At 37.8% G+C, this 121,896-nt stretch overlaps 1 protein-coding gene, 1 long non-coding RNA gene and 1 other non-coding gene across 5 annotated transcripts in view; 1 reads left to right on the top strand and 2 right to left on the bottom strand.

Moving 5' to 3' along the window:
- Positions 1 to 6,961: 6,961 nt before the first annotated feature.
- LOC101731124 lies at positions 6,962 to 69,903 on the bottom strand. 3 transcript variants are annotated; one of them, XR_208222.4, is made up of 4 exons: positions 67,859 to 69,903; positions 30,801 to 30,927; positions 22,652 to 23,072; positions 6,962 to 9,890 (listed from the first exon to the last, which is right to left on the bottom strand). It is a non-coding gene; the product is annotated as an uncharacterized LOC101731124 (long non-coding RNA). The 3 variants fall into 3 exon arrangements; XR_001169375.3 differs by lacking the exon at positions 67,859 to 69,903 and adding an exon at positions 65,965 to 66,175; XR_001169374.3 differs by lacking the exon at positions 67,859 to 69,903 and adding an exon at positions 50,178 to 50,294.
- mir9b (microRNA mir-9b) lies at positions 44,983 to 45,056 on the bottom strand. Its single transcript, NR_049539.1, has one exon. It is a non-coding gene; the product is annotated as a microRNA mir-9b (primary transcript).
- A 41,877-nt stretch (positions 69,904 to 111,780) lies between the features above and the next one.
- tmem221 (transmembrane protein 221) overlaps positions 111,781 to 121,896 on the top strand; it is an 11,533-nt gene continuing 1,417 nt past the window's right edge. The window contains exons 1-3 of the mRNA XM_004911025.4: positions 111,781 to 112,837; positions 114,913 to 114,998; positions 121,446 to 121,896. The exon at positions 121,446 to 121,896 is cut by the window's right edge and continues 1,417 nt beyond it. Coding sequence (XP_004911082.1) covers positions 112,551 to 112,837; positions 114,913 to 114,998; positions 121,446 to 121,896 — 824 coding nt within the window. The 5' untranslated portion in view covers positions 111,781 to 112,550. The remainder of the gene's footprint in view (positions 112,838 to 114,912; positions 114,999 to 121,445) is intronic.

Here is a 121,896-nt window from a genome sequence, read left to right as displayed (position 1 = left end):
GTGGCATGCCGCCCAGCCACAATGTGATTTTGCTCATATGGAGCAATGGGGACCGGACGTGCAGGACGTGCTCCGTATAACTTAAGTGGCACGCATGCGCGAACGGGAGGGGGGGGGTTGGTTGCGCTAAAGTTGTGGGTGCGCGCATGCGCTATTGAAGTAGGCGGGCGGCAGAACGGGGGCGGCTCACATCAAAGATTGTGTAACAATTAGAAACTGGAGTAGGCTACCACAAAGGTTCCCCTTATTCATAAAAAGAACTACAATTTAACCACACCACTCTGTACTGGAGAGATATCAGTTGCTCAGTCACTTCAGGTTTATTTAACAATGGAATTCAAACAAACAGTTTTGGAGGGCACACCACAATTGCTAGAGCAAAAATAGCTCTTTACCAAAAGTAAACCAAAACATAACATTTTACATTATAGAAGCGCACTTAATTCTAAACAAGTTCACAATATGAATTGCAAATGTTTTTTTAACTTTATTTTTTACCATAATTGATACTGTTTATCCATTACTATCTCTGCACTGCTGGTTCTGACTACATACACCAGTACAACAATGCTACAGTAGTGAGCTCTCCTCCAGGCAAGACACAATTCCCACAGTGCCTTGTAGTTCTACAATTAACAGATGTAAGGATGCAGGAGAATAAGATATTTAGAATTTTGAGAGAATCTGACTAAAACCCTGAAACAGGGCTCATAAGGAAAATAAAGTCTTTACTACTCTCAACTTGTACAACATTTTCATGATTGCTATAAGCTGTTGTGATGGAAATGAATAAACTAAAATGTATATACTGTTCTATAACAGCCCTTATTCTGCACATTGGATCTTGCTATACTTATTCATCAGAATAAGTGCTAAATGAAATGTCTCTGCTGGTAGCAAACATGGTGATCAGACATAGGCCACAGTAGCCATTTGAGAGATATTACTGGTATTGGTTCTGTGCCCACTCTTTTTTAATAAATGGGCAGTATACACCCCTTGTTTAACATGAGTGCAATGAAAAGGGTTTGTGCTAAACATACATTTTGCCTATTGTCCTAGGCCTTAACATCACTGCCTTGACTCCCGTAACCTCTCCCTTATTGTATAGTTTATAAGTTTAACAACTGTCCCTATCGCTAACCCCTAGCTAAAACAGCAGAGTAGAGCAGCTGTGTACCTGGCCAACATCTTCTTACCAACTGAAGACACTTCGGGTCTCTCCGCCGATATGAACCTGCTTGCGCATGTGCTGTTGGAGGTAGTAGGAAATCCACTTAAACTGCACATGCGCAAGCAGTGTCTGTGTTGGCGGTGAGTGTCTTCAGTTGCAAATATGTTGGTCAGGTCCTTCTGAGGTAGATAATTAGATTCCCAGTGCGCCCTCCTATATGCGCACTTGTAATCCAATTATTTACCTTACAACAACCCCTCTGTGTCATACTTTGTCTTCTTGCAGCTTGCTGACCTCTTACATTGGGATGGGGGGGGGTGGTTGGCTCACAGGCATATTTGCACATGGCCAGGAACAAATTGGGGGTAGGGTTGCCACCTTTTCTAGAGACAAATACCAGCCTTCCTATAATTTTGTCTTTTTTCTCTATTACATTGGCACCAAACATCATTTTTACCAGCCAGGTGGCAACCCTAATTGGGTTCAGTTATGAGCCTGCAAGAAGTGAAGCTGTGGTCCCATATGGAGGACCCACCTAGAGGGTCACTACTGGACTGGGGAGACTGAAGGTCCTGCAAGAACCATTATCTGAGAGAACCTTCCCAGTGCCCACTGACACAAAAGATTGAGAGAAGCTTTCACTATGGCTTGCATTTTCTCATGTAGTGTGAATATGGCTTATCCACTGCCATGAAAGTTAGCCCCTATCAGTTCAGTAAGCTCAGACTGTTCCGTTATAGCTCCCCTTATAAAATGTATTATCTCAAATCTCAACCCTGGATCCACTGGTACCTTAAAGCAGCCCTGCCTTAGAAAAATTGATACCCGGCAGCAAATTGATACTTGGTAGTGAAATAAAAGCCTTAACTTACAAGTAAATAAAGGAGAAATTATAAACTGTGCAATGTGCTAAAAAGACATGAGTAGCTGTGCACAGTGCTGCCAGGCCAGAAAAATAGATCTTGTGCAAGTAAATGATGAAATATTGTTGGTAGGGCTATACAGTTTACTTGGGGGCACTTGGGTCTATGCAATGTACTACAATGATTCTTAGAGGCTGAGTATCTTTAAGACTATCTACAGTAAGGGTTGTAAATTTCTGCATTGCGGTCTTTTCATGATCTAAAATCAACATGCACAAAATTGAACTGGTTATCTTCCTACCATCCACTTCTGTTCCAATGCCTGACATTAATATCAGTGTATCAAACAACCATATAACCCCAGTTCCCTAACTCTGTTTCTTAGGAGTCACTTTTGATTCTACCCTCTCATCATTCCCAACTTCAAATAAAATGCCACGTCTACTTTGGGAACACTTGCTATTTTTGACCCTTTGACCATAAGAGAAGGTCAAAATTTTAATCCATGCTCTCACCATTTCTCATATAGACCATTGTAACACACTTGGTTACAGATTGAGATTCACCCTGATCTGATGGGAAAACCAAACCTGCCTGATCGAGATCTTGCAAATTTTATGGCAGATGTCAGTTGGGTAGGCCCGTTGGGGGTGCCCATACATGGGCAGATAAGCTGCTGAATTGGTTTGAAGGACCCAAATTGGCAGCTGAAATCTGCCCATCTTACCTATCATACAAAGAATTCACTTCAAGATTTTTGTACTCACCTAAAAGCACTCAACAATGTCACACCACCATATAACACCTCTCTAATTCACAAATACACTCTCAGACCTAACCTTCAGTCTGCACACAACCTCTTTCTGTCCTTTTCACGCATGACTCCCATATCACAGAACTTTTCACATCCTGCATCTGTCCTCTGGGACTCACTTCACTGTCCCACTGGCACATCCAGAACTTCCAGGCTTTCAAACAATCACTTAAAACCCGCCTTTTCATTTAAACCTATAACCTAAGGCCTCAGCAACGTGATCACCTTCATAATCACCTTACTCTATGCTCACATGCATACTAACTACTGGTCTTGCATTTTCACTGTGCATTTACCAATACTATCCTTATGAACAGAACATCCACTGGTTACCCTCACTGTATGTGTCACTTCCTCTCACTCGCAGATTCTTAGCTGTAATGATCAGGGCCTTCACCCTATAACATAACCTCCCAACATTTCATTAAGAGAAAGAGGGACAAAAATATGTGACGCGGGTAGTGCGCCAAAAATGTTTTGGCCACGCCTGCTTTGTGACCATGCCCCACATGCCACACCCACTTTACATGCCCCAGATGTGCCAGTATAATCACTAAATAAAAAGAATAAAGGACATATTAACTTCAAACATGCCAGTATGAATACATTAAATTGATAAAGGGCATATTAACCCCAGACATGCCAGTAAAATTACCAATCAACTTCAGACATGCCAAAAGTTCTGTCCATTTTCCAAAGTTATAAACAGGGCCAATTCCAGTGGTACATAAATCTATGTTATTTCCTTTCATTCTTAATCAGTTGAAAGAAAAACAATATTAATGTACCATTAGAGTTTCTAGCCATATTAAAAAGGCCAGCCTAAGGTTCCCAAACTTATAAGGGCCCCTTTTAAATGTCAGAGATTCCCAGAAGTGAGAGATATATGTTAGGGGTGGAAAGGTGAAACTGCCCTGCACACAAATAAAGGAAGCAGCCTCTTCTGCCTGATAAAAGACAGAGCGTACACCCTCAGTCCGTGACCCGGTGAGCAGGAGCAAGGAGAGGAATGCACGCCAATGCCGATAGTTGACCCTTGCCTGTCACAAATGCTCCTCCCAGGACAATTAAACATCAAGGTAAACCTGTGAGCTTGAGGTAGCAGGAGATTCAAGAGTTAAGGGGGCCTGCTTTTTTCCCCAGAGTAGAGCAGGCACAGCAACCAATTAAATGGCAATGCTGAGAAGCGGGACATCTAACAATGAATCCGGGACAGCGGGCAGTGCTATAAATATCGGGACTGTCCCGCTGAAAGTGGTTGGGAGGTATGCTGTAGTTCCTAACAATATTTAATTGTAACTGTGCATCTATTGATCGTGAAATGCTTGTCTGTATATATAAACTGTTGTCTTGTGCTTCTGTCATCTTATGCTGTGGTAGACTATGAAGCTATATAAATAATAATAATATATCACTTCAGTGGCATTAGTCCAATATATTTTATATTTACGTTTATTTTTTAATACTGGTTATATTTACCTGTAATATAGTGGCTTCATAAAACTACTTATGGCTTCTGCCATACATTTATATCACCATCATCTCCCTTTTCTGCATTTTCCTCCCTTTTCTGCATTATGTTTTGGCACATTAAAAATGGAACAAGGAGAAAAGACAAGTCCTCTAAATATAGTAGGAATGACTGTAGGATAGAAACCAATCAGCAACTAGATGGACCTGACAGGGAACTGCAGCCTATATTTGCCTGAGTGAATGCAGAGTTGTGATTAAGGGGGAGTTTGAGTAATGCTATATGTCTCCTTCAAACCAAATAAAGAAAGTAGGCATAATAAAAGGAAGAGTGGATGGAAGGAAAGACTGGAGAAGTGGTGTGCAAAAGGGGAAGGGAAGTGGGAGCACAGACATGGAATGAGGAAAGTGGAGTGCATATTGGGAAGGAAGAGGGTGTAACTGAGGGTCGGGAAAAGGAGTTTAGAAAAAAATAAAGTTAACAAATGGAAAAGATAGTTGAAACAGAAAAAATATTGGAAGAAGGAGGTAAGACATGGAAGAAATAGGAGGAAGGAAATGGTAAAGGAAGGAGAAAAAATGATATGGCCGTGCTGAAGATAAAGTGGAAATGAATGGGGTAGTCAAGAAAATCGGGGAGAGAGGATGAAGTAAGTAAAATGAGAAAAGCAAGAAAATAAAGGAAAGAAATAAGGGGAAAGAAATGTTTCCAAGCGGAACAAGAGATAGAAAGCCAAGATTCAGCCTAAGACTGAAAATATGGTTAGCCAATCTGTCCTTTGGCACATATGAGGGGGTCATCCTACATACCATGGGACATGATTGGCTAACCATATTTTCAATTATAGCTTAATGCCACTCAATACACATGGATTATCTTTCTGATGTGCCTGCACCCAGACCCTCCGCTCCATGTACCTGTATGCAGTGGCTCTGGATGCAGGCACATCAGAAAGCTGATCCAAGCGTAGGGGCTAATTCTCAGCCTGCAGATAAACACATGGGAATCTGCCCCCCTGTGTGGCTGTACCCTTATATACCAAATGTGCTCAACTATTTTGCTTTGTGCTTTTGTGATTTTCAGTGCTGACACTGATTAACAATACGAAGTTAAAATATTTGCTTCCCTGTAGAGATAAGATAGCAAATGTATTGATACTGTATGTCAGCACGTATGTCTCATTCAGCTGGTTTTGTGTAAATCATAATGTGGTAGTTACATTTAGTACCACTAGGCGTCAGTCAAACACCTCTTTGCAGAGCTGCATACCCTGTGAAAAGTGATTTTTTTCTGTGCTACTACTTTATAGGTGCAAAAGTCATTAATAGATTTTACTACTACCCCCTCCCCTCTCTCTCTCTGTCTCTCTCTCTCTCTCTCTATATATATATATATATTAATATATATAGTAAATGAGACATACTCCAATGACTTTTATTACAACAATGACTCCAATGACTTTTATTACATTTTTTTTTTTTTTTTAAAACAATGAAAAATGATGTGTATATATATATATATATATATATATATATATATATATCCAAAAAAGACCAGCAACACCGAGTTATATTCCAAAAACAATCAATTGTGTATTAAAAATGCATGAACAGCCAACGTTACGTTTCGGTCCCCATCGGGACTAGAACATCCACTTTTATTACAACAAATTTTTTATTTACTTAAAAGACGTCAGAATATCTTTCTTTGTGTTTTACTTTCTATTACACTACACCAGTAGTGTAGTGTAATAGAAAGTAAGCCAATAATCATTTTTAAATAGGGAAAGTTGTGAAATGAGCTTTATGGGCAAAATGCTGCAGGGATTTCAGCTTAAATCTGCTCCGCCTACTTTTCATATGTCTCCCTTTTTAAAGAAAATTGTTGGCATGTATGAAATGGAGGGGATGACAAACAAAAAGATCCTTGAAAGATCAGTTTCCTATACAACTATCATTTGTAAAGTGTCCCATGTGATAATAAATGTGCTAATAAATATTCGTACTCTCATTTGCTGGGCTCCCTCCATGGTGTTTGGGTACATGAATATGATGTCCCAGGCAATGGCAGGCTGCAGACCTCACTCCTTAGGGACAGTCCCTTTCTCTAGTGAATCTGAAAGGTGCTGGGAGCCGAATGCCCTGCCTGTTCTCAGGCTCCTGAAGGAGTGGGGGGGGAGAGTGGAATTGAGGGAGGGCAGGTGCACAGCAAGAGGCGCCTGCAAATGAGGGAGGCGGGGGAGAGATTAGAGTAGAGAATGGGGAATGACAGAGGGTATGGAATAAATGCATAGATGAGTGTGAAAGACACAGGGGGGAGAGAGAAAAAGATTGACTAGAAGACAGGCTGAGACAGAGAGTACATAGAAGAGACAGGGTGAGATGTAGGAGACAACCTGAGACAGGCTGGAAATGACAAATATAGAGCAGTGAGATGAAGCACAAAGAGACAGCTGCAACGAAGGAGAGCCTGAGATCCTGGGGGATAGAGAAGTAAGAAAATACACACAGGCCTTAGGAAAAATATGAGCCCGTTTAGACCATGTAACAATTATTCCATAAGGAAGGGCTTGCAAGGGTCTTTTTCCTCTGTCTGTGAGGGGCACAGAGACAGACAAATCATATAAAGACAGCCGACAATAGCAGGTTTAAAATGCTTTTATTAAATAAAAAAATTATAACCATACATGAGCCATAATGTTTCAAGCTATTCATAAAAAAAAGATTCCATACTTGCCAGAACAATTTCCATCGCCGCCCCAATATTTTCCCAGATCCTTAAATACGCACATTGCCCCCTCCACATTCCCTCAGTGCTGCATAGAGCAGGAGGGGGACTGGTGGCCGCTCTCACATTTTGATGAATACTAATCAGTTCCAATGAGACCCTCAGCATCTGTTTATACTCCCATTTGGATTCCAGTCTGATCCAGTGTGTTTAACACTTGGGGTCACAAAAGATAAGTGACTAAAGAGGGGTCTAATTAGGCTACAGTGCTTAGCATGACAAAGTGACCCAGACAGTGACAGTCTTGTGTCACTAGGCCTTTGTGTTGGCATGAGCCAACAAACTTACTTCCTGGGGAAACATGTCTATAGCTCATTGTGCCTTTTATTTACATTAAAATAACTGTAACAAAAACAAATATGTAGGTTTTGCGTGTCTTTTATTTGACGAAAAAGATGTAGATTCACTTTACCAAATTCCTATCTTTTGTACTACTACAAAGCACTAATGTAAGGCACCAAGGCAGTCCTTTATGGGGTCAAGGCATATTGTATGGGCAATTCTAGCCTGAGCTGTGCTGTTCCTAAACCCGTATATGAATAGATACAGGAAATCCATATTATTTTTGTGCCATCCAAATGTAACTTGGAGGTGTTATTTTGTCTGCAGGTGTGTTAGGGTGCAAAAATGCCTGTGTCCTCTTGTACCTTGTCAAGTGGCATTTTATGCTGTGACTGACTACACTGTACCCTTATGAAGCCACAGTAGAGGGTACACACAGCAGGAGGTACAAGCTCACTGGCAATGATGGAATCGATTCTCAACCACTCTTAAGCAATAGCTCTCATTTATGAAAATGCATAAAAAAGTAACTTTTGTCTCCCACTCTATTTACAAACCTATAATAATTGGAATATAACCCACATTTACCCTTTATAGGACCACTATAGCTTCATTTTGTTTTCTATAAAGACTGATAGCTGCAAGGCCCATATTATGATTCACGGGGCATTTCACAATGGTTATAAAAATAACTTCCTCATTTGTTAAAAAACACGTGTGTAAGATGATCTTCCTTCCCACTTGCCTTTGCTCCCTCTATCCCAAGGAGCTGATTTCTTTGGTTACCTATTGTAAGAAAACAAAAGCTCAAGATGTTAGTTACTTGGTTTGGATTATTTCAATTTAGCCTGTTATTTTAGGAAGTTAATCAGAACTGGGGCATGTCTGTAAAACAATGACAATTAGTTTCATGAATACACTATACAGCTCTACCCCTGTCATTAGAGCAGATGCTTCCCTGCTGATGTTTAGCTTGTGTTTACACACATTCCTACTGGGTTTATGGCTCTTCCTACAGATTTATGGGGGTTCAAAAGCCTTTAGCTACTTCACAGCTTGTACACCATATTGTACATTCACTTGCTTTAGTGTTTCAATTCCCGTGTTTTGAAAACAAATACTAGCACCTGTAGGAACTAGTATCTGAATAACAGTAGTAGATTAATGCTACAACCTAGACTACAATAAACTGTAATTTTTAAAATTAATGGCTCGGGCCAAGAAGAGTAAATAACAGATTAGAACCATTAACCTTTGTTTCAGACCCCTTAAAATCCTGAAATCACTTGTAAGCTGTGGTTCTTTTCAGAAGAACTGGATATGGATGAATGAGTATTTAGTAGGAGGTCCGTGATCGATAACAATGACATAGAAAAGTCAGTTATTCCATGAGGGGGCTGCATACTCAATACACTGACTGCCATATGTCTTTAGGGAACAATTCTTATACAACTGTTTCTGCAACTTTTATAATGCTTAAAAAATTGTAATCCTAGAACTTCCTGCTCTAATGAAATAATTTCCCTTGGTTTAATAAAACCAGACATATACGTCAGACATAATTATAAATACATATCATCCCATTAATATCTCTGATTGCTATATATCTCTATATATCTCTCTCTATATATAACTTCTATTGTACAATATCACTGCTCTCTGTACTCTGTTTCCTGTTGCCCACATAACCTCACTATCTTCTTGCTACTATAGCTCAATATAACCTTATTTTGCATAACTTTTCTTATTGCTCCACATAACCCAAGTATTTTTTGGTCAGGACACAAAAATGGGCCTGCTTTTCCATTATTATTTTAAATACAGTAAAAGCTACCTTAAAAGCTAAGGTAAAAAATGGATTCTTAAGGCAATGTTAAATGGAGAATTTTGTGGTCCCTGCCCTGGGAAAATATCCAAAATTACAAAATGCAACATATATAAAACTTTCCTATAACTTAATTGTGGAAAAAAGCATAATGGGGCATTTTCGAGCACCTATTTACAATGGGTGAGAAAACATCCCATGTGCATTGCCCTTGACCAATATGTGGGTCGCCAGACAGATTCCCAAAAATATTAAGGGTGCCAGGAAATAAAAAGGTTAAGAAACACTGACATAACCTCACTGTATAACTCCTATTTCACTGTAACATATATTCTCTGTCTCTATAATTGCCCCAATTGCTCCATTTAATCATATGTCTCTATGGTCTTCTTTCTACATACTTCCAAATACTATAACTTTACTAACCCCTTATTTTAATAATATAATATTATGTTGTTCTATGTAACCATTTTAAAGCCCCTAATAAATGGCCCTCAGTCTCAGAAACCCCTCCAGTTAATGCTCTCTATACTTTAGCTGCCACTTAAAGAAATCCTGTCATAGCTTTATATATTTTATTCTCTACAACTCCCAATACCATGTTGCTTGCTTTCCTGATCCAGTAGCGAGGTTACTGCTTTATATGAAATCCAGGTCCCACGTAGTTGTTCACTCTGTGGGGGACACAAAACATTAGTGAGATAGTAAGATTTCTGCAGTATTCACAATCCCCATACAATAATATAAGAGGTAAAAGTATAAACACAATATCAGTCGGCATATATTTATACTGAAGATACATGATGGATCCTGATGTGAAGTAAATGTAGCTAAAAAAATAAGTAAAAAAAAAATTATAAAATAAGTAGCCACTAAGAGCATGATTAAGTCACAGAGCTGAAATGATAGTGGAGCGACCAGAGCATTAGTACCTTAACAATTCTAATGTCAGTGATGCCAGAAGCTCAATGGTATAGCAACCTGAATAAGAATATGTAAAAAAAAACACTGCTATGTAATAGAGTTCATACATTCTACACCCACATCCTTTACTTGACATACCCACAACCTACTGTACCATTTTGTGTCCAACTCTCTTAGGCTTAAGGTGGCCATACATGGGCTGATTGTAGCTGCCAATATTATCCCTTAGACTAATTCGGCAGCTTAACGGCCCATGTAGGGGCACAAATGACTGGCCTGCCGACTGACATCTAACCTGAAATCGGGCAGATATCGATCGGACAGGTTAAAAAATTTTGTCGGATCGGGGACCGCACTGGCTCGTTGATGCAGTTCCCAAACCGATTGCGCCTATTACCGGCATTCTAATTTGATCTTTTGTCCCCAGGGCCCAACGAGCGAATTAGCCTGAATTCACCCGATATATATAGGGAGAAGATCCGCTCGCTTCGCGACCTCACCAGGCAACCTCGCCAGGCAAGCAGATCTTTACGTGTATGGCCACCTTAAGTCTTCTTCTCATGTGAGGGGACCTCCAACTGTTTTGTTATTGTTGAAAGGATCATCACTTTCTCCTACCTTTTAAAGTTGTCCTACCTTAATGCCCCCACTATTGCAGGAGTAGCCTTGTGTAAACTGTCCTTTATTCACAGGGCCAAGTTCTCTAGAACTTCAAGTGATTTGGATACTCCATCCCTACTGAGGGCTCCTGGCAGATGCTACTGGAACCACTCCTCCCCTCCAGTGAGAGGGTGCTAATAGAAAAAATAAGGTTTTCCCTTTCTCCTTATACAGTATACACAGTAGGTGAGTAGGGTAAGCTCCACCTCCACTTAAGCAAGGCCTACAGGACCACCTATTTCTAGAACTTTCCTACCCATCCTGGTCCTACCTGGAAACTATCCCCATCTCTCTAAAAGGGAACATAGCTCTACCCACTTAGAATGGATTGCACTTAAACATTACATATTTTCTTGCTGGACTGCCACCAGAGATACAACAGGATGCTTTTTTCTTCCAGAAAAGAATTACCTATTTTTTAATATTATGTCATCCTTAAATCTACTTTTATATGAAAAGGGAATGCCAAAGTAAAAAAGGTCAGTTATAGATATGTAATAATTGTCTTTTAATTAATAATTGTCTTTACATTTTGTTTGCAATATCCTGCCTAATACTATGACCACCCTGCTAAAACAAATAAACGACCCCTAAACATAATGTTCCAAATTGAACAAACTTAAATATTAACTCAAAATTGCATTCTACTTGAACCGTCCACTTGAACTTCCATCTGAATGCTATGCTGCCAGTATCCCTGTACCACTATCATTTTTCCTTGTCATGTTTTGTTCATTTAACCCCTTCTCTAGAAGCTATAAAATTAGAGGATTGCTTGTGAACAAAAGCAAGCCAAGTTAATGCACATACTTATTAGATTTAACTGTTGTTTTTATTCCAGTCACTAGGCAAGGCCAGCATCAGTTTGCTAACAGGCCTTTGTATTAATGTTATACATGCAGTAGGACAGAGTTAGATAAATGACAAACAGAGCATGTATTTTTGGAGTAGTATCAATTTCAATTCAATTCAAATTTTATTTGTCACATACACAGTCATACAATTATGATATGCAGTGAAATGCTTAGACGACTACTATTTATGACCTCAAATTAGAATAATATAGAATATAAGAAGTTAAGAATAAAAAGATAAAAATAAATGAACACAATAATGCAATAATTGATATGTATGTAGTGCAATGTAGAACCATGGCCAAATAGTTGGCATGATAATGTGCAAGAGTTACAGTTCAACTTCGCAGTGAGCGAAAAGTGCAATGTGCAATTGTCCCACGTGTGCAAAATAAAAAGTAGTAGGACCATCCAGGTCTGGAATAGGACTGGCTTTTTCTTTTGTGTTGTTAGCAGCATAATTAAAACCTCCACTAAAATACTTGGAGCATGGGTGGCATGGTTGTACAGTGCCTCGGTTCATTTTTAATCAGGGTACTTGGAGTTTCTATTTTTTCTTTGTTTCTGTTTTTCTCCAAGTACTCGCATATGTTAATTGGCTTCTGAGGGAAATTTGACCGTAAACTCTACCAGGGCAGGGGTTGTTTTCGATAATCTCAGCAATTTACTTTGTAATAAATTGCTCCTCTAGAAATAATGAATAACTATAAATAAAAGTTAGACTACCAGATATCTTTATTTTGTATTTTGCTTGGTCACTTGTGGTCTGATTGACCCCTTTTCTAGCAGTTGTAAAATTAGACAACTGATCACACGCAAGAAAAATCCAAACAAGCCACAACATAGACTAAGCATTTCTTTCTAAAACATTCCCAGCTTTCAATGTGCCCCCTATGGCTAAGCAATAATGGACTGAAGCTGGAGAATCATGGTACAAAGGATGAAAGATGCACACAGTTCATTCTTTTCCTCATGACCCTATACTCCATCTATATTCCCATCCCTAATATGTCTGTAGATATTGACACAGCTGGCAAGTGCTCAATGTGGGGACAAGGAATCCTGAAAATATAACACTACATAATCCTGTTTGTTTTGTATGGAGGAAAGAGATCTCAAATGAAAAAAAAAAATCCTTAAAACCATTCATACAAACTAAACTTGTCTTTCCTATCTGGCTAGCACTGTGTACCTGGTGCATTAGCACCACTGCAGGATTAGGTACAATTTCTCCTTATTATTCCACCTACTCACTAATGCAATTGCCTTGGTGCAACTATATCCCTTATACCCTACATGTGAGATTGTGAATTGGCCACTTTATGTCTCCTTAGGTCCAAGGACCTGGCTAGGGCCACAACCCCAGCACCATTGCAGCTCCACCCATAAACCTTTTATATCCTGTAAATGTAAGCATTTTTGCCTTTAGTTTCAATTAATGTAACTGCATCTCCCTTAAAACTGGGAGCCCTCATCTTGCTGTTTTGCCAGGGTTCACCACTTCTTTAATCCTGCTTTCTTTTTATTGGGTTATAACCATATACAAATGTGTAATTATTATGTGTTCGCTATGTGTAGGATTGTCAGCCCACAAAAATATCTATAAATGAATATTACTTTGTCTGCAGAATTATCATAGGATTATGAGTATAATCATACTCCTAAAGATTAAGAACAAATTTCTTATTAAATACATGGTAGCGCTGGTTTATATATATAACTAAAATTTTTAGTACCTGTAATAGAGATATCATGTAAATTATAAGCCAATAAGCAGATAAAAAATACAAAGATATTAGATGATTTCTGTTATGGAATTCAAACACTTTGATTATTACTTGCCATTTTCCTAGGCTGCTGCAGGAAATACATTATTGCAGGTTATTTCAACTGTGTGCAATGTACTCCTTTCTTACTGGCAATAGCAGCTTATTAGTTATTCCCAACATCAAAGTAATTGTGACCTCTAACCCCATTGGCCACCCCTAGGGTGTCCTTCACTTCCTTACAGCGCAGATGGATGTCTGGCTAGATACCGACAACCACATTCACTCACATCCGTCACTCACATCTGTGCCTGCAAAACTCTTTCTATGAATATTATTTATGGGCCTGGGAATGGCAGATATAAAATTACAGTACTGGAGTTATTTTATCTGAATAAATCCAATATTTAACTGCCCGTGGAAAACTGACACTATCTCTTCATACTGCCATTTTAAATGACTGCTTATTTAGTTTAAATATAAATGCAAGGTTTGCAGAACAGCTATCTATAATGCTGTTATATAATATATATGTATTTATACTTTATAACACCACCTTGTTGCTACTTATAGTCTGTACTTTTGCATCTGCAATTCTTCCATATAACACATTTTTTTCTTTCTTAGTTTCCTGGCCATACAAATAGCAATAAAATGGTCTAAAATTATTGTTGGTGACTGTATGATGGAACCCCAAATGATAATCATGTAAGATGGGTATTGGTTAGTTTGGGGTATGTTTAAAAATCTAATCTGCAGATACACCATATCTATCAATGCATGGTGCATTAACAGAAGGGCACAATGGAAAGGGGGCCATATAATGTGTACCACCTCATACAATATAAATCCATTTGGGCTAAAGATCAATTAGTCTGATACTGGAGAAAGTTGGGCTGTGTATTACTATTTCTAACATGGCGACTTTGGGTGATTTTGAAAAAACGAAGAGTGTATATGTTTTCCCACCGGTGATTTGCACTATTGCCAGTGGGAGAACATTTCTGGGAAATTAGTCACCCACGATGGGGAAGATTTATCGGGAGCGACTAATCTCCTATGTGCCAGTACCCTCAAGGGTGTGATCGACTGATCATGTCAATGTAGGAGCAGCTCATCAGAACCAGCAACACCCCCAAGGCACATGCAGTCTTTTGGCCTTCTATTTCTGTACTATGATGGAATGGTAATATAAAATAAAAAGAGCGACACAGCCTCAAGTCTACAGAGCTAGATCTATATTGATAGTATGATATTTTGTTTTTAATTATTTCAGTATGTTGGTTTATGTGTCTTTATTGGTGCTGCTCTGCAAGGTGTGGATATAAATGGTTCCACATGCAGAAAAAGTCTGGGAGCCACTGTGTAAGCCAAGATACCACAATAATCGATTCACCTTTTTATCATAGAGTTGGCACTAACACTTCATCTTCCATAACTTCCCTGTAAGTCTCCTACTCATATATTCACCCTTTTTTAAAATATGTTTACTCCTTTTGGCCCCATCAATCTCCACTGTTGCTGTACAATAACATTTTCCTATGACTATACAAGTTATATTGGTTTCTGCTGCAGAGTAAAATATGTACACTCTTGTGCCTTAAAAGGCATTTATTCAAAATCATCTCTTGTTTAAGCTAAACTAACTTTCTGCCATTGCTTTGCCACTGGGGGCACAAAATCATTGAATATATCCTTTTATCAAATCTAAGTAAAGGATATAGAATTACCCCTTACATCTGAATATGCAGATAATTATGCTATACACTGTATGTGCAGAATAAATGGTTTTACATCAATTTTACTGAATGTGTACAGAAGTGTAGCAAAAGTTACCCCCACTTATGAATGTGGTATATTATTACTTGAAACTACATAATTTGATCAGTCATCTAACCATTTCAAACCCAGTATAATAATGATCTAGTTTTCCCTCATTTTCTAGTCAGATAATTGTAGTCTCTTTATTCAGTATTGTTCACCACTATATAATCACAATATAGCTATTACACTATTACACTATGACTGCTGACATTAAAAAAAACTTCTGAAATTTTAATTAGGCTGTGCAGGGAATTTAAGAACCAGGGGAGATTTGTTGCATGGATTTATGTATTTAACATGACAGTTATAAAGTGTATAATTTAGATAACATTGCAACATTGTCAACTGACTAAAGTAATGTGTCATTTGTGATTATATTTTAAAAATCAGTCATGTTAATTGACATAATATATGTTTAAGAATGTGTCTAGGTGTGACACATTCTTAAACAGTGACATCAGGGGTTGGTTCAGTGATGTCAGGGGAGGAGGCTATGATGTTGTGATTAGTGATAGCGTGTCAGTCTAATAGAGTCCTTTTTTCTGGTTTTCCCAATATGAAAAAAAGGACAGGCAGTTTTGACCTGGGTTAAAACTGGGTAAGCGGCATTCCTATGCCCGAAGCACATTCATTTGGTACATTTTTATTGATATGTGCATAGCCAGCATTACAGCAGAGCCCACAGCAGTGTTTAGCTGAAGCTACTGGTTGTGTGAAGAGCAGCTGACCCCATTCCTTGAGTGATTTTTGTGGAGTGGGGGTTGCCAAAAGCCAGTCAAAGAAGACATTGTGCCACTGTGCTACAGAAAGAGCCACAAAAATTATCTGTGTTGTGTGCTTCCCACATAGACTTCAAAGTAAAATAGTATCTGACACTCTCGCTTTGTTTAGCCAGCAATTGATTCTCAAAAGAGACTGATGTATTGCTCAGCTGAGATAACTGCTCTGTGATCATTGCTCCCACTGGGCATTTTAAACATCCAAATAGTTGTCTAGTGAAAAGAACTTAACCAATATAATGCTCAATTTTGCTTTCTGCAGAACAAATGATAACATCAAACGAAACATTAATTATGCTTATGTTTTTCCTTTTATTGTAGACTTCTTGGCAGATGAGAAAATTAAAAGGCCAGAAACATGGCATTGCATTCAGAACATAAACGTGCAAATACCAATAACTGGTTATTGGTAACTGGAAATGTTTTCTTACTATACACTGGATCATACCCAATACTGATATATATTTTATGTATTTACTGTGAGCAATGGTTTGCCATCTGGTAGTGTTTCTCTACAGTGACTGTGTATAGATATTGTGGCTATGATTTACTATTAATTACAATTTATATTTACTAACATAGGTGCTAAATTGAGCTACTGAATGTGCCCAGAGCAACTAATTAGCAATTAGTTTTAATTAGTCTACTACATCTTAGAAAATTATATTAAAAATCTGATTGGTTGCTATGGCTTACTGCACTCCACCATAAATTCAATCATTTTTTTTCCTGTGCTGTTGCACCTTTAGGACAATATCCACCTATTAAAAAAGGAATGCCATGCCACTATTATACTTATCTTTCTCAGGTGCCCCTAGCAAAGACTTACTCTAATACACATGTGCAAGTCTAAATTTGGCAAATTTAACGTTATTAAAGTCACTGTAGTGTTCCTAGCATTTTGGCTCACCCCCTTTGTTAGTAAATCAGCCCATTGTCAAGTGCACTTAACAGGCCTCTGTAGACTAAAACAGTTTGTATATTTTGCTTTATTCTACATAATGATATAATAGCACCCTAGTATTAGTGTAGGAGCATACTAAAGGTTAATAAGGCTCTCAAGCTTCACATGAGCTATGTAATCCTTGCATCAGTTTGTTGCATTGATACCTTCTTCTGAACTCTGATCAAGTAAGTCAAAAGCCAAAGCGAAAGAGCTGCTTGGTGCATAGCTATAGGGTGTGTGCTGCACCCATCTTGACTCAAAAAGCCTATAAGATTGTGATGTGCACACTCTGAGTTTAGGAATATATCAAAGGTTCTGTTCCTTTCAGCAGACAAACTAGTCAGTGGAGAATACTGCTGCAAAAGTATTCCTCCTTCAAATTCCCTTTCATTAGCAGAATCATATCGCATTCAGCAACATCATACCATTTACTCCCTTACATCATTAGATCGCAACTTGGCTCAGTCAAACTCACCTTAGTATCTTTATATCCCCGAAGGACCTTCAGACTCCTCTGAATTATTAGCACCACCATTCATCAGCCATCAAAATACTGCTAAGAACTTTTGACTCCCATAACCATCTTTAGTTTCCCACAGAAGAGTTAAATTCCTTTATGTGCACAAAACTTTCCACCACCCCACCAGCAGAATCCTGATCATGAAACTGGTATGTCAGGAGCCAATACTGGGTTCAGTCATTTTGTAAATAACAGCTCAAGTTATAGGGGAACTAATATAAGCAAATTCAATTCTAAACAAGTTTCTAATATACATATATTTTATTTTATTAATTTTAAAGCTGTAAAAGCTGAAAGCAGTATACAGTATGTCTGCCCTTTATATCATACTAGCTCAGCCAGTAGAAATGATAGTCAAGGTTACTTACAAGATTTTTATATAATTATTTTCTATAGACTTCTATATGACATTATCATTTTTATATAATATGGCTTTTAAACATGCTATATGAGAATTAATTGGACCTATATATAACAAGTTTGACATCATTGTGTTATAAGATCCCAGGCCCCTATATACGTGTGTTTGTATACAAAGGTCCCCTAAATATTAAGAAAAATAAACACTGCAGGTGCTTACAGGAGGAAACTGAAATAACTTTATCCTACAGGCTTTAATAGTTGTCTGATACCTTGTTATTCCTAGATTTTTTAGTGTAAAATACTCAGTGGGTTTTCTGAGATTCATGCACATTTGGTGTAAGCTATTCACGTGGTTTATTTTTTTTTCTAAAAGTAAGTAATTATGTAGCTTAGGCAACAGACCTTATATGGACCATTTGCTAACAAAAACTGTGTTAATACTGGTTACTGCTTGTGTGTCAGTTAATTAAATAAATCAGCAAACAGTTATTGTCCTACTGGCAAGTTGTCATTTTTCTATAATTATTATTGTTTTGTTTGCTCATCTAAATTTATTGTCTTTAAAGGAGAAAGAAAGCCAAGTAAACATATATAACTGAACAGCCCCCCCCACAAACCTCACACCCCCTTTCCCTATAATACAACCCCATTATCCCTTTCTGTTCCAAAGATGCACAGCAAGGTTGGTTGTTGCCATCTGGCTTGATTTCATTTTTTATGCTCCGACACTGAGCATGATCCAGGCTTGAGGGGACAAGGAAGGCTAATACAGGTTATACTCGGCTTTCGTTCTCCCTAAAGTTCTTATAACATTTGTTTTGACCATATTGCTGTAAAAGATGAGGCACTTTTTAGGTAATCATCTGCAATACCCTACTCTACACTCTACTTCCTATCTTTCAAAACATTGTGCCTTCAAGTTGAACTGTGGACTGTGAGAAACCCCAACAAACTATAGTCCCCTGTAGAAAAGGAAGAGTCTGCAATTAGAGAGGGACATCATGTTCTTCTATCTATTCAATTAAACACTATAATGCAGCTAGAAAAATCAGTAATACTATTATGTATTAAAGTTGTATAGTGGATAATACTGGAAGCAAATAGTTTAATAAAGGACTTAAAAAGTACCCAAAAATACAAACAGAGGGAGAATTAAATAATTAAAGGGCCTTTTGAGATAACTGAAAATTTTTATTGGACTGAATACCAAAATGTTTCAAAACCAAAAGATAATTCTTGAATTCAGTCTATGAATTCTGTTCTATAATTTTTAGAGTTTAGATTCTGCTAGAAGACCACCCTACGGGTATTTTTGAATTAAAGGCTTCTGTAGTACCCTAATACAATGCAGAACATTATGAAAGAGGTAATGCAATTGTATTATTATCTGTATGTATCATGTTTGTGCTGCTCACAAATTGCTTCTATGTTCCATAGGGCATATTCAGGGCAATTCATATTCACATGGGTGATTTTGTCAGTGAAAATGAAAGGAAATGCAGCATCATTTTTTTCCCCAATTCCATTCAATGTTTGTTTTCCACAGGGAATTGTTAAAAGCTGCTTACAAGAAAAACTGCATGCTGCTTTAAAAGGTGGGTGCAGAAAGCAACATAGTAATCCCACAGTATAAACACCCTTGTAAATAAAAATGGAACACTCCCTTGGATTGCTATGCTATTATTTTCATTCGGGTTGCAAGGTAAGAATGAGATCTGATTGAATGAAATGCTCAAGCGAATAAACTATGTATACCTGCCTCTTTCCTCTAAACACCACAGACATACACAGTTACACAGAAGCACATAAGATCACTTATGATTATTTTTGTGTTACAAAAAGCTTTTAGATAATCAAACTATCCTACTAATTTCAAGATTATCACAACTATGGCTTGACTTCACCAAAATACAGACCCTATTTTAAAAATCCTCATCTATGTGAGTCCCGGAATAATATTCTATTGTTTATTCAATAACCCATAATACATTGTTAAATACCTTGGCCCAATATGTTTTTGCAGCAGCGATATATCTTTTTTGTATTCTCATAATCTTCAAAAAATTGTGCACAGAGTCCCCAGTATCTGCGGAATTCATACTGTGCTAAACAGGATCCAGTAGTTTTCTAGGTCAGGCTGTGAGCTATCAGGCTGTGGGCATAGAGGGGGCTTTTGGGCTTGCAGAGAAAAATCTCCAGCTGTCCCCTTGAGGGGGCAATTTTGAGCATAGTGGAAGTTTACTGGGGTGTTATTTGAAGAGGGGTAATCTTTGAGAAAGCTCTCTACAGGGAACACAGGAGGGGGGAAATCCGTGGACCAGGAAAACATCATAGTGTCCAAAAGCAGTCCTCTGCAAATCAGGAGAGAATGGATACACTGACAAAGTCAACTTTTCTGCTATATTTAGTCTGATGGAAAATACAGCATATCGCATTCAAATTTCATGGAGAAATGTGAATGTGACCACAACATTTATATTGGGATATGCAGAATCCAGGATTTTGTTTTTGCAAGATTTAGAACCAAATACAAGACATCTGGACAACTGAAATTAACATTTTTTTTTCTTTTTAATAGATTATGCATTTTTTTTATTTTTCTCAACTCTCACTATGAAAGGTTTTTAGTTAAAGGATTCCATGCCTGCACTAAAGAGAACCTTTCCTGGTTCTGTGCTGCATAAGGGGAATCATTATGACATGACGCCTGCTGCACAACAAAAATTGGGGAAGGACATGCTAATTATCATATTCAAATCTAATTAGCCCGATTTGAATAAATAACACGAAGGCAGCATGGGATGAAGAGAAAGTCTCTGTTCTGACACTGCCTCCATTTTGTAGATCGGCCATTTTATTAGCTCAATCTCTGATATCAGAAAACAAATCCTCAATATTTTGTATTGTTCCATTCTCTGTAAACCCTATTACCTTCTTCTTGTGGCCTACTCATTTTTTCACCTTATGCCAACAGACTATGACAAGAAAAAAATCATTAGATTTGTTCTAAGTTTCATATAGTAAAATCCAAGACAAAACAGAATAAAATGGAATCTCCTTAATCAAGTTACGCTATAATCATCCTGGTCAAGCCTTATTTAATAATTATGCATTTACCCCCCATATGTAATAAAAGGCACTAACCCCCTTATGTAATAAAATGTACTAAGTTTACCCATTAGTAGAAGGTAACAGCAACCTGTAAAATCTTTGCTTTTAAACAGGTCACCAGTAAATTCTACTTGCTTATTGGTTGCTTTGGGTTACTACTCCTGGGCAAACTTAGTGCTTTTTATTACATAACCCCATAAGTTTGACCAGGTGCAGTAACTCATAGCAACAAATAAAGTGTTTGCTTCTAAACAGGTGACCAGTAAATGCTACCTTCTGATTGGTTGCTATGGGTTGCTGCTCTTGGGCTATTACATAACCCCCAAATCCCTTAAATCAGTATGCTTAGGTCTTTGTTCAAAAGATAGTGTCTATATAGTGCACTGTTTGCAAATGATGTATTTTATTTGCTATTTTCCTGTGCAACTAAATGATCAAATTCTGTGTTATTTTTTGGATATTATTGGTAATTACAGTCTTTCATTCTTCTGGGGGCTGGGTCTTTTTTTAAAGTATACAGTTGTCTTTTTGTTTCCCTCTGGTTTTCCCTGTATACACAGAAATAAAAATGTAAAATAAAATGTAACTAACACTAATCAAAAATCAAATTAATTATACAAGGGAATAGGACTGCATGCAAAAGTTTTTAATTTGCAGTTAGGGGAGACAATATACAGAGGGGAACAAGCAGGTCCAGACTGGCAATTTGTGAATTCTGGCAAATGCCAAAGGGGCTGCTGCAAGATGCCACAGACAGTCACTATTTATTGGGCTGTTGGGGGCTGTTTGGGCCTCTGTGTACCTGAAATGCCAGGGCCTATATTGAATCCTAGTTCGAACCTGGGGACAAGGCACTTGTACCCCCCTCACGTTACCCTTGTGTGAGATCACTGTGCAGGTTGCAGGTGTTGTGTAAATGTGGCCTTGCTTCTAGAAGCAGCTAGATATAAAAGGCAATTTGTCCATTATTATGGATAGCTTAAAGTGCAATATAGATGTATAGTGGAATTTTATAAATCAAACAGATACTGTTTTCCAAAGAAAAAAAAAATCTTCAGTTTGAAGCAGGCACAGTAAATAGCTTGGGGCTATGTTAGCAGTTCTTTCTGTGGCACCAAATATCTGCTGTGGATGAGCTAGGGGCAGCAGAATCCAGAGTATTACAGGCTGTATGATAGCACAGTGCTCCTTCCTGCCTTTCTGAGTTTGTCAGTTTAGCTTCTGGAAGGCCTGACACAATCCATTCACTGGCTCAGACAAGTTCTATGGATGGAGCAGAGTGAACACGGTTAATTTTATTCTAGTCTGCTGCCTAGCTAACACAATTTATAGCAGAGCTGTCCAACACAATGGACCAGTTATCTGTACACTCCCAGTTAATCCCCTAGCAGTGTCCTGCCAAAATGATACACAAAAATGTACACACCTGTAAAGTAAGAATGTATTATTATTCATAAAGAAAAATGTTTCTTAAATAATACTATTAACTTTACCAACACAAGCCCCAATCGGCTAATTTCTGCATCCCCTGACCCCTTCAAAGGCAGTATGACCAGATGCGATAATAAGAGTATGAATATGGTGGCACAAGCTGAGATGACTGTATAAATAGTGACTGGCCACTTTCAGTTATGTTTAGCTTGAATCTGCTTATTAAAAACAAAAATCAAATAAAACAATTTCCCTACCTTTTTGGTGGCTTAACAAAAGGGCCATCAATGTGAAAAAAGTTCAGCTCCCTTGGCCTGTGTTCATATATGTCAGGTCCAGTCTGCTTGCCTATGAAGTCCAAAGTGATCACCCATAATACCTAAGTGGTCATAATAACCCTTTGGCCAGTGCCCAGGCAGGCAGCAATTTTCAGCTATATTATCTAAATTTGGCATAATTCTATCAAAAGATTCTCTTTGGCCTCTTCTTATTTTCTTTTTGTTAATGACACTCTTTGGCCTCTTCTTAATGTCATTTTTGTTAATCCTTGCTTACTGTTTCTTGGCAGGCATTTATGGGATTCTTGTGATGGCAGCAGATTTTTCTGTAATGTTCTTCTCTTTGTCATTGAATTTAAAATGTTTTCCGATTATTATTCTGTCTTAAATTCTTTTCCACCTAAAATTAAAAAAAAAATAAAAAAATCTATGACACCATCCATGCTTATCCAAAGGCAGAGTGACTGATGCTTTCTGAGGAGAAGCTGCTCATAATAGGTGGCACTACATGTAAAATGTTAATTCAAAGGTGAATTCAATATGCACAATAAATATATATGACTAAATAATAAATCATCCTCACATTTAAATTAACGCAAGCAATTATTTAGGGGAGTATGTGCTCACATTTCAGCCCCCCCTGTGAGAGTTTTTCTAAACCTTTGCTTAAGCAACCATGGATTTATGATACAGAAATGGGATCCCTTTTCTGGAAACCCATTATCCAGAAACCTTTGAGTTGCAGGAAGGCGCTCTCCTATAGAGTTCATTTTAAGCAGATAATTCTAATTTTGGTTATAATAAATGCTTTTCTTTATCCCTTGAATAATAAAACAGTACTTGATATACTTGATGGTAACTAAGTTACATGGATCCATATTGGAGGCAAAATAACTTATTGGGTTTATTTAATATTTAAATAATGGCCCACAGGCCCAAGAATTCTGGATAATAGATCCTAAACCAGCATTACATTCTCTATTCCTTATTTCCTAAGGATAAGGAGGATTTTCAGTAGTAGAATGTGTTTAGATGGAGATGAAAACAAGTGCAGCAGCATATGCTCTTCAGCACCCTGGACAGCAGATATTGCAGTAGGGCATGATGTTGCATACACTTTCATGTCTTTAATATTGTTAGTAGTAGTATTATTGGTATGCTTTATTTAATAAAGCACCAACATATTCTGCAGTTCTTTATAGAGAGTATATATCATTGGAATCAGTCTCTGCCCTAAGTTTGATTTAAATATTGCACAATATTGTTAAAGAGGAACTTGCAGTCATTTTTGATGATACTTTGCATGTTATGGCAGATTTGTTTTCTGAAGTCCATATAAACCTGTCTAGTGAATTGCCCATTTTAACAATTTACTGCAAGATGCCAGAATTGGTAAACAGCCAACAGTAGGGTTTATACGACTGAGCCAAGCAACTGTGTGACACATGTTCTGCAGTACTTGGTTTATTGGCTGTAACTGCAGTGTGATGTTTATGATAAGGCAAAAATGGCACATGGATGCAATTCAACATCGGGAAACCTCTGGAAATGCTGTGTATTCTGTTTGACACAATAAACTACAGTGGTTTCCCTGTGATGAAATGCATCTATGTATCATGCATGTCTTATCTTGTTTTTTACATACGAAAGAGGTCCGTCCGTCTCTATGTCCGTCTCAACACCAGATTAGGAACAAGAGGCTTTTAAGGTAAAAAGAGCCCTCTACTTAAAGTGCTACAAAGCAACCACTGAGGGATTTGAATACAGCAGGTCATACTGGCATTGGCAACTGGTTGAATTTTGTGCAGACAGACATATAGGCTCTGGGGCAATAAACATGAGACCTAGGTCATGGTCCCTGTCAGGCATGTTTTTATCAAATCCTGTGTTTGCAGCCTCTTGTTTTTTTCATATATAGTCTTCTCTATAGCTGCCACTGTAGTTTCATATAGTCATATTTAAAACCTACTAGTTCATGTAACCACTCTATAACTCCTGTTATTGATATCTTTTCTTCCATATAAACTGTTCTTCTATTATTCCTCACATTCCCATGAAACCTCTCTATAATTATTACCTCACACTTTAACTCCTTGTGCATCTGTTTATCCTCTTACTGCTCCATAAAACCAATTTTAATAACTGCTCCTACTGTTCCACATAACTTGTCTTTATAATTTCTATCACCCAATATAAACTAGTCCTGAAATTCCTCTGACTTCTTAATATATCTGTTCTAGTAATACATTTAACCTTTCTCTATAAATGTATATAGGATTTTACAGTTTCAAACTTTTTAACAAAATTATTTACCTTTTGTGTCTAATTACATTAAAGGCATGGTTATTTCTATGTTACGCTCGAGATGCTATAGCTGATAAGAGATATTCTTATTCCCACAGCATCAGCAGATGACTTATGATCCTGTGATCCTAGTTATGCCCCAGCCCCCACAAAGCCTTGCTTCGCATAACTGATAAATTTGTCTTGCCAACAGTATAACAATGTTACCATCAGCATGTTGTGTTTTTGTAGGGCCTCAGATACCAGCTGGACCAATTCTCTTATGATAATATGTATACCAAACCAGGCCTGAAAACATTTCATCTGCAACAGACGTTGTTAGAACGCTTAGTCCCCACCTCTTCTCCACCAATACATTCTGCCCCCCCCCGACAACCCTTATCGTGAGAAAGTGAGGAGGACATGTCACTAGAAAACAAGTCCCTTTTCAAATTCATATTAATTTATCCATGCAGTCCGGCTGAGCCACAAGGAGCCTAGTGAGGGGGGCTAGGAGAGGCAGCAGAGGGAGGAGTGGGGGGATGGGGGTTTGTGGGGAGAAGTATGAATAGAATCTCAGACACAATAATACCATTCATAGTTGGATTGAGCAGACACAATGAGAGAGTGCTGTATGTGTTGGGTGAACAAAATGGCTCCGTCCCAATCTTTTTCTCTCCCTCATTATATAATAGACATGTATTGTGTTCCATCTTCTCTAAACAGAGAATGAGACTCATGTTTGTATAACAAATCAGAACAGGAGGTGGGAAAACAGAACCTCTTATTATTCTATACCACTGGACTTTCAAAATATAGATTGCAATTTCTTTCTATTGCTGCCCACACAGTTTATATGAAATGGGGGAGAAAAGGAACACTTTCATATTCATATGTAAGTCCCTAGAATCTGGTGAAGATTCTGTATAGAAATGGGAATGAGATGAACCTCACCGTTTAAGTTTACCTTAGTATAAGCTGCTGACGCATGGTTTTGTGAATACTTTTTAATGTGTTTTATTGATTGGCTTGTTCTGCAAGGCTGTATATACTGTATGTGTCGGTCACAAATGACCTGCAATAAAGAGGATGCCTATCCACTGCAACATAAAAACTGCACTGCATGCACAGGTTATCTTTTCTCTGCATATCTGCATGTAAATGGGTGTTCCCATATTTTTCAACTACATCAAGGTATTCTCCAAAAGACCAAAGGTGATAATGGTCCCTCATAATGGCTGGTTATGTTCAGTTCCATCACTCAGGTGCAAATAAAATGGACATAATGTATTATCGAGGGCCAGGTTACCACCTATATCAGTAAATGGATCTCTACATAGTAATCAATAAGATTTAAATATCCTAAAATAAATATAGTAAAACCCTTCTTCAAACAGTCCCTCTATCTATAACCAAAAACTGAGAGACTGCATACATAAGTAACAAAAAAGTTCAGTAGAAGTAAAGTTTCTTGGGCTCAGACTCAGATGTCATGATGTTAGTGTGATATTACTGGAAAGAGGGTTAACACCTGAAACATGTTGTGATATATTTGGCCATTAAAGGGTAAAAATGCATTTTTTCCAGTTCTGATTTATTTCTTTATTTCAGTTGAAACTTTGAATGCAAATATGAATTGGTCACTTTACAATTAGCAATAACTATAGCATAAAACATTTATATAAGCTATATTACCCAACTGGCAGTTTTTATTATTATTATTATTATTATTATTATTCTTAACTAATAAAATCCTGATACCTTACAGAGTAGGTCCTGCAAGAGCTGGGTCAATAATTGCTGAATTTCAGGACTTGGAGAGTAACCAAGGGATAACAGAAAAATGTGAAATGTGGAAATTTCATTAGCAACTGGCTGGTTCTTTTGTACATACTAAACACATCTGTAATGTGACTACAATAATTACATCATAATTAGATTATAAAAAATGGTGATAGCTCCTCATAAATTCAAATATTGAGGCTTTCTCTACATCCTTTCAACTGTGTTCAGAGTTACAAAGTTACAGATGATTTTGCTCTTTATATTTCATTCCATTGCTATCTAAAATCATTAAGAGTTTTAACATAACCCCTGGCTTGCAATGACTGGAAATTATATACTGCACAAGACAAAGGAAAGATGCAGACCTGACTGACAGACTTACTTAAAGAATCGAATACAGAGAACTGTGGCACAGTAATCGACATACACTGTGACAAAAATGTATATTCTATGAACTCTGAAAAATTTAGATTGATGCCCTGTTGGGAAAAAAAGCTACACCAGGAAAAAATATTTTGCCCCAGGCTTTATTTATTTTAACTACAGAGATTATCTATCTGTATGACTGTGCAGGCTGAAAAACGGCATGCCGGCCTTTTGGGCTTTTGTTTATATTTCACAGTTGTCAAGACCTGAAATTTCTTTTGTTGCCAGGCAGAGAACTGACTGATTTCTGTGAACACACAGACATACGATAACAACCATTGTTGTTAACGTATTCGAACATTAGGACTTCTGCTACAGAAAAGTAATTTTGTGAAATAATATATGACAGAAAATGAAGTCTCATTGTATATAATGTTTTCACTTTAACATTACTTTCAGAGTGGGGCATATTATAAGGGATCACTATGGGGTATATATCTATTTGATATAACTGCTATCTTGACAGGTCTGGAAGGCAAGGAATTTCATTTACTAATGGGTAACCTAGAAGTTACCCAACAAGAAATAATTTGCTATATATATATTCTAAACTGATATACACCACAAAATAAATACAAAACCGTACAACAGTGAATTGCTGCTGTTCAGGCTAGCAGATCACCCCTGTAAACAAGGACATATAGGAATTCCTAATCCAGGATTGCTTTCAGCACAAGATTTGAATGTGTATTTTAACAATTGTTCCTATTTATATGGGGCAAATTGGTTATTTGCGTGTAAAATCTTATCAGAAAATAATGAAATAAATTAAAAGGGCCACCAGACCCCATTTTTCGATTCCCTTTGTCATTTTTAATGAAAATGATTCAGTGAATCGGCTACACTGAAAAAGCAAAACTGATGAGAAAAAGCAACTGTGGCCTAGATTCAATAAATGTTGATATTTTCTCATTTTTAAAGGGTCATTTAAATGTTTCTTAAAAATGTTGGACTATCAACCAATTTTTAAGAAAAATGACTTTTTATTGGCTCATATTTCCAATGCTAATAACATATTATAAGAATTATTAGCACTGGAATTTAAAATGACAAGTACCAATAGATGGTAATATGTGGTGTATAAAAACAATGCTTTGTTGGGATTGAAAGATAAAATCTAAAAATATATTTAATTTAGATTAGTCTACTAGTCACCACCATAATTTTTAGTGATTTATTAGTCATCCAAGTAAGCACATGCAGCCATATATAGTGTGTGCAGTGATAGCTTGTTTCCTTTTATATAAAATAATTTCTATACCGTTTCTGCTGTTTTTGTGATGTTAATATCATTGAAAATCTATTTTAGGCTGATGCCACACTGAGCGTATGGCGTATATTTTCAGCAAGCCGAAAATCGCTTGCCGAAAATACCCCATACGCTCCTACCTGTGCCTGCACCCGAATGAATGGAATACGCTCGAGTGCAGGCACATGTAGCCGATATCCGCCTCAGATACAGTCTCATGTTTTTTGGCGGATATCGGCTACATGTGCTTGCACCCGAGCGTATTTCATTCATTCGGGTGCAGGCACAAGGTAGGGAAAATCTAGCGTAGAGGGGTGTATTCTCTGCAAACGTTTTTCGGCTTGCCAAGAATACACCCATGTGGCGTCAGCCATAAGTGTATTGAGTGTTGCCACTTTTGGATATATTTTCCTCCCCATGTGAAAGTAAGTAACACTAAAAAATTAGCCCATAGATAATAACCAATATCTGTGGCTAGCAATACGTACTGCATTGGTCCCTGCATGATCCAGTCATTGTTTATAACAGCTTAATTTGACAGTAAGCCAAAGGAGCAGATATTGGCCAATTTTGCCAGCTTTCTGGTTGCCCAAACTGTACTTATCTATAAGCATTACTCTGGCCAGCAGATGGATCATGGAAGTGGCCTATGCAGTGCACTGTATGAGCAGGCACAGCTTTATTCCACTGATTAGCAAACTAAACACCACATAATTCCTGTAGTTCCAGTGTAGCAATAGGTACACTTACAACAAATAGTATTAGTATAATAAGCTTTAAAATGCCTTCAGCTCTGAAATCTAATGGTTGAAACTACTACTATGGGATATTTAGGTTATATAACACAATCTTTCTGTCCTCCTCATGGGCCTTAATCATATTCTCCCGTATGTAATTCTGCAACAGTACATGAATGTAAGTCCTGTGGGAAGGCAACACCTTTCCTTGTAGCAGTTTTATGATTTATAACTTTCAGAAGGTACTGTAATGGTAGCCCCTGCTTCCATTACTTTTTCCCCTGATGTATTTGTGTTGCCTGCAAAGTTCTTTTTCTTATACATACACAAGTACATAAAAAAGTGTAATGTATAATAATAATGTCCTCGCAAATATTTTAGTTCAGCAGGGTTAATTGGGGATGTAACATTACTTCTAATTCAAAGCAGGCAGGCCTTTTTTCCTGCTAAGTCAATGCTGACATGTACAGTGTGTGTATTTGTATAATTATATGCTTGCATGTAACTTGCAAGAATACATACAAGAAATTTAATTGGCTTATATAAAAGCACTATATAACATGTCAGTGCTATATACCTAAATAATAATAATGATATTCTATATTCTGTCTTTATAAATGTATTTGTATCAACTCCATTGTGCTGGTGTAAGGAAACCAAACTGTCATTCATAGACGTGAGTCACCCATGCTGTCAGAAACTGAACTCATCTGTGCTCTACAGCATGATATTCTCAGGAGCTACACCTCTCAATAGCTCTGTAACTATATGAGCAATGGAAAATTACTGTTTTCAGATAAACTACAAGCAAGATTTATTATTTCTTTGTTGTGTTTTGCATAATTATTTGACTATTTTATATATATATATCTCATTTCTAATATCTCATTTCTAATATTTACATTTTCTACAGGAAATATTCCATTATTTTTTTTTTTGCACTAAAATAAAAATTGGTTTTATGCAAAAAGAGCATAAATCAAAATTTGGTACTTTTACTGTAGGAAAACTCTCAAACTTTTACTTCCCTATCCCTTGCTAACATGGGTATTTAATACCTATTAGGGTTTAAAGATTTTAAATGATCTGAATAAGTACTTGCTTGTGAATGCTGACTATGTATTTCACTGGGAACACACTCCGGCCACTGAGCAAACACTGGTCTTCCACTATCTACTTCTACATTGCCTTCCATTGAAGGCAACTCAGACATCATGCCTACTTCTTTTATGTCTGAATATTGTCAAGTGCTGCAATGTAGTTTCCTTCTTCTTTGTGCTAGGTACATTGGATTAGAAAATATGCCTTATTTACTTAACCATTATGGCCTGGGTGCATTATAATAGTTTGTGTTTCATTCATTACTATTAATACCTTATACTGAAATTAATAAGAAAAAAAAAAGACTAAAAAAAAATAAGACTGTTATGTAACTTTCCAATTTTTATCCAGCCCAGCAAATTGGAAAGGCTTTTACATGCAATGAGCAAAATATGACTTGAATGAATTCAAAACTATGGGAGTGGGGCTGGGATAAAGTGTCTCAATCTACAATGTACACCAATGGTGTGAAGCTAAGAACTGCTATCTTTGCAGATAAAAACAAATCCTAAAATAGCATTACAATTTTGATTCAATAAGCACTCACATAGATCAGGTGCAGAATGAAAACCGAAGCAGTTTTTTTTCAGCCGAGTAGATTTTGACCTCATCAACACTCAGACTGGCCACAGGTCACGCCTTTCATATGGTAATTAAGTTCCTGCACTGTTTTCCTAAAGAGAGGGAAAAAACAAAAGCGCCGGAATGTTACAAGCAGGGTGGAAAGGAGGGGGCAATCATTGCTGAAAAGGAACAAAATGTTACAGTACATATAGGCCATCATCATAATTAGTGAGAATAATTAGAAGGGTACAATAAAGGAAATCTGCTGGCAGTATACATGGATGTTGTCTGGAGTTAATTAACAAAGTCCTCCTGCTAAATTTAAAAACAATGTTGGTTAGTTTATTACCCCCTCATTAGTAGGTCATCTGATCTTCATACATGAACTGTTTTAAAGGGGCCAAACTAAAGGAAGCATATGTAGCCGAATGGCAGAACCAGTAGTATTACCAAATAGTAAAGCACAATAACATAATATTTTGAAATACTTATGAATACAATGCAAATTCATAATAATTTGAAACCCCTTTTTGAAAACATATTTCAGGACAAAGGGTAAAATCCATTCAATATAAAAGGCAAAAACCAATGCCGATGGTACAAGCCACTTGCCATAAAAGGATTCCAGTTGAGCAGAAATTAGTGTCACTCATCTTTAAACATATATGCATAAAATGAATCTGTGGCCTGGCGCTGATATGGGACACAGGCTGTGTATATATTAGTGATGTGAGCCAGGCTGACCTCAGCGGGGTGAGATGTCTTTTGGGCGTGAGAAAAACTCTGAGACCCTTTTCACAGCTGTTCAGGGCGTCCCATTGAAAACGACAAGAGCAAAGTTAACCGTCTCCCCCCTCCCTACCTCTTCCCATTCATTCTGCTAACCCTCTTTGAGAGATCCTTAAAAATACACCTCATTACTCAGGGCTGGTTGTATTCAAGGTCCTGCAGTGCTCCTGTTATCTTAGTGAATCCCTGCAGTTTCCTTGCTACTTTTTTTTATTCTATTTTTTCCCTTAGGAGAAACACATGTATCTTGTTGTATAAAAAAGAGCTGTCCAAATAAAATCTAAAATTAATTTTAATTTAGTATGTCTCTTTTTTTTACATGGAAAATATTGAATGATTGTTGCATGTGATCTACTGGCAATTAATTCTAAATTTCTTTTTATTATATATAGTGACAGTTCTAAATCTATTTTAGGATGTTTTCAAATGCAATTATGAGATAAAGGAAACACAAAATTGACTTTTTTTCTGGCTTATTTTTTTTTTTTTTGCTGGCTATAATTTGATGTTTAATAAATGCTTGTGTGTGTTTTGAAAGCTGCCACTGTTTAATAAGTGTTTCGCTATGCGATGATGGTATAAAAACTACAGCGACCAGTTAAGTGTAAACGCAATTGATAATACACATTTCACACTGTGCCATTATTGTGCCAGCAAGGTGGAAAACCATTTTTAAAGATTATATATTTATTGTTTTGTAATTCAAGTGCAGATGCAGGAACACAAAGGCAATACATAGCAGATTGTATCCTGGAGCATGCTAGTGAAAAATGTATTTTCGAATAAATATTTCTACTAAATCTATTATATATTTGCACACACATTTCTTGACATGCAATTGCAATTGTACGTGTGTATTTACTTAAAATAAAATCTTATCTTAACTGAAAACCTTATCATAACTGATTTGCTTTTTAGATGCATATGGCAATCAGAGCAGTTGATGCAACTGATGCGCTACTACATACGCACATTAGACAGGGCATGGCTCTGTTGCTAGTAAAAAATAAAGCTGTTTAGTAAAATTATGGGGCTTTTCCCTGAATGACTTTAATTGCTGTTAAAAGCTGCAGTTGCTCATCCTTTAGAGCTTGCCTTTACCTACACACTGGCTGATTTTTATTTGGCAATAAACCACAAAGTAAAGTAAAAAAATATGCTGCAAAAGACACATTTTTTATTGAAGTTGTAGCCGATTATCAGTTATACAAAACTAGTTGAATATTGTGAATGTCTGTGCTTGGCCATACATTTTAACGCCGCCTTTGACTAAAATGTTGCCTGAATCCACTTCCCATCTTTATATAAAATCACTGCAATGCAATTGCTTCTCCTTGGGATCATAGGGGAGTGAAGTTATCTACTTTAAGGTTCCAGTGGGGTCTGTTTTTCTGAAAACAGCATCTGAGTTAATGTTACAAATGTTTCTCCTGTCTGAACCTACAATAATATATGCAGGCAGCTAGTGCTTATTGTGTGGCTTGTACTCTGTGACCTGATGTGCCATGAAAGCTTACGGTAGGTAATGGGAAGTCACTGCATCTTTAATTTAATAGAGGAACTATAAGAACAAATTATTTGGCCCTGTGTATATAGGACCAAATGCATTCTCACCATGCATTTTTTATAAGCAGCCATCCTCCATTAAGGACACATTAATAAAACGCTATATAGAAACAATGAGGGTCCGGTATGACAAGTACAGAAGTAACATTCTTCAAAGGGGACCCTTTGTTAGCTAGCTTCATCCCCATGATATCAGTTACAAAGTATGGGCAAGTTTGATATTCAGAGTTTGAAAATAGGTATTCTATAAACAATGGTGAAAACATTGTGCCTAGCTAAAGGGTCATCCTCTATGACAGGGATCCCCAACCTTTGTCACTTGTGAGTCACACTCAGATGTAAACAGTGTTGGTGAGCCACACAAGCATGAAAACAGTTTTTATGGATGTTAAATAAGGACTATAATTGGCTGTTTGGTAGCCCCATGCAGACTGCTAGCCTGCAGGAGGAACAGCTTGGAGTAAAACTGTCTCTGTGCTTCCAAGACTTGCCTCCAAGCCAGAAATTCAAAAATGGACACCTAGGGGCACATTTACTAATTCACGAACGTCCGAAAAGCATCTGAATGCATTTTTTTTCGTAATGATCTGTATTTTGCGACTTTTTAGCGAATTGGCACAAATTTTTCGAGCGCTCACTACGAAAAAGTTGCGACAATTCACGAAAGTCGTAATGGCTATGCAAAAGTCGCGACAATTCAGGAAAGTCATAATGGCTATGCAAAAGTCGCGACAATTCAGGAAAGTCATAATGGCTATGCAAAAGTCGCAACAATTCAGGAAAGTCATAATGGCTATGCAAAAGTCGTGACAATTCATGAAAGTCATAATGGCTATGCAAAAGTCGTGACAATTCATGAAAGTCATAATGGCTATTAAAAAGTTGCGAAAATTCGCGCAAGACGTAATGGCTACGAAAAAGTCACGACGGTGACGAAAAAATCGCAAAAAATACGAAAAAGTCGCAAAATATTAGTTTCCAAACCGATTTTTTCCCTTTCGGGATTCGGATTCGTGGATTAGTAAATCAGCCCCTTAGTTTGAGGCCACTGGGAGCAGTATCAAAGTGGGTGGTGAGCAACATGTTGCTCACAAGCTACTAGTTGGGGATCACTGTTACGATAAACAACTGAAAAAAAAAAATACAAAACGGGGTTTAAAATATTAAAAAGATAAGCTTGTAGTCCAAGCTTCTACAATATAGGTGTCTTGACAAGTGAGACAAAATGTGGAATGTCTGTACAGACTAAGTTCAACTGCAAATGTAAGAGGCTATATGATTACTGTATTGCTAGAGAAGAAATTATGGCTTAAATTTGATAATGCAAACTTAATTTAGAGTTTAGCTGCATTAGCACTGCTGTGGCACTAGAGTCTGCCAGAGTAGTAATGAGGCAATTGGTTGCTTTGCAGTTAGTACTTATATGGTTGATGCTCAACCCTGGCTATTAAGGTAGAAACATGGGGAGTCATCATTTCTCTAGCGAGAAGCAAGTATTTGTGGGAAGCTCTGTGTTGTGTGTCCCCCGTGAATCCATATGGCTTTGACCATGGGGAAAACTGCTGGGCCCTCACTAAGCTTTATATTGCTGTGGTAATATCCCAGGAGATACTGCCACAACCTTATATTTAGAGTTCCCTAAAATATTTATATAGAAATGGCACACACATGGCTGGAGTGTTACAGCCAACAAAGCTATTAGTGTAACAGCCCCATAACATAACAGTAATTATTTAAGAGTGCCCCATATTGCAAACTGGAATGTCCTACAGATATGAAATGGCTTTTTATGTTATATGCTAGACCATCTGCAACAGTTCCACAATGTCATACTGAAAGGGGCACTGTGAAGCTGCAATTCTGATTTAGGTATACAAAACCTGATTTAGGTATAAATTAACAAATGCCAGTGTACTGTATAGAGAAAAGAATGTTTCAACAATAGTGTGTTACAAAAAGTGGCGTTTTAGATTTTGGTTTACCATACTATAATTTTTTTTAATCTGAAGCATTTTTAACAACTATTCTCCTACAACCCTTGCTCCAAATTCCTTCTGTCATATGAGTAGCTAGCCAAGAGGAAAGTATACAAAGGAAAGGATCTAGAATAGAGTTGCTCCCCACCTAAGATTTAAGGATTGACTTTCTTTTAATGGTAACACCAAAAAATTAAAGTGTATAAATGTAACTAAAATATAATGTGCTGCTGCCCTGCACTGGTAAAAGTTGTGTGTTTACTTCAGAAAGTCTACTATAATTTATATAAATAAGCTGCTATGTAGCCATGGAGGCAGCCATTCAAAGGAGAAAAGGCACAGGCACATAGCAGATAACAGATAAAACACTATTGTATTCTACAGAACTTATCTGTTATCTGCTATGTAACCTGTGCCTTTTTTCCTTTTTTCCAGCTTGAATGGCTGCCCCCGTGGCTACACAGCAGCTTATTATATAAATTATAGTAGTGTTACTGTAGCAAGCACACCAGTTTTACCAGTGCAGGGCAACAGTGCATTATATTTTTATAACTTTAAAGCTCTTTAATGTTTTGGTGTTACTGTTCCTTTAACATGGATTTCCCTTATGGGATCCTGACTTCTTTTGGTTCAGTCCAAGGCTGGAGGTAGGAAACCCCCAGGAATGCTCATATGTGGGGTGTAATAAGTGGCAAAATAAGGATGCCCTGGCTTTTGGTCACCAGCTTTTGATATCAGCTCCCAGCACAAATAACAAGCCAGTTATAGCCCAACAACAGCAGGACATCTCAAATGCATTTACTGAAAATATTTTAAAAGTGTAACACAATTTGTTTAACTTACAAAGCACCCACCACCACATTTTGATAATGCATTGCAAGCAAAACAACAAAAAACCCCCTTCATTTCCCATCCTCCAATACCAAATTCATTTTTTATCCATACACTATTATTTCTAGCAATGCTAGATCCTAATAACAGCTTTATATTTATACCGAACCACTGATTTTAAGCAGTGTTTTAGGTACTAATAACTAGTAACCAAAGTATGCATTTGTCCTGTAGAACATCCAGCCTGAGGCACAGGGAGATTAAGGCAGTGACTAAAGTAAACACATTTGCTGTAGTTTCTTATTTTTTTACTCCATACATTGAAAAAAATGAATAGAACAAGCCACCTAAACATATCCAATATAATTAGAATTTACAGTACAATAACCCACTATTCAAATTGTAAACTATTGTACTGTTTTACTTTTATAGAATATTAGGTGGTACCAAAGTGTATATGGTTGACTAATATTGATATATTTAAAGGAGAAGAGTTTGTTTATGTCTAAACTATAAAAAAAAAAAAACCTGGTTAATTGATGACCACCATGATCTATCAACAGGGCTTTAAAGTCTTTTGTGAGATAAAATTTGTGGCTCTGCTCTTATACGTTAACTCCTGTTTATCAGCACAATTCTAAGAAATCAATATGAGTGTGCAAAAAAAGGCATGCACTGTGAGCAGAAAGAATACACAAAAGCCTTTCTGCTTGAATGTGTAGTCTTGGGAGTCAACATTGGTTACTGCAGAATTCCAGTAGCTGCCAGGGTGCATCACATACAAGGAAAAGTTCCCTAGGTGATGGCACAATATGAGTAGTGAAAATAGATAAAAAAAAACAATAAAGGTCTGGGAGAAGCAGAAAGGGCAGGGAAGTATAAAACAAAGGAGGGGTGGACACAATAAATAAGTGAGCACAGAATAAGGATATATACATAGATATGTCAGTCTGAATTAATTTCCTGCTTTGCAATTCTGATTTTATAATCTATCCATCTATCTCTCTATCTATCAATCTATCATTCATTCATGTCTTTCTGCCTTTCTTTTGAAAATGTTTTTCAAAATTCAAATTTTTAAGTTAATACCAATATATTATTGTCTTAACTGAAACCACTTTTTACGTAATGAACACTTCCTTATGGCTTCAGACACAGACACAACACTGACATATTACATATGTTACCTTACAATTCACATTTACACACTATACACCAGTGATCCCCAACCAGTGGCTCAGGGGCAACATGTTGCTCCCCAACCCCTTGGATGTTGCTCTCAGTGCCCCCAAACCAGGTAGTTATTTTTGAATTCCTGACTTGGGGGCAAGTTTTGGTTGAATAAAAACAGGATTTCCTACCAAATAAAGCCCCCTGTAAGCTGATAGTGTGCATAGAGGCTGCCTAATAGCCAATCACAGCCCTTATTTGGCACCTCCATGAACTTTTATGGTGCTTGTGTTGCTCTCCAAGTCTTCTTAATTTAACTGTGGCTCACGGGTAAGAAAGGTTGGGGACCCCTGCTATACACACTTTTGGATTAACTGAATCAGGAACAATTCTGTATGTTTTTGGAATATGGGGAAAACCTGAGTACCCCAAGGAATCCGACACAGATACAAAGAACAAACTTTTAATTCAGTACACACTGTTGCTACTAACTCTTTTTAGGTGCTCAGCCACAACGATATCCTGATTATCAGCACATTAGAACCCAATTAACAAAACATTGAATTAGACATTTCTTAGTTTTTCAATATCTCCTAATTATAAAACGCATATTTTATATGCGTATATTTCAAAGAAAATGTTAAATTCTCATCAGACTATTACTTAAAATTTCCATTTCAGTATTACCATTCCCCCAACCTTTCCTACAGTATGGTATCACTATAACTACACTTGATGGATGTATTCTATCAATATCCAGTAGAGGTAATGCCTGTTACTGCCAAGTGACCAAACTAAGTTTACATCTTGGTAAATGAACAATTCAGTAAGCTCAACAAGGAATTTCCAAGCCTGGAAAGAGCAATCCCCAAAGAAGAGTTTCTGTATTCAAGGCACAATCTCAATAACATTGCTTGCTGCTCAGAGCAATTTCAGGATCTTATGTGAATTAGTTCATACTGCAGAGAGGAAACAACCCCCTCTTCCCTACTGGCCCTGTGTTGGCCCTTCCTGGTTTGACAATGTTAAAGGGCCAGGCGTGTTCACAAGAGAATCCAACCTCACACATAATATAGGCAACAACCACATATCTGCTTCCCTGCTTTTTTTTTCCTCAGCTCTTGTTCATTCAAACACTTCATCATTTCTCTTCCCCCTCATCTCCCATCTATAGTTGTATATATTAAATATTTATCAAAACACATGTACACACACATACAACATATACTGTGATATCTGAACTGTGAGCTCAGGCGCTGATCCACCAATACCTAGGAGGGTAGTAACGCTCTGCGTAGTTTTTTTTCTCACAGGTGGTAACCTGAACACTTTTGCCATTAAGGTGTTACATGGGGTGGTGATCAAAACAAATGCTACCAGCCACAGACTGCAGGACTTGGGCAAGACACTGTTTTTTTCCTTGATGTCAGTGGGAAGCAGTTAAGAGCCCAGAAACAGGCCTGTGCTTATCTCTTAGCTCTTCCCATTAATGTGAAGAGATCCATGGTGGGTGGTGGTAGTATCACAGCCCTAAGCCTTTTTTTTTTTATTTACAATTGTTAGAATAGTTTATTTATATCTACTCCCCCTGCTTGGAACCACTTATTCCAGTGGGTCACTTATAGGCCTTATTTGCCTTTATAAGTTTTGGCTTTTTGTTCAGCAGCTGCTAGTAAACTGTTTCCTGGCATCCACATAACTATTTAATATGAAACAAGTTTCCGGCTTGGTGTTTAGAACCTTGAATGACATTTGACCCATCTTTAACAAAACCAGAATATTCTAAACAGCTTCTCACGTATCCTATGCATATATGGATCCTTTATATTGATTGCAACTTGAATGGCAACCCCTATGGCTTATAATAGTTTCATGATATAGAGATTCTGAAGCAAACACATATTCATCCCTTTAATTAAAGAGATGTACAGGATTATCTATGTATATGGTGTAATAGCTGCCATCCTGCAATGTACCTGCTAGCCTGCCTGATATGTCCAGTGTTAGCATCAATGAAGAAAGCCTCTGTTGGAGAAAGAACTATTGCTTTGCCTTTTCTACTGAGCTGGATCTTTGGCAGTAATGTAAGCATTTCATAAAATATGCTTATAGCCATATGCCTGGATTTAAGTTCTCATGAATAGACCCCAGCTCTAGAGTTTATTGTCAGCACAGAACAAATCTGGTAAACATATTGGGGATTTAGAAATTATATCATGAATACATATGTAAGATTTATATATTTTATATGCATGTAATACAAAAGTAGACACATAATTTATCTATTTGATTATTTCCCATCCTATTCCTGTTGTTAAAGGATCCGTTTTTTTGCTGTATCTCATTTTCATCTCTCTGCGATTCTCTCTTGTCCTGCCTTTTCTTTTATTCCCAATACAATCCAATCTCTCACATTCTGCTAGTCTCCTGTCTTATCACTTTTATATCAGTGACCTCTCTTATAGCTGTGTTTATAGCAATCATTTCAGAACAGGTCTTTTTTTACCTTGACATACAACTACACCTCTATCTAAAATGATTCTTTTTACTGTGAAAGATTTTGGTTCCATAATGTTACTAAGGTAAAATTCCATGCAACACCAAACTCAAGAGGCGTTAATTTACCAACACAGATACCATATTGCCCAGTGAAATCACCCAACTAGACTGATCAAGACTACTTGCTGATTGTTTGCTATGAATAACCACATTGGTGCATTTGAGGACCTGGGTTAATCTAATCTTCTAGTCTGCTGTACTCTGTGATTAGATGAATGAAGCTGGGACTGGGAGTTATATTTTAGCAGATCACAGCCCTATAGCACACCATTTCTACTAATGGCTTTGAGTCATCCACATATTTATAAACATAGTAATAAAATGTCTTCCTCAGGAACTGGACCTCATTCATTCTACTATTTCTATTAAACAAACATACACAACGTATTTCCAAGTTCCTAAAGGCAAATCTAGGACAGCAACCATTCATTGTAGTTTAGAGGGGTCCTTTTGAAAAGATTTAGCTCTTGGTTTCACAGTTAATCAAAGGTACATCTTATCTTTCCTAAAACAAATTCTGGATTAAATACACATGAAAGGAAGAAAGAATAAACAACAAGCCCTGTAGCTAGGTTTTAATATTTATTTTAAAGAGAAATAAAACATATTTATGCTTCCAAAAAACCTGGAAACCCTTAAAGCCATTGGCCTTTCTAAATAGCAGAGCATACATTTTGTGTAACAGGCACCACAACCATCTCAGAAAAATTAATTTAAAAATACACAAATGTTTGGTTAAGAATACAATTATTCTGCAATACTTCTTCAGCCATATGTAATAAAGTCTGACAACAATGCCAAGCAGTTAAGCAAAAAAATAATCCCAATTAACGGACTTCTATGAATAATAATGGAAAAGGGATAGCAGCTGCTTATAGTACTAAATGCGTCGAATACAAGCCTCATAATAATAATCATCACATAAAATACTAAAAAGTGCTGGAAATATGTGTATGGGCATATATTTGCCAATGTAATAAAGCCTCTTTTTTATATGTTTAAATGTTTCTCAATATATAGTGTCATGACCCAATACCACTTCTTGCGAGTAAATTAGAAATGCACAAATACCTCTTATAGTATAGATAGATGTTAAAGGACCTCTAACATTAAAAAACAAAAGTACTTCACGTGCATTTAAAACTAATAATTATCTTAGGGCCGATTTAACAACATTCAAAAATACTTCTCACACATGAGAACTGTCATGGAACGATTGTCACGTTTTTTTCATTGCTTGGTCATTTATCATTTGTCTCTTGAATTTTCTCAAGCGTGAAATTTTTTCTCCCATTGTTCAGGGTTCCCATACAATTAAATGATAAAGCAAATCCAAAATTATTGAGACTTTTGAGAATTCTCAAACATGTGTAGTTGCAGAAAGGATTCCATTCAAACAAATACTGGCGTGCCCATTGGTTTGAATGGATCTTTGCCGCTTTAAGCTCCTAAATGTATTCAAAAGTGTTTTCTAGTTTTCCTGAATCCTGTTTTATTTCTAGAAAACATTTATAATTTTAAAAATACTTTCTACATTAAAAGTTACTGAACAATGTTCCATTATAAGAGTATATTTAATTATTATTTCCATACCTTTTATTTGTTTCTTTCTCTCCATGGGCAGTAGAGAATTATAGAAGCAAATGGGGTAGAGCTTGCCAGTTACTAGGCATGGTTTGGGATGATAGGATATTCAGGAATGCTGGGAGAGATGAATTTAGTGCACAATATATATAAACATTAAATCATTCACAGTTGAAGTACGGCAAAACAGGTACTAATTAATACCCACAATCTGACACTGAAGACAATATTCTGAAACTCATTTAGGTATTAGGTTAGAGCATAAAGAAGGTTAGTGCTATGTTTTGTATCAAAATAAGCAGTGTAAAATCTCTTTTATCTTTTTCCCTTGAGCAGAATGAACTTGCTGTCTGTGATAGAAGACAATGAAGAACTGCTAACATCCAGTTATGTTGCCACAATACAAAGGAAATAGCTAGCAGCAAATCTAGATCTAAGGCGAATGTCATATTTTCTTTAGATCAAGTCTCTGCATAGACTAGAGCTCAGCTACTTAATATATATACTCATACTCACAGCTAGCACAGTTTTTAAGCAGAACTATGGACCCAGAGCTTCTGGTGTAATACCAAAGATAAAGCTTCAAATTCAGATTCCACATTGTGCTATTAAACTAGTGGCTTTGGATGTATGGTTGGCCATGGAAATTAAAAAAAAAAAAAATCTTTGCATGCCTCGGCCTTTATTTCTTTACATGAGGTATCTACCTTCTTTCTTTGGCTTGACAGCTATACTGTGTGTGACCAGGCCCACACTGGCAATCTGTGGATTTGCTAAATGCCAGTGGCTGCCGTAAGATGCCATGTCACTAGTGGGGGGCTGTTTGGGCTTCTGTGTACTTGAAATACCAGGGTCTATATTGAATATAAATACATCTGTTTTAAGACAATGGTTACAGAAATTAATGTACAATAGAGGAATTTTGGCTTTTTTAGCCCACCACACCCAGACCTTTCTTCCATTAAAGAAAAGAAGGTCACTATATCACATGTATCTCTTGATGAAATTCTAAATTGCACTTGTTGCAGCAAAAGCTACTGCAGTTCCCACTAATATTATTAAAAGCAAATGTTGAGTTATAGAGGGCTCTGTGGAGAATAACTGGAATTCTTCATAATGAAGAGCACGGTGTCAGCTATAACTTCACCATGATGCTGGATATGGTATTTATAAAGACAGTATCACAAGTTTGTGTTGGAATCACAGAATACTAGCAAAACTATTACAATTCCACACGGTTCTATGATCTGTATAGAACACAAACAAGTCTCACTGCCAAGGCTTGCTTATAACCATCAGGCGGTGTTGCTAGGAGACTAAGTTTGCTTATAATGAAGTGGAGAAAATTAATGATACTTGCTCCAGCTGCTATTTTGAGCAAAAAGCGCCTGTAAAATCTAACTGAGAAAGAATGATTCTTAGAAAGAAAGTTTTAACACTTAACTTCCATCCCCTGCCATATTTAGGAATACCCAATGGCACATATTACTACAAAAAGTATATTTGCATGAAAATGGTTTATTTAGATGAGGCAGGGTTTTACGTATGAGCTTGTTTATGCAATATATTTTTATAGAGACCTACATTGTTTGGGGGTATAGTTTTCCTTTAAATGCAAAAATCTTAGTGGTATGTGGTACTGCACTTGGGCAAACTTTAATTTTATTACATAAGGGGGATTAGAGTTTGATCAGATTCTCTTGACCTTATGGCATCATGGTGGCACAGGGTGTATGAATTAGGGTTATTAGAAGTTGTAAGTAGATATTTGCAAACAATGTATTATCCTTGCAAGATGCTCAGCAGTTCATTGTTTTAGAAACCACTGCTTTTCATGTATGTTGTACATATCTCTCTCGCTCTCTCTATATATATATAAATATATATCTTCCACAGCTTGGCAGTAACTATCACTGCAAGCTGAGCTTGCACCTTGGGGACTTGGCAACTTACCAGAGCCTGCTTTACTCAGTCCCCAGGGGGGCTCCAGTAAGCCACTGTGGTTGGCAAAGTGGGATTGTATTTTCAAGGGAGTTCAAAACATGCAGCACAACACAGCCCCTGGCAAACCTCTAATTATTCTTATTTTGAGGATTATGCCCTTCTATTTTTTGTATGAAGCTAAGGGAAATGAATTTCATTAGCACATTTTCTGCCTATACATGCAGCTGTAACACACATCTGAAAGTGAGAAATGTAAAGAAAAAGCTTCCTTTAGGGGATCAGAAGTTATGACATACATACTGGATATATTTTTAAAAATGAATGGGAGTGAAAGGGTTAAAGCGGAGCCTTGTGGCTGTCAGCTTCACTTTTACCGATTGTACAGGGTAAACCCATAAATCATACTGATGTGATCTAAAGTATCAAATTGCTCGGTTTATGAGGTTGAAACAAAAGTGATAATTCTGGTCAGCCCAGTATGGTTACTTAAAGACTACAGGGCCCATGTGTGTGGTCTACATCCACAGTCCAACCTGAGTTTACTATACACTTGCAAGCTTAGAGACCTGTGCAACTTGCCATTCATATCAAGCTAATTTCACCCAGTTCACATATTTGTGCCCTGGTGTAAGTCCTGCTTTACTCCTGTATGAGGAATCCATGTTTTCTTAGCTGCAATTCAGTTTACATAGAGCTCTCCACTAGGGAGGCACAATGGGAATATTTTGCATTCCACCTCCCATAAGTCTTAGCAAGTAAAATACTACTGTCTGAGGTGGTGCAGACATCTACTTATCTCAAAGATATTTTGGTGTATGGATTTTAAATTGGCCACAACATTGTCATCATTTTAGTTGCGCCTTAGTGATTAATGAGGAAAATTCCAACACTTCCAAAGTGTACACATGTAGTAACCTATAGCAACCAACCGGCTATTAACTTTGATCAGTCAAATGCAAGTTAGGCTAATAAAAGCAAATGCCTGAATGGTTGCTATGGCTTCCTGCAATTGGAATTGTTTTCATTAGTGTTAATATTATTATGATATTTTTATATAGCACTAACATGTTAAGCAGTGGTTTACAGAGACATGGTTCCTCCTTGGCCCCTGGCACAGAGGAGCTTACAATATATTTCTCTATAAAAATCCCTATCAAAAACACACATGCCCTAGGTTAGTTTAGTGTGCCTGTTTGTTTCTGCACTGTGCAGAATTATTTATAAAAATGTCTTGGCTGCCTTTAGATAAGTGTTAATGAAAAATTTAAATATCCTCCTGCACCTGGTGGAAATATAATGAAAATCAAGAATGAATTAGGGTATGTACACGTGAGTAGTGATTTGCTATGTGGTGTGGTCCTTTTTACTGTACTGCAATGCATATCTTAAAAGTTCTCATACTTCCTTGCAGGTTTGTACCCACATAGATAGAGAATAATACTGCATACATCTCGGGCCATTTAAGTACAAAATTATACATACTGTATACAAACATATCTGGTTGCTCAAGAGTTGTTTCCTTCAACCCCCGCTACCCTACACCAGAAAAGTACATAATTATGCACGTCAGTGCAAAAAGACATATTTTTCAAAAAATAAAACAAAACTTGGTAACAAACTGCAACCAGTGCAGTTGTATCATATGAGTATATATATGTTTAGCACACTGGAAACCTAGAGATTATTTCTGTGCCACCAAGTCCATGTGGTGTTCATGATGCTGCTCTGCTGTGAAGATGGAGGAACTGGTTTATACGTTCGGTTGTCTAGCTTTATGACATTAGTTATACTCATACAGCTAGGTAACCAAAGACAGAAACCAATTCAAAGCCAGGATACTTCCAGAAATCTTGTGCTACATGCATTAGATACTAAACATTAGGCAATACAAAATGCTCATTCTTATTTATTTATTTTTTTTTACCAAACTTTCTTTGGTAGGCTTGCATTAATATTCAGGATTTCCCAGATGTCTCTTCTTATTCTATTATTGCTTTAGCCTGTGCCAACACTGTTGGGAGGCGATTTGATGAACGTACCATCTTTTTCTATACTTTTTCTTCTCAATTCCCATGACCCTGTCACCCCCCTTCAGCTTTGCACCATGACCTCCTGACATGACCTTTCACAGGTCAAGAGAGGTCTGGGTCACTTCCAGGATTGCAGGCCCTCCCTTTGAGAGCCTTTGCATGTAAAAAGAACTTGAAAACAAAATAAGGTGTGCCTTAACTTTTCCAATTCTTAACATATTGCACCACTTTTAAAACATAACCAGAGGAATACCATAGGGAATACCATATAAGATAAAGGAATGGCCCATCTTCCCTTCCTCAAATATCATGATATTGATATCATGATAACTGTTTTTACATGTACACACAAAGTGCCAAATATCCGCCAGATCCTAGATGGAATAGAAAGAATGCTTTCAATAATGTTAGCATTGCACTGCAAACCTGTAACTGCATAGGGTATGTCCTTTGCCCAGGCAGTTACATCTTTGAGTACTGCCTTATACCCATATAGGTAATGGCAAGCTCTTATAACTTGGATCCTCTTACTATTATTCTTTAAACTTTGTATAGGTTTACATTATCCCCATTACTAATGCACAAGAGAGAATAATTAGGAGTAAATGGGGGTTTCAAATCAAGAAAATAATCTAAAGCTCCTGTAAGCGTACAGTAAAATTTGCTGTGGGTCTTTGGTCTAGTGGGTCTAGTTCAAGCACTAGTTCATGATCTATTAGTGTTCTGTTAGTGATCACTTAACAGACCTGGGGGTCTGGAGTTGTGCATGACACCTGGAGAAGACAGGTAATCAGCAGGCATGCCAGCTAGCCAATTAGATAACTGCATAAAACACACTTCCTTATATAACTCAGTTTATGCACAACTTTGGTCTATTTGGGTCAAGAAAATGTAGTTTTATTTTATATTTTTATTGGTAAACTTATTCAGCATTACTAATTTTACATAAACTGTAGTAGGCCCAGTGACTTCCCAAGGCCATACGAGGTGACACGAAAATTCAAACTCTTTTAATGTAGTGTGCAAGTTAGCTAACATACTATTTATCACTGCAAGTGCAGTGTGCAAAGTGCAATTTTGAAAGCAACTTGTTTTCTGATTCCGAATGCAGCATTTTGAGCAAATGGAGTGGTAAATGTGTAAAAACTTCAATATGACATCTATGTGTTAAAAGTCTAAAGCCAGTGGACTTTTTGAGTAAAAATTGCCATGGTGTTGTTGATCATGACCTGGATGAATGAAAACCTTCATAGATAAGTTTCCCTATAGCTATCCAATGACAGCAAGGATAATTTGGACTTTTTACAAAACATTTGTTCAACAAGTACAACCAGGGTCGGACTGGGGGGTGCAGGCCCTGCAGGTGCCCCCTCCGGCCGCATTTCCCGCAGCCGCTAACCCCCCACAGGGCCCCGCGCTGAGCCTCCCTAACCCCCGCAGTTTAACGCGTCAGGGGAGGGAGTCAGCAGGGGGAGCGCTGGCAAGGGTCGGGTCTCCAGTCCGACCCTGTGTACCCCTGTGGGTTATTAAAAAAACAAACACAAACGATATGTACTGAAACAAGTTCTCAATTGGAGATGTAATGCTTTCTTCTTGAACAGACATTATTCATCTTCTGTTTAACAGTTCCCAAACTGGTCATTGGTCCAGCAGTTACATCACCCTCAAAACCACAAAAAACTCTTTCCCATACCCCCTAACCTAAATCTTGGATACTGTATCAATAATATTGTTCATATCCACTTGAAAAAAGTTTTTGATTATTACTTAATTGTATAATCCCTCAGACCAGTCATTCTTATTCAGCTACAAAACTACATACATACACTGTGCCTTGGTTTCTCTAGAATTCACTACCTTCTCTATAGCCATTAAAGCATTGCTAATGTGTTGTCGCTGGAAATATTTAAAGGCTAATGGGAATCTGTTAGCAAAGTGATTGCTGAAACCGTCACTTGAAAATGAAGGTGCAAGGTGAAAGGTCTGACTGTTATGATTTATATGTTATGCATTACTGCTGTAAAAGGCACAATAACATTTGCGGCAGCCCAAAAGTGGAGCAAATTTCATGATTTATTCCATGACTGAGATTGTTGTTCCAGTGGTAGTAAATCAGCTGCAAGGAATTTAACATGAGGCTTTGGGGAGGGGAGATACATTTTCCGCCCTGTCCTAGGGGTAATGCCGCATCATGGCTTGTTTGGGGTTGCATGGTACCACTTCAGTGGACAGTGCATTCAATTTGAAGAAAGTGCGTGGCTGTAGTAGCCAGGAGACATGAATCAGTTTGGCCCTTCACTTTTCACATAAACATGCCTTCTTTTTAATCTCACTGGCACTTACCAAAAATTTTGTTCAGATTACCCTATGGTTTCTTGTTAAGAAAACCTTGAATGAAAATGCAGAGATTGCTCCTCATATTTATTGTGCATTGGGATGGCATTACAAAGCGCATATTATGGAATAGAAATACTTTACTTTACTTTATAATAAGAGCCATATTATACAGACTAGTAAAAGAAAACAAAGAAATGTTTAGCATGACCTTTCTTGTTGTATAAAAAGTTGCTGCTCAGTAAAACTAAGCAAATGTAGTATTATTTATCAATGTTATCTGTAAAGGGCATTATTTGGCTAAAATCTGTTGATTTCAATCCATTTAAATGATCAGTACAGCAGCTCCCTTATTCTAATGAACAAGTACTTGTAGATACAGTAAATGCAACTTTTTGTGCAGATCACAGTATGAAAAAATGTAAACCCTACTTATAAGTAAAGTATGTTTTGTCTCAAATTGGAAATTTAAAAAGGAGCAACAATAGAAAAAATAGCAGACACTAACGGGGTCATAGCAAAACATGTTTTTGTAACACAGCCTTACATTTGTTCTCTTACCTCAGAATTCAGGATTTTAGAATTCTGCAGATTCCAAATCCACCATAAAATAAGTAAGCATATTACAAAATAACAAGATAGTTAGCAAATATTTAAACACTACTGGAGGCCACTGACTCATGACCATGATGAACAGGTGGCTAGATCCAATACCAGATGAATAAAGCAGCTCAGGAGGTCAGAAGCTTGTGCCACACTCTAGCCTGGGATTGGCCTAACCACTTGATCTTCATGAAGCCCACGTGCAGATCTGTATTTGTACAAACAGACTCGACCTGCCTGAGGCCTCAATAGACCTTGATCCCACTGCCACCCTTCGTTGAGATGATAGAGCTGTCTGCTTGTGCCAATGACATAGCACACATACATTCTAGCTTCACTCTTTCTTTGATAGAGGCAAGGACGTGTGAATTTATTGCATAACCCAACCCCAGCAGCACTTTCCAGGTTAGAAATCCAAAGGCCAGAATTTCTCATGCATTTTAAATGTATATAAAATTATAGATTTGCATTTCCTGTCTATAATCCTGCCTTGATCTTTGTAGTTTTATATCCTTTTTAATTAACACAATACCAAATCTATGAATAATAATATAAAGCCCTGGACAGCAAAAAAGTGTTTTCCACAGATGAGACTTCAGTTCAGTCATTCTTTCTAAAATGTTTATTCACAATCATAGCTCGGGCTGACTTTGGAGTTTTGCAGAGAATCCCAAATCTTAGACTGGAGGCATTTCTAATTTTATTTACTGAAAACACATAAGCAAGGTAAAATAATATATAGTACTGTTATGGGATGTATTACGTGGAATGCTTGGGACCAGGGTAGTTCCGCATAGGAGTTTCACAATACTGTAACCATAATAAAAACATGAAATAAACACAAAGGGATTGTTTTGCCACTGATATGGCCTTATACAGCTTTGTTAACATCAAGCACGGTACAGTTTTTTTTTATTACAAAGAAAAAGGAAATCATTTTAAATGATTTACTCAAAATGAACTGGTGGTGGCCTTCCTTAGGATTGGAATTTTCTAGATGTGGTGTTTCCAGATCACACCTGTACTTAGTTTGTATAATCACACCTGTACTTAGTTTGTATAATACAGAATAGTCAATGTCAGTATTTAATTCTGTGGATTCACCCTGTATAATTGTCTCACAGGTGATAAGATGGGGGTTCCAGGGCAATTCTGACAAAAAATAAATATATCCCTCTTATATGATAAAACTGCTGTAAAACAATATGGCATTTTGGAAGACGCACAGTTTATAATGATCTGTATAAAGGTACTTCAGCCCTGCAGTAAGCAGGCTGGTGGTAAACAGCTCAATCGAGGCAAAAAATAGGGCCCCTCCCAACTACCATGCAATCCCTTTTATAGTGACATTTTTATTACAAACAGAACATTGCAACTGATCCTGCTAATAAAAATATTTGAAAGCTAAAGAGTTACATTAATAAAAGGCATTTTAACTCTGGATTCAACTAACTGTATTGGTCCCTTTTGAAAAAAAACTTTCCCTTGCACTTGTTCAGACTGCCCTTTAGCTAAGCAAAAGTGCACTTTCTGGGGTAAATTTGGCACCCGGCAACCCATAACATTTCCAGCAGCAGAATTCTGTCATTGTTCAATTTAGTATGTACAACTATGTCATTTCACAGTATTTTGCTCACATATTTCACAACATTTCGATATTTGTATAACAAATTTAGAACAAATGTTACATTTCAAAACAAAAACAGAGCAACTGATTTCATTTTCATTAACCTGGTGCCTAATGAGTTATGTTGCCTTGCATTAAAATGAACATAAAGAAAGCTTTTCAGCTAAAATAATATTTGTATTTTTTTTATGCAAAAGGTGGTCAAACAGGAAAGTGAGAAAAGTAAAAATAAAGATAAAAAACACCATGATAAATGTGCAATTCTGCAATAAAGACAGATTTAATCAGGTGGAAACAACAGAGAAATAAGCTAAAAGTGTTAGTAAGTAAAAGCATTTGTTAAGTACCTTGCTGATTAGATGGCAGACATGAAGGCTGAATTCCTAGCTCTTGTAGATGAGAGAGAGGAAGATGCAATCCCATGAATGTGGCTTCATTTGGGAAACCAGAATGACCCTGGGAAACGATAACTCCACCCCCATCCCCCCCACACCCTTTAACACTACCACACATTCCTCCCCTCTTGTTGTGTGTGCATTAGTTCAGGGAAGAGAGAATAGCCAATCTGGGAACATCTCCTTCAAGTTAGTAAGACCTTGGCTTGGAGATCAGGATGGGAATGCCCTTGTCTCTCCCTTTCTTTTTTTTTTTTTTTGGGAGATGGGAAAGTCTTGGATTGAAAAGAGGTTTTGGAAATAATGCAGCGCTGGGGGCAACTTTGATGAATAGGCCCCATTCTGAGCTGGGTAACCTATACACAGACAAGAGGTCATTCCTCCAAAAGAGTATGTTATTAGCACTATTTACATCCCCTTGATGTATGAATGGGAAAATCCATTCCTCCCATGCTCATCTATATGTTTTATTCACAAGCACTATTCCAAGCTGTTATTGTTTTTGAAAATAGATATATGTAATGATTTGTTACAAAAAAAAATAAAAATAAATATATATATATATATATATATATATATATATATATACATACATACATACAAGTAAAGGAGAAATCATTTTTATAAGAAGAAGATACACCTAACCAATGTTTCTCCATACTTTGTAAATGCAAGGGAATGCTATTTAAGAGACACATATATAGGATATTATTGCATAAACATATTGTTGAGTGGAATGTATGTATGATGTTATTACCCGAATAAAGAATTAGTTCTAGTAGGGAGCCATTCTTTATTAGACATATTAAGGACACTCCCATGATTAACTTTTATTAATGCAACATCTTTTCTAATGCACAGATGTCTCCAATCAGTGGGGTTTCTGTATTATGTTATATATCCCCCTCTTTAAAGAAGGGAGGTCTTTGTACCACAGGATTAGACCAAAAGATCTCTTTCTCTCTCTCCTGAGAGCTGTGTGCTGTCCCCACTGACACTCTCCTGAAAGTTGCACCCTGATGGGATGACCTGGAACACAGATTTGCTCAAAAGAAGATTTTGAGACAATTTATTTATGCTCTTTTTCCATTCAGTGTAGTGTAGTGCAATGTAGCTGTCTTTCCTTGTGTTTATAATTAGGATTAAATGTAGCACTGACAGCATAAGGGAATTATACTACCCCAAATTTCAAATACATTATAAATACTTGGGTATGATTCTAAGGAAGCTGGCCCCTGCTACTGGACAGCTTAAAAAATCTGCTTCTTTGCAATTTTGCAATAATTTTGGAAAGTTTATGCTAAAAATTTATTTTTTTGAATGTATTTAAAGCAATTGCACTTGCTTTTCTCTCAGTTTTGCTCAATAAATGCACATCAACATGACTAGTAGCAGATATATTAAAATTAATTTTAAGTCAATGGTATGCTGGCTTTTTTAACTTGTTTTAAACTTTTGTTGCTGGAAAGCTGAAAACACATGGTTAATCCAGGAAATTTTTTAGATTTCAAACTTTTTTAGTATTCAAAATTGATTTGCTCTTTAGAATTGTATTCAGGAGTACTACCAGTGCCACTGCCATGAAAAGCCTATCTCTAGTTTGTTTTTTGCCTTGTAGTGACTCCCTGCAACTTAACTGTAAGGTTCACTAGCCATACTGGACATGTAGTAAAACACAGGCAAATTTAAACTATTTAGATTTTTTTCTAGGGTGAAGAAATGATATACAGGTATGGGATACCTTTTGCAGAAATCCATTATGCAGAAAGCTCTGAATTATGGGAAGATCATCTCCTATAGACTCCATTTTAATCAAACAATTCATAATTTTAAAACATATTTTCTTTTTCTCTGTATTAATAAAACACTATCTTGTACTTGATCCCAAATATAATTAATCCGTGTTGAAGTGAAACAACTACTGGTTTTATTTAATGTTTTAAAGATTTTTGTAGGCTTAAAGTATGGAGATCCAAATTATTGAAACACCCCCTTATCCAGAAACGCCCAGAATAACAGTCCCATACCTTTCCAATGCTTTATAGGCTGTTGCTTTAGCTTCTGCCTATATAATTTGTGACATGACAACCATCCTAGGCTGGCTGGAATTCACCTGCATGTGGTCATACAGATCTGCCTGTACTGCTGACCCCTGTGTTCCATTATTAACCACAGAGCAGCACACAAGACACACAGACTGTCGATATACTACATCTAGCACTAACAATGACTATTAAGGTGACGTCAGTGATTGTCTGGCAAATATAAAAAATGTTTACTATTTAGTAATTGACAAATGTTACTAATATTATTTTATATACATGGTTTCTGTTAGCCCCTACAACCCCACTCAAGGTACAAGTAGTGCACATGGAACACCCATGAGCTTATTTACCAATTTTCGAGTTTGTGAATTCGAAAGTTTTTTTAAATCGAATATACTTGCATTTTAAAAAAACTCAATTGCTTGCTTTTTTATTAATATGGTAAACTCATTTGAATAAAAAAAAACTTGAATACCTCGATTTTTCGAGTTTACAAACTTGAATAAAACTCAAAAAACTTGAATATCTTGAATTAACAAAAAACAATGTGACAACTCTCACTGACTTCTACATTTTTGTGCAATTTTCAAGTTTTTGGGTTTATTGCACCTAATAACAGGCATTCGAGCTTTTGAGGTATAACTTGATTTTTTGTGTAAAAAAACTCAATTATGAAAAAAATTCAAACATTGATAAATCATCCCCCTAGATTATGAATAGCAAACCTGGAGATCTGACAGAAAAGACACTAGAAGCCCTGAGGAAGAATTCTCAGACTCTCACATTATTTAGGATAATTTCTATATAAGGACACCACTATTTGTAGTATGTGCCATCACTACAGAGCATGTTGATGCAAGAGATGTCCCCATGGATACTGATACAAACAGGATTTGGGCCTAATACAATTAACTATTATGTATTATTGCTCCTGTATTATTCTGTAGTACATGAGAAACTGAGCTGGCATTACCGATAGAACTGACTATATAAAAAGCTCTCATCATAAGGGTAATTATTAGTGTTAGAAAATTAAATTAATCAGAAGCAAGTGAGAGCAAAACTACCTATATCTAGTGTACACATGAGATATGGCTTTAAAAATGTGAATTAGCAATTCGAAAAATTTGAGATTATTAATTAATTCACTGTTTATTAGTTGACAGGTTTAGCAACTCTTGGTCTGTCAGACAGCTTTTGTTAAACTACAACTACCAAATGCAGAGAGTTTTTAAAGAGGTTTACCCAAACCATGCACTGAGAAAAGGCACGAGAAAATAACAAAACTGACAACAGTGAACCTACACTCGGAAAAAAATGTCATATCTAATATTTGCAATTGCAAATAGAAGTAATTTTTTATATGTGCTAAAAAAACTCTTGTCAACTATAACACACCTAGGGGGAGATTTATTAACGCATGAACGCTCCGAATGCGTCCGAATGCGCAATCATGTTTTTTGCGTCAATTTCGTACCTATCGCGACTTTTTCGTCGCTTTCACAACTTTTTCGTACTTTGCGACAAAATCGTATTGTCGCACCGAGTACGAAAGTTTTGGATTCCTTAGTCTCTCAACCCACAAAGTTAAGTCTAGTAAACTATATCAACTAATCAGAAGTGTGTTTTTAAACATGTGACCAGTAAATCCTGCCTGCTGGTTGGTTGTTCTAGTTACTAGCTTGTGCAAATTCAGCAATTAGTATTCATTTAACCCTATATTTGTCAACATACCAAAGATTACAGATATTCTCTAAAGGAGTGTTGTATTTGCTGCACTTCTTTCTATTGGGCTACACCAAGAACAAGTATCACTGATAAACAACCATACTTGCTCCTAGATCCTGTTCTTGCTGCTTGCTATTTATACTCAGTCTTCAGCTGCACAGCATCATTTCATATTGGACGAAGGCACATATTCCTGCTCTGTAATTAGGCCAAGTTGTGCTTGGTGTATATACATGGTCTATACATCAATGCTGAGCAAATAGCAAGGCAGAGTTACATAATGGCAATTTTAAATATAATACGGTATAATCTTATCTGCAAATGTATGTTGTTATAAATCTGTATTTATACAGTTTAAACCCTTTGCCTTAAGGTGATACTGACACTAAAAACTTCTCTTAAAAATATTAATGTACATTAAAAGTTAACTATAGATCATTTATAGCAAATTGTTTGCCAGGCATGGATTCACAGCAAATTTCCACATTTCGCCATTGGCGAATCGTTTCACAAAATGCCTGCGACAATCTCACAGCATGATGTCCTGCACCATAGTCTAACATCAGGGGCCAGGAACAGCCTCCTTGTCTGCTGTGAAGGATATAAAGAAAGTTGCTTCTCTGTAAACATTGCTTTTTCTTTAAAACCTTTAAGGGGTTTCAGTATTCAACATAAGACCAATTAGTTTGTGTTGTAATGTATTTTTTGATTCTATCATGCATATTAACAAGACTTGGAACCATTCCCTTTATTTTTTATTGGATCTTACTTTAATATCTGCAACCCTCTCCTTTCACCTCATGAATACAGCACTGCTAAATAGAGACAGCACTGCATTCATGAGGAAAGTATAGGTACTCTACTTGTGCCTGTTGGTGCTACTGGTGGAACAGGGTACAAAGTACAAATAGCATGGCTTCTACCTGTTTTACACACTTTGCGCCCTACTCCACCAATAGCAAATTACCCCTTTAGTCAAATTCTCCTACCTAAGTAGAAAAACATGTAAAATAAACTCACATAAAAAACTATCTTCATTTAATTTACTCAATATAGTTCTCCCCCATTTTATTTGACAAATTATTACAGACAATATGATACTAACAGGAATTTAAACTGGTAGCTTCTGTATTTTGTGAATTCCAGAATCTTCCAGGAATCTCTTTTCTCTATTCATGCAAAAATGACTTGGAAACTGTGGATACTGGCTGGATATTTACAAAAAAAAGAAACAGATAGATCAGGGACTGAAAGGGACTATACAAGAGTGTTTCTATCTGTTATGTAGGTGACAATGAACAAAGAAAAAAGAGGTCTTGTTCTAATTTTTCTGCATTTCATGTTCATGTGCATCACTGCGTATACACAGCGAGAAGGATCAATGATCCATATTTCTAAGGGCTGTTGTCACTTCTGATAGCAGATAAATGCACACAGCATATCAGCTGAACACATTTATTCATGTGTGTACACAAGAAATCAGGGCACTCTGCATTACATGCTCTCTAGGAGCAGATATGATGAGGAATAAGAGAAAGCATTGTGACTATGATTAAGTATAGTATTACCAACTGCATGCATTTTCAACTTACACTGGTTCAGCTGTCTTTGACTGACTGCGTAGACATGTGTGCAAGGGTGAAAGTACAGGTGCATAGATGCAAGTGAGCCCTGGAATTAATACTCGTTTTAAAGCAGTGCTATTTCTAGCATTCTTTGGGGATAGCTTGTTGTAACTTCACATGCAACTGACATGCATGTCATGAATTTCATACTAATGGTGTTTTGAATATTGAACATATCAGTTTGGCACCATTTGCCGACACACTAACGAAGCTGCCACAGCAACTTGTGTGTAATTCACTTAAACAGATGCTATTACACTGGAATGAATTTGGAATCGGGAAATGCTGCATTGTGAGTAAAAAAAAGTGATTTGTGTGCAATTTAAAACCTAGTGAATTTGTAAATGATTAGTAAATGACCCTTCAGGCCATTAGTAAAACATTGTTACATTTCCTGGCATAAATTGTTTAAATTGTTTGCTACAAATCTAAAGACCTTTTGTGCAACTGAAAAATGTATTACATGTAACTGGCTACTGGAACTCAGCAATGACTAGATTAATCAATAGGGGTCTTTTTAAAAAGGATAGGACAGTGTGAAGTGAAAAAATGTGTCCAAACACCATTTTTTTTTCACTTTTGCACCCTACCCCTCACTTTGTTCTAATGGTACAGGTGTTTAGTACAAATATCTGCACTTCCTCCACAAATACAGTGTTGCCTGCATTATGCTTTATTCAGGCTGTACTTTGCAGCTGCACTTATTAAAGATTTTTCGGGGGGTCAGAGTACAAGTATGCCCTAGATTATAGTGGTTACTGAACAAGCACTCATAGGTGCACTTTTGTACCCCTTTGCTTTAGCATTTGCATCCATGGGCAATAGTACATAGGGATCAATGTATCTATTTTATCACTCAAAACATTTTTGCTATGAAACCTGGACTATGGACACATTCATAAAACTGTGCCAGGACTGCTAGCATTAGGGCTAATACCTAAACATTCTCTCCATACTCATTTCACAAAATAATGCTTAAAAGTAAATGGAATAGATATACTTTTGGTTAGAATGATAACATTCTTTTTAAAATGGTACAAGACCATAAGACCATTAATTTGCTGGAGTCACGATATAAAGCTAGTGAAGAACAACAGTGCAGAGAAGCTCAGCACACACTGAGCTTACTATTGCCAATTCTGTCTGGCAGCAGCACAATTTCCACACCCAACCATACTCCCCCTAGTGCCTGAATAATAATATTAAACAAGGAAAGATTCAAGACGCAAACAAGACCTGTCACAATGCAAGAAAAAAAACATTACGTCAAGGGCAGTTGCTTTCTTCATTACCATATAGTTGCTATTTGTGCTGCTTAATCCTTCCTGTCTTGTGTTATGAACTGAGAGCTGCTGCACCTGCTGAGAAATGGGAATCCTGGAGCTACCATCAGTTCCTGACCAGGTAGTAGCTCCAGAGTTCAGTTCATGTCCAGCGCAAATAGGTGCAGCACACTTGCTCCTAAAGAATTGGGCGCAAACGTCACTTTCATGCTGCACACCTAAAATGACGCTGTGCACACTTAAGCACAATTGTGTCTGATTTGTGACAAAATACTCTCACAGTTGTGTAATTTTTGACAAATTGGATGCAGTTTCATCAGGTGATGCTAGAAATTGTGGGAAAAAACATGGCTATTGCACTTGAAATTGCACTTTGATCACTGTGTTTGCTGAAGTAAATAAGCCCTCTAGTCTCTTGTTTCAGTGCTTCATTTTCTACCAAAAAAATAAATTCCAAAAAGTTCAAGGGTTTTTTTTCCTTTAGGGCAATGGCAAACGGGGGTATCTGTCACCCGCAGTTAAGTCTGGGCTACTGCTGGTGACAAAAACTCCTCCAAAATGCTTTCCCACTGGCCATAAGGGAACCTGCGCAGGAATCTTCAGGTGACTTTAGAAATCAGATAGCACAATTGTGGTCTCTTCACTAGTGATAAGGCCCCCTAGACCTGCTCTGGTGTGAAAAATGTAAGTGTGGAGCTGGTAAGGGGGATGGCTTCTGGGCTGCTGTCTCAGGCGCCAGAAGCCCCTGAAACACCCCTGATTAAGTTAAAATCGACTGACTGAAAATCAGTGGAAAAATACAGCCTCCCCAAGCAGCTATCTATTATTCAGCTTTTGTCAAGGTATGTACATGCTGACATGTAAATTTCACAGCATGGTTGATATATTAGGATATAATTGCTTGAAGTCCAATTATTATTTTGTAAAATCCCAGGATTCATGTAGTGGTAGGGCTGCCAGGTTGCTTGTGCCACTGGGTTGCTCTCCATAGTGCTGAAAATGGAAAAACACCAACACCAGCCTGAGACCAGCTACAGAATTATTTTGACATACTGAAACAGCTACCTATATCTACTTACTGTATTTCTACCTGGCAGCGTGATTGTCTGATATTTGTATTTATTGGATTGTTAATGCAGGGGCACTGGGAGCCCTGTTATAATTAAATAGAACCCCGTTTATGAGTATTTATTTCTCTTACAAAGATAGTAGAAGATTGTGTCATATTGTATGAGCACAACTTTCCTATTTAAATAAATTCAAAAATATAAGCAAGGGCGCTGCCTATACTGATTAACAATAGAGACTTAAAAAACAGCTTGTTCCACACATCGAGCTGGTCAAGTAATTTGGTCATGTCCAACAAAAATTCAAAGCCTTTTAAATTATTAGCTATAGGGGTCATTTACAATGTGGGAGGCAGAATAGAAAGTATGCTATGAACCCTGATTTCCACTCTATTTCAATTGCTGCCAGGCAGGCGTTAAGGACAGTGCAGGCCTGTGATCGCCTTTGTACCTCGCATTGGATTTTTTTTATCTAGTGTGAAGTGCAGAGTAAAGCCAGACCCCCGGCAGCAGTGCTCTGCGCATGAGCATTAAGGGAGAATTCTTGGGCCCTATAGGGTAATGTCCAACTGGAAGATTAGTTGCTTTCTGAAGTTGAACAAAGTTTTCTCCTGCAGGCAAATTTGCGTGACTTTGGAAAACAGCAGTAATGCATAGGCCTTTCCACCAACGATTCCCTTTATTGCCAGTGGAAAGGCTTTTTGGGGAAATTAGTCACTCACGGTAGCAGAGATTTATCAAGGGTGCCTAACCTCCCCGTGCTCTTGGACTACTGCCTGGGGTCATAGTAAATTAAACCGTATGGTGCAAATTGATGACCTAAATGGAAACAAGAATATCTGTCACATTATCTCACCTTATCATACCTTAGCTTAGCTGATCCTTCACAAATGGGACAATGTAATTGCCCTTTATATTGAAAACCACCTACTGTAAGACAATAACTTTACCCATCATATGTAGGTGTCGGTGAAAGATAATGAAAGTTTATTTGACACTAGCTGCGTGGGTTCTGAACTTACAATAACATAGAACACTGAACAAAGAAATTACAGTCTTTATAGTCTTTTCATGGTCCCAGCACACAAAAACAAGCTTATAAGAAACTGCTTTCAGGATGTTACATTGTAGCTCAAGGACATGGTTAAACTGACCATGGAAGTCTTGAAACAGCACTAACTACTTAAGGGGGCACTATGACGCAGGTGAGCTTTGCCTATACAGATTTCTCCATTATTATTATTATTAACATTTATTTAGAAAGCGCCAACATATTCCGCAGCGCTGTACAATAATGCCTAATTTCTCAGCAAGTGCAAGCAACACATAAACTCCCTTTATCAATATGGAATTGAATAATAAAAAAATCTTCAACTGAAAAAAATAGAATAGATGATAAAATGATTTCAGTAAATATTATTAATTAAGGTAGACTTACATTGTGTCATACATAATATCAACAGGCTCCTAGTAAAACTGATCATAGTGTATTTGAATGTGATAGGGACTGATATTGTAACTTCCACTGGGGCAGGATATATAATCTCTGCAGATGGCTGTGGAATATGTTGACACTACATAAATAAAGAATAATAATAATATTAGCAGCCTTCCCAATCAAATGACTAACATATAATCTAAGCATATAATCTATCATTCCACTTTGTCATTCCAAATACTTATGTCCAGAATTACCACCTTTTTCTTAATTAAACCCTCTACCCACTATATTATTCAACAAATGTAGCATCCTCTTCATACCACAACATGTTTGCTCTTCTATGATGAAATATCTAACTATGTGTATCTATGTTGCCCCATAGGATCTCCAGTCCAGTAACTGTCACAACCCATTTGCTAAACCTCTAGTTGTCCAACATTTGTTCAGAGTCCCCTTGCCTCATAACTAGGATACCACCAATATAATAAGTATTTCTTCAGTGCCCCACAGTTTGAAACCTCAGTTTTAATGGAATGAAAGTAATGATTAAGTCCTTTTATTCATGAACAGAACCAAACAACGGTACTGCTAAAGTTTTACCACATTTCTTTCACCACAGAAAGTAAAATAATTGCTGTATTATAATAATGCTATTTTACAGCGAAATTAAAGCAGAATTTGGAATGAATGATTTCCAAATTAAAAAGAATGAAATATATTAATTTATATGGGAAAATAATATTTCGTTTTCCAGTTGTCTAGTAGTATTAAGGGTTATTTCACAACTTAAATCACTAAACACCAGCAATGACAGATTATAAGACTGTGCACAATTTTTAAGTACTGTATATACTCGAGTGTAAGCCTAGTTTTTCAGCACCCGAAATGTGCTGAAAAAGTCACCCTCGGCTTATACTCGCGTCGGGTGCCATGGGTCCCTCCAAACTAGCACCCTCTGTCCTTTGAGTGCAAATTAGGCCACCCGCAACAAGACCCTCCAGTACCCTGGCCCGCACCCAAATTCATCTTAATCTACCATCCTCACCTGTCCCATTCTGCACTAGGCGTGGCACTTTATATTCTATATAAAAGATATAAGGGGGTAGTACTCTTAAGGTATCATTGTTGATACCATATTGTTTTTGTTGACCCTCTTCTCCACTTACAGAGCTAACTTACTGTTTTTCTTTGAAATAAATATTTAAAAACATATACCCCACTGATGCCTTAATTAATGTAATTTTATTGGTATTTATTTTGATTATTGAAACTTAGCAGTAGCGGTTGCATTTCCCACCCTAGGCTTATACTCGAGTCAATACGTTTTTCCAGTTTTCTTAGGTAAAATTAGGTACCTCGGCTTATATTCGGATCGGCTTATACTCGAGTATATACGGTATATATTTAAAGGATATTCATGGGTCTTGTTTTTTATATAAAGTATACATACATATACTGTATATTATACAGATTTTTTTTTAATAACTATTCCCTTTTCATTATGATTCATGCAAATTACAGACCAATATACACCCTATGTAATTCCAAACAATAATTCATTCTTAGTAGGCTTCACAACTGAAACACAGGCTTTAGCTTTCATTTGTTATATAGACAGCAAATAATATAGTGAATAGTGTACCCACTTTTGTAAAATATAAGGATATTATAAGTCAAAGAGGGGTTCCATGACCATTTTTAAAAACTGGTCATGGAAAAGGTGACTTTTAAAATTCTCATATTTTACAAGAGGGGTGCATTATTTATTATAGTTTACATGTTTCAGTGTGTCATGTGGTAGAAATGGCATAGCTAAGCCCTGATTATAACTGATGACAACACTAGGCACCATTTCATCATTCCATGGCTCTTGTGTATTATAAAGGGGCATCATACATGAAGACCAAATATTCCTATGTAATTTAATATTATCTATGCACTAACCTTCCAAGAGCTTATTTTAGCAATAGCATCCTCACTGAACATTGCAATAAGGCTGAGGACTCTAGAGGTACAGGCTCAGTTTTTCTCTGTGTGCATTTTCCCCACAGGTGGAGAAAAGCCAATGTGCTCCCATCCGCTCAACTGTTCCTCTGCACTGACAGGCACAGTGTTGGCCTGCATGCACACACAATGAGCGTTCATCAGCACAAAAATACATTGTTTCACATTTCTACTCCAATATCCATTCAGTGTGTCTGCATGCAAGCTAATACTATCTGTGCCTGTCAGTGCAGAGAAACAGCTGAGTATAGAGAGCCTTGGCTTCTCTACCTGTGGGGAAAATGCAGTTGGGCAGAAGCTGAGCCTGCACCTCATGTGCACGCAGCCTAATACTTTTGCTGTGTACACGTAATGTCAGGTATAAATAAATACATGCAATCAAATGCAAATGCAGTTACACAGAGAAGGAAAGAGGTGCGAGTGTAAATGATTCACTCTTAATATACTGTCCATTTAAAGGGGATTAAATGAAAAAAACTCTGCTGATAACACTAATAATGTTTCTTTCTCTCTTTCTTTGTAATTTTGTATTCAGTGTCAGTGACATATTGTTTCTATTCAGAGGCTGTAACATATGAAATAACACAAAAGAATAAGATAAATATTAGTGAAAAGAAGCCAATGCACAACTATGTAGTTTGAAGGTATGTAATTAAGTAATTAGGGATTATGATGTGGTGTTATGGGTGTTTTGCCAGTAGGAGGTGTATAGAGCTATACCGGGGCCCAATAGGCTTTGTGTTGTCTGTCCCTGTCCATTATGTTTTTGGATTTTTAAGATAGTGAGGGATATTACAAAGTACGCAGACTCCTTCTTTTCACATTATCCCATTAAAAACTCATCAGCAGATTAATAATTCTCCAGAAAACTAAAAGGTGACTTTACTAATGCAGTGCAGTGTGCAAACTGCAAGATTGCAGTGTCACTGCATCCACCATCACTTTGCACAATGTGCCCAAACACACTGATACTGCGCATATTTGAGAACCACGAGGCTTGCAGCTAGCATTATCAGAGTAGGGACAGGCCACATCTGGTATGCCAATGCATGAGTCATTAATTACTAGTGTGCATGTTGGTTGCTGCTAATGACACAACCTTCTATAACCTTCTATAACCTTCTATAATTACCTCTTCCAGGGTGGCAGTAATTCCAGGGTTACCTAGAGTTAATATGCGCACTTGCTAACAGTTCCTCAAAGCAGAATGGGTGGGTGAACTGCTGCTCAGAATAACTATACAGAAGTGCAAAGACCATGTTTGGACCCAAGTAACTTTTATGAATGCTGTCAATAAGAACATTTATCATTTATTAAGCAAATAATTACTGCTCCTGCGGTGGTAAATGCATGTAACAGCCTTTAAGTATCCACTAAAATGGCACACATGATGTTGGAACAAAACTATTCAACTCGAGGCCTGTATGCTGGATGTACACCTCAAAGGGATTTTTGCAGCTTTTAGGTGTCCAAAATTATCACCTTCTTCATCTTACATAGAATCTGGGCTCCAGAGGCATAACTAGATGGTACTGGGCACCATAGCAAATTGAATTTTGGGCCCCCAAGATATTGAAAAGTTGGCTTTTTTTACTCTGATATTGAAATGGATAATTAATGTCTTGCTGGACCCTCTACACTTCTGGGGCCTCCTGCAACCCACTTCGTCTGTCATTATGCCCCTTTATTGACTCTTTGAAAAAAGAAACACATTATAGTCAAAACAAGTAAATAAATGATTTTCACTTTATTAAAAGGTTCTTTGTTTTTTTAACAAAGCAATAAATATGCAAAACTCTGCTGAAAATCAGAGCTGGTTTATGACTTTTGACACCCCAGGTGGTACATGTATAGCTTGTCGGTGTCCAGCACCTTCAACTGGCCAACACACCAGACTCATTTCTGCCCAGCAAAATGATGGCAGCACACCACCTCTGGGGGTTTTAATGCTTATAGAAAGACAGTGTGGAAATAGATGGAAATGGATCAATAGGGAAATGTGGGGCACTTACATTGCCCTTTTTACAACTCTGGGCACTGAAATTGTATATAGGTGGCATATAGGTAAGGCACCCAAAGCCATTCTGGGTCCTGGACTTTGCCCTAACTGCTCTCATTATATACTTCCACTGGCTGACAGCTATAATGAAAGAAAATGTGTTTAAGTCCAACCTCTCTGCTGTCAAAAGCATTTAGAGTGCAATATATTTTTTGTAATGATTAAAATTGTGACTGCCTTTGTGATTTGATTTGTTAAAAATGCACCCACCACTGGTCTGTGGAAACATGTTCTTAATAGTTTCAAACTATACATTACAAAGAGACAAATAAAAACCTAAAAGGACGTCAATTCAATCCTTTTTACCTGTTTCACCACATAACAATCCTGGTTCTAGGGGCATACAAAATCTGCCAAATATATAGATTTTTTTAAAAAACAAAAAACCAAGACAATGCCTCTTTTTAATATACATCCCCGAACTGCTATGAGAGGATCTCTGACCTGAAAAAATACAACCCTGTATGCATTTTCATCTGTTTATATATTTTTAACCATGGTGTATTCCTATAAATAAACTCCAAAATTCTTCATGCCGGAGGCACAGAAAAGACTTATCGTTTTTACCAAACTGACTGCTTTTATAATGCACTTGACAACATATGGAGACTTGGAGTGGCATTTTAACCATCAACCGCTATAATGTAGTGTGACGTCTGGGAGGAGGAACAAGCAGCAACAACGTTGTTGCTGCATGTGTCAATTTACCCTCAAAATAAATTTTAAAAATACACTTTGCACTGGACAACAAAGTTACAGTTTAATGGACTCCAAAATGCACCCACCAATTAACTCACAGCTTTTTTGCCCTTCACCTTAGTGAAGTAGATAGATTAGAGTATAGTGTCAGTTGTTAAACAGCTGAGTGCTAACATATACATTAGACTGGCATTACTGAAGAAAATTAATCAGACATCAGAATCCCACCTATCGCTTGTCTGGGCATTTACCTTCCAATAAGGCAATTAGCCTACCTACAATCTCTTTTTGAACCCACCCTTCTAGTGTAGCCTCTGTGCATATTGCTAAAAGAACCACATAGTAGTAATGGCTGAACAATCCGGTAAAATATTAACAAAAGTTACAAAGTATCTACCACTAAATTATGCATTAGTCTAGTGTTTAGCTACTCAGCAATCATGTGTTTTCATACATGTACAAAATACAATGTGTGTTTGTGTGTATGTGCGTGTGTGCATGCATGTGTCCTTTACAAGAGAGAGTTAAAGCAACATTATTTTATGCAACCTAAACTAATTTAATTTATTGTATTTTTTTCTGTAGTTATATGTTTCACCATATATTTAATTTGTTCCTGTACTGGCAGAACAAGTATGGAAATACAACCAATAATGTCTGTTTCTATACAACTTCTATGGAAACAGAATTGTTGTTAAAATAAATGTTTAATCTATTTGCAGTTTATGTCTTTGTGTATGTTATACTCTGTATATATATCTTTTAAGCAAACACACACATATACAAATATATAAAATATATACAATACATGGTAAGTATAGTCAACCATATCAAAATGGTCATTCATTGTTGTTTCTGAAAAATACCAGCAATTGGATTGTGTGTTTTCATTCTGTATGTATTTTTGTAACAATAAAAAAATGTTAATATGTAAAAAACTGACAGTGATATTAAATACAATCTATCACACGCACTGAAATAGCTGGTTTGTGTTGGAGTAGGAAGCCCTAGTACTGACAGGGTTAAATGCGTGTGGCAGGATATAGACCCCATAACAGTCTCACGACACAGTGAAGCAAATCACAGCAGTTTGTCGGCACCGAGTGACGTCATAAAGTGCAAAATGCGCCACATATGAATTACCTCACTAATACAGCGCGCAAGTGTGTGAGAATGGGATACGACATTTTTGCAAAGTTATTTATAAGCAGTGTCTTTTGCGAAAGTCCTACGAAAAGCCTATTTGACAGCCTATTTTACTACTATGTTCTTACTATAATATCGCAGTATATTCCACCTGCTGATGAAGGGGAAGACTGGCCCTGAGTGTTAGGGTGTCCCCATCAGAAAGTATTAATAACAGCCCCTCAGTAAAAGGCTAAAAAATTACCCAAATTACCCAAACAATATTAGAGCCCTGATCTATAGATTCACCCCGGCGCCATTCCTATACTATGTTTGATTTAGCCAGACCCGGGCACTGACTAAATGACACAGGAGCTGAGAGGAGGCAGAGGTAGCAATGCTACTGGAGAAGCAATATACGCTTGCTCGCTCATCCCCAGCACTGCCTGTAGGTACCCCTAACAGCTACTGCAGGCCTGCTAGTATGTGCCTATGTACACACACATATATATGCCACATACACATGCGGTGTGTGCCTTGTTTCTTTGTTTCCTACCTAAGCTAAGAGTGGTGCTGCCGCTGCCCTTGCTTTGATGCCCACACAGAAAACCCCGGTACAAAGGCAGAGCGGGGCATGAGGTACATCGCTCCCCACGGGCTTACCTCGTCCTACTGCTGGCAGCGTCGCTTCTCCTACTCGGCCTGGAAATGAGCCGATTCCATACAGAGGCGCAGAGCCAAGTGTGACTGGCACCCATGTGGGGCTGATCCTGCCTGTGGCCTCAAGCTTGTCACTCACACAAGGATGTATGGATGGGCTGTTGGCGGGGGGTGGCTAGGGATGTAGTAGAATCGTGTCACACCTCCCTTACCAAAGAACTTCTGGGCATATGGCAATGGAATACATTGTAATCAACCTCCGGCGCTTAAAGAGTCAACCAGAGGAAGTGAACAAGAAAGATAGGCAGCTAGAAAGCACATTAAAAGAAGCCATTTGATGTTAATTAGCTTAACTAGAGGTTAATAAGACCATCTGTTTATCTGCTGATCTTACAGTAAACCATTATATAATTAACAGTAACATTAGCCGTAGTTTAGGTTATAAGGGCGCACTAACCTGCATAACGCCTGGCTATACAGAGAACTGGGGGTTATAGCAGAAGGAAGCGCACAGAGCGCAATTGCGCCTGCACCTGAATTTGCGTGCGCCCCGGGCCTGCGAAACTCGCTAGAGAGAGAATTTGAGACGCTTTAGGACTACGGGCGTTCCTCACCTGTTTTATTGTGCATTCATTTTCGAAAGAAGTGCAATATAAGTCATTCTTGGATGGATTAGTACAATTATGCGGCTATTCAAAACGTATGCCATGTGACAAATGGAGACAGCTAAATGCAAAACTCAAAAACGTAACGTCATGGGAAAATAATATAGAAAAAAAAATCATATAAATGAAATGTCTTGCCAGTCATTAACCCCAGTGTACTAAGCAAGATCAGTTATCACTTGTACAATTAGTGTGTGTGTGTGTCTAAGCGAACGCTGGGGCTTACTCAATGCCCTTATTTATATAGGGACGTGCTGCTTCTTACCCTCAAGGGTAACAAATAAGGTTATCCTATAAAAAAGTTAAACCCGATGAGCTGCCCCCATTGTGCTCTTATTTCTATATAAAAAGGGCCCGATTAATTCATTTCGCACTGTAAGCTCACGTCGTTTTTTTCCCACGGAAGAAAACCTCAGCCCAAATAGAATAAGAGGATTCAAAATCAAGTTCAGAGTTGGGGCTATTAGCATGACAATGATGTCTGAGGGGAGAAAGGTCTCTTGAGGCAGAGGGTCCTGCAATGAATAGGGTGGGCTCGGGACTGCAATGAGGGCATTTTCCCAGGCTCCCCAACAATCCAGCAACTGTTTGTCTTGTATGGTAAACGTTTTGTTATGAAGTTTGTCTCCTAATAACAGGAAGAATAGGGGCGAGACTGAATGGGCAGGCAGGAGGTAGGCACACACCCAGCATGCTCTATAGCACTGAACAAATACACGAGTGTGCCTCTGGGAGAGCAGTAACATATGCTTACCCGCACACACAGATAGACAGGTGAGAGGTGATGAATGATGCTAGACAGATAGAGGCAGATAGATATAGATGATAGAGAGAAAGACAAAGAAAGAAAATGACAAATATAAATGTAATATAGTAATTTATAAATGCAACTAATTAGAAGCTAAAATATAAAAAATATTTATTCACAAAATGTTGTGCTTCTGCTAAAATGTATAGAGTAGAGCCGATAAAATACTGATGCATAGATGATAAATACAGTCTGACTGATAGCATCCAACTCGCACGGAAAGAGATAAACACGCAGAGAGGAGCAGACAAACAGACGGACTGATAGGTAATTAGGAAAGATCCATTCCATGCCATCCCATGTTGCTGTAGAATACATCCTGCAGCCACTCACCCTGCCTGTTTATGCCTATAATGTTAAATTACACCCCCTTAGGAACTGTTTCAAATTCAAAAATAACATTTAACAATAAGTGATGACTTACTAGCTGCTGTATAGTTCTCGGACCTTCTGTGACCTGGAAGGTGAAAGAGGATAAAGTTGCTGGGTTATCAAAAGGTATTTGGAAGATTTAGCAGAATCCGAGAGGAGCCAGTCTGTTGGATGGCCTTGAAGCGATCACTCGCAGGACAAAAGGAGGGGTAGCCGAGTTACCAAAAAAAAAGTCTTTTAGATTGGATGGGACGATTAGATTTCTTACACTTATTTACTCATAGCTCCAAAAATAGGTGTATGGGATTCACTTGCGCTCCCCCGATCCTACCAGGCTGGTGCAGACGTGTGCAGCAACCCAAAGAGTGGGCTCCATTCATTATCCACAATGCTTTGATATCTATTGTGCGGGCACTGCAGGATCTGTTTGGCCATTTATTCACGCCTTTTAGTCCCCCCTTCTTAGTGGCACAGGAATAACTTAGGAGATCCCATTTAACTCCAGGAGATTGGAAGAAAGTCACTAGATAGCGAACCGATGCGAACTTCCATCAACCTAAAACTTGACAGCACCGGAGATGCCACTGTAGCCAATAAATGGGCATCTGGCTTCAGGATTCAGATCCCTTTCCTCCTTTCACTGACTTTGTGGCCTGGAGTGAGAGGAAACACCAAGGACATCTGAGCGTTTTCTTTTGTGGTAAATGGAGATGAAGAGGAAACATTCCAGATAAGCAGTTGTAAAAGAATCATAGGAGATGTGACTTGTAATCTCATATCGTGCAATATGGACAGATGTGGATACAAGAGGATAAAGAGCACATGCCAAGTAGGTCTGCAACCTATATGGAAGGAGTAGGGATGCTTACAGGAGGCACCAAGGCAAGATGTGTGCTCCAAATAGCATCAGAAGGAAAAATGCAAGATCTGGACAAGTGGAGGCGTGGGAAATGCTACATGGGAAGCAGGATTATGACATTACTCATATGTTTTAAAAGTGCAGTGATTCAGGGATATGACAAAAGTGCTGTACGAATTTGGGGGAACACAGGTGAAGAGTAGGCCAGTGAGATTGTGCCAGAACAGGAATATACTAAGGATACAGCTAGACTGTGCCAGTGCAGTCAGGTACTGAGAATGCAGTGAGATTGTGCCAGTGTTCTGAGGTGGTGATGATGCAATTAGATTGAACAAGTGTAATGACATATTGAGGTGCAGTAAGATTTTGTGAGTGCAGTGACATAGTGGGGATGCAGGGAGATTGTGCCAGTGCAGTGAGATGGGGGGGAACAGTAATTGTGCCACAACAGCCAGCTTCTGGATTGCAGCAAGGTTTTGCCAGCTCAGTGAAGTGTCCAAGATGCAGTAAGATTGCAGCAGTATAATTAGATATTGCCAGTGCAATGAAATCCAGTGAGGTTGTGACAGTGCAGTTATCTGCTTTATATGCAATTGGATTGTGCAAGTGCATTGACATGCTGGGGATGCAAAGAGATTTGGCAAGTGCAGTGAACTGCTGGAGATGCAGTGATATTGTACCAGTGAAGTGGAGGTACAGTGGAGCTATGTCAGTGCAGTGACCTGCGGGGGGTACTGTGGAATTGTATGTTTGGGATGCAGTGTAATTCTAGTCTGGCAGTGAAGTAATTAAGGAATGAAAAAGATTAGACAAATCCAGTAAAATGCCAGGAATACAGTGAGATACTGGCAGTGCAATAAAAGGCTTAAGGTGTAGATATATATTTTGTTGCAGAGGAGTGCAGGAGGACTTCTTGATACTGGTGGTGTATTGAAATGTTGAAGGTGCTAATGGTGCAGTGATATTGTGTCATTTTAGTGGCAACCTGGGAAAGACAAAAATGTGGGGGGGAGGAGGAAGAGAGGGTGGGATAGAAGTGGCATTCTAGAAGAGCAATATAATGGGGTGATGTAGAGGGATACAGGAAAAGCAGTGAAGTTCTGCTACTGCAGTGATATCCTGGCAACACAGTGGCACCATGGATGGATTAAAATGTTTTGAATGGGGTAGTATCATGGAAAGGTACTAAGGTGTATGGTGGAATAGAAATATGTTGGAGAGGCAAGAATATATGGAAAAAAATACCGGAATGAAGAATAAATATGAATGTATAGAATATGCATGACTGGTGCTGTCAAATGACAGACATACATTTGTGGTCTGTGAGTAGATCACTGACAGTTTGATGAGTGTGATGATGATTTTTTGTATTTGATAAAACATTTTCCTTAAGGATCTTGCAGCTGAGGCTACTGGAAGCTGGAGCAGAGTTCAGTTAAGGCAGTATTAGAATTGTAGCGTAGTGGGTAATGTGAGCTTGAATGTTAGCCTAGTGTGTGTGTTGTTTGTCAGGCAATGTAATACTTTTGCTGTCAGCAGATTACTATTGCTAAGGTGCTAGTAGTCTAGCTTTATATTGCCCATACCATACAGTGTTTTAATTGGATAGTGGGATGCTATGTGGGGTGTCAGAGCAGTGTAAAGTAAATATAATGAGGTGCTGTGATTTAGATGGCAGTGCAGTGAAATGGTCTGAATCAGATGATAGGGCTGTGAGTTAGATAGTAGTGCAGTGTGAGGCTCCAGCTGGCCAGTGAGATGCTGATGTGAGCCATAAAGGAGGTTTAGGTGCTGATCTGTAGGATTAACCCTCTACAGTCATACCCATCGAATCCCTTCGTCCCTGAATGGGTATCGTGGAGGGCCCAGCCTCCCCATCTCCTATGGACCACTGCCTCCTTCCCCACATGCATGGGATGATCAGCACATCCATTTTGGAAACGGAGAAGAACAGAGGGAAAAAAATCCCCCTTTTTTGGTTTCTTCTACTTCCCTACACGCAGTGCTGCGTCCTGACGTCAAACCCCAGGATAGGTCAGCTGGAAGCACATTTTAATGCATTTTACTTCTCCTAGGGAGAAAGGGAGGGGGGAATAATAGCCCCAGCACTAGGCGCATTTAACCTGAAAATGGAAGAGATATATTTATAGGATATCATATATTTATAGCTTATATCTTTTAATAGTCATTCCATTCATACAGATGAGTGCAACTAGAAAACACATCTGTGTATGTGCCTAGGTATTTATTCTAAATGTGATATATTAAAGTTGTGTTTGGTAAATATTGTACATATGCAGGATATCAAAATAATACATATAAAAGTTATATTATAGTTTAGATAAATAAATATAATAGTTAGACATATAACCATAAATGTATATTTGCATAATTTCTATAAATAATATGCAGGGGTAGATTACAGAAACAGGTATATGATATACTACATAGTGTGCAGTGGGGTAAAATAAATAAGGGGTCTGAGAGAAACAAAAAGTGAACCATTGTTTTGCTGCCATAATGAAGTCCTAAATATTACAATGCCACACTACAACCCCCCTAGTTTGTAGCACGATTTTATACATTTCAATATACGTAAAGTGTTGTTCTTTAAAAAGTACCAGCATTTCCCACTTTGCAGTAGATTATAATATTAATTCCAATGAATCAGGAACTGTGTGCGCCACTCCAGTCCCTTGGCACCTATATTAGGCATCTACATTGGCAATGTATGTGATCCTTATACATTACTCCATTTTCATTACAAATAAGATCTGGATTATAACAGCAAATGCATATTAGTAGGCCTAATGTGAATAGACAAGAGGTGCACCTATATACCCTGGCAGATAGATGCACCTTCTGTCTGCTGTAGAGAACTCCTCTACAGTACTTCAGCTGGCATAATATATAGGGAAAAAAAATACCTATCTGAAAATGTGATTCTGATGAAGCTTACTTACCTCTCCTCCTCACTGCCATCCACTGAAGCTTCTCTTTAGCAGAATAGGTGCACCACCCCTCCCCCCTTAACCCAGCTTGCTTTAGCCCTTTCTCTGCCTGCGCTGGGTTAATCAGATGTATAGTGTGTGACAGGGACACTGGGGATCCAAAGGAATCATAGTACTTGCTGAAATTGAAAGCTCACTTAATCAGATCCTTGTGCTTCATTTTTTCACATTTTAATATATATATATATACACACACACACATATATATTTATATATAAACATATATATCTCCCAGGACTGTATCTCATTTGGACGCATACATAGCAAATGTAGAAAACAACAGTGCTAGTATGCTATGTATACGCAGTTTGATAAATAGACTGCACAGTGTGTAACTAGCTAGATGAGGCCTCAAAGTCTCAGATAAAACTGTAGCTGAAAGAAAGATGATAAAAATGGATACAATAATGGGATCTATTATGTGGAATGCTTGGACCTAGTGCTTCCTAGATAAAGGGTCTTTCCATAGTTTGGATCACAATATTTTAAGTGTACTAATGAATACAATGAAACATTAAATAAACCCAATAGGATGGTTTGTCACCAATATGGATTCATGCAGGTTAGTTGGGATCAAGTTCAAGGTACTGTTTATTAATACAGTAAAAAAGAAAATTATTCAAAAACACAGATTTGTAGAAAATGGACTTTATGGGAGATGGCTATTCTGTAATTCTGAACTGTCTGGATATGACGTTTCTGTATAAGAGACCCCATACCTGTACTTTCTCCAGACAAAAGATAACAGTTTTGCTTGGTATAAAAAAAGAATAGAAATGGCACTGGTAAATATAACAGATTTTATTTTTCATTTGAAAAAAATAAGGCTACTTTTCTGATAATTTCCTGGTACACATGGGCCTATCAACTGTTTTCTAGTTTGAATTTCTAGCTCAGGCTTGCTCCCTCAAGGAGTCTGAGTCAGTTTTTTTTACTAAAATATATTTATTTATATAAATACTATATGTTAGAGACCAGGTAAAGAATATTTGATAGCTTGGCAGGTTTAAAGGTATATTGGTTAAGAGATACAGTTAAGTGAAAAGAGTAATAAATGTTGCAAATAGAGTGTGTTTTTCACTCTGTCTAGCAACATATTAGTATTGCAAGACAGACAAAAATATATGTTTGACAGACTGTTATAATTTACGTAACAGACAGGAGAGGACATATAGCCTGTACAGTATGTGTAACTGCACAGGAGCCCTCATCAGCCTATACAATTATTTTGTAATAAAATTTAAACTTTTTTTTAATAAACATAGGTTGTAAAAACACTCTGGATATGTGCAAAAGTTGGATATTTATTCATATATTAAGATACATAATAGATAAAATATCTTATATGTGGCTAGTATAAAAATGTACCATAATATCTGAAATGCTTAAATATGAACCATGTTTGGTTTAATGTATATTGGGAATATGGATTTATATTTTATATCTGTAGGTGCCAGAAACAACTATTTATTTCTGTTTTTATGTGCATGTTTTATGTCTTTCTTTTTTCTTTTTCCAGTTAGGTGCCCATGTGGTTTCATGCAATATTACATATTTACATAAATGATAGTAAAGCAGGGAGTAAAAAAAAGGGAAAATGTTTAACAAATTAAGAGAAAAATTCCTCGGTACAAAGTAAATCCGTGTTGGTGGCAAAACAATCATATTGTTTTCTTTTACATTTTAAAGGTGTTTTAGTAGCCTTAAGAACTGGTGCTCTGAATTTCAGAATTATTCCTTTTCTGGAAAAACCCAGGTCCAAAGCATACCAGAGAACACATCCCATACCTAGATTTTTGATATATTACATGCATCTGTCTTGTTTTATACACACATGTTGGAGCTTCCTTTAAGCTTCCAGGCATGAGATGGAAGAGTTAACTCTGCCAGCTCCAGTATGTAAATGTACCAGGTCTTGCCTGCCTGTGCCACATGACTTTATTAGACTGGGAAGCACTCCTGATTTGCATACATATTCTGTACTGTATCAATTATTCAGTGGGATTCGCTAGATGTTCCTCATTAGAGCCTTTGGAAACTGCTATTGAAATAAGTTAAAGGTGCTGAATAGCAAATTACCACTCAGCTCAAGTTTAAAATACATTGTACAGTAAACAAACATATTTAATCTGAGTATGTAAGAACAACACCACTCCATGTGTTTATATTTTTAAGGAACATGAAACCTCTGATAGTCATATACATTTCACTTGAAATCCATATCTATGCAAGAAAAAGGTAATAAACATAATAACAGTCCACAATTATGTATTTCCACCGCACACAGACAAGCTAAGATAGATGGATTCACATATATAATTATAAAACTAGAACATATATATATAGATGTTTAATGTAACAGTGGAATATAAACTGAATAGTTCTTTTCATTTGAAAATGTGAAATTTGCTTTTTTTAACATGGAGAGCTGGATGTTTTATAATACACATAATAACTGCTCTAAGTTTCATTCAAGCAATTAACATAAAAATGAGTTTAAAAAGAAAAAAAAGCACAATAATATGTAAAAATGTGACTTAATACTGTAGCTTCAATTGAATTTGAAGGATTGTATTGCAGAAATATTTACCATGACAAATCATACAGATAGAATCAAGGGAACATGACAAATCAAGCAGATAGAATCAAGGTCACATATAACATTTGTATATGTTATTCATTGGTACTAGGAATAAAATAAAGAATGTATGCATGCAAAACTAACTATAAATAACTGTATAATTATAGTTTGAATGCGTATTTCAGTTCTGTACTATGTGTAGCTAAATGGCTTGATATCTTATTAAATATCTTGTTTAATTTTCCTCCAAATAAATGTGGATTTTGGCTTGTGGGACAGTGAACCACACACCTTCTCATTTTTAACTATGAATTAGTTTCTTGGTTGTGTTATTATACCAAAGCTTATAACCTGGAGGGTAGTTACCTCAAGTTTTGGATGTGATTATTGAACAGTTACAGTATGTATGTATATGTATATCTTTATTTATAAAGCACTACTTATGTACGCAGCGCTGTACAGTAGAATACATTAATACAAACAGGGTGTTAATAAGATAATAGATAAATACAAAGTATAACAATAAATACAGATAAATACAGCAGCAATAAGTTAAGAGTCGAGGACACAAGAGGAAAGAGGTCCCTGCCCCGTAGAGCTTACAATCTATATGGGAGGGTAACTAACAGACACAAATAGGCAAATATAAGTGCTGTAGGTCACAGTGGGTGACACTACAATATAAGTGCCAGTTCCCAGATTAGGTGCTGGGCGAGTGCTCCAAAAGGTAGTCTTTAGTATCTGGATATTACTCATAGAGGAACTTACCTGTTTATATAGAACAATACCTGTGCATTAGTTGTAGAGGAACCCACCTGTTTATATATAACAGTAAAAGTATTAGTAGGGAACCATTATTAATGTATTATGGTGTAATCTATTCCCTACCTATTCTGTTGGTGTGATGTGATACTATTTGTGACCCCTTGAGCTTTAAACACATTTTATTATATAAAATTAATTTGAATAATTAATCATTCTTAGCAGTGCAGAGTCAGCCCTTGAACCTAGGTCCAGCTTCTGTGGCTACATACAAGTTTATATGTATATTGGGTATTTCAGCTTATAACTTATATTGTAGTTTATTGTACTATATATAAACCCCTTCCGCATTTATATGTTAATAGTTGTTTAAATGAACACAGGATATCTGTTTGCAACATAGTGTCTATCTTTTTCCATGCAGTTCTTGTGTCATTAAGCCTTTTTGTGCAGAAGAAGTGCTATATTAAGTGAAATATGCACCCCTCTCAGTCATTTGTTTTATATTTGGGTTAGGAACCTAGATCCATCATAAAATTGAAAGGGAGCATGGGACTTCATCTGTATATTGTTTTCTTGGTTCTAGTGTTTACCTAGCTGCTAGTCTGTCTGATCTTTCTCTCTCTCTATCTCTCTCTCTCTCTCTCTATCTATCTAGCTTTATTTTCTCTTATTCACTTTGTTTCTTTGTCACTACCTAATAAACAGCTGACCCAGTTCTACAAACAACTTAATTTATACATGTGTAGAGGGCTGGAGAGAATTCCTGTTTAAGGTGTGCACAATATTTTGTATTTAATAGGAGAATAGTCCTATGCATACATTGACAGTGTATGAATAAATTAATGAGCGCATATGTTCTTACCAGGGGGCAATATGTATGTTAATAAAATGCCCAGCAGCATTGGCTGCTGTTAGCCCCAACTCAGATGTTCACATGAACCCCTCGCTGAGTGAGAAACAACCATCAATGATTTTAGCAAGCAGCTTTGTGAAAACAGAGTATATATAAATGTATATATATGCAGCCTATCACACAGACCTACAGAACTGTGCCCTACCTGAACTTGGGTACAAGTACAAGATCATATCAGAATAAATTATTAATAATAATATTGAATGTTAAATGCTAGAATAATTGGTTATTACAAATTAGATATCATTTTCACAATATCTCAGCACTAAATGCACTCCCAGCTTTTTTGCTACAAGCATTTATAGGATGTGCTGTACATTTCTTTCTGTAAATACAATTCACTGACTTGAAGCTGTAGCAGCGCCATCTATCGATGGATCGAATAAAACACGCCGCAATATTGGAGAAGATGCATTTATTTCTATACATGTTATTGTGCCTGCGATTGTATATATTCATCTCTGTTTTAAATCTATAAAAAGCTGTTCTGCTAATACAAAATCAACCCTTTGTACATCAGAGGGGCCTTTTTAAGGACAACCATTTTAGCAATGGCCAACTTCTTTGTTGAATTACTAATTTTGTGTTTTCCAGGCTATAAGTTAATTTTCTCTATTTCCATATGATACCTATTGCTTTCATTGCCAATTATAAATAGAGTATTGCATAGAATAAGTTTGGTAATAGTGTTTTCCCATTCTCTGGGGTATTTTGTTTACTAACAAATTCTAGTTTAAACGCCATTTTAGTATGTTAAATAAAAAATCTTTGAGATGAGTTTAATATATTGCTCTTACTATTCAATTCACACTTGCAATTTTGAGTTTTGCTTGTGCTCATTAATATTAATATAACAGCTTTCATATTTTTCTTTTTCTGGCAGACAAGCATTAATTGGGGTATTGGGTTTTGGATAAATGTGAACAGACATGGTCTGATAATTTTATATAGTATATATATATTCCAAAAAGCTGCAGTATTTGCATGTATATACAGTTAGCATACATGAATTAAATAAACAAAATTACAGGAAAAAAGAATGATTATACATGTACATTACATAAAGAAATGGTATTCCTTGTGGCATATATTATTTCATAAAAAGAGATCATCTGTGTTTTGTTACTTTATCCACTTTCATTTATTTTCTTGCAAAACTTAAATGCTAGTACATAATATTTGGTAGAGTTGGTAACCATTTAAAACTCAAGAGACCCAGCAATGTAGGTAGAATTGTTTGAAAGTAACAAATTTAGTTTCATACATATATGTATATATATATATATATATATATATATATATATTTGTGAGTATGTTATTATCTTGTAAATTATCTTTAGTATATTGCACTATTTTCTTTTTTCATCTTTTTGTAATGTTTTGTACACTCCCAATAAAGTTTTCTTTAATGTCTTCAAAGTTTTATTTATCTGACATTTTTTTTAAATTTTACATTGTGTATAGTTAAATGGATCTTATTCTGTATTCCATAAGAGTGCAGTCTTTGCTTGTACAAAGAAGCAGCTATTAAAAGTAAAATAAATAATGGTAAAAAAGTAGAAAACAACTACGAGCAATGCGTCTGTCATTCACATAGGTATGAGCAGGCTGATAGTGTAACCTTTAGCCATTAATTGAATACACTGTTAAATGTATGTAGTTTATTGGATAACAAATACAGGAATATGGTCCATTATCTGGTAACCCGTTATCCAGAAAGCTCCAAATTACAGAAAGGCAATCTCTTTTTTTTTATTTAAATAATGCAGATTTTTAAAAATAATGTCCTTTCTCTCCGTATTAATAAAACAGTACAATGAACTTGATCCCAGGTAAGAAATAATGAATACTTATTTGAGGCAAAAGAAACATATTGAGTTTAATTCAATGTTTACATTATTTTTTGGTATTTGGTATTTAAGATAATAACAGAAAGATCCCTTATCTGGAAAAATCTGGGTTCCGAACATTCTGGACAACAGATCTTGTACCTGTAATAAGAAGGGTTTATAAAGGTTAATATTTTGGGAAATTAGCTTTGTAGGTTTGAAATTGTTTATACACATTCATGCTTATTTGAAATTTTGTATGTATTTGTTATGTGAATGTATGTATTTTATATATAAATTAGTATGTTTGCGTCAGTGCTGAGATCTGATTGAACTGAAAATAAATCCCAAATATATAATATATTTTTATAGTATTTTGCTATGATGATCTTTCTTACATTTTTACTTACTTTTGTACTAAAATTGTACATATAAATTCTTAGTTTTAATGTACTTTTAACATCTTTGGTACAAAAATATTCATTTTTATACCCAGAAAATTAAGAGAACAAAATTAGTTTAAAACAGATAAATAATATATTCGTTTTGTCTATTTTCCATCTTGTTATTTTTTATACAAATACCAGTTACAATGTTTGATTTAATTGTACTAATATTACTCACTAAGAACATCATGAAAACTGTTGTAAGTTTTTGATTTAATGATTGTAATCAATTTTTTTGCTTCACATGTGGAATATTCTATCTACAACAAAACAGGCTAAACCATTCTTATGTAATACCTTTGTTTCACATTCTTATCTGTGTTTTGAATTCAAAATGTAATAGTGACCACTATTTTATTTTTATCAAAATAAAATATGTACTTGTAGAAAAACTGATAACGTACAAGCAATGGTATCTCAAATAAAAATCAGAGCTTAATATTATATTTGTGCATATTTGTATTATTTGGTGGCAGGTATTATTTATAAGCATGCTTAACTTCCTAGGTAAAAGGAACTGAAGAATAATAGTTCAACAATAAATACATTATGCAGCCTTGGATATTTTTCCCCTATAAATAACAGAGGAGAAGGTTTACCTACAGTTTTGGTTTGTTGTATAGTAATTACTAATTAAAGAAAAAAATGACATACCTTTTTTTTATAAAGAAAATAGTTTACATTATCTATCTATCTATCTATCTATCCACCCCTGTCTGTCTATCTATCATTCATCTATGTATGTATTTATGCATAAATGCATATGTCCATCTATTAAAATATTTTTGTATTTTATGCATTTATGGGTATATTTGTGTACCTGTCTATTCACCTATGTATGTATTTATTGTTCTTCATTTGTATTTGTATTGCATTTTGTTGTCTGCCTGTTTATCCATCAGTCATATACCAATATTTTATTTATACCTGTCAAGAAATATGTCCTTCATCTATTTATATTATTTTTTGTTTTAGAATGTAGATAAAATTGTTTGATTTGTATTATTGTTTGTATTGTTTATCTCTTTCTACCATTATTTTCTGGTAACTGTAATACACAGCTCACCCTTTTATACAACATATGAATGTGGGACAGCATACTGTACTTCTTAGGAGTGTGTTATGTATATAGTAGGAGAAAACCCCTGTACATAGGCAGTGTATGAATACAATATGTTCTTAAGAGGGGGCAATAAGTATGTTATTATAATGCCCATCAGTGATGGCTCATGTTGGTCCCAAATCAGAAGTTCACAGAAACCTTTTACTGTGTGAGAAACAATTAGTCTGAATGGTTTCTGCATTTTTACACCCAGGTTGTGGTTGACAGATTATTTAAAAAAATAAGGGGTACCAGTAATAAAGGCACATTACTGAGCTGCATTTGAAGAGTGCCCAACTTTCTCATGATTGGGTATCTTAAGCCTAGAATGAACACTCCCAGCTTGTGTAAAAGCTATTACGCATATTGGTCTACCTTTTTCTCTGTAAATGTAATTCACTGAACTGCAGTTGTAACAGTGCCATCTATCTGTGGATGGTGTAACTCTCACTATCAACACGGAATTGTATTACTACCTGAAATATTTTTGGATTTTTGTAATTTGATCAGTGCAGAATAACCAGAAGTGTTTAACCTCTGTTACAGAATTATTTATTTAGACCTTTCCAACCTATAGCAAATACCTGTATTATCCAGATCTTCTTGAGACACATTATTCTGGCCGTGTATAAGGGAACTGGTTCAGAAAATAACATCTATACAGAGGGTGGTGTGTACAATTTTGATTGCAGTTAGAAAGGCTGCATACCTATATTATTACTTTGCCTGGCTGAACATAATGCATTATGCATATTACACAGATTTGTTTGCATTAGCTGTCTAGCTACTGAGGATTCAGGGGTTAAGAAGGTGGTCTTACAGGATATGTTTGGAATCCTTGAAACAGGTCACTTCTCCCATGTGTAGATATGCTGATCACACAGCTGACACACTCAGAGGGTGGACTGATCCTCAATATTTTATAATTATGCATACAAACCCTGCCAGATAACACAGTCCTTAGTGGTTTAAACACAATTATGAAAGCGCCTGCTTCCCCCAAGCAGGTGATGTGTTACTGTGCCAGAAAGCAGGATGATATAATTCATTATGGGGCAGGTACCAAGTTCCACACATGCATCTCATGTTGAATACTGTTTCTGTCTGCACTAAGAAAACAATTGAAAACTGCTGCCATCAGTGCAGTTTGAGATAGTTTCTTTCACAAGCAGGTAGCATCCAGCACTCTGTTGTGCTCAGAGAGACCACACTAAACTTCTGATTATTGTTATAGACCTTCCAAAGAATACACTTTCTGTGGATAGTACACTCCAATATGTGAATGGTGAAATGAATTGTCTGACACATATGTGCCTTCTGAAACATTCTAACATTCTGACACAGAGCTTTATGGAGTGTCTGTCCCATCTGTGCTTTCTACAACATTCTAACATTTCAACAACAGAACTCTCTAAACAGATGAAATGCATTCTCCCTGCAAGTTGAATCTGCTGGACAACATACCTCTATTTATATATTACCTTTAATTAACGTTATTGTAATTTTCTCTATGTGCCATCAAAAATTTCTGGAAAAATTCTTATTTATGGCCTGTTTAACCTCCAGCAGAATATAGAGCTATTTAGAGTAAATTGTGTAGCAAATGAATGCTGGAGTTGAAGGGGAATATCTTTATGGAAACAGAAAACAAGCCCAGCCATGTAAACTATGAGCAGTTCTTTCATTTATTTTTATGTATGACGAAAAATAAAAATATGTTGTTCTTTCCTGTAATAATATGTCAAAATATACATGTAAGACAGACCATGAATTTAACAAGAAGGGACTTATAATTAGAGCACTTGCATATAGGATTTTGAATACATCAAAATGTATATATTTTGCTTATGTTCTTACCAAATACCCAGGCTGATGCTCGTGTTAGCAGAAAACTACACCAGCTGGAGTCCATGCAATCGAGGTGTCCAGTAGAGTGAAAAAGCTGACTTTCTTGTTTAAGTTCAGCTCTCTACTCTACTGCATGCACAAGTAGCACGAAGGCGGATGAAGGAAGGGGATCACTTGTTTGCTTGTACACTGGCCCAGTGCAGTTTTCGGCTAACAGGAGCACCAGCCCAGGGTATTAGTTAAGTCAGTGCTGTCCAACTGGCAGCCCGCGGGCCGACCCCCCTCTGTGTGGCCCCCACCTGTATGGCTGCTTTGATGGCTTACCTTTGAGAAAGCTTTAAATGGTATCAGTACTGAGATTAACTGGCCCCCTGCATGGTTCTCACTTCAGATTCAGGCTGTAAACCCCCTGTATTGTTTTAAAATGCAATCCCCTGTGTTGTTCACCCCCTGCATTGTTCACACCTCAGGCTCGGGCTGTAATCACCCCCATTGTTCACATGTTCACACCTCAGACATTGTAGTTACTGCCTGGACTATACTGCCTGTGTGTATGGCACACACAGGGAGCATAGGGTAGGCAGATTATGGCACATAGACAGCATAGGGCAGGGAGGGTATGGCACAAACAGGTAGGACAGGCAGAGTATTGCACACACAGGCAGCATAGGGCAGGGAGGGTATGGCACACACAGGCAGGGTAGGGCAGGCAGAGCATAGCACACACAGGCAGCTAAGGGCAGGCAGAGTATGGCACACACAGGCAGCATAGGGCAGGTAGAGTATGGCACACACAGGCAGCATAGGGCAGGTAGAGTATGGAACATACAGGCAGGGTAGGGCAGGCAGAGTATGGAACACACAGGCAGGGTAGGGCAGGCAGAGTATGACACACACAGGCAGCATAGGACAGGCAGAGTGCTGCCTCTCTGCCTGCCCTATGCTGCCTGTGGGAGTTGAACCTGGCAGGGGTTTGTTAGCAGTTGGAAATAGCCATTAAATGTTCCCTAAGGTGTGTAATTATGTGCTGGGGGTTGCTGTGCTATCCACAGTGGAGGAGGAGGCATATGGATTTAAGGGTATATCTTTATATGACATAATATAATTCTTTCACATATGAATGGCGGTTGATATCCCCGCAGTAAGGACCAAGCATTTGGGTTTTTGCTGGACTACCAACATTGTGATAAAATGGGTGTGGGTTGAAGTGGGTGTGGTTTAAAAAGGGGAGTGGTCAAACTGGCTTTAATTAGCGGCCCTCCACCATGTATGCAAGAGAAATTCCGGCCCTCTGCACTGCAGAAGTTTGACAGTACTGAGTTACGTGATTACAGGTCCACTTTAAAGAAGCTGGTGAGATTCTACAGGAGTCAGTGGTCAATTTCTCTAACAACTTTATTTAATTATTTATTTTGACAGTTTATTAAGATATTCTTAAGAAATTTTATCCTCATTGAAAATGAATGGCATAATATGAGACTTGCTTGTGTGTGAGTTTTTTCTCACCTCCCAGGGTACTACCGCCGAGCATCTTCTTTTACAGCTGTACACAGCAAAATAAATAAATAAACAATCCATATCCATGTCAACCCCAGGCCTAATTTCCTGGAAATTAAATTTCTACATTGAGGGTTTGTTCTGTCTATTCTTGCACACCTGACACACTTAAAAAACACGGCTAAAAGTCGGGTTACTATCTCTGTTCCTATATTGCTGAATATTTGTGCTTACATGTGTACAGAATATGTCTACACATTTTGCCTGGTCAACCTCAGGCAGTAAGTTCAGAACCTTGTAGGTTCTGTGTTCTACTGAACAACTAATATGCATGCAATACGTAAATACATTCCAAACAGACTTGGTATATAGAAGAGTAATTGGAGGTCATTTATCAACACTGGGCAAATGGCATCCAGTATCTGCTGATCCAAGCCACATGCATAAATGTTCGACATACATAAATATTTATCCAGATCATCTAATGCTGCACATATGAGCAATACTGGCAAGTCTGTACTAGGAGTGTAGTGGATACCCAATAGACATCTGGCATAAAAGCTGATCTGAGTGCAGTTCCAGGAGTGTCCTGTGCTGCAGAGACACAGAAAGCTGTGTAATATGGTAGAGAGACTGCTTTATATCCACCTATCATAGGATAAGAATCGTAACTGCTGCACCTTTGGTCTTCATTTTACTGTGTTTACTGTTAAAGTGCGTTTTGTATCTGATGTTTCCTTGGTTTATAGAGTGTTTAGTAAATCAACAGAACGCCGGGGGATCCTACAGTATTTCTGATGTAAGTAGGCTGCATGCATTAAAGTATTAATGCACCCTGCTACTGAGTTTGAGCACACAGGAGGCCCCCGAATAGATATAAATAAGATTTCTGAAAACTGAAAAAATAAAATGAGGCAGGCTGTGGAGAAACTGGTCAGAGAGAGAGGGAGAAATAAAAAGTAGACTAAGACTAAGGAGTGCAAGGTATACAGCATTTTATTAGAGAAGTTCAAGAAAAATCAGCTGATGAGGTTGAGAGGATCATACAGACAGAGTCAAATGGCCAGGTCAGTAACATAAGGGAATGGTTAATAGATTATGAGAAATGATTTCAGCATGTAGTTTCCAGGCTGGAAGGGATGGTTTTAACCTACGTCTTTGATCCATTCCTCTAGCTGCTGTTAGAAATAAACAAGGAAGTGTTATCCAGGAGAATATGTCACACTGTGCAGCTGTGCACTAGAGTTGATCCATTCTCTATGAAACAGAGACAGAATCAGAAAGAGAAAATCAGTGATAATAACAGTAATAACAGTAATAATGCACTGTTAGGACCTATGGACTACAAGCATGTTAGTTGTTTATATAAACACACCTGGAAATGGGGTAACTTTATTAAGGGGAATAAATGCACACTGTTTAGGCCAGCAAACTTCATGACAATGGCAGCGTCAATGTTGTGCCCTCTCTATACCACCCCCCAACCATCCCTCAAATTATATATTCCACACTTTATTGGGTTGAAAAGGGCGCAGCCAGTTTATTAACAAACCATGAAAACCATGACTTCATTCACAATAACATAAATTACCATAACATGTTAACGTCATCAAATAACTTATTAACATAATAACACTAAGCCACTGAAGGCTGCGATTTAGTGGGAGCTATTCCTGCCCCCAGCCACATTCGGGTCCCTGAGGTTAGCCATCCCCTTTAATCTGGCCACCACACCCCCCTGCTGGCCATCAGCCAATGGCCCAAACTCCCCAGCCTCAGGCCTAACCTTCCGCCTCCACCTTAGCTGCGGCTAGCTCTCCTATCAACCTTCCTCAAAAGCAAATTTACCCTGTTCCCTCTATTTTATTTAGGGCGGGAGGGCAGGAGCTTTCAAAATGGTGCCTTCTTTCCTAGACCATCCCCCATTCAAGGATAGCCCCCGCTCCCCTGGCCAATCAGATTGCTCCTGCCTTTTCCCTGCCCTACAACACTAAATCTTTTCCCGGGCTTTTCCTGACCTTATCATGGCCCCCTCCCCTCGACCCGTTCCTTGCTTAGTACTGGGGCCCCTGGAACATTAAAATGGAAACCACTGCTACCACATTCACTAAATTTAAGCAGATGATTAATATATGTTTCACAACTAGTATTTATTATTGTATGATTGTTGAGTTGCCATTTCAGTGAAAACTAGAAAATGAGTAATAGGATAATAACAGAAAAAATGCAGGAACGGTTTTGCTTTAAGCCCCCTCCTGAAACAGAATTGGATACTGTTATTATTGTATACTGCTCAATGTTTAATTATGATACAGTCATAAGCCAAGTTTACAATGGCAGCTAGTATTTAATAATGCCTGTACCTAGGCTGACAACTTCAGGGGTGCAGCCCAAAGGTGCCTGTATTGAAAAATAATCCCATCTTTATTTTTAGCCCCTATCCTACTGCTGAATACCCCTTGCAGAACCTAGCTGCAGTGCCCCTTTCCTACCTGATTAGTGTATGTGCATAGACTATATTTTTCATGCATAAATCTGGTTGGAAACAGGTCAGGTGAGGGTGAAAAATAAATGGTCAAATAGCGTTTGGTAAAATTTTACTTAAAGGAAACCCCTAATAAATTAATTTCCATGAATGGCAGTCATTTATCAAAAGATCCAAATTGAAAAAGGTTGTGGAAAAGTTGCAAAAACAATGACTTTTTCATACTGTCACACACAAGTCAGCGTAAAAAAAAAAACCTAAAAACCACAAAGCAAAAAAAGATCTTCCAACTGTAAAAGGGCCATCTGCCATTGACTTTTATATGATCTTGACCAATTTTATGTGATGTATTTTAGCATTCACAATTCATTTTTTTCAGCAACAAAAATGATTTGCGAGTGCGAATAACCCCAACCTAAAAAAAATGGGGCCTTCATAAAAGCCTCCTTTACTGCCACTTGATAAATCAGCATCTAATAGTAGGTAAGATACCCTGTTTTTTTTTTTCTAAGGCTAATGCCATACAAAGTACTCAGGCTGAGAATTAGCCAATCTATGCAAACAATTTTAACGCTGAAATATGTAGGTATTATTTTCATGCCAAATCTGCTCCATGTGTCTGCACCCAGGCTGGCACAGTGATGAAGAGAGCGGTCAGGATTGGAAACAGCCCTGTGTGGCCATAGTTTAAGAGCATAAGCGGATTTTCAATAAGACCCCCAAACCGGCACCTAAAAAAAAACAAAAAAAAAACTTCACTCCATTTCTGCACTGTCCTGGAAAAAATCTCCTGTTCCTGCAAGATCTGGTTCTGCTGTAATCAGCTGTGCTCTGATTGGATCTTTCTTTTTGTGGATTTTCCAATCAGAGCACAGCTTTCTTGACAGAAAGTAAAATTGACCAATCAAAGCACAGATGCAGACAGGGTTCAAGGAGATATTACAAACTGAAGGAAGTGCAGAAATGAAGACTGAAAAGAAGAATCTGCAGCAGGCTGTAAACTTTATCTAAGAACCTCACCAACTCTTCTGCTGCAGTTTTCATCCCACTCCCACAGGTACTATACAGTTCTAAAGTCTCAGTCGCTGAAATTAAATTGTCTTTTGTCACCTGACATGTATAATATCCCTATCACCTGTCCTAACAGATGGATGGTAAGTTAACACTTTCCCCCTGAAAAAGCTCATTGTGCTTTTATATATTTGTTGTTGTTGTTTTTTGCACTTTTCTTACTTTTGTCATAGTTTTTTTAATTTCTAGTTACAGTGGAGCCAATGCTGTGCATCAGTGCCAGTGTTATAGTGCCAGGGCTGGAATATCTGCCAGCTGTACCCACTGCTTCTCACTGCATATAATGTCCTGGTTTGGTAAATACAGACTGCGTCTCACTGTATATAATGTGCCTGGGGTGTCAGTACCCACTGCTTTTCTCTCTATAAAACTAACTTAAACACATTCAAAAGGATGGTTGACGTTTAAGTTAACTTTTAGTATGTTATAATGGCCTATTCCTAGCAACTTTGAAATTGGTCTTCCTAATTAATTTTTTTGATAGTTCTTGAATAATTTGTCTTTCTCTTCTGCTTCTTTCCAGCTTTCAAAGGGGAGTCACTGACGCCGGCAGCCAAAAGTATTGCTTTTTATTATTGTAATTTTTCATTTGCAATTTGTCATGTTCCCATCTCTTGTTTAAACCACTACCTGGTTGCTAGGGTAAATAAGACCTTAGCAACCAGATAGTTGCTGAAATACTAAATGGAGAACTGCTGAACAAAAAGCTAAATAAGCAAAAAACCATTAAAAATTAAAGGGCCAATTACAGATTGTCTCAGAATATCAATGTCTACATCATATTAAAAGTTAATTTAAAGGTGGACTACCCAGATTAATCATCAAAAACACAAATGTACGGAGAACCCCTCACAGAAGTGCATGTATAAATACTTTTACATCCTTAGCAATTTAGGGTAAAAAAAGCCCTCCCACCCGCACTTTTGCACAGTATCCCTGGGAGTCAGTGGGAACCGCAAGAGGTAGTTGGGAGGTTAATTTTTTACACCAGCAGCAAATCCACTAAGGGGCTGATTTACTAACCCACGAATCCGACCCGAATTGGAAAAGTTCTGACTTGAAAACGAACATTTTGCGACTTTTTCGTATGTTTTGCGATTTTTTCGGATTCTTTACGAATTTTTCGTTACCAATACGATTTTTGCGTAAAAACGCGAGTTTTTCGTATCCATTACGAAAGTTGCGTAAAAAGTTGCGCATTTTTTGTAGCGTTAAAACTTACGCGAAAAGTTGCGCATTTTTCGTAGCGTTAAAACTTAACGCTACGAAAAATGCGCAACTTTTCGCGTAAGTTTTAACGCTACGAAAAATGCGCAACTTTTTACGCAACTTTCGTAATGGATACGAAAACTCGCGTTTTTACGCAAAAATCGTATTGGTAACGAAAAATTCGTAAAGAATCCGAAAAAATCGCAAAACATACGAAAAAATCGCAAAATACCGATCATTACGAAAAAAACGCAATCGGACTCCATTCGACCCGTTCGTGGGTAAGTAAATCAGCCCCTAAGTCTCACATTAGCCCTCCGCCTATGTTTAAGAGTCCAGGGCCAGAACTAGGGGTAGGCAGAAGAGGCCTAGGGCGCAATGGTGTGGGGGGGGGGGTTGGATAGCCAGGCAGGTACCTCTTATTTTACCTACCTCTAGTTCCGTACCCTTTCCCCCCACTCCAGCGGCCCTGGCAACCCCGCCACCCTGTGTGCGCACATTGTGTGGTCGCTGGCACATGCGCACATGCACAAGGGGGGGAGGGGAGGGCTGGGGGGAGGAAAAATATTTATTGACATAAAAAATAATGTAAAAGGTAAAGACTGCTTATTGTTCAATGTCAGTAAATTACTAGAAGAAAAACTTGCCATGCATCTCCTTGGGCTAAAATTTATTTTATTTATTTCCTAATATTTATATAGCAACAACACATTTTACACAGGACATTACATAGATTACTGTATATATTTGTCTCATCAGTCCCTGCCTCACTAGAGCTTACAATCTAAAAACTGGGCTGAAATTAGAGCTAAAGATCTTTTGGCAATGCAGTCTGTGGAAACACTAGTTAATTCAGGAGTCCAGCCTTCCTACTATTGTTGCACTACAACTCCCAGTATCCCCTGTTACCTGTTGTGCTGTAGGGTTGCTGTAGTTCTGCAGCTTAAGGCCAAACGGTTTGAGCTACACATTAAAAATATTGAAATAAATGTTTACTTTTTAACCTGTATGTCCGTTACAATACCCCAAAATCAGGCCTGTAACATTCATAGTTATTAGTTATTAGTTATTAATAGAAAATCTCATCTGTTCATAAAATGTGCATTTGATTACTGATATAAAATTAATAGAAACACATTTTGCTGTCCCACACTCCACTGAGTGAAAGCATTTGGCCCACAAAATCATTCCAAATGACCGAACAAATAAATTCATGTGCATCCCCCTGCTCCCTAATATTTAGTTCTGCATTTCATGGAGAAAATTCTTATTCTGGCTCATGTTTAGGCTTCATTCTTATGGTCAAACAATATCCCTAAATGCTTGTCTGGTTTGTAAATCAACATGAAGGCTAGGCTCTAATTTATTCTACTTCCTGGCCTCTACCTTTTCGTCTGTCAGGCCCTCATGAAAATATTTGCACAGGAATGCACAGGAATTCATGAATATCTGCATTTTCTTTAAAAAGAATATTGAGAATAGGAAGCATTTTGTGAGTGTTTTTTGGCTATATGTGCCACAAACGTCCATACAACATTTTTAGCTGCAAAATGATAGTCTAAGGATATTTTTGCAACTATTTAATGATTGTAGCAAGTTGGTACAACCATTTTGAGCAAGGTTAACACATTTTAATAGGACTAAGATATACAGTACAATTTGCACTCTGAAATGTCTATTAAGCATAAAAAATGCTTGTAGGTTGCCTTTGTAAAGTCAGTGTTAGGTGTGTGAGCAAAGCTCAGGGGCGTAAGTATAAAGGAAGCAAACCCTGAGACTCCAGGGGGCCAGAAAGTATTGGAGACCAGTGGGCCACTAACTGATGTTTATTAAATATATTTTATACTAAAATTTAGGGGACCCTAAAAATTATTTTCCTCTGTGTGCCAGGAACTTTTAGTAACAGTATCAACAGCAATGCCACTTTCCCCCAAAAGATTTCATTTGTGCATCCTTAAGGCATTAGAAGGACACTATATATTTTAGTCCAATGAACACTTTTGCACTTCAAGTTGGACAATTATTATACATTATATTACAGTAGAGGTCACTTACAAAAGCCCAGACGCTCACCCATTAGTCCTCGTTCACCAAACACTTATGACAGAAGGGGTCATTTATTATGAGCCAGTGCAGAAAATGGGAGCATTCTGCATTGGTTTTTGGGCTTTGCACTATGCCTCATTTTTAAAAGAATCGTCTCTGATCTTAACACAGTACATACGTACATAATTTAGTATTAGAGCCTATATCTTTTTCTTGTAAATATGCTATAATATCTTGTAAATATATAATATGCATAATAATGCTTTTTTTTGGAAAAATGTACACAGCTGTGGGCATATCAATGATAAATTCTATATATACCATACTGAGCCAAATATTCTTCTGTATTAATTTTTAATAGCACTAGATTACATTTTCTGCAGAGCTGAATTATATATAGGTAGAAGAACAGCAACATGAAATTGCAATAAAGACACTGGAAAAGAAACAACTTGTCTAAAGCCTTGCTTAGTAGAATTCCTACCTAGTTGAATTAAAGGCCTGGTCCTTTATTTTTATATATAATTTAAGACATAATGTAATATTATATTTTGAGGTGGACATAATAACTTTTTTTTGTATTAGCCAAAATACATAAATTGGCCCAAATAAAGATAATTTCTATAAAAACATTTATTATGGATTGATAGTAAATATCAAACAGTAGCATACAAACAATATACATTAATTGCAAAGTGTTTGAATCAGACTATAGCTAGGTTACAGGAGGCTGCTCTACTTGGTTCTAATTAAAGCCTTGTTACTATGCAGATAAGATTCAGTTTCTACTCTAATCACTGCATATAGAATGAGCATAGACTTCAGGATAAAAGCCAATTCTACGATGATGGGAATACAAGAGATGGAATCCTTTGGAGGTACATTAGAAATTCTATTCAAGACAAATTTATAATATTTTTCTATTTTGGTTTTTGATATGCTGCATTAACTAAAGATGTTGGGTTTATTTTCTCATTAGGACTGCCCATCTGCTCTGGAGATGCATTCAATTCCATGTTTGTCATGATCAGGTAAAGGAATTTACTGTTTCCTCAATATCAGAAAAACAACACACACATACAACATAAAATTAATTACTAATAACAACCAATAATTTTGGTCCAATATTTATTTGTCTTCTACTCACACAAACATGCAAAACATTGTCTGCCAATGCTTTTTTATCTGACAGAAACATAACAGTTCAGAGAAATGCAAAATGTATTCACTCATTACTCTGAAACACTGTTTTCTGTCTATTTCTATTACAGTATATTAGTCAGATAAACAACTGTATAATAAACACCAATTAAATAAAATTGGCAAGTATTAAAAATGCTTTGAATATACTCCTTGTCAGTCTACACCACAATCTAAAATTATTGTTTGCAAATAGGAAATAATTCTATAAGTAAATGATCAAAGAAAAATAATATAAAAAGTTCAGTACTACAGTAATTACTGACAAAAATACTAACTGCATGCCCATTGTCATTAAAGGCTTTGTTCACACTGCAGTCTGGAACTGATCTGAAGTTTACAATAATTATGCCTTTAGTATAAACTTGATCCAACTAGTCACATGGAAATCAGAGAGACATCTGTGTGACTTCATTGAGATGAATGGACTTGTAATTGTCAGTCTGAAACACCATCTCAAACTCACCCAGTCAGATCTGGTCTGCTCCCATAGTATTAGTGCAGACCCATCCAATTCTAATAGGGATGCAAGGGGCAGACTCTCATCCGACTAATCCGACACACTGACTTGTTCCAGCTGAATCATGTCTATGGTATGAATGAGGCCTAAATCAATCTGAATATCATTAACTTTCAGAACAAGGGGGTTCTACAGTGAAATGGGAAACTATTCTCTCTATGCTGGACAAAGGGCTAACCTTGGATTTCCTATAGAGTTAGAAGGGGTGGCTTCAAAATGGACTAATAACACTTCAAAAAACACAACTGAAGTCTTAAAGAGTTTGGGCATGGCTGGCATTAGAGAAGAGGCCTGGCAATGCAGGGATGAGGAGAGAGGGGTTGGTGATTGAAAAAAATTACAGATGTCCAGTCTGTGGCCCCCCTGCTGTACCTGTTATTTGCATCCCACTGATACCCGCATCAAACAACTGTTACCTACTACAATATATACTTTGTACTATTTCATTTGCATTTTTTATGATACTGGGGTACATTCTGCCTTATCCTGAAACCCAGAGGGGGAGATATAAAGTTGAATAATAATAATTAGACATTGTGGAAGCTTACTCTGAAGCCTACAAATGCTATACATTTTTATTATAATATTTCTAATAAGTGTTGTTCTGTTGTCAAGTTTATATAGGGTGATATTTATCAAAGGTTAAATTAGAGCTTATCATCACTGATCACTAAATGTAAATTTTACAGCTCTCTGTTCATTTATAAATGACTTCTTAGGGGGATATTTATCAGGGGTTGAGATGAAATTTCAATGTTTGATAAACCCAACCCCTTAAAATCCTCTTTATGTCAAAAATTAGTTGTCAAATTCCCTTCTAGCAAACTACCGCAAGCTCTTTTTACCCTTTTATAAATGACATCCTTCTGTGCTATACAAACTTCTATTTATTTCATTCCACATTTATGTCTGATCCCTGGTGCAGAACTTAGGAATATGATATAAGGTATACATATTTATTAAATGGCATTTCACATGCTGCATTACCATGGTATGTTCTACCTGCATATTAAAATGGTTTTGCAAATGTCTTATCAAACAACAGTATGTGGCAGATGGGCTTTACAATAGGGAACATATTAATGGTGGCCTGTATTAATAAAATATAATAATGCAAAGGGATAAAAAAGCTGTGGGTGCAAGAATGTGCCTTCTAACAGTGCATTCATTTGTAGATGGGCATACTTGCATTTGAATGAATGCCAGATAACAAATTAGGGTTACCCCTCAGCAGTGTAATAGTTAATAATCATGTTGGAGGAAGGGCAGATGAATCATTTAGTCTCATCAATCAAAAGGAGGGGGCCTTCATCCCCCCTGTAAGAGGCAGACATGAGACAGATGTCCCCTGCTGTCCTGGAGAGTGAGTGACAGTCTAGACCCTATTTGGAATCCCTGTACAAAGGAGATCTTAAGAGTGCGCCTTACCCCAGACAAAGAAAGGGACCTAGGGCAGACTACTGAGTATTCAAGAATATTTTAAAATTGTCATACTGGCAAATCAGGCCAACATCACCACATGAAGTTTTTGCGTGTCCTCTCCACATTGCTCCATGTGTGGGCAAAATATTCTGGTGCGGCTGGGCAGCATGCCACCCCTAAATTTCTGCCGTCCTAGACCCAAGCTTTTGTGGCCTTGCCACAAATCCGGGGCTGTTTACAGGTTTGTGTTGTCCAAAGATTAACCCATAATTAATGATGTAGGTCTCAAAATCACAGACTTTACCCTCTGACACATTATTTGGAATTAATGTAGCTTATTGAATGAACTAGAGGAGGCAAAACATACCCAGATAGGAGGAGCTTTTGGTTCAGTTTACAGAGCTTTCATTTATAATGGTGTCTTTACTCAAACAGTCACCAAAGCATTTTTTATAGTGAGATAGAAAGACATGGAGACAGGCCCAGATTTGAGTACAGGCCATAAAGGCCTGGGCCTAGGGTGGCAAAGATCTGGGGGCGGCATGACATCCACTAGATGCATTTGCACTGGGGACTGAACGGGAGATTTTGACCACTGTTTAAATCTCCCGCCACCCAGTCCTCAGTGCAGCCAATCAGGGAGGTGGTGCGAGCGTGCAGGAGGCAGAGTGTGGGGGGTAATGTTTCCTCAAATTTCTTCTTGGCTGTGTGCACCAAAAATTTCCTTTGTGGACACTTTTTAAAACCTTGTGTGCACTGTAAAAACTTGTGTACACAGTACAAAACTGTGTTTTCACACAAAATTGTTTGCACACAGTTTATTGTGTGCGTTGGTCTCAAAATTTGTGTGCACACACAGCTTAGAAGGGACTTTGGTGGGGGGTAACAAGCAGGGAGGGATGTGACCATCCGGCGGGGGGCACGGGGTTGCAAGCTGCAGAAGGGCTCTTTTAAACCTGAAAGCCCAGCTTGAAGGTTGATTAGGGTGAAAATCTTTGGAAACCAGTGGCGTAACTATAGAGGAAGCAGACCCCACAGGAGAGAGGGGCCCAGACCATGGGTCTGCTTCCTCTACATTTGTAGAAACTATAGTACCTGACTGGTTGCCTGCCCTGTTCACGTACCCTGCTCCCCAGCCGATCTTCTGCCTAAAAGTGAGCAAGCTGGTGGAGAGCTGATTACAGGGAGCGGAGTTGCTGTTGCTAATTGTCAGTAATTAAATGGCAATTAAATGGTTAGGTGCACCGGACAGAGCTGTAAACTTACTACTTGTTGTCATAGGGGGCTGCACTTCCAAAAGTGATGTCACGCGCATGCATAAGTTGTTGTTTCAAAAATTTCTTCCTGCGCATGTGCTATTCGTTGGAATTCACTGCAGGGGATTTGCTAAAAATCAGGAGAGTGCTATTGGGGAACAGGAGACTGGGGGAGACCTACCAAACTCTGGGAACTCCTAATAAAATAGGCGGGGTTAATATCTTTGACAGTAAACCATACTGCATGTTATTTATACTTGCCTGTGTGATATATATTATTATATTATGCTTAATGATTTATTATCCATAGGGTTATACATTTATTTTATAATGTATATCTGTTCTGATCCCCATATATATTTAATATTTTTTTAACTGATATTAAACATGTACTTAACTATTTGGTGTTCCTTTCCTTATTTATGAAGGATTGAATATTGTATTTATGTTTGGCGTATACTCTATATCTCCTACTTCTGGTCAGTAGGTAATCTCTCCAGTGAACAAGCATTAATATCCAAGGCTATTGTGATACTAAAATCTACAGTTAGTATTGATGTTGGTATATATGGTTTATGTATGTGAGTGTAAAGATAGGTCAGTAAAGGTTTGTGTGTGCTGGGTTTCCTTGGAAGAGTTGAACTTGATGTCTTTGAGGTCTTTTTTAAACCCTATGTAACTATAGGGTTGATTCACTAAAGTGCGATAAAACAAGCGCAATTTATAACATGCATCTTAACGCACGATTCACTAAAAGTACATTTGCGTTAATTTAGACGCAATGCTGTTTGCGTTATAGTCGCAAAGACTATTTTTGTGCGATATTTGACACAACGAGCGCTAATTAACACAGCGTGCTACTTGTCGTGTGCCATATTAGCCATACACACCATTACGTTTGTAAAACTACTTTTTTTGAAAATGACCATTTCCCTGCAAACTGGAGGATGCATCACTCTAGGGCCAACACAGACTTGAATAAATCGCACTGCAAAGTCCATATTGTGTTGCCAAAAGCTCATGAACTGTACTTTTCTATAATTACCGCCTGCCCCAAGTAGGTGTTAATTTTCGCATAGACTAATGCGATATTTAGCACATCTAAGTGTTTGTGAATCATGCATTAGTATTATTTCTGCGCAAGAATTAACGCAATGCGGTAAAATTAACGCATTTGGCTGCGCGCTATTTAACGCACGCGATATGTGACTTAACGCATGCGATAATACTTTAGCGAATTGCGCATTTTTTCGCGTCAATTTTAATGCAAAAAAGCATGCGATAACGCTTATCGCACTTTAGTGAATCAACCCTTATGTGTCCTGCAAAGTTATAGATTCTTTGCATCTGATTCTCTGCCAGCTGCTGACATCTAATGGATTTTTTTAGGTACTGCAAGCAGAGATGCTATTTTTATGAGAAATAAAGCATGTTTAGATATTCAAATGCATTATCTGCACTGTCTGGTCACTATTTTAGCATCACATTTTGCCCTGTTTAACATTCATATGCACTAAGCTCCCATGCCACTATGTGTCATGCTGATCAGGAGCTTAGACCTGTAGGAAGTGATGCCTATATGCAATAATTGGCTTTAGCTGCCATTTAAAAGAGTTGGGGGATAGAAGGAATCTCACAGGTTATTGTGCCCTTTCTAAATCAACCTAATCTCATCTTTTAGTGTGTTACTTTTATTAGTTGTCTTTCTATAGAAGCCAGGGCCAGAACATGAGGTAGGCAAGCAAAGCATGTACCTCGGGCTAAGTTGCTGTGGACCCTGGAGAAGGGGGTCTGTGTGACATGAATTGGACCAAAGGAGAATATAAGGACCAGCATCAGCATGGAGAATTTTGGTGTCAGCAATGAGTGGGATAAGCAAGCAGCTGGGGGAAACAGGAATGGTGCTGGCCATGTAGCATTTGCCTTGGGCTCCAGTCAGGTCCTGACTGGCCATCTGTGGATTCTGGCGAATGCTAGAGGGGCTGTTGTAAAATGCCATAGACAGCCACTATTTAGTGGGCTGGTTGGGGACTGTTTGGGCCTCTGACAGAGGCCCACTCCTATTCATCTTGCACTCCCACATATTTGCATAGTTGTTAGGGTAAGTGGAATCTTAGACAACTACATTGTAATTGAATTTCCAGACTAGAAAGGTGCAGTGAAGAACAAAAAGTGACATAATCTGGAGGTGTCATAAAACAGGCCAGTTTAGTGTAGTCTCTACACCCACTGCATAGGTCCTTGGGGTACTGGTACAATTGCACTGTGGGGCACATGGGGAGCAGGAAAAGAGAATGACACACACCTAAACCTACTTACCACCTACACTGCAGCCATCCAGGTAGCAAATTAACCTCTGTAAAGACATGAAATGTTAGCCCTTCATGTACCATATAGATCAATTGCCAGTGCTGTAGATGCAATGTTTCCAGGTTGCAGTATAAACTGAGAAATTAAGATCCAGGACATAAAAAAAATTATGTCAACCATATGCCCTTATCAGTCAGTTGCAGCAATGCTTAGCTAAGCAAACTCTTATTGGTTGCAATGGATTCCTTCTACAAGAAATTTGCTTCAGGCCCTCAAGCACTCTCTTCTTCGGTTCCCTTATTAATGTATCTTTCTCATTCTTCTTTTCAACTTTATATCTATCTGCTTCCTTTTAAACCCCATGCTTTGTCTTTCCCATCCTGTGACATTTTGTCCTCCTTTTCTAAATGTGTTATTCTTTCTTCCTGCCCCCTCACCCCACATACCATTCTGTCCTAACTCCCCCTTCTCCTGTTTTATTTTTATTGAAAGAAAGTTATTACAAAGTTGAGAAAATAAAATGTAAAATTCACAAAGTTCTCTATAAAAATATAACATTTTTATTACATTCGGCTTGACTGTTTGGATCAAACTATCTTCATAGTTTTAATATGTATCAAACCAATAGGTAATGAGGATGGGGATGGGAAAACAAAGAAAGGTTTAGGAAAGGTTGGGGATAACATCATTAAGGATAATAGAGCTCATTTACGTGCACAACTGCAGTTGCAGTTTCCTAGTAGTCAGTGGCGTAATTACTGGGGGCACAGGATGGCTTGCACCCCCTTGGGGCCACTGGAGGCTGCATTGCAATTAATTTTCCTGAAAAAGCCCATCTGGAAGGAAGAGGCAAATGCACGTCGTGCACCTGGGTCCAGGAGGTCCTAGTTACATTACACCCAGCGCTTAGATGTGGGTAAAACCACTTTTAAGGTGGTTGGGTCAAATGCATTCCATGCTCTTCCATATAGTCACGGTCGGCACGGCCCATCCCTTCATGCTTTCTGTTCTAAATTAAGCGATGCTGCGCTTATTGACACAGGGAAATCCTGGAGCTACCACCAGCTACTGAACAGGCGGTAGCGCCAGGGTTCCCTTCGTGTCCAGAGTCAATAGGTGCAGCACACTTGTGCCTAAAGAATCAGACACACACACCACTAGCACTGTACACCAGAAATGACATAAGCTGGATTTCTGCGCAATTGCATCTAATATGCAACAAAATGCACTCACAGTTGTGGTAGTTTTGCCGAATCAGATGCAGTGCCCTTCTAATACAAGTCATGCAAAATCACATGACCTTTTCCACAAGAATGGAAGACAGTCATAATAGCAACACAGACATCCAATTCCTGTGTGATTGTAATGGACCTTTCAGCAAGGAGACAAGTTATAAGCCACCCTTAAAATAAAAAGGCCAAAAAATAGCAGTGCACATTTCTGCTAGATTACATAGGGCCAGCCTGTCCCTGTCCAAGAAAAAGAACTGCCTACAACAGTTTAGCAGCAGAAAATCACCAGCTGGCAGAAAGGCAGCAACTTTTACATGGGCATAGTGGCCAACCTTCCATTGGTGGTAAACCATCACTTTTTGGTAATTTCTTCATGAAACTGCCTGTGATACTGTATATGTCTGCCTACTAGCAACTGTGTTGTATACACAATAGTGATGCCCTTTATTGATGAAGCTGCACTCCATCATTTGTGTTACATCTCAGAGATTTTGTCTACATTTTTTTAAGGGATAATAATGCTTTTAATTTGGTGGATGCAATAATTTATTATACCTATGTAACCCCTATTTGGCTGTAAACCAGGCAAACACCAGCTAGAATGGCTTTAGAACATGTGGTAAATAGGACTCTACACATCAGATGGGCTTTCGTTAAGTGGAAATATCCCGGGGGTGTAGTGCACTTCAACTCACTGATGCTGTGTGCAAAGAAAATTAGAAAATAATGGATGCCAGAAGGTTCTTGCTGATGAAACAAACAGAACTGGGTTTATAAGACAAATAGTGCACAGGGTTAGATCATATACTCACAATGCAGAAATAGCAGTAGCACACTCTGAGGACAACAAGAGAGGATGCCCACCGGTTTATCCCACCTCTTTCGAGTCTGGGCAGGGTAAAGGCACCTGGTCAGCTTGGCACCACTATGGAGGGCAGTCTAGAGATAGATACCTCAGTTCTCAAGATGAATACCTGTATTAGGATCCCAACAGCCGATTATGGATTTAGGGTTAAATACTAGCCTGATTCCTATAATTTAACCATGGCCCAATGGTATTCCGGATAAGGGGTCTTTCTGTAATTTTGATCCATACCTTAAGTCTACTAAAAAATTAATAAAACATGAATTAAACCCTATAGGATTGTTTTGCCTCCAACAAGGATTATTTATATCTTAGTTGGGATCAATTACAAGGTTCTGTTTTATTATTACAGAGAAAATGGAAATCAGTTTAAAAAATTCTGAATTATTTGATTAAAATGGAGTCTATGGGAGACAGGCTTTCTGTAATTGGGAACTTTCTGGATAACGGGTTTCCAGATAAGGGATCCCATACCTGTATTCCTAAGTTGTCTTCACTAAGAGAAAATAAGTCAGAGCTTCCTAAACTGTGATATCAATCAGGCTAAGATTTAGCAGTTATGAATTACATTTTCATATGTCTGTAAATCCTTTATAAGCAGATGCTAAAAGTTTCAGTGTCTTGAACCAAAATAATATATCAAGACCTCTGATCTATGGGTTGCCTCCTCAAACTGATGAATATTGGAAGTGCGTGGAAGAAGTGTAGGATGGAAACACATACACATCTACCTTGATGTAGAAATTATAATGTCAAACTGTTCTATCTTGTCCTAGTAAGAGCTTAATGGTTAAAAAATGTTGAATAATAAAGTACAATTTTCATGAGATGTGCACTGAAGCTTAAATAAAATGGAAGCCTGTCAGGCATAAGGGAAACGCTGAAATTTGCAATTAGCCATCTCAAAGAGATTACCATGATTAGCTCATGTTCCTTACTAATAACCATTTTAAAACTCACATTTGACAAATCTGTAAGTGCCTGACTAATATTTAGTCATGGCAACATTCAATTCAATATCATGACTAATGAACTAGATTAAGGAAATCATAGTCTTTTCTAAAAGCAAGGTTTAGAAAATAAGGTGACAAATAGTCTATTCAAGGTAAAGAATAACTGACCTGTAAAAATGGTCCCTTTCTCCATCAGTATGTTTTAAGGCATTCTTTTTGTTTTCAGTTATAGAATGGGAAGGGTGGGGGGGAGGCTCACAGAGAGAAGTAAGTGAGGAGACAGGATCTCCATTTTATCTCTACACTTAATATGAGGGTAGAGGAGAAAGTGAGTGAAGGAAAGCCAGTAGGGTACCACTACCCATAACTGCTAGGTAAAAGTAAAGACTTTTCAAGATTTTGTGTGGTGCATGTGAAATCAGAATGTGAGAATGTGGGGCAGAGTACACTAAAGTATGCATAACCATTGTGGTTTGAGAGCTCACATAAAAGTTGGATGCTAGAAGTTTTTTTTCTGAACAGCAAATGTGCTTTTTTATTTAGGCAGCTGATTTTCAGCAGCAGTAGCAGAAGTGTTTATAGGCAGATATTTGCATTATACAGGTTCAGACTGGGAATCAAAATAGGCCCTGGCATTTCAAGTAAAAAGTGACCCAAACAGCCCCCACCAGCCCAATATATAGTAACTCTTCATGGCATCTTACAGCAGCCTCTCTGGCATTTGCCAGAATTTTACAGATTGCCAGTCTGCCCTGTTTGCATAAACCTAAGGCTGAACCAGACATAAATACAGCCCTGCACAAATCCATATTGGTGGCAAAACAACCCTATTGGTTTTGCTGAAATGTCTTTACATAGATATAAGGTATTCAAAATTAACATAGGCACTAACCACAGAGGTGCAGCCAGTGCATTATCACAATAATTCACATAGAAAGAAACACTGTTTTAAATGGGCACACAGGACTGGATGGATTCCAGGGAGAGGGGGTTATTGAGCAGTGTTACTCAGTAAAGGAGGGCATTAATCAACTTCCCACAAACTACATTGCATGTGGCCACAGACTCCCAGCAACACTGCTGTCTCATCACATTAAGGTTTCAACTGCTCCTTTTGCTATCACCCATCTTTAACCCTTTTTCACCTGGATATTCTATAAGCCCCTCTTGGAGAGCGTGCCTACTACCTATAGTATATAGCACCTCACCAACAGAAACCTCTTACAGAGCATGCCTACAATCACTTATGTATACCTCAGCACACTCACTCCCATTCCTTAACTGCTGTTTTAATTACATTAATATTCTATGGCATTAAAATCAAGCCCTTCACTGTAGAGCTTGTTTTTAACAGGATTGATATTGCATTTCACACCTCTAGTCCTTTCTGGACCTGCTAACTTGCCCCAGGGTCACCTCCCTCTATAATTTTGCCACTTTTTAACCAGTTAAAATATAAGTTAAACACATGGTCAGGAAAAGGCCTATGCCATAAAATGAAATAGCTTAAATTTCCCTGATTGTCCTGTTTAACTTAAGAAATTGACAAAATTAACAAAATGCTTTTTTATGATTAAAACAAAAGGCAAAATATATATTTAGCACAAGCCCTATTTATTGCACTCATGTTGAACATGGGGGACACTCACAGGGTCAGACTGGGGGGTACAGGGCTGCCGCACCAGGGGCCCCACACCCCCCAAGGTGCCCCGCCGATCGTGCCCCCTAACCCCTACCCAGGGTCCCCTGCCACCCACCCAACATCCTCCCCTGAACGCATGTAAGTAAATTACGTCAGGTGAGGACAATGTTGGATGGGGGAGCGGTAACAGGGATTGGGTCTGGGCCACTGGGTTTTTTCATGATTTACAGAATTCAGATTCAGTTCAACTAAAGGCATGGATTCAGCCAAATCTGAATCCTGCTGGAAAAGACCACATTTTGGCCAAATCCAGAACTGAATCCTGGATTCTGTGCATCCCTATTTTTAACACAGGTATCCAGATCAAAATTGTCTGCCTGACTGATATAAAATTCAGCAAATCCTTGTCTGCTGTATCATCACTGCCTGGTATAATCAGTTCCACCTCTGACGTCAGAAAAAAGGTAGGAACCCTGAAAATGCCAGTATTGCAACTGCAGCCACAAGTGGTGGATCTTTGTGCAATTAGTTATTTGGAGCCCCAATGGTTCATGCAGTGCTCAATGTTCCATGTTCTACACTGATCACTCTGACATATGTAGGGATCCATAGGGTTAACTAGTCCCTATGACTTTAAACCCTGCAGCTTCCTTGTTTTGTGCTGTTACTGGGCAAAGACCCATGTATCAGTTTTGAGTTCATTTGTGTGTTTATTGGTTAACAGGGAGACCACTCCCTTGGCACTCTAATATAGTGCTTAGCAGGGGGGTGGGTCTGGCTCTTGGCTGCCTTTGCTCACAGGGGAAGGACCACTGCGTATGAAGTAGAACTAGGCCCCAGTAAGCCATGTGCCCCAGGGTGTTGTCATCCACTCTGGTGAAGTCGGGACAGGGACCCCGTGAATGAGGACCAGTTAGATAGCAAGTTTTGTTAAGCACTTTCTAGGAAAGTGAGATAGTGAGGGAAGAACGCACGAGCAGTTTGGCTCAGAGGAAAGTAGCTGTGGGAGTACCCTTCCAGACAGGCACTGTTGCCTTAGCGTAGGGCCACGGTTTAGACATAGGAGCTAGGTAGTGTGTGAACCCTGATCCAGAGTTGCCGTGGGGCCTGAGGAGTGTGGTATCCAAGCTGACTGTTCCAGAGAGTGAGCAACTGAACCGGTGGCACTGATCCTGCCCAGGCTCAAGAGGAGTTGGGATGAACGGGTGTGCACCCTCTCTGTGCTGTCCTCACAGAAATGCTATGCTAAACTGATGTATGTGAGTATATTGCACCAACCCTGCACATTGATTGTCTCTGACAATAAACCAGTTCTACTGTTCTGCAAGAACCTTCTGGCGCCCGTTTGTTATTCTGCACTGCACACAGCTACAGTGGGTTGTAGTTGCACTACACCATAGCTCCGTTTGGTTACTTCCACATAGCGAAGGCCCATCCTGAAGGATTGAGTCACGTGTACCCCATGCTCTAGACCTATCTAGCCGTGCTGTTGGCTTGGTTACAGCCAAGAAAGGGTTACACATATCTGATGTAAAAACAATGCTGACTATCCCTTTTCTGCAGTCATCCTTCTGAGATGTCTAGGGTTAATGGAATGCTCTGAATTCAATTCTTTCAGTGATCATACCGATATATTGAGGAGTGTTAAATGGAGTGCCAAAAGGGGTGGAGTGGTAAAGAAGGTATAGCATAATATATTTTCAGCACCTTATTATGTATTAAAATGCTGTAAAGGCTATATGATAGTAATGGCTGTGACAGCAAGGTTCTTTCATTACATTCTGACAAGGAAATCATAGTACAAAACTGGATACATCAAGGCACTGTTCAGGTTATTGAAAGGCATCATTTTAGTCCCCTAGCCATTTTTCAAGTCTCAGAATGTTGCCTCAGATTTACACAGCACCTGTAATTGTGCTTCATAATCCCTATAATGTGTTCCTTTTCACTTTCCTATAATGACTATAAAGGTTCTATAGTTGCACATTATTTGGAGATCAACACCTTGCCATGGCTGCAGGCCTTTGGAACTTATGGGCTTTCCCTCCCACTGAAGTTGGTTGATGAAATTCTCCTGCAATATCTGGAATTATTTACTCTTTAAAGGAGAAGGAAAGGCTAATAAAGCGTTAATCTCAAGATGCAGGCATACATTTAGTTCTCTCAATAGTGCCCTTAAGTCTCCCCATATTTCACTTGTTCAGATGATCAGAAGCCAAACAGGAAGAAAAAACGATGAGCTGTGTAAAGAAAGTTCCCATAATGCCTCACTCCTGCCCCGAGACCCAGACCAGTCTACATGCTCAGTTTGTAAGACTAGGGGGGAGAGTTACTAATCCACAAAAGGTACGAAGGCGCCGAATGTGTTTTTTCGTAATGGTCGGTATTTTTGCGACTTTTTCGTCACTGTCGCGACTTTTTCGTATGTCCCGCGATTTTTTCGTATGTCCCACGATTTTTTCGTTGCTGTCGCGACTTTTTCGTATATTTTCCGCGACTTTTCCGTCGCCGTCGCGAAAAAAATCGGATTGGTTTTTCCGCTGTTTACTATCACTCAATACGATAAAGTCACAACGGCAATGAAAAAGTCGCAACAAATACGAAAAAAATCGGATTGGTTTTTCCGCTGTTTACTATCGCTCAATACGATAAAGTCACAACGGCATCGAAAAAGTCACAAAATTTACGTTTCCAATACGATTTTTTCCCTTTCGGGATTCGGATTCGTGGATTAGTAAATCTGCCTCTATGAGTCAACTTCCTGCTGATTGACTCAGATCCACATTCCTAAGTGAGTTCTTAGCATTCTTGAGGGAGAGGGAAGCAGGAGAGGCGAGAGAGGAGAGAACTGCGTCTCTCTGGCAGAGGAAAACAGACACAACAAATCTTTTGACAGAGAACTCTGTAAGAACGTTTCTGTGAGTGCTTATGGCTGTATTTACATAGACCTTTCTGATAAAGCTTACTTAGTTTTTACCTTTCCTTCTCCTTTAAATCCCTCTCAGCTGCCTCAGATCCACTGTTCCACCTCTCTCCCATACTAATACAATGATATTGTGAAACATCTTATACACATTGGTACTTTTGTATTTGTGTGCATTATTAAGGATTAGGTACCTCCTTACTGTAATTCATATGGATATTAGGGGCATGATTTGCTTTTTTTCTTGCTGATTATTAGAACAAACTTAGCGCTTGTTAATAAAGTACCCATTTGTGTGCACTCCAAGGGGCTACAGGGATGTCAGCTGTGACCTGAACATTAAACTAAGGACAAATAATGCTTGGAACCTAGGAAAGGTTATCCTATGGGTATTTTGGGGGAGGAAGTTCAACACATGACTTGCTACTGCCATTGTTATACTCTTGCAGCATTAATGGACTGTTTTTGTACTGTTATATAACAGTATAATGTGATGATTGTTTCATTTTTCTTTCAATAAAGTCATTGTGACAACAAACCACAAGCCATTTACTATAGATACAAACCTTTAGGCTCTGGACTAAAAAAAATTACTTTTCTGTTGTACTTTAAAACAAAGTGCGATATCAGGTGCTGGTTCCACACTCTCCTGTACTGCAAAAGCCAAATGTCTTATGAACATACTGTATATTCAAGTAACTTTTCTTGAAGGTGGCAAGTTACAGCCCTTGCAGGGGTGTCACCTGGGGTGGGTTTCTCATCAACCATCATGGCAGCAATATCACTGTTTATGGCATATAGTCCCTTTTCCACTTGCCCAGCTGCCCTATGGCTTTTATGTTACAGCCCCTCTTCAGTCTCTGTTTATTTTCCAAATTCCTCTGGCACTTACCAAAGTCATGTTTTTACATACCTTTACAGGAGTGCAATATCCCAGAATACAGAATTCCTGTGCCCTTGCACCATGTCTTAAAAGAACAGTAACACCAAAAAATGAAAGTGTATAAAAGTAATAACAATATAATGTACTGCTGCCCTGTATTGCTACAACTGGTGTGTTTGCCTCAGAAAGACTACTATAGTTTATATACGTTAGCTGCTGTGTAGCCATGGGGACAGTCATTCAAAGGAGAAAAGGCACAGGTTACTTAGCAGATAACAGATAAACCCCCATTATATGGGGCTTATCTACTAGTTATCTACTATGTAACCTGTGCCTTTTCTCCTTTTTTCCAGCTTGAATGGCTGCCCCCATGGCTACACATCAGCTTATTTATATAGTAGCTTTTCTGTAGCAAAAACACCAGATTTTTGCAAAGCAACAGCACATTATATTTTAATTACTTTAAACCAATTTAATTTTTTGATGTTACTGTTCCTTTAAACGGCTTGGCAAGGAGTGTAAGGGCACTGGAGAAGCTCAAATTCTAACTTAGGATTCTTACACTTGTGTGTAAGACCTGAGTTGCACTTTAGACTGTAAACTAAAAGACTTGCTATAAAGAAGACTGACCACAAGAGGGCAATATAATCCATACAATGCCCATTATTACAACCTGAAGGGTAAGCTAATTGAGAGCAATGTCATGAAAGAAGTTTTAAGGATAAAGCAATAAAAAAAAAGAGTTTATGAACCCATTTCTTCCTGATGTGTCTTTCTAACCAGAAATAATTATGTTTACTTCAATATGATCAGAGAACATAAATGAATGTTCATAGTTATACTAATGTAAAACCAAAAAAAAGCATTTGGAAGAAATCACATGTTGAGTTGTACTTTTTGTTAAATTAAATGAGATACACAAAGTAACCACCATGGCACCAGACACTCATATTACTGGTATGGGACCTAGGGATCTAGGGTTTTTCTGGATAAGGGGTCTTTCAGTAACTCTAAAATTATTGAAACATTAATTAAACCCAATGTGATTGTTGTGCATCCAGTAAGGATTTATTTTTATTAAAATTATTTACTTATAATGGAGTCTAGGGGAGATGGCCGTAATTTGGAACTTTCTGGAAAAGTGTCTCCAGATAACAATTCTTATACCTGTATTACTTTAACTTTTATTTCATGTGGATTCCTGGATATATATGTAGGGGCCCATAGGGTTAACACTCCCTATGGTCTTAGGCTGATGCCACACCAGGCGTAGGGCTGATTTTTTCGGCAAGCGGAAAAACGCTTGCCGAGAATTCAGCCCTACGCCTGCTACTTGTGCCTGCACCCGAATGAATGAGATACGCTCGGGTGCAGGCACATGTAGCCGATATACGCATGAAAATGCGAGACTTTGCATTCTCTCGCGTTTTCATGCGTATATCGGCTACATGTGCCTGCACCCGAGCGTATTCCATTCATTCGGGTGCAGGCACAAGTAGCAGGCGTAGGGCTGAACTTTCGGCAAGCGTTTTTCCGCTTGCCGAAAAAATCAGCCCTACGCCTGGTGTGGCATCAGCCTTATCTCTACACTTCCTAGTTTGCTGTTACTAAGCAGAATGTTGTGTTTCAACTTTGATATTTGCAATTATTGGCCCTTAGATAGGATGACCACTTCCTGCACACAGTAATATAGCATTATGCAGGTCGTGGGCACTTCCTCACACCAGCAGGAAGTGGCGTTCCATTGAGCCTGGGACCCAACTAGGCCCAGAATGAGGTGAATGAGGTGAAGTCATTTGCAGGATAGACCTCTGTAATAGCACGCTCTAGAAGTGTGACTTAGCTCAGGGGTTTAGTACACCCAAGGCTCTACTGCCTTATTGTAGGGACCACAGTTCAGACATAGGATTCAGGCTATTTCTAAACCCTGAACCACAGTTGGCTGTAGGGATCTGGGCCAGTAAAGGCGGACACCCATGGGACTCCTGTCTATTATCCCTCATCTATCTCCACCGTGGTGCTACACTATTCTGCTTATATTGCAACTGCATCTGATCTTGTACAACTATACCTCAGTGCTGTGAGTATTAACCCTGCATATGCTGTGCATTCCATCAATAAACCAAGTTCTGGTTCAATGCAAAAGAACCTCTGGCATCCATAATTCCATGTTATACATCTTTGGCAGTGGAGAGTTGCAGTTCAGCAATATCTCATAAGCGCATTTCTTCCCTATCCTGCGTGTTTGAGTCACATGTGCCCGCATTCATACCCACTAGCTGGACAATGGCAAATATTAGCAAAAATAGGGTAACATATAGATGATAGGTACATAATAGTTGGCTTATAATATTTTGCTCATATTTCTGTTTTTCACTTTGAGTAGCTCTGACAAGGCAACCTCATCCACTGTCTTTAAAGAAATATTTTAGACAAGACAAGTAGAAAACACTATGCAGCAGACATAAATTGTGTGTGTACTGTGCCTTTAATACTTTGGTAGGGAAATTGTAGATGTATGATTAACTAAGAATGAACTTGCTCCTCATATTTTCCAGCAGTCCATTGTTAGAGAGACATAAGATCGTGAATATTGTCAGGAATTCCAGTCATTCCTGAAGCCAGTCATCTGTGCATAATGGTTAAATTGCTACTCATAACCAATGGATCACTTTCCAACATGTCACACTAAGGGCAAAAAAGTACATGTTTTTGAATCATTCATGATTTTAAATTGATGCTCGAACAAACTGGAACTTGGAATTTAAAAAAATATTGTTTAGCTTAACACAATTGTGATATTTGTGCATAGAGGTGTTTTCATTATAAGGGACTTTACCGGAGGCAATAAAGTATCTATTGGTGGCATATCCAGGATTGGTCTCCCTTCTGTGTGCTTTCCAGGCTGCATACTTGTATGTTTATGTGGACCGTTCAATTTGTTCAAAATGTGTGGGTTTATAGCAGATAGGAATGTGGCCTTAAATTCCCAGATTTTTAGATAAAAATCTTAGGAATATGTGTCAGTATTTTATGGATTTAAAGGGAATATTTTTATCTCTAGTACCCACCTTCAACTCATGTCTACAGGTGGAACTAGGAAGCAAGGTGTTCTGGGACACTTGTTAAGCAAATTCAATATACATTTTTTTAGATTTAGGCATTCAACCTAAATAGCACTTCTGATTCCAAAGTTATATAAACTGTATGCAGCTTGCTGGGCCCTACCAGTCATCTCTCAGATATGATTCACTGTAAACTGTCTTAAAGGAAAACTATACCCCCAAACAATGTAGGTCTCTATAAAAATATATTGCATAAACATTCATATGTAATACCCTGCTTTATCCAAATAAACCATTTTCATAAAAATAAATTTTTTTAGTAGTATGTGCTATTGGGTAGTTCTAAATAAAAAATTGCCATTTTAAGAATTAAGGGCCGCCTCCTGGGATCAGAGGATTCACAGTGCACACAAACAAGCCAATCCACACATACATGCTAGGCCCCATCAGCCAATTAATGGGCTGAGTTTTGCCTTTTGCTCCCACACTACTTCCTGTTACAGTTAAAGCTGCATTATTTCTGGTCATGTGATCTGAGGGAGCACACAGCCCATCACTAAATGGTGGGTCAAGGGAATGGATGTAAAAGGGCAATATTTACTGATATATATATATATATATGCCAATAAATAGGTTACTTGACATTATATAAACCAGTGATCCCCAACCAGTGGTTCGTGAGCAACATGTTGCTGCCCAACCCCTTGGATATTGCTTCCAGGGGCCTCCAGGGAGCCATTTTTCTGGCTTAGAGGCAAGTTTCAGTTGCATAAAACCCAGTGTAAAGCCAAACAGAGCCTTCTGTATTCTTCCAGTCCACATGGGGGCTACCAAATAGCCAATTATTGCTCTTATCTATTCCATGCCAGTCTGGTATATGGCAGGTGTTGTTTTGCCCAGCGTTACATGACTTAAGTTGTCATAGGATTCCACAGGATGCTGAATGTCAAATCTACTGTCTAAGTGTACAGAAAATATGTAAAGCTATATAGAGTTGGCCCTAAAGCCTGGCAATTCTCAGACAAGACAAATACCCATGCCTATGCCCAATTACCACCCCAACCCACCTCTCAGTAATACATCAAGAATACAATGCTGTGTTGTATTCATAGGAGAGGGACAGGTTTTTGTGTTCCATTCTAGAAGCTCAAGTAGCAAGAAACATAGTGGTTAACAGAGTGCACCCAGCCCTACATTGTAAGTAAAGTTATTTTCCGTTTCTGACAATTGTGACCAGTGCCTGGCTATTGGGAGGTGCACCCCAGGCACACCCCTCTTCTTTCCACCCCCCCCCCCCACTATGAGATGAGGAGCAGGGTCAGGGAATGGATTTGATTAGGGGAGGTGGGAGAGATGAAATGTAGACTAAAGGTAGCTGATGTACTGCTAGGTATGAAGTTAATGTTCATGCTTGGCGCCCTTCTTTTATTGCACCCTAGGGCATAAGCCTCTTCTTCTAATCCTAGTTCCAACCCTGAGAGTGACCCGATAACTGCATGCCAGCTATCTTTTTTGTCCATTTTATATTCTATTTTATTTAGGATCACTCCACTGGTCAGCCTCTACGTGCTTGAAAAGACCAAGGCCTCTCTTTAATTCTCATACAGCAGGGCTATACAGCACTTTCTTTTTCATAGAATTTACTTTCTTAGCATCTGGGGTTCTGCATTTCAGTGTCAGCTCTCTATTATTATTATTTTCATTATTGACACCTGATTGGTTGATATGGGTTACAGGGTACAGTACAGCCTTGTTCTTATTCCTGTGCTTGATCCAGGTTTTTAGGTTACAGTAACCATGTTATTTTAACAAAAAAAAACAACCTGGATGACTGCTTCTCAGCATATTGACATACAGCTATGGGACCTTTTATCCAGAATGCTTGGGACCTGGGGTTTACCCGATAAGGAATCTTTCCATAATTTGGATCGGCATACTTTAAGTCTACTTAATTATATCTTTGTTGGGATCAAGTACAAAGTACTGTTTTATTATTACAGAGGAAATTAAATATTTTTGTTTAAAATGGAGTCTATGGGAGATGGCCTTCTATAATTTGGAGCTTTAAAGATAGCTGTTTTTTGGATAATGGATCCCATACCTGTATACCAAAGACAAAGCTAATTTCCCTTGCTAATCTGAACCTTTCCCTTTCTGAAATAAGGTAAATTTTTTTTGTTTCTACATATGAATTCTCCCTTATGGTATGTAGGTTTATTATGTCCATGCAAGTAAATGCACAATAACTGTTCTTTACAAATGCACAAGGGCACACACAGTGGTTTCATTCCAAAGTTAAAAATCACCTAGCCTTCAAAGATCCTCTAACCATTACTGGAGCAGTTGCACTAGTTTATAAATAACTTTTTCTCACACATTATTTAGTATAATAAGGTGCTTAAAACTGAATAAATGCTAATGAACAAAAGTTTGTTAACACCATGTACAAAGCTTAACTAACTCTTTAATTGAGACCTGAGACTGTGTGAAGGAAGACCAGCTGAATAAAAGGGAACCCACTAAAATCTTTATATCCCTTGGCACCCAATCGCTGTGTATGCCATCACACCGGCGATTTGCAGTCTAACCGGTGGGATGGCATTTTGGGGAGATTAGTTGCCCGGGACAAGGGAGATTTCTCGCCCTTAGAGGTAAGAAGATGCAGGCATCCGACCTCCCCCCCCCATTGAAGTCTGCAGCTCACTGACAGAAGGGGGGGGGGGGGGTAATTGCAAGACTGCTGTAAAGCGCTGCATAACTTGCTGCCACTGTATAAATAAATACATGATTCTGATGAATATGGACACATGGGGCACTACCACAGCCAATTTTTATGGTACACATCGCAGGCACTGTTAATTCAGTACAACAGCACCCCTGTGGACATAAGATCTTTGTTTTGCATGATACCACTATGTATCAGCATGAAGTGGCTATGGCACTAGCAACATATCTGCAAGGGCTCTGTTGGTGAGATGACAGTTGTTCATGCTTGCTGCTTATATACTGTATATACAAGACCTGACTCCTTGTATAAAATACAATTTGAGATCCTTGTTTCAGTATGTTCATCTGTCTAAGTGAGCTCACATTTATAGTCTTGGGCCAAACAAAACATTAAAATTTGCTGGTGCAGGATTTATTTTCTGAATTTGAAACTTCTCAAAATTGTTTAGCTCAGAAGAAGTTGAGATTTTTGTACTGTGAAATCTGACAATGGGTCGGTCAGACACACTGCACTGGGCATTTATAAAGACAATGGATCCTGCTAGGACTTAAAGACTGTGTAAAGTAATTACCATCACAAAATCTGATCATAAGGGGACAGAATTCATGGCACACCACTACATTTTGTGGAAATCCTCCTTTGAAAAATAAAAATACTGTTGACACTCTTGTTACCCCCCTATTTATAAGTGCACGCTTAGTGAAATATATGTTCATCTTTTATGCTGCATTAATCGCCTTTATTTCTGTATGTATTAGTAGAAATAGGCCATCAGCAGTCAGTTTACCATTAAAATGCTAAAGCACTTGTTTGGATTGTCTGAACAATAATCCTTGAACTGAATATATGTAATTATAAGAACAAAGCAAGACTAGTAACAGAAGACTCTCATTTTAAAAAACCATTTGTAAAAAGTATAAAGTCCCATTAATAACATATAGCCCATTACTTTTTGTAGTTTTTATTGTTTCTCTAGCAATGGCTGCTTAAAAATATAGAAGCACATACTAAAAAAAAAATAATTATGCAATAACATTTATAACGTATGTTTGGCCTAATTTTGATTATATTCAATTTAGTGGAAACAAGAAGATGTATATGGATTAATAAAATGAAATTCCACACTTGTACTACTGCAGATCCTATGTAACATAAAAAAAGGTACATATAAGTATATATAAAATATCTTAAAAGAGAAAATAGAAATGCAGTCAAATGATGCTAAAACCCCTCCTTGCTTACAGATTCACTGGGAGTGCATGTAGTTAAAAAACGGTTGAAATTCCCGCCCCTACCCCCCTCCTTCTCTTTCAACAAAACAATTCAAAGATTCCTTCTTTTATTCTGGTGAAAACCCAACTGTTACCAAGAGACAGGAGAATCTTTTTTGGTAGAGCCTTGTTCTCTCAGCACATTTTCTTTAGCTTTTCATGGAATGCTTTAAATCTTACAAGATCTAATATTTCAGGAGTTTTTGAAGAGTTTATTAAGGGCAGTCTGTTTCAGAAGAGAGGGATTTCGGGGGGGTAAGAAGGAGATTGAATGGTGAGATTTGATGTTGTATATGTTTGCTCGGAATGGGACGAAGTTTTCTATGCAGACGTGTGAGTATAAGAAATGAATTTTTCATAGAGTAAGGAAACTAAAAATATTAGTTACCTACATGTAAACCTTAAAGGACCTTCACTGAGTTGTGCAACTACTAGTACTAGTTGGGGTATTGTATTGTTGTGTATATGTGCATGCTTTGTGTGTTTTGCTCAGTAAAGGCAGGTTGCAGGCAGTACTAGATTTAGGAATTGAGTTTCTTTGGTGATATAAATCTTTTTCTTTCGCGATGGATCACTTTATTGTTTAGAGACAAGAAAATGGTGCATTGGATTTTGAAATATTGATTTTTTTTTCTTAAACAATTTTTGATTATTGGATATTTTGACTGTGTTTGATGGTTATTTTAAAATGCAAATTATATTAGAAAGTGTTTAAAGTTTTATCTGAGGTGTTTTGGCCTACATAACTCTCATTTAACTGTGTTGGAAATCAACAGAATTATTTTTTGTATAGAACACGGTTAAAAGGAGCAATGCCTTCTCATTATACTCAGCAGGCACTAACAGTTCTAAGCCTGTTTGGTGTCTTGTCTGCCATCATGGCCTCGCTTTCAGTCATACTGATCTTTCAGGTTCAGAACTCAGTAAGACAGGGGGAGCTTGGGGCGGGTTTGGGCCCAGGAGCAAGTAGGTTCTTGCTGCCAGCTTCTGCTGTCTTGGCTGCTCTGTGTCTTGCTCTCAATGCCAGTTGCCTTCTGCTCTGTCTACTTCATTCGTACTTCACCGCTGAGGTTGGTAGAAATGACCCTGAGTCTGGAAGGTAAGTAGAAATGTATTTTTGTAATGACACCTAAATACCTACATGTACCTAAATATGAATCAGCAAATAGAAATGTGCCTTGACCTCTAGTGCACAGCCTTTTCCCCATAATGCAAAACCCTATGGCAAAATAAATCTTGCACATGTAAAATGTCTACTTAAATCCAAAATAGTTTTCTATATATGTAGATTTGATAACCTTACATTAGCCGCACAAGGTTTCTTATTGAAGGTTCCACTGATCTGAAGCTAACAGTTTTTTAAAAGCAAAAATGCTTTCCTTTTCTGCCTCTTGCCAGATTTGGGGGTCACTAACCCCAGCAGACAAAAACTACTGCTCTGTGAGACTACAATTTTATTGTTATTGTTACTTTTTATTAATTGCCTTTTTATGTAAGTCCTCTTTCATTTATATTCCAATCTCTCGTTCAAACCACTGGCTGGTTGCTAGAGTAAATAAGGCCCTAGCAACCAGACAGCTGCTGAAATACCCAACTGGAGAGCTGCTGAACAAAAACTGAACTGAAAATCCATAAAAAATGAAGACCAATTGCAAATTGTCTTAGAATATCAATGTCTACATAATACCAAAAGTTAATTTAAAGGTAAACTACCCCCTTTAAAATGTATTGTAAGTAAAATATAAAACAGAGTTTTACTTGTAGTACCATTTCTTACCAGTATTGGACAAAGACCATTTTTTTCATTCGGCTTCAACAGAACAAGTCCAGAAATGTAACTGAGCTGAAGATAAGGCATAACAGTTTAAAATAGAATAATCTTTCAAATAAGCATCTCCTACAAGTGGCAGACTCCTCATTGTAAAGCTTTGAAAGCTATTCTACACAATCTATTTATTTAGCAACTTGTTCACTTTTCTTATAAAAAGTTTGAATTGTTTTAATGCTATCCTTAAAAAAGATGTGATTTCTACAAGAGTTATTCTAACGGTATACTATACTTCTCTCTTTTGTTTACTGTACTGGTTTGCAGCAAATATTTCCCTCCACCACCAGCTTTATTCGTGTAACTCACATTCTCTATGCATTTCAAGAGCCTGCTTTTTGCCTTTTGAATCTCTGCTCCAGATTTCAGATGCTCGCCCTTTGTTCTGACCAGTTGCTGACTACAATAGCTTAGCGTGAAGCTCTTCCAGTTCATTAACCACTGGCAGAGCCTTAAAGGGGTAGTTCACCTTAAAATTAACTTTTAGTATGATGTCGACAGCAGCATTCTAAGGGTACACTGACCAGGAGATTTTTTCCTACAGATATTGCTACAAAATCTGATCCTCCGTGCTCTTATGTCTAACTGGATGGTTTGTTGTTCACTTTGGCTGCATCACACAATGGGCCAGATTCAATGCAATGAATAAAGCTTATCCACTAATTCAGTTCTGAATTTCCCCATAGATGTCATAAGATTCATTTTACGCGTGGAATTTTATCTAGCCCAACATATTTACGTTAAAATCAAAAGTTCTTTCCCACATGTCTTATGGCAAATCTTTCATGTGCAACTACATCCAACTTGTATTATGCAATCTGATGATCTGACACATACAAAAATATCTTCTTGAAAATAATCTCATATGTAGTTCAACTCTAATTTGCAGTTAGTGATTTTTGAAATATTTACTACAATATTTTTTCTCTGAAACCCTTATAATCCAGTTTCTAATTTAAACCACAGCCTGGTTGCTAGAGTAATTTGGACCCTAGCAACCAGATAGGAGATCTGTTATGCATTCTGCATAATAAATCTCCTACCTGTATAATAGGTTTTACTCTATACTGATTTTATAATTATTGATTATATTGATTATACATCATACAAAAAAGTCCATTATGTTATGTTACTCTACATTAGTAACAATAAATTCTTGTATGTAACATTTTTTACTTTGCAAGCACAGGTTGATAAGAATCTATTGGTTATATGGTATTTGCTTTATTTATATTTATACCCTGCATGATTTCTTCATGCATTTACAACCACTGCTGTATTAATTGCTAATAAATCTCTGTAACTATAAAACTGAAAACCTCATGAACCATTCTTGACATTTTTTGTAGGGGTGACTGGTTCCTGTTGGATAACCGCAGTGTTAGGCAATCTGCAATCTGTCTGTTCTGCCTTGGAATTGCTGTGTATTTAGCAGGTAAAAAACAGCTTTATTTCCCATGAGTAAGTTTAAAGTAGTATACAACAATATATGGACTGTTGCTAGTGTGTCACTTGCCAATCTGTATCCACGGGTAAAGACTCTTGCTGAGCAAGTTATTTCCCCTGACTTTATTTCTTCGGTATGATATTCAGCTTTCCATTTTTCAATTTAGAATGGAAAATGCTACACCAGAAGGTTGCCAGATGGGTTGACAAATCAGGGTTGTTTCTGCACCTATTGTATTTTTCATATGATCTGATACCCATACCACTATATGGACTTCCTAAGATTAGCTGAATCAATTTGCAGTAGTGTGAAGCTCCACCCTCTTAAGTATATGGAGTCTTCTTTCTTTATTGAATTGAAAGCCAAAGCACTCTCTACTACTACTTCAGGTATGGGATCCGTTATCCGGAAACCCGATATCCAGAAGGCTTCGAATTACGGATAGCATGTCTCCCATAGACTCCATTTTAATCAAATAATTCAGATTTTTAAAATGAATTTCCTTTTTCTCTGTAAAAATAAAACAGTGCTTTGTATTTGATCCCAACTAAGGTATAATTAATCCTTACTGGCTGCAAAATAATCCTATGGGGTTTAATTAATGTTTTATTGATTTTTTAGTAGACTAGTAGGTATAAGGATCCAAATTATGGAAAGACCCCTTATCCGGAATACCCTTGGTCCCGAGCATTCTGGATAACTGGTCCTATACCTGTGCTACTATTTAATTGATTTCAATTGGAGCTATGGCAGTAAGCATGCACAGTAGACAGGCCTTTGACTGACTTCCTATTCAAAGCAGAAGAAAGGCTCAGTAAAGGGGTTGGCGCATAGAACAATACTCTTTCTTTCTATATACAATGATAATATATATATATATATCTATATCTATCACATACTCCAATTACTTTTATTACAACAATGACTGCAATATATACTCCAAATGGTGTATGTATGGATATACCGTATTTTCCGGCGTATAAGATGACTTTTTAACCCTGAAAAATCTGTGCCAAAGTCGAGGGTCGTCTTATACGCCGGGTACTTACCTGCACCTTGCTTTCTGGCAGGGCTGCCATCAGGGGGGCACGGGGGGGGACAATTGTCCCGGGCCCTGCTTCCTCCGGCTCCGGTGGTGTCTTCCGCTATGTGCCGCGTAGCCGCTCCTCCTGCCGCTCCGGTGGTGTCCCCCACTATGTGCCGCAGCTCCCCGCTACTTCTGCGCTTTTATAAGGTTGCGCCCATGCGTACTGACGTCACACGCACCGGGCGCAACGTTATACAAGCGCAGAAGTAGCGGGGAGCTGCGGCACATAGCAGGGGACGCCACCGGAGCGGCAGGAGGAGCGGCAGGAGGCAGCTGGGAACTGAAAGATGCTTGGGGGCCCTGGGGGAAGCTGAAGATGTGTATGATGTGTACCTTACCTGATATATGAAAAATACAAATAAAATGATTTCCCCAATCATTTTATTTGTATTTGTTTGTTATACACCTAATAATTCACAGTATTTTGTCATAAGTGTGGAGCAGCCCATTTTTGATTATCTTCGCTTGTGGAGGACTGCACCCAGGCATTTATTGCTTATTTATCGTGAGTGCCGACCTATTCAAATATATGTGGCACATCCATAGTAAATGAGGACTTTTAATACAACAATTTATTTTTATTTATAAAAGAACATCTTTCTTTGTGTTTTTACTTTCTGCTACACTTAACAAGTTAATTAAGCATAGGGAAAAATCATGTAAGCCAACAATCATTTTTAAATAGGGAAAGTTGTGAAATGAGCTTATGTGGAGGGAATTACAAACACAAAGATACAACTATCATTTGTAAAGTGTCCCATGTGATAATAAATGTGCTAATAAATATTTGTACTCTCATTTGCTGGGCTCCCTCCATGGTGTTTTGCTGAATAAATTACACTAGATAAGGAAGTGACTGATTTCTGCACAATGGTTCAGCTTCTATCTTAGTTAAGATATAAGACTCAATGTTGGGAGAGAGGTATGTCATTTTGGGGACTGCTTAGGGTTGCCGTGTTTTCTGGAGAAAAATACTGGACAGGTAGCAAGCCTATGGCTGCTTGGAGTCTATTTATTGATTTTAAAATAAAGGGTTTACTTATTTTATATGACAATACTGTAGAAGGAAGTCCCTGAATTATTTTTTTTTCTTTGCATACAAATGAGGAGGATATCTACTTAATCAAAATGCTTTTCTTGTGGAGCCAATTCCCTGGCTTATAAGACAAGAAAAACTTGTATCGTTCTGATAGGACCCAGTTATGGCTAAACAATCTATAATTAGGATAATAATAAATGGAATTTCTAGCAGTGATCCTGGACTTCCTTTCTGTTTTACATATGAATGAGGATAGTTGCTTTTCAACCAAAAAGCCTTCCTTTAATTGCCAGTACTGTAACACTGAAACAAAGTTCACATATTTAAGTTTTTAATAAATCAGTATTAAGATGGATATGATGGTTCCCTTTCAGCCAAAATGTATCTCACACTACTTATAGGGGATCTAAACTCAAGCATAAAATCAATGGAACTTACTCTGAGCTCTTTTTTAATACATTTTTATTTATTTTTGGTGGTTTCTGAGAAAGCAGTTTTACTCTGCTAATGCACGGATTTCATCTCAGCAGCTCCTTTAGAGTCAAGAGGGCTCATGTATAATGCCCCAAGCAGTGGGCAAAGAGCAGAAAAAAGACAACAGTGGGCTTTTTTTGCACTTTGCCTACTGCATGGTGTATTGTGTGAATAGCCACAGGCCTTTGGGCTCTGTTTCAGCACAAAAACTTGTACTTGTGAATGTAATGCTTCCTCTGTTAGGCAGTTCTCCATTCAAAAGAGGCAGATGGGGGGATGCATATAGGTGTCCTCCCCTCCTGTCCCCTACCTTGCGTATCATTCTGATATGCAAGGTAGGAGTGGCATGACACATAGCCAGCAACTGGGCCCTGTCCTTACCACCTGCATTACAGTGCTAGATGCTGAAGGAGTCCTCCTTGACTGATTCTCTGGTGACTGATGCCTGGCAATAAAAGTAAAACTGCTAATATCTCAGAAACCACACGAAATTAATGTAAATGAGAAAAGTGCTCAGAGTAAGTTAGTTACAATTTGGGTTTAGTTTCACTTTAATTTCAGGTAGTAGCAAATAAGGACAATTGAATATATAATAGTTCAGAGATAAGGGATCATGCTTGCATGACTATTTTGATACTGTTGATTACTTTAATAGAGCCACATGCATACAGTTGTATATACAGGTATGGGACCTGTTATCCAGAATGCTCGGTACCTGGGGTTTTCCGGATAAGGGGTCTTTCTGTAATTCGGATCTCCTACCCTAAAGCTGGCCATACACGCACCGATACTATCGTACGAAACCTCGTTTCGTACGATATTCGGTGCGTGTATGGCATGTCGGCGAGTCGACCGATATCGCAGGAAGCTGCTGATATCGGACGACTCGCCGATCAGCCAGGTTATAAAATTTTGATCGGGCGCCATAGAAGGAGCCTGACCAAAATCTGCCGTCAGGGCTGAATCGGCAGAAGGAGGTAGAAATCCTATTGTTTCTACCTCCTTATCTGCTGTTTCAGCCCTGACTGTGTGTGGCGGATCTGACGATGTTTCGTGCGAACATCGTTAGATCGCCACGTGTATGGCCAGCTTAAGTCTACTAAAAAAATTATTTAAACAGTAATTAAACCCAATAGTATTGTTTTTGCTCTAATAAGGATTCATTATATCTTAGTTGGGATCAAATACAAGGTACTGTTTTATTATTACAGAGAAAAGTAAATCATTTATGAATGATTTGGTTATAATGGAGTCTATGGGAGACACCTCCTTAGAAAGAATGTGTTTCCGTAATTCGGAACTTTCTGGATAATGGTTTTCGGAAAAGGGATCCCATACCTGTACATATTTACATTCCCTCTAAATTTAAAAAGGGAATTTGCAGCTTATTTAGAAAGTGAAATATCCAAGACTATAAGCACACCACCTAGGTCATTAAACATTAATAACATTATTTTCCTTTGCAGACAAAAACAATCTCATTTGATCTAGAAGTGTATTTGATTGTATTTCATGCTTTTCAACAGGCATCAGCATAGGAGAATGACTTTAGCTGCACTGTATTCCAAATCAATCTGTTTATATTAGATGGCAGATTTAAAAACCTTGCCTTGGAGAATGTGGTGTGAATTCCAAAATTATATTTAGTTAAAAATATACCGTATATACTCGAGTATAAGCCAATCCGAATATAAGCCGAGGTACCTAATTTTACCTAAGAAAACTGGAAAAACGTATTGACTCGAGTATAAGCCTAGGGTGGTAAATGCAGCAGCTACTGCTAAGTTTTAATAATCAAAATAAATACCTATAAAAATTACATTAATTGAGGCATCAGTGGGGTATATGTTTTTCAATATTTATTTAAAAGAAAAACAGTAAACTAGCTCTGTAAGTGGAGAAGAGGGTCAACAAAAACAATATGAGTACTACCCCACGCTCATTGCACATTGGCAAACTGGCAGCAGACCCGGTCCCGGAGGAGATGTAAGGGGAAATAAGTATTGCTAGTGGGAGCCTAGGCCAGGGCACTGGAGGGTCTGGTTGCGGGTGGCCTAATTTGCAGACAAAGGAGAGAGGGTGCTAGTCTAGAGGGACTCATGGCACCCGACTCGAGTATAAGCCGAGGGTGACTTTTTCAGCACATTTTGGGTGCTGAAAAACTAGGCTTATACTCGAGTATATACAGTAATCAATCTTAAAATGTGCTTAATTTAAGTTAGTAAAAAAGTATGGGTAAAATATTAGTTATTAAAAAAATAAATAGATTGGATAGCTGTAACAGTAAAATATATTGCTGGTGATCTAGGTCAGGCATTTAGAAAGCTCACCCAGAGCATTAAAAGAGTTCAACATATCTGAGGAGAAGAGTAATAAGCATACATACAAACTGCTACTGCTATCAATATCATTTAAAAGGTACTGTGTTAGTCAGTAAAACAGTTGAACACTTAGCCTAGGTAGGCTAAAATGTGGCCGTACTGTACCTATGTTTTTTGATGAACTGCCACCCAGGGATAAAGCTTAAAGGTGCAATTTCCCCAATATGTACTAAATAATAAGGACAGACACAATTTGCGATGGATTTAATATTGGACAATATTGGAATAATTGTAGACATTGTATATATTTATATACATTGTGTATATATATATATTTTTTAAGTTTATTGGGGAAAGGTTTGTGTTCTATAGGAAGGTATTTAAGAAAGTTCCTGTATAATGTAGTGGCACCTGGTCAGTAATGATGTGTATGGCTTTATTAGCCAAATCTGGAAATTACTTTTGGCCATATAGTATACCTCCAGCCATCATGGAGACACTATTATGCTATAAAAATGCATAAAATACACAGATTTTATTTTTAACATGCATCTAATTAGCAAATTATATAACCCCTGGGATCTTTGGAGATTTGAGTTTTGAGGGTACAGGCCCTTTCTAAAATATGAGATTAGTACAGGTATGGGATCCCTTATCCGGAAACCCGTTATCCAGAAAGCTCCAAATTATGGAAAGCCCATCTCCCATAGACTCCATTTTAATCATATAATTCAGAATTTTAAAACTGATTTTTCTCTGTAGTAATAAAACAGTACCTTGTAATTGATCCCAACTAAGATATAAATAATCCTTATTGGATGCAAAACAATCCTATTGGGTTTAATTAATGTTTTCTTGATTTTTTAGTAGACTTAAGGTATGGAGATCCAAATTACGGAAAGACCCCTTATCCTGAATACCCTTGGTCCCGAGCATTCTGGATAACGGGTCCTATACCTGTACCGCCAATGGGTTTCCCTCCAAAAACATTTTTTGGCCCAGTACCTGTGTACCTCCATGCAACCATTGCATGTGTGCTTGCTCTGAGACTGTAAAGAAACAGGAAGCAGAATGGCACTGTACAACATACAGCAGACCCTCAATCTGTTTGGGCCCCCCATGGCTGCAGTGTTCTGCTGTATGGTAGCTATATGTCACTGCTGGCATGATACTGAAACAAGTAAATAAGTGAGGGAAATCTGGACACAGGCACACCAGAACACACTTTATTCACATTATTATGTTTATCAAGGTAAAGGGCCTGTGAAGCCTGAAACACAGAATCAGTTAACTCATGTGTTGACATACAGTGAATGCGAATTTAAAACACAAAAAAAAAATTCCCGAAAATAAACAGGGAGAGTAAAAATTTTGATTGTATACTTCAATAAATTCATGTTGCAAGGATGTACAGAAAATGTTCATAAATGAAAGCCACAAAACTTTGACTAAACTTTTATCATCCAGTAACAAATGCTAAATTTCTTAAAATAGATATTTTTTTTTCTCTGCAGCTGTGTCTCTCTACATGCTGATATTGTTTGAAATAGAGACGGGGATAGCCAGCTCCTGTATTTTAACTTCAAGCGCTATTTTTATGACAGTCGTGGTTGTACATACTCTACACAAAGCCTCCCAGGCAACCCGCCAAAGCCATGATCAGCTAAACAGCACCCTCTATGAAAATGATTCTGCCCATGGCGGAGAACTTACAGACTCGGCTCCATCCAGCGACCTTAACAACAGCAAAGAGCTCTCCCCTGTGCGTCCCCGTCCTGAGATCCACCGTGAGTTTTCCTATCCACCTTTTCTTCAACAGCAGCAGAAAGTGCAGTCACTTTCACCTCCACACAGCAACATGACTGTGATAAGCCAGGGGGGGCATCCCATTAAAAACAATGGAGCTGAGAGTTACATCATACCCAGGATGCATCGAACATTATCTGTAGAATCTGGACTTATGCA

This window comes from Xenopus tropicalis, chromosome 1 (genome assembly GCF_000004195.4).
Source record: "Xenopus tropicalis strain Nigerian chromosome 1, UCB_Xtro_10.0, whole genome shotgun sequence".
Taxonomy (NCBI): Eukaryota; Metazoa; Chordata; class Amphibia; order Anura; family Pipidae; genus Xenopus; species Xenopus tropicalis.
The sequence above is the reverse complement of the archived record's forward strand: the minus strand, read 5'-3'. Positions and strand labels throughout refer to the sequence as shown.